The following is a 144179-nucleotide window of genomic DNA, read 5'->3' on the forward strand; positions in this document are numbered from 1 at the left end:
GCAGTTGAGGGCAGCTTCCTCCTCTCACACTCAGAACACAACAGGCAGCGAGTTGAGGCAATTAGACTAGGTTTTTGTCTTTCTTACCCATATCTTACTCATTTTGTAATCCCAACATCTAGAACTATGTCTGCACCCACCTTTGAAGTATATCTATATGCCAGATGTGATGGCACATGCCTCTAATCCTAGTACTTGGGAGGTTGAGGAAGGAGGATTACAGGTTTGAGGGCAGCCTCAGCAAAACAGTGAAGCTCTCAGCAATTTAGCAAGATCTTGTTTCCAAAAATAAATACATAATAAAGAGCCAGTTGTGGTGGCACATGCTTGTAATCCCAGTACTTGGGAGGCTGAGACAGGAGGACTGCAGGTTCAAGGATAGCTTCAGCTCGTTAAGAATATCATCAACATAGTGAGACCCTGTTTCAAAATTAAAATAGGGCTGGGAGTGTAGCCCAGAGGTAGAATGCCCTTGGGTTCAATCCTCAATCTCTCCAATCTCTCTCCCCCCGCCCCCCCCCTCTCTCTCTCACACACACACACACACACACACACAGGATTAGGGTGTGTAACTTGGAGGTTGAGGTTGAATGCATGCCCCTGAGTTCCATCTCAAGTACCACAAAAATAAAGGGCTGGGGGTATAGCTTGGAGGAAGAATACCCCTGGGTTTAATGCCTAGTAGAAAGAAAAAAGGAAAGGCGAGCATGTTTAAGAAAATAAAATTACTTAAAAAAACCCGAACACTCTGTGTACTAAAATTACTTTATTACAGTTGATTTTTTAAACATTTCCTTTGCTATGATACAAAGGATACTTACAAACAAAATATTACATATGACCTTGTTTTCGCTCTTATGTTCTGACAACTTGGTAACAGCTTTAAATGCACAATCTATACAATTAATACAGGTTATATATGAACTATAAGGTATGCTGAACCAGAAGAATACTGACAATATACTGTACAATAAGCCTTACCAGTTAGTGCTGTGGACCATTTCTACCAAAAGGAAAATGCACATCTGTACAGTCACCTTTACCAGCTGGCGCTGACAGTGAGGGGAGAGGCTTCTTCTCCATTGCAACCCTTGAGTAAGCCTCCACTGTGGGGCGTGTTTGGTCCAAAAATTGAGAGGACTGAATATTTAAAATTAGGCATCAGTAAAGTGGTAGACCACCACCACACTTCCAACAAGATGATCTTGCCAAAAATCAGTCCCACTTTTAAAAGACCACAAGTCTTTTGTCCACTATGAAAACCCTACAGGCTCAAGGGCTTTTGGGAGATGAGAAGGTGAAGGCTGCCAAAAAAGGAGGCAAGAAACCAAGCCAAAATCTAGGTCTTGCAAAATCATCATTTTCCCTTCACCAAAGGGAACTAGAAATGTACAAATTCATTGATGAACCTCAATGATAACATATCAGTTAGCTGATAACCCTCATTTTATCTGAACCCCTGACTTGTGGGAATAACTAAAATTGTTTGTGGAACACACACACACACACACACACACACACACACACACACACACACAACCACTTTTTGAAAAGAACATCCTGCTTAGTTAAAAAAATTCCCGTTAGCCACCAAAGCTGGTCCTGGGCTATGACAGGTGTGCATTAATCTCTCAATGGTCTACTCAGAAATGATAAGGTTACAGCTTTTTTTCTTTTTTTTTTTTTAAATAAAAAAGCAATTGACTGAAGCATTTTATTTTTTAGGTAAATAGCAAAAATAAAAATAAAAACCAACCCTGGCATTTGCACAAATAATGCAAATGGAGTGATAATGGCCTTTAAGGAAGGAGTTAGTAGAAAGGAACAGAGAAGTGAAGAAATTCAGAGAGAATGTATTAATTTCTTTCTTTTAAAAAATTTCTACATGTGCAAAAAAATCATGCTGTTTGAGGAAAACAAATGGAAAAGAGTACATAAAACTAAAAATATAAATAATGTCTGGACGACTGGTAAAAGCAGAAACCAACCTGGGTTACAGAAAGGATTATACATTCAAGATGCTCTTAAACCCAGTGGGATAACTTATGTTAAAACTGTGTTAATAGTTACGTTAAAAATCTCAAGTTTGTTTTTAAATCTTCACAATACAAGCAAAGCTGTTTTAAAATATACACTATACATATTTCTCATAGTCTCTCCAACCTCATGAATGCACGTTAGAATTTTTCATATACTAAAACAAGGGGGTTCTGAAAGCTAAATTGCTTATAGTAACCCATTCATTATTTAAATGTTGAAGTTTTAAGTGGGTTAAAAACTTTAGCAGACTTACATAAATAGGATTTAGGAACACAAGTGTTAATTTAAAAACTCTAAAGCATTTACAAATAACCCGGTTGGAACAGCCTGGGGAAGTTGTGTGCACTATACTTTATTTACAGACCACTGCTTTTGTAAAAATTTCCCTAAAAAGTTAAAAAAAATTGAGAACCTGTTTTAATCTAGCAGAGAAGGATCGTAAAAAGGTAAAGAACAAAACTATTTCCTAATAGAAACCCCACACATTCCTCTTCCGTTAACTCTGTGAAAACCACTTCCAACTTTTAAACAGGCTCCTATATCAAGTGTTGAGATAATGTGGTAAAATACCTTGCCAGACAAATTACTGGCCTCAAGTGGACTTTTAAATTTTGAAATGTTTTCCCATCTGTGTCTCTGGCTTGGATTATTTTGGGAGATGTGTAACTAGTTGAGGGGCACTCTTGGTAGGCACAATTCCCATTTAATGTGGAATAAAAGCAGTTTGAAAGACGGGGTGGTGGTTTCGCTGCTAGTATGAGATGTAAGGAGGGACAAGAGCACATCTGGAAGGGGCGCCGAAAGACAGCCGTATGGCAATACCGTTGGGGCAGCCAACACCTCGATGAACAGTCTTGATGGAAAAAAAAAGCCTGTTTATCACCCCCCCCCACAAAGGGCTAAAGGGATCCAATACCCCCTAGATATTTTGATTTGTGCTAAATGGCCACACAGACCATGTAGGAACTGCAAACATTAGGCAGCTGCATAATTTTAAATTATATAATTCACCCTATGACCATGTGCAATTTATAGTAACAATAATGTTCATGCCTAGGCAATGTATTTACGGGCTAAGAAAAAGCAAAATGTGCCACTGATAGAAACCTGTCCCCATATAACCGGTCTTCATGCTTTTGAGTGGCTCTAATATACCCTGGATACTAAGCCAAGCCATGCAAAAGCAAAGAGCGCACACTTCCCGTTAACGCTGGGATCTCATTTCTAAACCATTGACTTCAAAGTTGCCATAGAAACATGTAACACAAGTACTGGAAGCACATGATCAAGGGGTTCATGGATTTTTAAGAAACACATTTCCCTCATCTATGTTAACCAATCTTTAATGCCTTGGCTATAGAGAAAGGGAAGTTAAGTGTGGGTAATGTCTAAGGTACATATGTAATTCAAGAAATAGAAAAAATGTTTCAGAAAGGGGATCAATGTGCCAGCAACAAGCATAGTTCATTTCATCTGAAAATTCAGTTTAAGAGCCCATAAAAAGTCCCAAACCATAATGTTATCACCTGTAGTTTACATAAACATTAACACACTTGCACTTTATAGACAAAACACACTTCTGTAAACATGGCCACTGGGGGAGGGAGGCTCCCTGCCTCACTCATGATAGAAGACATGTAATCATTATATTAAATAAAATTACTTAGCTTCAAAAGATTTCAAACCTGACCAATAGTTATGCTTCATTTCCCCCTGTTTAACAACATTTAAGCGTTAATTCTAAAAGTGTCACTTAAGATGGTTTCAGGGTTAGATGCTAGATCCACAACTGGCAATGACACAACTTCTCTCTAGCTGGCACAGACCTATAACTTTAGTACAAAACCAAAAAAATACAGAAACTAGGTCAATTTGTTAGCTACATATTTACAGATAATTACATGATTTTCCACTCACAATTGCTAAAAACTATGAGTGAAAGGAAACTGTGCAGGCTGAATTACCCGTACTTTGGGGGGAATTCTTGGGCGTCAAAATACCCTTTTTCATTCATTCAGAAGTCTCACCTTCTATCCATGTGTTCATGGCAAACTACCTACAGATGTTCAGATTTAGTATATCCAGTGGGCGTCCTGCTGTTTGAGAAGACTAACCTTTTTCTCTAAAGAACCCCTATTTATTTAAAAAGTAAACAAACAAAAAATACAACCAGACAGACACACATACACACAAAAATCTCTGAAACTTCAAAAAGTTTGGGTTGCTGGGAAACAGTGATGATGACATAGTAAATGGCTCCCAGTTTTAATTCTCTGCCTCTATTTTCTTTAAAGGATATGTATCTCTGGGTGGGTGAGAAGTGCAAGTTTAAGAAACCCTCAACAGGCAGATAAGGTGCATACTCATTCATATACTTATGATATGAAGACTACCATTAGGCCAAACGGGTTCTCTTTCTTTGTATGAGTGAAATTTTAGAAATCTGAATACGTTTATAAACGAGGAGGAAAAAAGTTAATCAATAAGACTTAAAAGGGGGATATCAGAACTCAGTAGAAATAAATGCACAATAAAGAGTTCTCAGCTTCATTTCTTTTTCTAGACAGTGTTTAATAAAACTCACGTCATCTCCAATGTAGATTCTACTGTAGTGATTTCATAAAAGTGCAGATAACATAACCAGACACAGCAAAACAGACTTCAATCAGTAGTCCTTGCATACAAAAGGAAAGTATGCCAAGTGTACAACACACTCTTCACACCTTAAAGAATTTGAGGATGGGAAACTTCCAGTTCTTAACAACTAAGAATGAGTGAGTGCCTTTTAAAAGCAATGCTACACCCTGGGTGGGGATACTATCATGTTAGATGGGGGAAAACAAAATAGAGAATATGTTCTTTAATAATAATCTATATTTTGGAAAGTAGCTCAAAGATGACAGCCCAAGTTTTAATTTTGCTCCTTATCAAGAATGCTCTAAGAAACAAGAATCTCTTTTTACAACATTATAGAAGATTCACACTTACATACCTTAAATATTATTTTTTGACTTGAATATACACTAGTACATTTCAAGGAAAGGGGGTGCCATGTTGGGCCAAATCTCTGCTTGAATAGTAGTGGCTCAGAAGGGGTAGAAGGTGCACACAGAACTCACTATCAGCAAGTTAAGAAGAGGCAGCTAAAGGAGAAAGGAAGACCCTCACGCCAATACTACATCCTCCTCTCCCAGGGGCCATTCCCTAATAATTTAATATTTAAGTAGTATCTTAGATGCTTTAGTAGTAATTCCTTTCTTGGCTGTTTTGATCTTTCATAAAAACATAATTATTAACATTAGTGGAATAAAAAAGAGGAAGAGGCACCAGTACTAAAAAGTATATAAAGATGGTCGATTTATTGGTTCTTTTTACTATCTTTGCTGAGGAATCACTACCAGTGTTCTCACTTTCCACAGTTCATTTCTCTCTGCATCATTTATCTTTTGTTGCATCAAAATGCAAACTCACAAAAATACTGGCTCCTTCCCCAGAACTATTTTACTGCATTGCAACTTATGGTTCCACATATTACTTCACTTTCTCTCCACTCACACAAGTGCTGAGAGATAAAAGGAAAATATTGTATCTAATGATCACCTTCTCATAAATATCAATCCAAAATACTCATTCTTTAAAAACACATGCATTCTGGCCTTAACTGAGGACTGAAATAACAAAACCAAACAAAAACAAGACCCTAAGTGCCCCAATGGAAATGTACAGTATGAGTTACATCCATCCATTTATACACACATATAGACACTCATATGTATATACAATATATACATACAAATGATAATAGCCATACCAAAATGTGCATATTTAACATGTTTTTTAAAAGCCAGTAGATCGTGGCATAATACAATTTATTTTCACTAGTGAATGGCACAAATGGAGAAATGCAAAAGAGGTGTTTCAAGTACAATGGTCATTTTTCACAGGTGAAAATAAATAGTATTATTCCAGTGTCTAACACAATGTATTCTATAAAAGTTTTAAATGCCAGACACTTAGTACTTACAGAAGCAGAAAATTACTAAAGTCTGCCTTATGGCCTGAAAGACACAGAATTTTCAATTTTTGAAAAGCAGTGACGGAAAATGGATGGAAGTGGGAGGGAGTGTCCAGGACAGTTTCTGCAGTGTTTTGAATGGTGTTAAGCTGATGTCCCAGGTAGCCAAAAATCATGATTATGCTAGGAAGTTCAATTTACCACTAAGTCCCTGACTTAAGAGTACTAAGCAAATCATACACATGGGTCAGACTTAAATGCAGGACTATTCATCTAAAAAGAATGGCAGATATGAGTAAAAATAAATGTGTTTTTTTTAAAGCTAACATTATTTACATAATGAAAATGCTTTCAGATACTCTAATTTGGGATTCAAGCTAACTTTAAAAAGGGGAGAAAAAATATGTGCAAAGAGGGGAATCTAATTAGAAATAACACATTTCCAGGCATGAGCTTTGCATTTTTAAAATGCTAGCCCAGAAAAGGGAGAAGAGTGAACACAAGAAATTTTTCACTGCTAGGCTCTGGATACCAGATATAGCATTTACAACCTCTGATATGCTACATAAATTTCCCATACTTTCAGCTTTCTTAAACACACACAAATATAATGAGAGGACATCAACACTGGGGAGGAGGTAGTGTTAATTTGATCAAACATTGACACTTGCATACTGATTCAGAAAGTGCTTGCTCTTTCCTCAGGATATCTCGAACCCTTTCAAAATTTCCTGCTACCAGTTTCACTGTGGGATCATTCCTGCCATGTATGAGAAGATCTCAAAAACACACACAAACCAATTAAATTTAATCATTTTTGGAAACCACATATATTTTAATTAAAATTAACTTAAAGGTATAATCTGGTAACATTATGACCTACAAATCCCAACTGAATAGACATTTGAAGTCAGTACTCAACAACACAAGTATACATATCTCAAAGGTCTCAGTGAATTCACTTTGACTAATGAAGTTCACAACAGAACTTTAAAATGTGTCACTGGTTGTACTTTGAGTATGAAAGAGTTTTGTATAAAAATCTGATCTGCTTCCCTATCCTATCCCTGCAGTAGTACAGAAGGGCCAGATAGATGAATATTTTAAAAGGTGCTAAATTCTATTGGTTTCTGGGCATGTTATTAAATTCTAAAGCTCTCGCATCATTTTCCTCCAAATAGGTACTTTTCAATTTGTCTAAAACATTGTATAATGTTTGAATGCAAAGAAGATAGAAAACTAAAAGCCCCTTTCATTAGATACAACAGATATACAACTGTTTACCTAAAAACTGGTGATGTGGAGCACAGCCAAGAGAATATCAAAATGCTACTTAAAACACTAGGGTAGAAGTGTGTGTGAACACCATTATTATCTTGGTTTTGTAAAGGATTTATGTTAAAATACTAATTTTTCTTCAGGTTAACTTCAATGTCAGAAATTCCTAAAGGGGGAGGGACTTGAGACTAGGCTGATATACTTGGAAGTTAGGAAATTTGAGTGAGAAAACCAAGATTTCACCAGTGATAGGGATTATAATTTGGGCACTAGTGTGGTCTAGGATATTACTGTGAGGGACTTAAAAGAGTCCTACCTTGGAGCCCTCTGACTACATGAAAAGCAGGATCCAGAGTTAGCAGCAAGTTTTTCAAGACAACTGGGGAGGGGGCAGGACAATAACTTGTAAGAAACTCTGACCTGTCACTTTTTGAAAAGGACATTTTTCTTCAAGTCAAATTCACAGCTCCCCACCCACCTCCAAGTCAACTTCCACAAAATCAATGAAACACCAAGTAACATCTGATTATTGATCCTTCATTGTAAAACAAAACAAAACAAACACATCCTTCCCCTAGGAAAAAAGTTAGCTTTTGTCAAGAGATTCCCCAACTACTAGAACTTTTACTCTTTTTGTTTTGTTTTGTTCTGACTTTTCAAACTTTCTAGTTTCTTTTCAGTAGTATTTTAGCACTCACTGAGGCTTGAGACTTCTGGAAGTGGTGTTTCCTTAGTGTGTGATGTTAGCATGATCCCAAATGATCACCTGAGTCTCAAAGAACTAGAAGTTTGTAAAGTACTGCAGCAACAAAAACAGCATTTAAAAAACAGAGGACCTGCACATGCAACAAAATCTACAGTGGTGATGAAGATTAGTCAGCAGCTGGTAGTCATTGGCTCAGTGACTCTTGGTTCACTATGGCAGCTAAACATTTAAATAATTGTCTAGTCTACTTGTAAACAGGAAATCCCATAAGCCAAAAGGGGATAATCAAATGTCTATGTAGTGTGATGAGTATTCCAATAGATGGCAGTCTGCAAATATGGCATCATTCAAATACCTCTGGCATTTGATTTGATTGGCTATATGTCTTTTTGTATAAAGTAAAAGTACAAATCGGGGTGTTGGAACTTATAGAGCTTAGCGAGGAGGAGATATCACAGTATAAGCAACAAAATGTCAGGATACAGGCTTCATCTCCTTAACTCTGCTGCTGAACATGCCTACCAAAAGAAATTTCCCACCTTCCTGGTCTTCTACTCTGAAGGCTGACAGGTTTGTTAATACAACTTCTGATCTCCTTAAGCAACTCCATCTTACTGGGACTCAAAAAAAGGCACAACTGAATGGACAAAAATCATTGACAAACTTATGAAGCATTCAGAAAAAGAACTATGTTATTTTCTATCATCTGAGAAGGTCAATACAATCCTTTAGTGTTTGTGGATTTCTGCTTTTTTACTCCAAATGAGGCTGAGAAGTCAGACCAATTTAATAAAGAAAATACCCTGGTGAGGGAGGTGCAAGTGTGTTCTAATAACAGTTTGTTTCAGCATATGCTGCCTGTTGTCAGTGGCTGGTAAGAACTAGAATGGAATATGGAGGAAGGCTTTATATCTCCTCACAAACTTGTAAGATATGGACACCCTGAATGACTTAAGCCCTTGCTGCATTTTATTTTTGCAGTGATCAGAAAATACCCCCTCTATTTAGCCAATTTCTTTTTACCACGTGCATATTTAATATCAGCTCCCCCTTTCAAATTTTCCTCAAATGTACACACACACACACACACACACACACACACACACACACACACACACACACTCCCGGCAGCCAAATACTATGACATCCCAATTAGTAAACACAAAACAGAACGCTTTACAAAAATGAATAAAATATACCATATGCACTCAGCTTCCACACTGCAGTACCCAAGTGAGGAGGCTGCTATGATGATGTCTGTAGGCAGTTTCTTTTGGCAGACAGCTCCAGAGGAATTGCCACTCTCAATGATTATGTATAAGACATGTGTGACCCATTGGATATTTGTGAAGTGACACTCGTGCTTCTGCTCATGCCCTGCTCTGTCCGTCCCCCAGAAGCTGTCCGCCTCAGAGCCTGGGGGCTATTGCGGACTCCCATACTGCTACCTCGAGGTACCCCTTGCATTGGCCCCGAGGGGTGACCCCATGGCTGGGGTCCACCTTGCATGGGATGGCCCCATGCTTGTGGTGGGCCACCCATGGGATGACCCCAGTGAGGTCCTGGACCCCCAGTAGGATTGTGAGACCAACCAGAAGCTCCTGGATAGCTGTGGCTGAATGCCTCAGGGGAAAGGTTAGAAAGGACCATGTTACTAAAACCTAGTCTCATGCTTTCAGAGTCAAACGCTTCAATTTCTCTGGCTTGTCTTTCCAACAGGCTTCGTATTCGTTCTGTGCGTTCATTTTGCAAAGCCAACATTTCTTCTTCAATCTGTTGGGAGTTGAGGGAAAAAGGAAAAAATAAAGCCAATTTATTTATTTATTTACTATTATTATTATTTTTGCAGTACTGGTGATGGAACCCAGAGGCATTCTACCTCCAAGCTACATCCCCAGCCCTATTTTTATTCTTTAATTTTGAAACAGGGTCCCACTGACTTGCAAAGGGTTTCACTAAGCAGCTGAGGCTGGCTTCGAACCTGCGTGATCCTCCTGTGTCAGCTTCCCAAATGCTGGGATTACAAGCGTGCACCACCATGCCCAGACATTTTTAAGAAATTGATAAACTAAGGCCGGGCGTGGTGGCACATACTTATAATCCCCGTGCTTGGGAGGCTGAGACAGGAGGATCGCACAGGTTCGAAGTAAGCCTCAGCTACTTAGGCTCTCAGCAACTTAGTGAGAGCCTGTTTCCAAGTAAAATATAAAAGTTAGGTCTGGGAGTATAGCCTGGAGGTGGAAAGCCTCTGGGTTCCACCCCTAGTACCACCAAAAAAATAAAAAAATAAAATAAAAATAATAAAAATTAAATTAAATTAAATTAAATTGATAAACTAAACCGGACATGGTGGCGCACGCTTGTAATCCCAGCATTTGGGAGGCTGAGACTGGAGGAGGATCGTGGTTCGCGGACAGCCTCAGCTATTTAGTGAGGCCCTTCGCAACTCAGTGAGATTCGGTTTCAAAATAAATAATAAGCCGGGCGTGGTGGCGCACACTTGTAATCCCCGTGCTTGGGAGGCAGAGACAGGAGGATCACGCAGGTTCGAAGCCTGCCGCGCGCGCTGGCTTAGGAGACCCTGTTTCCAAATAAAAATGTAAAAATAGGTCTGGGAGTATAGCCCGGAGGTAGAAGTGCTTCCAGGAACCCCAGTACCACCACACACACAAAAAAATAAATAAATAAATAAATAAAATAAAAAAAATAAAAAATAGGGCCAGGGCTGTAGCTTGGAGGTCAAATGCCCCTGGGTTCCATCCCCAGACCCCCCCCCCAACACACACACAAATAAAATAAAATAAAGAAGCAATTAATTATACACTCCCAGCCCTATTTTTTTAATTTTGAAACAGAGTCTTGCTATGTTGCTGAGACTGGCCTCAAATGTGCAATCAGAAAAAGAACTCCTAGCTGGGAGTGGTGGTGCATGCTTGTAATCCCAGCATTCGGGAGGCTGAGACCTGAGGATGGTGGTTTGCGGATAGCCTCAGCTACTTGGTGAGGCCCTCTGCAACTCAGTGAGACCCGGTTTCAAAATAAAGAGTAAAAAATAGGGCAGGGGGTGTAGCTCAGAGGTCGAATGCCCCTGGGTTCAATCCCCAGACCCCCCCCCCACACACACACAAAAAAAAAAAAAAAAAAAAAAGAAAAAGAACTCCTGTCTCAGCTTTCCAAGTACTAGAATTACAGACATGTGCCTGGCATAAAATTAAGTTCTTAAAAAATCAAAAGTAGCTGGGCGTGGTGGCACACGCTTGTAATCCCCACACTTAGGAGGCTTAGGCAGGAGGATCACACAGGTTCAAAGCCAGCCTCAGCTACTTAGTGAGGCTGTCAGGAACTTAATGAGACCCTGTTTCCACATAAAATATAAAAATAGGTCTGGGAGAATAGCCTGGAGGTAGAAAGCCCCTGAGTTCCACCCCCAGCACCACCAAAAAAACCCCCCAAAAAACCAAAAAAACAAAAACAAAAAAAAACCCAAAACAAAAAAAGTAATAAATACCTGCTAGTAAGGTAATAAAGCAATTATCATTCAATGGCTGCTAAATCTATAGAATAAAAGTTATTGGAAAACAAAAACAAGTGAGGGGAAATTAGCTTTATCAGATACCATTAATGTCACTCTAATAAAATTTTTTTTGTGTGTATAGGAAAAAATATTAGTGAAACAAATAGAATGAAGATCCTATTTTGTAGAGTTTTTTTTTTTTTTTTTGTAATGAGGATTGAACCCAGGGACAACTGTACCTCTGAAGCTATACTCCCAGCCCTTTCTACTTATTTTTTGTATTTTGTTTTACTGTGGTATTGGGGATTGAGCCAATGGACTTTCTACCCTTGAGCTACATAGCCAACCCTATTTATTCTCACTAGGTTGCTGAAAGTCTCACTTTGTTGCTGAGGCTGTCCTTAAACCCATGATCCTCTTGTCTCAGCCTCCTAAGTACTGGAATTGCAGGTGTGTACCAGCATGCTCAGCTTCTTTTTTATTTATTTATTTATTTTGGTGGTGCTAGGGGTGGAACCCAGAGGCTTTCTACCTCTGGGCTATACTCCCATACCTTTTTTAAAAATATTTTATTTGGAAACAGGGTCTCACTAAGTTGCTGAGAGCCTCACTAAGTAGCTGAGGCTGGCTTCGAACCTGTGCAATCCTCCTGTTTCAGCCTCCCAAGCACGTGCCACCATGCCTGGCTCAGCTTGTATTTATTACTGCTGTGTGCGCACGCGCGTGTGTATGTGTGTTACTGGGGATGAAACCCAAAGGCATTCTACACTCCAGTACTGTTTTATTTTTTGTTTTGAAATAGAGTCTTGCAGGGTTAATGAGAATCTCATTAATTGCTGAAGCTGTCCTCAAACCTATGATGCTTCTGCCTTTGCCTCCCAAGTACTGGGATTACAGGCATGTGCCACCACGCCCAACTTTTATTTCAAAACTGGGTGTTGTAAGTTGGTGAGGCTGGCCTCAAACCTGTGATCCTCTTGTCTCAGTTTCCTTCTTGGCCGATTTTTTTGTTTTTTGGTGGTGGTACTGGGATTGAACCAAAGATGGGGAGTTCTATCTCTGGGCTACACCCTGAGCTCCCTTTTTTGGTAGTAGTAGGGAATGAAGTTGGGCATTCTACCTCTGAGCTATATTCCCTAGCCCAATTATTCACTTATTTATTTAATTTTTATGGTACTGGGGGAACCAGGGGCATTCTATCTCCAAGCTTCACCCCACCGGCCCTATTTTTATTGTTTATTTTGAAACAGGGTCTCACTAAGTTGTGGAGGGCCTTACTAGATAGCTAAGTTGGCCAAGAACCTGTGATTCTTCTGTCTTAGCCTCCCAAAGTACTGAGATTACAAGCGTGCACCACCATGGCTGGCTAAATGATTTATTTACTTTTTGTTGTACTGGAGATTGAACCCAGTGGTATTCTACCTCTGAGCTACACTGCCAGCCCTATATTATTTTTTATTTTTATATAGGGTTTGACGAGGTTGATAGGAGGAGTCTTACTATGTTGGACTGCCCCAGAATCTGTGATCCTCATGTCTCAGCTTCCCAAGTACTGGAATTACAAGTGTACACCACCATGCCCAGCTTATTTTTTTTTTTTTTTTGAGGTACTGGGGATGGAATCCAGGCGGCATTCTACCTCCAAGCTACACCCCTAGCCCTATTTAAAAAAAAATTCCTTATTTTGAAACAGGGTCTCTAGCCGGGCGTGGTGGCACACGCTTGTAATCCCAGCATTTGGGAGGCTGAGACCAGAGGATCACAGTTCGTGGACAGCCTCAGCTACTTAGTGAGGCCCTCTGCAACTCAGTGAGACCTGGTTTCAAAATAAAGAATAAAAAATAGGGCAGGGGATGTAGCCCGGAGGTCAAATGCCTCTGGGTTCCAACCCCAGACCCACCAAAAAAAAAAAAAAAAAAAAAAAAAAAGAAACAGGATCTCACTAAATTTCAAAGGGCCTCACTAAGTAGCTGAGGCTGTCCTTGAACTGCTGGATCCTTTTTTTTTTTTTTTTTTTTTTTTTGCAGGTCTGGGGATTGAACCCAGAGGCATTTGACCTCTGAGCTACAACCCCTGCCCTATTTTCATTCATTATTTTTTGAAACAGGATCTCACTAAGTTACGAAGGGCCTCACTAAGTAGTTGAGGGTGTCTGCGAACCACGATTCTTTGGTCTCAGCCTCCCAAATGCTGGGATTACAAATGTGCGCCACCACGCCCAGTTACTGGGCGATCTTTCTATTTCAGCCTCTCAAATGCTGGGATTACAAGTGTGAGCCACCATGCTTGGCTCCCTGCTTATTTTTATTTTAAAATATTTTCCTAAATTGCTAAGGCTGGCCTTGAACCTGTGATCCTATTGTCTCAGCCTCCCAAATACTAGTACTAGGATTACAAGTATATGCCACGACATCCAGCACTCCAAGCCCTTTTTTTTGTTGTTGTTTTGAAACAGGGTCTTGCCAGACTGCTGAGAGCTTCAATACAATGCTGAGACTGGATTCATACCTGTGCTCCCCCTGTCTCAGCCTCCCGAATACTGGGATTACAAGTGTGTACCACATGCCCAGAGTTTGTGACTCCCCCTCACCCCATACTGGGGATTGAACCCAGGGGCATTCTACCTCCACGCTATACCCCCAGACCTATTTTTATTCTTGATTTGGAAACAGGTTCTCACTGAGTTACAAAGGACCTCCCTAAGTATCTGAGGCTGTCCGTGAACCCCGATCCTCCCATCTCAGCCTCCCAAATGCTGGGATTACAAGTGTGCGCCATCATGCCCAGCTGAGTTTGTGGTTTTTAATGCAGTACAGGGACTGGAGTATAGCTCAGTGTGAAAGCACCTGCCTAACACATGCAAGGACCTAGGTTTGATCCACTGCCAAAAAAATAAAGGAGGATTTTTTTTTTTTTTTTTTTTTGCTGGTATAGGGGATTGAACCCAGGGGCAGTCTACTGCCAAGCTACACACTTAATCTTTTTTGTTTTAAAAAAGGGTATTGTTGGGTGGTTGAAGCTGTTCTCCAGCCTGTGATCCTCCTGATTCAGCCTCCAAAGTACTGGGGTTACACATGTGAGCCACCATACTGGGTGTGGGGATACATTTTAATGCAGGATAAAACAGTAGCTAATTCAATGGAAGAAGAGATTAAACAAATAATACTAGAGTATTGGCCAACCATCTAGAAGATAAACGCATATCCTCATCTTATGCCATGTATGAAAGAATATTCTAGAAGAACAAAAGCCTCAAGTGTAAAACAAAAGTCTATGATCATTCCCTCCCCAAAAAGAGAGACTAGCACATGCACAGTACACACCCCAAATCCCGGTATTTGGGAGACTGACACAGAATAATCACAGGTTAATGGCCAACCTCAGCAACTTAGCAAGACCCTCTGTAACTTAGTGAGACCCTACTTTAATTAACTAATTAATTAATTTTTTTGCGGGTCTGGGATGGAACCCAGGGGCATTCAACCTCCGAGCTACACACCTGCCCTATTTTTTATTCTTTATTTTGAAACTGGGTTTCACTGAGTTGCAGAGGGCTTCACTAAGTAGCTGAGGTTGTCCACAAACCTCAATCCTCCGGTCTCAGCCTCCCGAATGCTAGGATTACAAGCGTGTGCCACCACGCCCAGCTGAGACCTTATTTTAAAATAAAAATAAGCTGCATGCGGGTACATGCATGTAATCCTAATACTTGAAAGCGGAGACAGGAGGATCCCAGGTTTGAAGACAGCCTCAGCAAGTAGTAACACTCTCATCAGCCTGTTTCAAAATAAAATAAGGCTGAGAAGATACCTTGGAGGTGGAACACCTTTGGGTTCAATCCCCAGTACCACTGAACAAATGAATGAATGAATGAGTGAACAAAATAATGAAGGAACAAACAAGGATGTGGGTACAGCTCTGAGTTCAATCTCTAGCACCAGGTGGGCGGGGAATAGGAATAGGTATGTAGCTCAGAGGTATAATGTACCTAGGTACAATCAATTATCATAAAAATATATAAACAAACAGCCAGGCATGGTGGCGCACACTTGTAATCCCTGCGCTTGGGAGGCTGAGACCGGAGGATTGCACAGGTTCGAAGTCAGCCTCAGCTGGCTTAAGAGACCCTGTTTCCAAATAAAATATAAAAAATAGGTCTGGGAGTGTAGCCCAGAGGTAGAAGGCTCTTGGGTTCCATCTCCAGTACCACCCAAAACAAACAAAACAAAAACAACAACAACAAAAACACATACACACACACATAAAATAAATTTTTAAAAAGCTGAGAACTGAGCAGGGTATAGTGGTGCACACTTGTAATCCCAGTACTTGGGAAGGTGAGACAGGAGGATCACAGTTCGAGGACAGCCTCAGGTACTTAGTTGAGAACTTTATACAGGATAATCAGATTAACAATATCTGAATCTACTGGTTACTATTAATATTACTTTAAAAAGATCTAGACATTACATAAGGCCAGGCGTGGTGGTGCACACTTGTAATCTGAGCATTCAGGAGGTGGAGATCAGAGGATCACAGTTCACAGACAGCCTCAGCTACTTTGCGAGGCCCTTAGCAACTCAGCGAGACCCTGTTTCAAAAATAAAAAGAATAAATTATAGGGTTGGGAGTGTAGCATGGAAGTACAATGTCCCTAGGTTCCATCCCCGGTACTGCAAAAATAAAAATAAAAATATCTAGATATTACGTTATAAACCTTTTTTTTAGCCGGGCTTGGTGGCGCATGCTTATAATCCCTGCACTTGGGAAGCGGAGACAGGAGGATTCACGCTGGTTTGAAGCCAGCCCCGCTGGTTTAAGAGACCCTATTTCCAAAAATAAATAAATAAATAAATAAATAAATAAATAAATAAATAAATAAATAAATGTATAAAATAGGTCTGGGAGTGTAGCCCAGAGGTAGAAGGGCTTCCAGGAACCCCAGTCCCACCAAAAGCAAAACAAATAAACAAACAAACAAACAAAAAAAAACAAAAAAACTTTTTTTTAAGGGAGTACTGTTCCATTGACATGATTAGTCTACAATATTGCTTGCGTGTGTGTGTGGTAGTGCTGGAGATTGAACCAAGGGCCTTGTGCATGCAATGTAAGCACTCTACTACTGAGCTAGACCTCCAGCCTGTCATCATACATCTCTCTTGTGTTGTGTGATGCTAGGGATTGAACTCAGGAATGTTCTACCTCTGAGTTACACCCCCAGCCCTATTTTATTTTTTGTGGTGCTGGGGATAGAACCTAGGTCATTCTACCTCCAAGTTATACTCCCAGCCCAATTTTATTCTTTTATTTTGAAACAGGGTCTCACTAAGTTGCATGGCTGGCCATGAACCTATGATCCTCCTATCTCATGCCTCCCAAATAATGGAATTACAACTGTGTGCCACCATGCCCATCTTAGAAATGGTTTAGAAAGGCCTTTAATGAGCTGGGCCTGGTGGCTCACACTTATAATCCCAATACTTGGGAGGCTGAGACAGAAGGATCACACAGGTTCAAAGCCAGCCACAGCTAGTGAGACTCTCAGCAACTTAGACCCTGTTTCCAAATAAAGTATAAAATAGGTCTGGGAGTGTAGCACGGAGGTAAAAAAAGCCTCTGGGTTCCACCCCCAGTACCACACACAAACACACACACAGTCATTTAATATGAAAGTTGAAGGAGAATGTAGATTAAACATGAATTTTTCTAAGGAAAAGATACCAAGTTGTGGTAATTTCTCAGTTTTAGAATTATGGAAAAATTTTTTGGTTTTGATTATCATGAGTGGAAAATAAGACCATACCTAATGTATTTATTAGCACTGTTTACCACGAACCACTAGGTGGAGCTAAAATTATATTTAATACTTTCAAAACATATTTTTCACAAAACTATTTCTTTTCCTTTTTTTGTGGTACTGGGGGCGGAACCCAGAGGCCTTCTACCTCCGGGCTATACTCCCAGACCTATTTTATATTTTATTTGGAAACAGGGTCTCACTAAGTTGCTGAGAGCCTCACTAAGTAGCTGAGGCTGGCTCTGAATCGGTGTGATCCTCCTGTCTCGGCCTCCCAAGTGCGGGGATTACAAGCGTGCGCCACCACGCCTAGCATCACAACACTATTTCTAAAATATCATAGAAGTTTTCCTTTTACAGATAATTCTAAAGTGAAAGAGAAAAGAATTTTATTTTTTAAATTTTATTTAATTAGCCAGGTGTGATGATACACTTTTGTAATACCAGCATTTGGGATGCTGAGACAAGAGGGTCGCAGTTCGTGGACAACCTCAGCTATTTACTAAGGCCCTTTACCACTCAGTGAGACCCTGATAAAGAACAGGGTGCATGCTTGTAATCCCAGCATTCGGGAGGCGGAGACTGGAGGATCGTGATTGGTGGACAGCCTCAGCTACTTAGCGAGGCCCTTCACAAGTCAGTGAGACCCCGTTTCAAAAACTAAAAACTAAGCTGGGCATGGTGGCACATGTTTGTAATCCCAGTACTTGGGAGGCTGAGACAGGAGGATCACACAGGTTCAAAGCCAGCCTCAGCTACTTAGTGAGGCTCTCAACGATTTAGTGAGACCTTGTTTCCAAATAAAATATAAAATAGGTCTGAGAGTGAAGCCGGAGGTAGAAGGCCCCTGGGTTTCACACCCAACACCCCCCCCCCCCACCACACACACACAAAAGGGCTGGTAGCTCGGAGGTAGAATGCCCCAGCACCCCCCCCCCCCAACACACACACAAAGGGCTGGGCATATAGCTCTGAGGTTCCAACCTTAGTACTGTAAAACAAAACAAAATTTTATTTATTTAATTATTTATTTTAGTGGTACTGGAGATTGAACTCAGGGGCATTCTACCTGAGTTATACCATGAGCCCTATTTTATTTTGAAATTAAGTTGCTTCATTAAGGTGCTGAGGCTGGCCTGAAACCTATACTCCTCCTGGTCTTATCCTCCCAAGTACTAGGGTTATAGCATGTCCAACTCAGGAAAAGATTATTTTTTGTGGTACTGAGAGTGAAACCCAGGGGCCTTCTATCTCCAGGCTATATTCCCAGACCTATTTTATATTTTATTTGGAAACAGTGTCTCACTAAGTTATTGAAAGGCTCACTAAGTAGCTGAGGCTGGCTTCCAGCCTTTATGATCCTCCTGTCTCAGCCTCCCAAGTGCAGGGATTACAAGTGTGTGCCACCACACCTGGCTTCAGGAAAGAATTTTAGAATGAACTGTATGTTTGTTTGTGGTACTGGAGATAGAACTCAGGGGAATTTTATTTCTGAGCTATACCTCCAGCCCTACTTTTTATTCTTTATTTTGAAACAGGGTCTCACTGAATTGTGGAGGGCCTAAGAACTAGCTGAGGCTGGTGGCGAACCGTGATCCTCCTGTTTCAGCCTCCCAAATGCTGAGATTACAAGGGTGTGCTACCATTGCCTGGCTCCTATTTATCTTTTATTTGAAAACAGGAACTAAGTTGCTGAGTCTGGGCTTAACCCTGAAATCTTACTGTCTCAGACTCCCAAGTACTGGGATTACAGGTGCATGCCACCATTCCTGGCTATATGAGTTTTATTTATTTATTTATTTTTTGGTATTGGGGACTGAATCGGGAAGCTTTCTACTGCCAGATATAAAAGTTGGAGCCGGGCGTGGTTGCGCACACTTGTAATCCCAGCATTTGGGAGGCTGAGACTGGAGGATCACAGTCAGCCTCAGCTACTTAGTGAGGCACTGTGCAACTTAGTGAGACTCTGTTTCAAATAAAGAATAAAAAACGGGGCAGGGGGGCCAGCTGTGGTGGCGCACGCTTGTAATCCCTGCGCTTGGGAGGCGGAGACAGGAGGATTGCACAGGTTCGAAGCCAGCCGTGCACGCTGGCTTAGGAGATCCTGTTTCCAAATAAAAATGTAAAAATAGGTCTGGGAGTGTAGCCCGGAGGTAGAAGAGCTTCCAGGAACCCCAGTACCACCAAAAAAAAGGGGGGGGGGCAGGGGGTGTAGCTTGGAGGTCAAATGCCCTTGGGTTCCATCCATAGACCCACACACACACACAAAAAAAAATAAAGTTGGAGCTGGGCATGGTGATGCATGCTTGTAATCCCAGTACTTGAAAGGCTGAGACAGGAAGATCATAGGTTCCAGGCCAGCCTCAGCTACTTACTGAGACCTTGCCTGGAGGCATAGCTCAGAGGAAGAATGCCCTAGATTCCATCTTCAATACCATACAATGAATAAATAAACAAAAAGGAGGAAGGAAGGCCCAACTCCTTTATTTATTTTGAAATGGGGTCTTTCTGAGTAACTAAGGCTGGCCATAAACCTGATCCTCCTGTCTCTAAGTACTGGAATTATAGATATTCATCACCATACCCATCTCCAACTATCTATCTACCTACCTTCCTTCCTCCTTCTCTTCCTTCCTATCCCAGCATTTGGGAGGCTGAGACAGGAGAATAGCGGTTCGCAGGCAGACTTAGCTACTTAGCGAGGCCCTTTGCAATTTAGTAAGATTCTGTTTCAAAATAAAGAATTAAAAAAAAAAGAAAAAAAAAAGAAAAGAAAAAATAGAGCTGGGCATGGTGGTGCACACTTGTAATCCCAGCATTTGGGAGGCTGAGACTTGAGTATCCCGGTTTGTGGGACAGCCTCAGCTATTTATTGTGAGGCCCTCTACAACTTAGTGAGACCCTGTTTCAAAATAAAGAATAAAAAATAAGGCAGGGGGTGTAGCTTGGAGGTTGAATGCTCCTGGGTTCCACCCCCAGACCCGCAAAAACAAAAAACCCCACAAAAAACAAAATCCTTAGTACCAGAACAACAACAACACTACCAAACTAGAATTGAAGAAATATGTTATAAAAAAAAAAAATTGAGCCAGGCATGGTGGTGCACACTTGTAATCCCAGGACTTGGGAGGCTAAAACAGGAGGATCACGCAGGTTCGAAGCCAGCCTCAGCTACTTAGACCCTCAGCAACTTAGTGAGACCCTGTTTCTAAACAAAATATAAAATAGGTCTGGGAGTGTAGCCCAGAGGTAGAAGGTCCTGAGGTTTCATCTCCACTACCACAAAAGAAAAAGAAAATAATTGAATGTAAACTTTTAAATGTAAATACCTATTTATAAAACCCTTTTGATAAAAGCAAATACTGTAACAATTATTCTTCTTCTATTATTTGTACCTTTTGTTCTAAAAGTGCTCTGCGGAGGGAGACCCTCTGTTCAAGCTCCCGAAGTTCTCGATCATGTTGTGCCTCTGCTTGCATCTTGATTTTGCTCTGATATGCATTCAATAGCTCCAGTTCCTGCTGCAGCTGCATCTTCAAAACCTGGCACTCTGCTTCCTGTGCTTCATCCAAACGCAGCTGAGAGAAAAAGAAAAGAGATGTATACTACTATGGGCTATCTATCCATGACCTATGGAAAGGAGGACGAATGACAGAAAACAGACTACTCTTTTTGTGTGTGGTACTGGGAATGGAACACAGGGGCATACTACCTCTGAGCTACGTTCTCAGCCCTATTTTTATTCTTTTATTTTGAAACAGGTTCTCACTGAGTTGCAAAGGGCTAAGTAGCTGAGACTGTTTGCAAACTGCTATCCTCCTGACGCAGCCTCCCAAATGCTGGGATTACAAGCATGTGCCACCACACCCGGCTAACAGACTATTCTTTTGTAGGCTACACAACTGTTCTCTCATATCCTGCAGTAAACATTTCTGAAAAAGAAAGGCACAATAACCAATAACAGCATTACAAAAACAAATCTATTTCATAAGCTATTTTAAAAAAATGTAGAATCTTCTACACTAGCAAAACAAACAACCCAATCAAGAAATGGGCAAATGAACTAAATAGACACTTCACAAAAGAAGAGATACAAAGGGCTAATAGATACATGAAAAGATGTTCTTCATCACTGGCCATCAGGGAGATGCAAATCAAAACTACACTGAGATTCCATCTAACGCCAGTCAGAGTAGCAAGCATAAAGAAATCAAACAACAACAAATGCTGGCGAGGATGTGGGGAAAGAGGAACTCTTTTACACTGTTGGTGGGAATGCAAACTAGTTCAACCACTATGGAGATCTGTGTGGAGATTCCTAAGAAAGGTGGGAATAGATCTACCATATGATCCAGCTATACCACTCCTGGGTATCTTTCCAAAGTGGTTGAATTCAGAGAACTACAGCAACATATGCATACCTATGTTCATAGCAGCACAATTTGTAATAGCCAAAATATGGAACCAACCCAGATCACCATCAACAGATGAATGGATAGCAAAACTGTGGGAAATACACACAATGGAATTCTATTCAGCCATAAAGAAGAACAAAATTATATCATTTGCAAGAAGATGGAAAGCCCTGGAAAACATTATGTTAAGTGAGATCAGCCAAGCACAGAAGAAGATACATAAGTTTCCTCTAATATGCCCAAACTAGGAAACACAAAGGATACCAGTGGGACTCCAGATATTGAAGGGGAAATACTAGCTAAGTTTGAATGGTAAGATAGGAGAGGAGGAAGGCCGACCTTGATTAATGAGGGTCTACATCTGAACATGTGTAAAATTATGAATAAGACATGGTTAACCTGGACAACCATTGGTGGGAGGGGGGAAGGGAAAACGGGGGCGGGGGGAGAGGGCACCAAATATAGTGTAAATGTATACTATTTATGTCCAATAAAAAAATTGTTAAAAAAAAATAAAGAATAAAAACCAAAATAGGGTTGGGGGTGTAGCTCAGAGGTAGAATGCCCCTGGGTTTTATCTCTCCAGTACCACAAAAAAAAAAAAAAAAAAGTAGAATCTTAAGCCGGGTGTGGTGGCGCACGCTTGTAATCCCAACATTCAGGAGGCTGAGACCGGAGGATCGTGGTTTGCGGACAGCCTCAGCTACTTAGTGAGGCCCTCTGCAACTCAGTGAGACCCAGTTTCAAAGTAAAGAATAAAAAATAGGGCAGGGGGTGTAGCTCGGAGGTCAAATGCCCCTGGGTTCCACCCCCAGTCTCGCAAAAAAAAAAAAAAAAAAAAAAAAAAGTAGAATCTGATTAGGTGATATAAAACTGTGAGTCCCTTTCTCCCTAGTTGAACTAACTATACAGGCTAATCAGGGAGGCTGCTTTTTTGCTATTAGCTAAGAATGATTTTTATAACTTAAAATAGCTACATTTAAATGGCTAATAAAGTACCCACATAATATCCTCAATTTTGTCTCCTAGTCTACAAAATCTAAAATATTATCTGGCCCTTTAGGAAAAAGTTTACAAAATATTTCTAATGCATTCAAATGTGACCATTTGGCTTTTCAATTTAACATTTTTTGTCCACTGCTTATTAACGCTCCTGTTGCAATCTTTTTTTTCGTGTGTGTGGTGCTGGGAATTGAACCAAGGACCATTCTACCTCCAAGTTACGCCCCAACCTCTCTTTTTTTGTGGTACTGTGGAACCCAAAAACCTATCTCTGGGCTAAACCCGCAGCCCTATTTTTATTATTTATTTGGAAATAGAGTCTCACTAAGTTGCTGAGAGCCTCACTAAATTGCTGAAGTTGTTCTCAAATCTGCAATCCTCCGGTCTCAGCCTCCCAAGTACTAGATCATGTGCCACCATGCCTAGCCTGTTGATGAGCTGTTGTGATCTGTGCCCATAGAGAGCCTATATAAAACCACATTATCTAAACATACTGGTGAGAATTCTATATGCATCATGACATTCCCAAACAATGCCAACAGAAGGAAGAATATGGACCATCACAACAATTTCCCTAGCTTCAGGAGAGTTATCATTTCTAACCATTTATTTATTTACTTATTTATTTTGCAGTACTAGTACTAGTAATCAAACCCAGGGGCATTCTACCTCTGAGCTATACTTCCAACCCTATTTTTTTTTTTGGTGGTACTGGGGTTCCTGGAAGCCCTTCTACCTCCGGGCTACACTCCCAACCTATTTCTACATTTTTTTTTGGAAACAGGGTCTCCTAAGCCAGTGTGCGTGACTGGCTTCGAACCTGGGCGATCCTCCTGTCTCTGCCTCCCAATTGAAGGGATTATAAGTGTGCGCCACCATGCCCAGCTCCAACCCTATTTTTTATTCTTTATTTTGAAACAAGGTCTCTTTAAGTTGCAGAGGGCCTCACTAAGTAACTGAGGTTGGTTGTAAACCTGCGATCCTCCTGTCTCAGCCTCCCAAGTACTGGGATTACAAGGGTACATCACTACTCTTGGCTCTAACGTGTGTGTGTGTGTGTGTGTGTGTGTGTGTGTGTGTGTGTGTGTTATTGGGGATTGAACCCAGGGGCATTCTAACTCTGAGCTATACCCCCAGCCCTATTTTATATTCTTTATTTTGAAACAGGTTCTCACTAAATTGTGGAGGGCTTAAGTAGCTGAGATTGGCCGCAAAACTGTAATCCTCCTGTCTCAGCCTCTCAAGCAATGTGCCACCACGCTCAGCTGCTCACCAATACTTTAATAGCTGGGATTTTATTCAGTGGTAGAATGAAAAAGGCACCAAATTTGTTCTGCCTAGATTAAGCAAACTCACGGCCTGTGTGGAGAGCATTTCATTAATGCTGTGATCATACTGCTCAGCCAAGATGGCTAACTTCCGGGTCTGTTCCTCCTTGAGCCTTTTCAGAACAGCTTTGTGCTCACTCTTTGGTGTAGTCTCCAGCAGGTGATTTCTTAATGCTTTGTATTGTCTGGTTTGGATTTTGCAGGTATCCTGAAACTGCTTTTTAATCTGGAGTTCTTTAGACTGGGAAGAAAAAAAAAGTATAAAGTTTTAGTATTTGGTATACCTTATGCTTACTTAAATACAAATAAAAATTAATAAGGGAGAGAAAAACCAAAAGGTTCAGATGGTAAAGGCTGTAGGCCAAACTACTTGAGTCTATGCATATTTTGCATACTTCCCCCCTACTTTTGTGTGGTACTGGGGATTAAGCCCAGGGGCACTGTACTTCTAAGCTACACTCCAGTCCTTTTTATGCATTTATTTTGAAAGAGGGTCTCTCTATTATCAAATCTGTGATCCTACTTTCTCAGCCTCCCAAGTACTGGGATTACAGGTGTGTGCCACCATGCCTGCCTGCCTTATTATTTATTTATTTATTTATTTATTTATTTATTTATTTATTTATTTTAGTACTGAGGTGTGAACTCAAGGGGCATTTACCTCTGAGCTACAACTCCAGCTCCCCTCCTTCCTTTTATTTTTTAGAAATAGGGTCTTCGGACGTGGTGGTGCACACTTGTAATCCCAGCATTTGGGAGGCTGAGACCGGATCACAGTTTGCAGACAGCCTTAGCTATTTAGTGAAGCCCTTTGCAACTCACTGAGACCTGGTTTCAAAATAAAGAATAAAAAATAGGGCTGGGGGTGCAGCTTGGAGGTAGAATGCCCCTGGGTTCCATTCCTAGTACTGGGGGAAAAAAAAAAAAAAGAAAAAAAAAAAAGAAATAGGGTCTTGCCAAGTTGCTGAAGCTGACCTTGAGCCTGCAATACTATCTTAGCCTCCCAAGTTCTGGGATTATAGGTATTAGCTTGAACTTTTACAAGAAAAAACTAATTTATCATAAGACTTCAAGCAATATTCACTATTCCAGTAGTAAATTTAGTACCATGAATAATAAAAGTAGCTTTGCTTGCAATATATATGCAAAACAGAAAATTAAATTTTTCCTTATGAATTAAGTATAATAGATATAAAAGCACTTTATTGCCCAACACAAATTTTTATCAGATATGAGCAGAAAATCAAACACATTTATTCTGTTTTTTTATCTGAAATACTTTGCTCAAATTTATTTTAATGACACTCAATTCCAACTATATAGTCAATAAAAGACCTCATTTTGGTATGAATATATCAAACTTCAGGCTGACGTAGAAGACTGTATTAGTAAGTGATTAATATATTTTTTTTTTATATTTAACTGAGAGTTATTTTTATTTATTTATTTATTTATTTATTTGGTGGTACTGGGGTTCCTGGAAACCCTTCTACCTCTGGGCTACACTCCCAGACCTATTTTTTTATATTTTTATTTGGAAACAGGGTCTCTTAATCCAGCGAGGCTCACTTTGAACCTGCGAGATCCTCCTGTCTCCACTTCCCAAGCGTGGGGTTTACAAGTGTGCGCCACCATGCCCAGTGTTGATTAGTTATTATTAGTTATCTTTACCTTAAAATAATAAACTAGGTAGTAATGGTTAACTCTTTAACACTGCAAACAAACCCTGAAAGTCATTGAGTTAACTACTTTTTGTTTTTTTGGTGGTACTGGGGATGGAACCCAGGGGCATTCTACCTCTGAGCTACATTTCAGCACTATTTTTTGTTCTTTATTTTGAAAGAGGGTCTCACTGAGTTGCAAAGGGCCTCACTAAGTAGTAGCTGAGGCTGTCTTTGAACTGTGGTCCTCCTGTCTCAGCCTCCCAAATACTGGGATTACAAGCATGCTCCTGGCTGAGTTAACTAAATTTTTTTTTTTTTCTGCGGGTCTGGGGATGGAACCCAGGGGTCATTCTACCTCCAAGCTACAGCCCCTGCCCTATTTTTTTTTTTTTTTTTTTGGTGGTACTAGGAGTGGAACCCAGAGGCTTTCTACCTCCGGGCTATACTCCCAGACCTATTTTATTTGGAAACAGGGTCTCACTAAGTTGCCGAGAGCCTCACTAAGTAGCTGAGGCTGGCTTCGAACCTGTGCGATCCTCCTGTCTCAGCCTCCCAAGCGCGGAGATTACAAGCGTGCGCCACCACGCCTGGCTTCCTGCCCTATTTTTTATTCTTTATTTTGAAACCGGGTCTCAATGAGTTGCAGAGGGCCTCACTAAGTAGCTGAGGGCTGTCCGCAAACCACAATCCTCTGGTCTCAGCCTCCCGAATGCTGGGATTACAAGCGTGCGCCACCACGCCTGGCTTAACACTAATCTTTTAAAGGTCAAACAAAAGCTATGAGGCAAGGGAGAGACAGTCCTCTTCTTTGGGTCATACTCAGGGTGAATTATATAAACATTTCTGAAATAAAAGCAATTTGAGTTAATGACCAGCTCTCCATAACTCAGTGAGACTCGTTTCAAACTAAAACAATTAAAAATTAAAAAATACTTTTATTGTGTAAAACTATAATAATTACTGTCTGATGAGAAAAAAAGAACTTGAAAAAATTTTTTTTGCCAGGCCTGGTAGCACATGCTTGTAATCTCAGTATTTGGAAGGTTGAGACAGGAGGATTGCAGGTTCAAGGGTAGCATCAACAACTTAGCAAGGCCCTCAACAATTTACTACGTTTAGTTTCAATTTAGTTTATTGTTCAGTTTCAAACTAAAAAATAGAATAGGGGTAGAGTTGTATCTCATAAGAAAAATGCCTGTGTTCAATCCCCAGCAACACACACACACACACACACACACACTTCATTTGATTCCACTCCAAATATTCATTATAAGTTATAAAATTTGATAATTTCTTGGAACTGTTAATTTTTATAATTTTGGTGAAGAAAGACAGATCAGGTGGCTAAAAGGACAAGAGAAGGGAAACTTTTTATATTTCTTAATTTTGTACAAATCAGATTTGGAGTAAATAAGGTTTTCAAAACTTGAAACAACAGAGAAAATATTAGTATGTTAACATGTACAATATAATATCAGCATGAACAGTGGGTAAATTTAAAATAAGAATCCTGATTCATATTGGTATTTCTCACAGTAACAAGTTCTGGCCAACCCAGGTATTCGTGGCACACTCTTGCGATCTTAATACTTTGGAGGCTGAAACAGGAGGATCATAGGTTTGCAGCCAGCTTCAGCTACTTAGTGAAATCTTGTTTCAAAAAAAAGGACTGAGGTATATCTCAGGGGTAGAACGCCCCTGGGTTTAATCCCCAGTACTTAAAAAAAAGTTTTGGCTATTTTTTTAATACTTTGATGAGAAATACACAAACAAAAGTCTATATAGTGATGGAAATTACACAATGAAAGCCACCATAGATGATAAAAACAAAAAGTTTACTCTACTTCCTTATGACTAGACACCAGTCTTAGACTTTTCAGGCTCACACAGCAGCCTTTTACTTTCTTTCCCTGTTAAGAAGTTTATGCTAAAGGTACCTTCAAACTCTTAGGTTGTTGTCGAACTTCCATAACATGCTTTCGCCTTAGTTCTCGTTCCCTCCGCTTATTGTATTCCAGCTGGTTAGTGAGCTCAGTCTGATGCTGCAATCTGATCAACTCACAGCGCATCTTCTGAATTGTGTTGAGGTGACGGAACTCCAGTTCTTGCATGGATTCGTGCTGTCGCAGTAGCATGGCATGCTCTAAGTCCTTCTGAGTCTGCCTTTTGTTTAACTCCTAATCCATAATACAAAATACAAAGGTATAATTTATGGCTATACAATGAGAGAAAAATTCTAAAAAAAGAGAGAAGTGAATGTAATTTATCCTCTGCTTCAATAGTGGCTGCACAGTAAACAATAGGATTCTGTGATTTTGTTTTTGCAGTGCTGGGGATGGGAACCAGGGCCTTGTGCAAATTAAGCACGTACCTGACCAATGACCTACATCCCCAGCCCTACTTCACTAAACATGAAGAAAAAAATCAGTTCATAAGTAAAAAGTTCTTAGAACACTATCTGCAAATGGTGTTCAATAAATGTTATTCTTTATAATTTTTTTCAGATCAAAAATAGTAAGCACAAACATATACATAATATAAAAGTCAAACTCATTTCCTTTGGCCCTGTAAATCCTTTCCCTGGAGGCAAACAGTTTGATTCATATGCTCCTTACTCTCCTTTATTATGACATGTCCATTATCTAAAAAAAAAAAAAAGTTTGGAGCCAGGCATGGTGGTGCATGCTTGTAATCCCAGATCTTAGGAGGCTGAGACAGGAGGATCACATAGATTCGAAGCCAGCCTCAGTTACTTAGTGAGACCCTGTTTCTAAATAAATTATAACATAGGGCTGGGGTACGTGTAGCCTGGAAGTAGAAAGCCCCTGGGGTTCCACCCCAGCCTGGTACCACAAAAAAAAATAATAGTTTCAATAATTGAACAATAATAGTAACAGGCATATAACTTGTTCTCTTCACTTAAAAAAAAAAAGACACATATACATGTGTGTATATACATATATGTATGTATCAGATCAGTACATAAAGATATGTGTGTGTATGTGTTACTGAGATCTCAACCTATAAGCATTCTACCTCCAAACTACACCCTAATGCCTTTTAAAATTTTTTTCTGGTGGTACTAGGGATGGAACTCATTCTATCTCTGAGCTATATCCCCAGCCCTATCTATCTATCTATCTATCTATCTATCTATCTATCTATCTATCTATCTATCTAGTGGGTCTGGGGATGGAACCCAAGGCATTCGACCTCCAAGCTACACCCCTTGCTCTATTTTTTATTCTTTATTTTGAAACAGGGTCTAAGTTGCAGAGGGCCTCACTAAGTAGCTGAGACTGTCCGCAAACCATGATCCTCCAGTCTCAACCTCCCAAATGCTGGGATTACAAGAGTGTGCCACAACACCAGGCTTCTTTTCTTTGGAAACAATGTCTCACTAAGTTTCTGAGAGTCTCACTAAATTGCTGAGGCTGGCTTTGAACCTTTGATCCTCCTATCTCAGCCTACCAAGTACTGGGATTACAGGAGTGTGCTACCATACCTAGCTATGTGAAGGTGTGTGTGTGTGTGTGTGTGTGTTACTAGGGGTTGAACTCAGGGGCATTTTACCTCCAAGCTACACTCCTAGCCCTGTATCTTTTTTATTTTGAAACAGGGACTCACTAAGTAGCTGAAGCTGGCTGCAAACTCACAATCCTCTTAAAAGTGTGTACCAACACGCCCAGCTAATTTTTTTTGCTTTTAAACAGTTTCAATAAATATGACTTTAGCTGGGCATGGCGGAGCATGCTTGTAATCCCAACACTTGTGAGGTTGAGACAGGAGGATTGCAAGTTTAAAGCCATCTTAGCAACTTAGATTCTTAGCAACTGAGACCCTATTTTCAAATAAGAAAGAAAGAAATTGGGTCTGGGGTGTAGCCTGGATGTAGAAGGCTCCTGGGCTCCATCCCTAGACACACATATACCACACACACCAAAAAGAAAAACAAAAAACCCAAACCCTATGAACTTGGCATCATATAAAAATATTTAAATATTTCTGTGGGCTAGGCATGGTGGCACACGCTTGTAATCCTAGCATTCAGGAGGAGGGGTACGGAGGATCACAGTTCGTGGACAGCCTCAGTTAGTGAGGCCCCTTGCAACTCAGTGAGACCCTGTTTCAAAAATAAAGAATAGATAGGTGTGATGGCGCATGCTTGTAATCCCCGTGCTTGGGAGGCAGAGACAGGAGGATTGCGCAGGTTTGAAGCCAGCCGCTCGCGCTGGCTTAGGAGATCCTGTTTCCGAATAAAAATGTAAAAATAGGTCTGGGAGTGTAGCCCAGAGGTAAAAGGGCTTCCAGGAACCCCAGTACCACACACACACACACACAAAAAAAAAAAAAAAAGAATAAAAATTAGGGCTGGGGGTGTCTGTCAGAGGTAGAATGCCCCTGGGTTTTATCCCCAGTACTTAAAAAAAATTTTTTTTTCCTGTAAAGCCAGGTGTGGTTGAGCATGCTTGTAATCCTAGCATTCAGGAGGATGAGAGAGAAGAATTGCAGTTTGAGGACAGCCTCACCTACTTAGTGAGGCCCTTTGTAACTTAGTGAGACCCTGCTTCAAAATAAAGAATTTTAAAAATTAGGGCTGGGGGTGTAGCTCTGAGGTAGAATGCCCCTGGGCTTTATCCCTCAGTACTGCAAACAAACAACTGTAGAATAGGACAACAGAAGTAGATCAGCCCTATTTTTTATTCTTTATTTTGAAACAGGGTCTCTCTGAATTGCACAGGACCTAAGTAGTAGCTGAGGCTGTCTGTGAACCATGATCCATTCCATCTCAGCCTCCCAAATGCTAGGATTACAAGCATGTGCCACCATGCCTGGCTTTTCCTTAAAACTTAAAAAAAAAAATAAATTTACCTAAGTTTCTCAGGTATCCTGATGAGAACAAATGTTTTTACTGGCATAAGAGTTTCTATATTTTTCCAATTGATATTATAAAAATAGATTCAATGGAAACACATGGTACCCACTTTAGATTAACATAGCAATGTTTAACCAATTAATTACCTCATATTTAAAATTTATTATTTATTTTATTCATATCTATTATGGGCCAGATATTTGGAATACAAAAAGCTGAACAAAGACTGTAGCTTTACAATTTTGATTCTAGTGAGGGAAACAAGATTCCAGTCCCTCAAAAAGTGTGTGTGTGAGCCGGGTGTGGTGGCGCACGCTTGTAATCCCCGCGCTTGGGAGGCTGAGACAGTATGAACACACAGGTTCGAAGCCAGCCTCAGCTACTTAGTGAGGCTTTCAGCAACTTGAGACCCTGTTTCCAAATAAAATATAAAAAAGGTATGGGAGTATATCCCGGAGGTAGAAAGCCTCTGGGTTCCACCTTTAGTACCACCACCACATTTCTCGGAAGGTGGCATTTGAGTAGAAATATAAAGTAGAAAGCAAGTCCTGTGAGTATCTGGGGAAGAATGACTCCGGCAGACAAAAAGAAATGAAAGTATAAAGGCTGGGATGTGATTAGCATATATTTAAGAAAGAATCTGTTAATAAGGGATTTTAAATTTCATATCATTCCAACACACCTCCCTGACAAGATCCTGCTCCAAGTTATGACGCCCAAGTAGCATTCTTCTCTTGAATCTACGGCATTCTAGCTCTAGGTATTGTCTCTGACGGCGAAGAAGGTTAGCTTCCTCTTCTGCTTGGAAATGTTGAATATTCTCCTTCTGCTTTGAAAGCCACTCCTGTTTTTCTTTCTTAGGAGTACTCTGGTTTTCATTCAGCTCCTGGTAAACATAAAAACCAACTCAGCTTAAAATGCAAAAAATTAACTATTTGAATGCATAATTTTTTATATAGTAAACTAATTTATTTATTTTGTGGCACTGGGGATAGAACTCTGGGGCATTCTACCTATGTGCCATACCCCCAAACCCTTTTTATTCTTTTTTGTGGTACTGGGGGTGGAACTCAGGGGATTTTTACCTCTGGGCTATACTCCCAGACCTATTTTACACTTTATTTGGAAACAGGATCTCACCAAGTTGCTGAGAGCCTCACTAAGTAGCTGAGGACGGCCTCAAACTTGTGCAATCCTCATGTCTCGGCCTCCCAAGTGCTGGGATTACAAGCGTGCGCCAACACGCCCAGCCCTTTATTTTTTATTTTGAAACAGAGTCTTACTAAGTTATAGAGGGCCTGATTTGCTGAGACTATCCTTGAACCTGCAATCCTCCTATCTCAGCCTCTCAAATGCTGGAATTACAGGCACATGGCTCCATGCTTGGCTGGTATATAGTAAATTTAATAAGAGTACTTGTGGTTTCTCACTAGTGCTCAGAGAAAAGTAGGTAATATTTTCTTTTTTTGGTACTGGGGATTAAACCTAGGGGGATTCTACCTGTGAGCTACATCCCCAGCCCAATTTTTTATTTTTATTTATTTATTTGCAGTACTGGGGATTGAACCCAGGGGCATTCTACCTCCAAGCTATACCCCCAGCCCTATTTTTATTCTTTATTTTGAAACAAGGTCTCACTAGTTGACACTGTCTGCAAATCGTGATCCTCCTGTCTCAGTCTCCCAAATGCTGAGATTACAAGTGTGCACCATTACACCGGGCTAAATTTTTTTTTTTTTTAAGAAATCTCAGAAAGTTGGCTGGGCGTGGTGGCGCACACTTGTAATCCCCGTGCTTGGGAGGCTGAGACAGGAGGATCGCGCAGGTTCGAAGCCAGCCATGCTGGCTTAAGAGACCCTATTTCCAAATAAAAAAAATATAAAATAGGTCTGGGAGTGTAACCTGGAGGTAAGAAGGGCTTCCAGGAACCCCAGTACCACCAAGAAAAAAAAAAAAAGACTGAAGAAATCTCAGAAAGTTAAGGATACTTGATTATAATAAATTTCTTCATGTAAGGTGATATAAATTTAATGCTCCACCCAAAAACAACAGCACATTTATTAATTAATTAATTTATTTTTGGTGTGTATGTGTGGCACTGGGAAATTGAACCCAGAGGCATTCTACATCTGAGCTACAACCCCAGCCTGATTTTATTTCTTATTTGGAAATATGGTAAAGTTGCGGAGGGCCTCACTAAGTTGCCAAGGCTGGCGTTGAACCTGCAATCTTCCTGTCTTAGTACTGGGATTGTAAGTGTGTGCCATGATGCCTGGCTCAATAGTAAAAATTTATCCTAATGGTTTTATAAGATAAGAATCACTGAATATAATAAGCAGATAACAAAAGAAAATTTTATAAAATAAATACCTCTTTAAGCTGTTCTTTTCGAAGTTTATATTCTCTTTTCTGGGACTCCAAAAAGCTATTCAGTTCTTTCTTCTGTTGGGCTTGAATATGTTGCTGAAATTTTTTCTCCTCATTGGCCATCACTTTAGCCTACATGATAATTTTAAATTAATAAAATTAGTTAAGTAGATAGATTCAAAGTAGCAGTTTAACATACATCACTAAGGATATTTTACTTTTTAAGATTAAAATATCAGTAGAAGCATTACCAAAATAACATACATAACCAAATTATAACTAGTGTTTCTCAGCATCCTTATCATTTGAACTTTTTTTTTTTTTTTTTGTTGGTACTGGGGTTCCTGGAAGCCCTTCTACCTCCGGGCTACACTCCCAGACCTATTTTATACTTTTCTATTTTTGGAAACAGGTTCTCTTAAAGCCAGCAGGGCTGGCTTCAAACCAGCGCAATCCTCCTGTCTCAGTCTCCCAAGCGCGGGGATTACAAACATGCGCCACGCCAGGCGTGGTGGCGCACGCTTGTAATCCCAGCGCTTGGGAGGCTGAGACAGGAGGATCGCACAGGTTCAAAGCCAGCCTCAGCTACTTAGTGAGGGACTCAGCAACTTAGTGAGACCCTGTTTCCAAATAAAATATAAAATGGGTCTGGAGTATAGCCTGGAGGTAGAAAGCCTCTGGGTTCCACCCCCAGTACCACAAAAACAAACACACACCACCACGCCCAACTATCATTTGAAATTTAAAGAATCACTAATTTGGAATTTATCTTTAAAATGTTGGGGATAAGCCAGCTGTGGTAACACAAGCCTGTAATCTCAGTATTTGAGAGGCTAAGGCAGGAGGATCACAGGTTCGAGGATGGCCTCAACAAGTAGTCAGAATCTCATTAACCTAGCCAGATCCTGCTTAAAAAAAAAAAAAAAAATAGGGCTGGGGGTATAGCTTGGAGGTAGAATGTCCCTGGGTTTGATCCCCAGTATCACACACACAAAATAAATTAATAAAATAAACTGAAGATGTACTGGGGATATAGCTTGGTGATACAGCACCTGTCTAGCATGTAGGAGATTTCTATCCCCAGTACAACAATTAAATAAAATATTGATCTCTTACAGGGCCAATTATTTCCACAACTTTTATTTTATTTTTTGGTGGTACTGGGGATGGGACCCAGGGGCCTTCTATCTCTGGGCCATACTCCCAGACCTATTTTATAATTTTTATTTGGAAACAGGGTCTCTTAAACCAGCTGAGGCTGGCTTTGAACCTGTGCAATCCTCCTGTCTCAGCCTCCCAAGCACGGCGATTACAAGAATGCGCCACCATGCCCAGCTTTTTGCACAACTTTAACAGGAATATACCCTCCTTCCAATAAGACAAAACAAATACATATTTATCTTAAAGTATAATTAAATCATGCTCTTTTATCTAGATTAATTTACATTCAACTTAAACCCTGAGGCTGCCTGCGAACCGCGATCCTCCAGTCTCAGCCTCCTGAATGTTGGGATTACAAGCGTGCGCCACCACGCCTGGCTCTGATCTTTATATGTTAAATAATAACAAACAAAAATGGCAAATAACTACTATTCTCGTGGTGTCTTAGCCTATCAAGTACTGGGATTATGGTGTGTACCACCATTCCCAGCTAGGATGGATGGATAAATAGATGAATGATGAAGATATATATATATATCACTGTTTTTTTTTAGGTACTGGGGATTAAACCCAGGGACATTCTACCTCTGAGGCTTAAACCAGAGGATCGCGGTTCGCGGATAGCCTCAGCTACTTAGTGAGGCCCTTTGAAGCTCAGTGAGACTCGGTTTCAAAATAAAGAATAAAAAAATAGGGTAGAGGGTGTAGCTCAGAGGTAGAATGTCCCTGGGTTCCATCTCCAGACCCGCAAAAAAAAAAAAAAAAAAAAAAAAAAAAATTAATAAAAGATCAGGGTTTAAGTAAATACACATAAATACATAAATAATAGTAAAAATAAACAAATAATCACCAGATAACCAGGGTACCAAAAGTCTAGAATAGAAAAACTTACCCAAAGCGATACTATAAAAATATTCAGCTGGGCATGGTTGTGCACGCTTCCAATCCCAGCATTTGGGAGGCTGACACAGGAGGAATTTGGTTTGGGGTCAGCCTCAGCTACTTAGTGAGGCTTTTTGCAACTCGGTGAGACCTTGTTTCAAAATAAAGAATAAAAAATGGGGCTGGTGGGGCTGGGGATGTAGCTCAGAGGTATAATGCTCCTGGGTTCCATTCCCAGTACCACAAAAAAAGATCCCATGTCTATTAGTTCCCAAATCTAGTATTTGATATTATAGCTGGGCATGGCGGCGCACACCTGTAATTCCAATACAGAAGTATTGCAGGTTCTCAGCCAGCCTCAGCTACATAGTGAGGTTCTCCACAACTTGTTAAGACCCTGTTTCTAAATAAAGAATAAAAAGCAGGGCTGGGTGTATAGATTGGGTGTAGAATGTCACTGGGTTCAACCCCCCAGTACTGCAAATCATTATATATATATATATATTTTTTTTTTGGGGGGGGGGCGGGTCTGGGGATGGAACCCAGAGGCATTTGACCTCCGAGCTATACCCCCTACCCTTTTTTTTTTTCTTCTTTATTTTGAAACAGGGTCTCACTGAGTTGCAAAGGGCCTCACTAAGTAGCTGAGGCTGTCTGCGAACCTCAATCCTCCGGTCTCAGCTTCCTGAATGCTGGGATTACAAGCATGTGCCACCACGCCCGATTATCATTATATTTCTTATATCCAAAATGCATACATCTAAAATTAATGAGAGAGCTGGGAGTGGTGGTGCATGCTTGTAATCCCAGCATTCGGGAGGCTGAGACCAGAGGATCCCGGTTCGCAGACAGCTCAGCTACTTAGTGAGGCCTTCAGCAACTTAGTGAGACCCTGTTTTAAAATAAAGAATAAAGCCGGGCGTGGTGGCGCAGGCTTGTAATCCCCACGCTTGGGAGGCGGAGACAGGAGGATCGTGCAAGTTCGAAGCCAGCCGTGCTGGCTTTAAGAGACCCTGTTTCCAAATAAAAATATAAAAAAATAGGTCTGGGAGTGTAGCCCGGAGGTAGAAGGGCTTCCAAGAACCTCAGTACCACAAAAATAAATAAGTAAATGAATAAATAAATAATAAATAATAGGGCAGGGGGTGTAGCTCGGAGGTCAAATGCCTCTGGGTACCATCCCCAGGCCCACAAAATAAACAAACAAACAAACAAACAAACAAAAAAATAAAATTAATGAGAGAGCCAGGTGTGGTGGTGCATGCTTGTAATCCCAGCGCGTGGGAGGCGGAGACAGGAGGATTGTACAGGTTTGAAGCCAGCCTCAGCTAGTTAGTGAGGCTCTCAGCAACTTAGTGAGATCCTGTTTCCAAATAAAGTATAAAATAGGACTGGGAGTATAGCTCAGAGGTAAAAAGCCCCTAAGTTCCTCCCCCAGTACCACAAGTAAATAAATAAATAAATAAATAAATAAATAAATAAATAAATAAAATTAATGAAGACAAATATACAAGAACCATTTTTTTCTGTGATTTAGTCTATCATAAATTTAGACTTACACAAGTTATATACATAAATGGTTTCCTCCTCAATCATGGAGTTCTTTGAAGTATCTCAAAATCAAAATGCTATTTTTGGTAATTCTGAGATGAACACAAGAAAAATAAGTAAATTAGTAATAATGAAAAGGCTACCTCTTTTTCCATTGCAGCCTGATGTTTTTTGATAAGTTTCTCCATTTCTGCAGCAAAATTGTTACGCTGAGTTTCAAGATCTTTGTCTAATCTGAGGCGGTGTTCATCCATCTCAGCTTTTAGCTTATTTTCTAGAGTCATTAGTTGCTTTTGATGTTGCCGCCTCATTCGCTTATAGCCAGACATCTGTTCTCTAAGCTCAGAGTCCTGCTCATGTTCTTGCATTTGCCTTGTAACCTAGTCATACAAACAATGGAGAAAAATACAAGAAAGTAAAGGAATACATTTTTTTAACATCATTTAGGTCACTCTACTATTAACTAACAGGTACTTAATTGCAAAAGATCCCAATGCTAGCCATTCCTAACTAAATTTCTAGCAGGTATTTTAAGGAAATAGACAAGATGGTTCTAAAATATATATGGAAGTTGGGCGTGGTGACACATGCTTGTAATCCCAGCATTTGTAAGGCTGAGAAGGAGGATCATGGTTCGAGGACAGCCTCAGCTATTTAGTGAGATCCTTTGCAACCAGTAAGACCCTGTTCAAAATAAAGAATAAAAAACAGGGCTAGGGGCGTAGCTCAGAGGTAAATGCACCTGGATTCCATCCCCAGTACCGCAAAATAAATAAATAAATAAACATAAAATTTATATGGAGACAGGCATGATGGTGCAAGCATGTAATTTACTTGGAAGGCTGAGACACGAGGACTGTAGGTTTGAGGCTAGTACCAACAGTTTAGTGAGACCTTCCACAACTTAGTGAGACCCTGTTTCAAGTAAAAAAAATAAAATAGGGTTGGGGTATAGCTCAGAAGTAGAATGTCCTTGAGTTCAATCCCAGCACCACAAAATAAAACAAACAAACAAAGTAGGAGGATGAGTACTATAGTAATTAAGATACAATACCATGTTTGCAATGAACAAATATGCCATACTTGTTATTTAAAACATGATAATGATTAGAGCAGACAAAATAAGCTCACTTGTCACATTTTCATATATTCTCCTCTTTCTGGTTACTCTCACACAATATATTTTCTTATTGTTAATCTTTTTATATGGAAATTCTATTTCTCCTTTCCCCTTGTGCCCAAAACTTAATGATTTTAAATGCTCAATCTAGCCAGGTGTGGTGGCACACACTTGTAATCCCAGCACTTGGGAGGCTAAGACAGGAGGATCGCATAGGTTCAAAGCCAGCCTCAGCTACTTAGTGAGGCTCTCAGCAAATTAGTGAGACCTGTTTCCAAATAAAATATAAAATAGGTCTGAGTATAGCACAGAGGTAGAAAGCCCCTGGTTCCAACCCTAGTACCACAAAAAAATTAATAAAATAAATAAATAAAATGCTCAATCTATTTGCTTTATAAAATACCTCTTTAGTATCCTTTAGATCTATTAAGTATTTAATATATTCTAAAATATTACTTATTTAAGCTTATGTTAACTCAACATTTTTCAGAGTGCTTTGCCTATTTTTCTCTTAATAGGCATTTATTTATTTATTTTTGTGGTATTTGGGATTCAACCTAGAGGCATTCTATCTCCAAGCTACATCCCTAGACTGATTTTATTTCTTATTTGGAAACAAGGTCTTGCTAGGTTGCTGAGTTCCTCACTAAATTGCTGAGACTGGCTTTGAACCTTCAATCCTCCTGTCTCAGCCTCCTGGTACTGGGATTAGAGGTATGCACCACTATGCATAGCTCATAATAGGCATTTAAATGTTAAATGAATGTTTTGCAAAATAAAATCCCAAATACAAAATACATGTAGTTACAGGCTGCCAAGGTTCAACATGAAAAATATATTTCTAGGTCCAGGGAAGTACACACCAGTGATGCTGTACGTATAGTCGCAAAGTGTTCTCGATTACGATAGTGTGATTTGTGACGAGATACTTGGGGTGGGGACTGTGGATCTGAACCTCTTGTTCTGGAATCTCCTTCTTCTCTATAACTTTCCTCTTCCTAAGAAAAGAAACAAACAATATCATGTAAAGTGAACAAACATTTTACAGAATTAAAATTTAAAGGCAATTTCATGTGCAATTCAATAAATTTCAAAGACACAGAATTTTTTTTTTTTTTGTACTGGGGGATGGAACCCAGGGCCATTCTACCTCCAAGCTGTACCCTCAGCCCTATTTTTTACTCCTTATTTTTGAAACAGGGTCTTACTGAGTTGCAAAGGGCCTCACTAAGTAGCTGAGACTGTCCGCAAACCGCAACCCCCCAGTCTCCACCTCCCAAATGCTGGGATTTTACAAGCATGTGCCACCATGCCCGGCTACCAAGATCCTCTTTAAAAAAAAGGGGGGGGGCTGGCTGGGTGTGGTGGTGCACATTTGTAATCCCAGCATTTGGGAGGCTGACACAGGAGGGTTGCGGGTTTGTGAAAATAGGGCTGGGGTGTAGCTCAGAGGTAGAATGCGCCTATGTTCAATCTGCAGTACTGCAAAGGGGGGAGGGGTTGCAGAAGAATTGAAAATTGATGGTTTTCCTTATAAACTTCAATTTCTTATGGAACCCAGGGGCTTTTCTACCTTTGGGCTATACTCCCACACCTATTTTATACTTTATTTGGAAACAGGGTCTAAGTTGCTGAGAGCCTCACTAAGTAGCTGAGGCTGGCTTTGAATCTGTCTTCTGTGATTTTATTGGTGTATTATAGTCTCACATTATAATGTAAATCATGTAGACAATAGCATACACGCACACAGCATTTGTTGCCCCCCCACCACTCTATTCCCCTCCCTTCCCAATACAGAGTACTGAGACTGATGTTAGTATATTCACATATATACATATAGTTGATGGTAGTATTTCCTTTAATGAACCTCAGTCTTCCTCCTCTCCTTCCCTTAGATGACCTCCTTGGCTCCAGTGAGAGTCCCTCCATTATGTAGAGTCCCTCTTGTATCCCAAGTATTCCCTAGCTTGCTCATATTAGAGAAAACATATGACCTGGATGTCATCCTTGTGCAGGGGCCATGATAACCTTCTCTATATCGTTCCAATTTTAGTATATGTGCTGCCAAAGCGAGCATAACTTCAATTTATTATTATTATTATTATTATTATTATTATTATTATTATTATTATTATTGGTGGTATTGGGGTTCCTGGAAGCCCTTCTACCTCTGGGATACACTCCCACGGGCTACACTCCCAGACCTATTTTTTTAACTTTTTATTTGGAAACAGGGTCTCTTAAGCCAGCGTGGCTGGCTCCGAACCTGCGTGATCCTTCTGTCTCCACCTCCCAAGCGCGGGGATTACAAGCGTGCGCCACCACGCCCGGCCATAACTTCAATTTATTAACTAAAGAATTCAGTTAAGTAGTTACTAATTGCAAATATAATTTTTTTTTTTTTGGTGGTGGTACTAGGGATGGAACCCAGGGACATTCTATCTGTGAGCTATTCCCAGCCCTATTTTATTCCTTTATTTTGAAACAGTCTCAAATGAGTTGCTGAGTTTGGGCCACAAACCTACAATTGTCCTGTGATAGCCTCCCAGGCACTGGGATTACAAGTATGAGCCATCATGCCTGGCTCCTTTTTATTTTATTGGAAATGTGTCTTAATAAGCTGCAGAAGCTGGTTTCAAACCTGCGATCCTCTTATATCATCTTCCCAAGTACTGGGATTATAGGCATGTGCCACTAAACTTAATTCAAAATAATCTTTTTATGATTGATTTCATTACCCATAAATACAAAAATTAGATGTAATTTTGCCCTGAATAATAACACTACTGTCTATTATTCTTAGTGACTTTTATGTACGTGTTAAAATGCCTAACAAAAAATTTACCCTTTTTGGGGGGGTGATGTACTAGAGATTGAATCCTGGGGCATTCTACCTCTCAGCTACATCCCAGCCCCATTTTCTTTTTTATTTTGGTACAGGATCTCACTAAGTTACAGAAGACCTTGCTAAATTGCTGATGCTGGACTGAAACCTGCAGTCTTCCCAAGTACTGAGATCACTAGCAAACACCACACTTAGCTGAAATTTGTCATTTTATTACATTAATTACATTTCAAATGTTGTATACCCACTATCACTATTTGCAAAACCTTTTCAACAGCCCAAACAGAAACTCAATATCCAATAGCAATAGCTCCCATTTCACCTTCTACCTAACTCAGAATGACCTCTATGAATTATTCTTAAGAATTTGCCTATTCTAGATGTATAAGTTTAGGCCGGCGTGATGGCATATGCTTGTAATCCCAGTACTTGGGAGGCTGAGACAGGAGGATCATAGGTTCGCGGCCAGCCTCAGCTACTTAGTGAAGCCCTCCACAACTTAGCAAGACCCTGTTTCAAGATAGAAATAAAATAGGGCTGGAAGTGTAGCTTGAGGTAGAATGCCCCTGGGGTTCCACTCTCAGTACTCCCCCCACACAAATAGATGTGTAAGTTTAATTTCATGGTAATTGTCCTTTTATGTCTGTCCTGTCACTTAACATGTTGCACATTCATCCACAGCCCTTAAAAAAAATTTTTTTTGAAATATAATCTAGGTTGCTGAGGGCCTCACTAAGCTGCTGAGGCTGGCCTCAAACCTGCAATCCTTGACTCAGCTTCCCCAGTACTAGGATTATAGGTCGTTCAGTGTTATTTTGAAGAGATACAAAAGAATAATGCAAGGGCCAGGGGTGGTGGTGCACACTTGTAATCCCAGTACTTGGGAGGCTGAAACAGGAGGATCATGGGTTCACGGCCAGCCTCAGCTACTTAGTGAGGGCCTCCACAACTTAGAGAGACTTTCTTTCTTTTTTATTTTTTGCAGTACTGGGTTTGAAATTAGGGGCATTCTACCTCCGAGCTATGCCCCAGCCCTAATTTTTAGGGTGTGACTTGCAAAAGGCCTCACTAAAAAGCCGGGCTGTTTCATGAACCGTGATCCTTCTGTCTCAGCCTCCCAAATGCTGGGATTGCAAGCATGCACCACCACACCTGACTGAGACTCTGTTTCAAAATAAAGAATAAAAAACGGGGCTGGCAGCATTGCTCAGAGGTAGAATGCCTCTGGGTGCAATCCCCAGTACCCCCTTCCAAATGAATGATGCAAAAGTCACTTTTGATAATCACTCATCATAATTCTCTCATTCTCTAATGGCAACCATTACCATAAATTTCACATGCATCCTTCCTATTTCATTTTCCATGTAAATTAACTTCAAATGCAGTTAACAGATTAGGAATTAACAGAACTACTCCATTTGAAAAATTTTTCTGAAACTTTAAAGAAAATCTCTGCCTTATCAAATGAAGTAAATTATTAACCAGATCTAAAATTTTCCCACTGACATGCAAATACTCACAGGCTTTAAATGGATGACAGAACTGTTGGACATGACTGTATGGTCACCCTCCATCATGTCTAGCTCACTCTTATCATCTGAGGCATCTGGAAGACTGTTAACACTACTGCTTTGGCTGCTGGCACTGATAGACATACTGGGAATAGACTGATTACTTCCAACACTATTGACTGTTCCTGTTCGGCCAACACCATGATCTTGTTCCTAAGGGAAAAAAAAAGATTAAAATATCAATCTCTATTCTGGATTCTTGATTAAAGCATCTATTGTGAGGAATTTCCTTTATTTTCCAAGATGAGGAAATTTGCCATCTTTTGATAAAAAATAAAAAATGACCAACAAGTAAACAAAACCCTTGCTATTGGGAAAAAAAAAGTAAATTAATCAGTTTTCAGTGATTTTCTTTTTTGTTGTTGTTTTGGTTTTTTTCTCTGATGCTGATGATCAAACCCAGGGCTTTGTGCATGCAAGGCAAGCGCTTTACCACTGAGTTACATCCCCAACACAGTTTTGGGTGGTTTCCAAAATACAGTATATATTTTATTTTGCGGAGCTAGGGATGGAACCCAAGTGCATTCTATCTCCGTACTACACCTCCAGTCCTATTTTTTATTCTTTATTTTGAAACAGGGTCTCACTGAGTTGTAAAGGGTCTCACTATGTAGTAGCTGAGGCTGTCCATGAACCACCAACCTCCTGTCTCAGCCTCCAAAATACTGGGATTACAGGCATGTGCCACCATGCCCGGCTCAAAGTACGGTATTTTTGTTAAATTGTTTTAACATTTTTTGGAAAACCTTCTGCAACAAATGTCAAGGGGATGCTATTTCGTTCATTTCTCAATAATTCTTATGGTTAATATAATCCCTTCCCTTAAAAATAAAATATGAGCTAGGCATGGTAGCAAACGCTTGTAATCCCAGTACTGGGAGGTTGGGACAGGATGATCATGGGTTCACAGCCAGCTTCAATTATTTAGTGAGACCCTCTGCAACTTAGTGAGACCTTGTTTCAAAATAAAGAATAAAAAATAGAGCTGAGCTGGGCATGGAGGTGCACCCATGTAATCCCAGTACTTGGGAGGTTGAGACCAGAGGATCATGGTTTACAGCCAGCCTCAGCTACTTAGTGAGGCCCTTTGCAAATCAGAGAGACCTGGTTTCAAAATAAAAAATGAAAAACAGGGCTGGGGATGCAGCTCAAAAGTAGAATGTCTCTGGGTTCCATCCCCAGTACTGAAAAAAATAAAAAATAAAAATAAATAGGGCTGGGATATAGGCTCAGAGGCAGAATGTCCTTGGGTTCCATCCCCAGCACTGGGGATATATATATATATATGTGGGAGAGGGTGTAGCTCACAGGTCAAACACCCCTGGGTTAAATCCTAAGTACCAAAATCAAAACAAAAAGCTCTTAAAAAAATAAAAACTGTAAGTTAAGAAACTCTTGTTTTTTTATAGGTTTTTTTTCTTTTTAGTGCTACTAAAAAAAAAAAAAAAAAAAAAAAGCTGGGCATGGTGGTGTACACTTATAATCCTAGTACCTAAGAGGCTGAAACAGGAGGATCACAAGTTCAAAGCCAGCCTAAGCCACTCAGTGAGGCTCTCAGCAACCTAGTGAGAGATTGGACACTGTTTTTAAATAAAAAATAAGTGTGTAAATGTACCCATAAATGTACCCTTGGATTCCATCCACAGGGTGGGGTGGGGGGGGTGAGAGAGAGAGCGCACGCGCGTGAGCGAAAGAAAGAAGAAGGAGGAAGAAGAGGAGGAGGAGGAGGGAAGGGAAGCAGCTAAATGGTGGTGCATGCTTGTAATTTCAGTACTTGTGAGGATGACACTGGAGATTCCAAATTCAATGTGAGCCTCAGCAACCTAGTGAGATCCTATTTCAAAATAAAAAATAAAATAGGTCTGGAGTTATAACTAAGAGGTAGAATGCCCCTGGGTTTTATCCTCAGTATAAGAAAGAAAAGAAATCAAAGAGAAAAAAAAAAAAAAAAAAGCCAGGTATGGTGGCACATGCCTGTAATCCCAATACTTGGGAGACTAAGACACAAGAATCCCAGGTTCAAGGACAGCCTCAGCAAGTAGTAAGACTCTCATCAAACTAGTGAGACTCTGTTTCAAAATAAATATGAAGAACAGGGCTGGGAATATAGCTCAGAGGTAGTATGTCCCTGCATTCAATTCCTAGTACCTCAATCAATCAATCAATCAAAGTCTATTGGTCATGTTTTCAGAATACAAAGTAATCTCTGTCACTAGAAAGCAAAAGAAAATCAAAGATGTGAAATTGTGACAGGGGCATGGTTAAAACTTAAAATACGTAAGAGTAAAAAAAGGTAATTTACACATAACACACTTTATTTGAATACTTTCTTGTGATAAAGTACTGTAATATTTTTAATGCAAATATGCATTTCTATTCTCCTTAAAGGGCACCAGAGAAAGCAACTGGCCTTAAGAACGAGAGCTATGAGCCAGGCATGGTGGTGCACGCTTGTAATCCCAGTACTTGAGAAGCTGAGACAGGAGGATCACACAGGTTTGAAGCCAGCCTCAGATGGCTATCAGCAACTTTGTGAGACCCTGTTTCCCAATAAAATATAAAATAGATCTGGGAGTGTAGCCCGGAGGAAGAAAACGCCTGGATTCTATCCCCCAGTACCACTAAGAAACAAAAACAAAACAAGAGCTATGAGTATGAACCCATTTGCCTCTATCTAAACGAAATAACTACTCTTTTTTGGGGGGAGGGGTAGTACTGGGGAAGGAACCCAGTAGCATTCTACCTCTGAGCGACACCCCCAGCCCTATTTTTTATTCTTTATTTTGAAACAGGGTCCACTGAGGTGCAAAGGGCCTCACTAAGTAGCTTAGGCTGTCTGTGAACCGTGATCCTCCTGTCTCGGCCTCCCAAATGCTGGGATTATAAGCATGTGCCACCACGTCCAGCCGAAGTAACTACTCTTAACCTTGCTTTGTTCATTTATAAAATGAAAATTTTAGAACCATGTAGATGTAATAAAATTATGCAGAGCTAGCTGGGCATGGTGGCGCACCTTTGTAACCTCTTTGCTTGGGAGGCGGAGACAGGAGGATCGCGCTGGCTTAAGAGACCCTGTTTCCAAATAAAAAATAGGTCTGGGAGTGTAGCCCAGAGGTAGAAGGGTTTCCAGGAACCCCAGTACCACCAAAAAAAAAAAATTTTTTTTTTTGCAGAGCTAAAAGAAATGACACAATTGCCTGGTAACTTTCCAATGACTTCCAAGTGAGTATAGTTAACTTTCACCATCTATAATTTCAAGGAATTGCAAAAGCATGTCCTATGGAACTGAACAAGTTAAAAAAAAAAAGGTTTAGTAGACAAGAAATATGAGAAGGATATTTGTTAGGTTTCTCAAATAAATACTTCAAACAGCTTTTATCATACCAATGTATACTATATAGGAGTTGGGTTTAGAGCACGCAAGCTAATTTCCCCCCCCCTGGTACTGGGGATGGAACCCAGACGCATTCTACCTGTGAGTGACAACCTCAGTCCTATTTTTTATTCTTCATTTTGAAAAAGGGTCTCACTGAGTTGCCAAGGGCCTCACTAAGTAGCTGAGGCTGTCCTTGAACTGTGATCCTCCTGTCTCAGCCTCCCAAATGCTGGGATTATAAGCATGCGCCACCATGCTCGGCAGGCAAGCTAACATAATTAAAGATCCTTTTCTTTAACTGGGATCTTACATAACCAACATTTAAAATCCCACAACCTAGGGATCACTGATAGAAAAGGTTAATTCTTGGCAGGGCAGTTGCACAAAGAGAGAAACCAATAAAGAGAATTCTTGAGTCATTTTAGTTATTACCTCTTCTTCTTCCTGTGCTTCTACTGTTGGTCCATTATGTGCCTCTTGGAAAAGTAGTTTCTTCATTTTCCGATACTGCAGATTGTCCAGCTCTCTTACTGCATCTTTTGTCCTCTGAATAAGATCTATTAACACTGTTTCAGGGCGCTCCCGAAGAACAAACATGTGCTAGAGATGGTTAAAGGTAAAAGACAGCTTGAAACATTTTTTTATGTGTGGTACTGGGGATGGAACCCAGGGGCATTCTACCTCCAAGCTACATCCCCAGCCCTATTTTATTCTTTTATTTTGAAATATGATCTCACTCAGTTGTAGAAGGCCTCATAAAGTTGCTGAGGCTGGCCATAATTCCACAATTCTCCTGTCCTGGCCTCGAAGTGCTGGAATTATAAGTATGTGCCACACCAGGCTAAAATCTTTTTCTTTTTCGTCTCCCCCCCCCCACCACCTGCCTCTTCTCTTTCTCTCTCCTCCCTCCATTTTTTTTTTTTTTTTGATGGTACTGGGGTTCCTGGAAGCCCTTCTACCTCCGGGCTACACTCCCAGACCTATTTTATATTTTTGAAACAGGGTCTCTTACGCCAGCGCGGCTGGCTTCGAACCTGCGCGATCCTCCTGTCTCCACCTCCCAAGCGAGGGGATTACAAGCGTGCGCCACCACGCCCGGCCATTTTTTTTTTTTTTTGGTAGTACTGGGGTTCCTGGAAGCCCTTCTACCGTCAGGCTTCACTCCCAGACTATATATATATATATATATATATATAGTTTTTTTTTTCCCCCTTTTTTTGGAAACAGGGTCTCTTAAACCAGCACGGCTGGCTTCGAACCTGTGGGATCCTCCTGTCTCCGCCTCCCAAGCGAAGGGATTACAAGCGAGCGCCACCACACCTGCCCTCCTTTTTGTATTTATATTACAAAACTAAGCCAGGTGCACGTTCAAAATTCCAGCATTCAGGAGGCTAAGACTGGCGCATTGCAGTTCGCAGACAGTCTCAGCTACTTAGTGAGGCCCTGTGCAACTTAACTGAGACCATGTTTCAAAATAAAGAAAAAAAAAAGGCAACTAAGCCTATTAATAACTGAACTTAAATTTTTTTTTTTTTTTTTTTGGTGGTACTGGGGTTCCTGGAAGCCCTTCTACCTCCGGGCTCTACTCCCAGACCTATTTTTTTTTGTGTGTGGGGGTCTGGGGATGGAACCCAGGGGCATTTGACCTCCGAGCTACACCCCCTGCCCTATATTTTATTCTTTATTTTGAAACCGGGTCTCACTGAGTTGCAGAGGGCCTCACTAAGTAGCTAAGGCTGACCGCGAACTGCGATCCTCCAGGTCTCAGCCTCCCAAGTGCTGGGATTACGAGCGTGCACCACCACACCCAGCGCAACCATGAAAATATTTTAAAAATTAAGTTCAGGGCCGGGCGTGGTGGCGCACGCTTGTAATCCCCGTGCTTGGGAGGCGGAGACAGGAGAATCGCACAGGTTCGAAGCCAGCTGTGCTGGCTTAAGAGACCCTGTTTCCAAATAAAAAAGTATAAAAATAGCCCTGGGAGTGTAACCTGGAGGTAGAAGGGTAAGGAACCCCAGTACCACCCAAAAAAAAAAAAAATCATGGTTATATGAGAACAATATAATTCCATAAAAGAAAACATATTTTTTCTTTGAAAGAAGGTCTTGCAATGTTGCAGAGGCTGGCTTTGAACTACTAGCTCAAGTCATCATCTGGCCTCTGATTCTCAAATATCTAGGAATACAAGTGTATGCCAACATGCCCAGGAGGAAAAAAACCAATCAATCAAATCAATCAATCTATCTGTTTATTGTGGTGGTACTGGGGATGGAACCCAAGTGGATTCTACCTTTGAGCTATACCCCCAGCCCTATATTATTTTGAAACAAGGTATCACTAAATTGTGGAGGGCAAGGACCTGTAATCCTCCTGGCTCAGACTCCCAAGTAGTGGGATTACAAGTGTGCACAACCAAGTCCAGTTATATGACTTGCTTAACATTTATTTTCCCCATATATTTATATAAATACATCATATTATATATATATTTTTCATATTACATTAATATTGGAGAGATTAATATATAAGATTTGGCAGAGGAAAAATCAGATTTGATGTTAATATGTTTTACCAATTTTGAAATAAGACTTTACTTCATGTGAATTAAAATTTGTAGTGTGGAGCAATTCCAGCTATTTAGAAGGCTGAGGTGGGCAAATCAAGTTTCAGGATAAAGCCAAGCGTGGTGGCGCACGCTTGTAATCCCCACGCTTGGGAGGCAGAGATAGGAGGATCGCGCAGGTTCGAAGCTAGCTGCACGTGCTGGCTTAGGAGACCCTGTTTCCAAATAAAAATATAAAATAGATCTGGGACTGTAGCCCAGAGGTTGAAGGGCTTCCAGGAACTGCACCCCCCAAAAAAAAAAAAAAGTTTCAGGATAAAGCTGAGCATGGTGGTGCACACTTGTAATCATAGCATTTGGGAGGCTGAGACAGGAGGACCATGGTTCGCAAATAGCCTCTGTTACTTAGTGAGGCCCTTTGCAACTCAGTGAGACCCTCTTTCAAAATAAAGAAATAGTGCTGAAGTGTAGCTCGGAGGTAGAATGCCCCTGGGTTCCATCCCCAATACTGCCAAAAAAAAAAAGTTTCAGGATAGCCTCAGTATCTTAGTGAGACACCCCCCCCCAAAAAAAAAGAAATGGGGATGCTACTCAGTGTTAGAGTACTTGGTCCAGCATGTGTCAGGCCTAGGTTCCATGCTTAATGGTAGGAAGGAAGGGAAGGAGGGAGGGAGGAGGAAAGTAGGGAAATAGGAGGAAAGAAGGAGGGGAGGGGAGGAGAGAGAAGGAAAGAAAAATACCTCACTGGGCGTGGTGGTGCATGCTTGTAATCCCAGCACTTGGGAGGCTGAGACAGGAGGATTGCACAGGTTTGAAGCCAGCTACTTAGTGAGACTCTCAGCAATTTAGTGAGACCTTGTTTCCAAATAAAATATAAAATAGGTCTGGGAGTGTAGCCCGGAGGTAGAAAAGTCCCTGGGTTCCATCTCCAGTACCACACATTAAAAAAAAAAAAAAAAAAAAAAAAAAAAAAAAAACAAAGAAAGAAAGAAAGAAAAAAAAGGAAGGAAGGAAGGAAGGAAAGAAAGGAAAGAAAGAAAAATACCACTGGGAGAAGGGTTCAATCCCTAGTAACACACAACCAATAAAAAATTATAGAGCCAGAACTGGGCATGGTGGTGCATGCTTGTAATCCCAGCATTTGGGAGGCTGAGAAAGAACAATCACAGTTCACAGACAGCCTCAGCTACTTAGTGAGGCCCTTTACAACTCAGTGAGACCCTGTTTCAAAAAATAAAGAATAAAAAGTAGGGCTAGGAGGTAGAACTCCCCTGTGTTCCATCCTCAGTATTGTCAAAAAAGAAAGAAAAAAAGAAAAATATATAGGGATTTGGGGTATACCACTGGCATATCAGACTAAAAGCCCTGCATTCAATTTTAGTCCTAGGAAAACAAAAACAACTTAGCATCTAAGGAAATTCCAGGGGTGGAGGTATGACTCAGTGTTATAGTATTTGCATACTATATCCAAGGTTCTGGGTTCAATCTTGCACACATACAGAAAAAAAGTTATCAGAGAAAATAATATAAAAAATTAGTATTTTAGTGGACTAGGAGCATATTCAGTGGTATAGAGCTTACCTAGCGTGCATGAGGCCTTGGGTTTCATTCCCCAAAACTATCAAAAAACAAAGAAAGGGGGGAAAAAAAGCTGGGCAGAGTGGCACTTATCTGTAACCATACCTGGGAGACTGAGACAGGAAAATAGCAGGTGCGAAGCTAGCCTTAGCTACTTACTGAGGCCCTCTACAGCTTAGCGAGACCCTGTTTCAAAATAAAGAATAAAAAAATAGGGCTGAGGATGTAGCTCAGAGGTAGAATCTCTCCCTGGTTTCAATCCCCAGTATCACACATAGACACACACAACACACACACACACACACACACACACACACACACACACACACATTCAGAATCTAAGAATAATAAAGTATATTCTTAAAATCACTTCTCAAGAGTAAATACAGATTTATAGTATTACAGAACCGACCTTTAAAAGTTCCTCTGATGTTGGCCGATCTTGAGGGATTTTCTGGAGGCAAGAATCTACAAAGTTGCGAAAATAATCAGACCTATTGTAAAGGAAAGTATCAAGTGAATTTTGCTATTTCCTTTAAAAACATATAAAAAAAAAATCAAGGCACATACCTACTAAAGGGAGGGGGAGTAGAAAAGCCACAACACTACCAAAACAATAACAAAAGCAGAGACTACAAGCTGGGCGTGGTGGCGCATGCTTGTAATCCCCACGGTTGGGAGGCTGAGACAGGAGGATCGCACAGGTTCAAAGCCAGCCAGCTGCTTAGTGAGGCTCTCAGCAACTGAGACCCTGTTTCCAAATAAAGTATAAAATAGGTCTGGGAGTACAGCCTGGAGGTAGAAAGCCTCTGGGTTCCACCCCCAGTACTACCAAAAAAAAAAAAAGAGACTACAGACTTTTATAAAAATCTATGAAAAACCACTTAAAGCAACCAGTGAGTCTGATTTTCTAAAGGTAAACTGAGGGTATAGAGGAAGTTTAGCGATACAGTGGACTAAGCATTCATGAAGCCCTGGGTTTGATCCCCAGCACAAAAAAAGCCAGAATAACCCCCCCCCTCTATCTATCTATCTATCTATCTATCTATCTATCTATCTATCTATCTATCTAATATATCCAAGCTACATCCCCAGCTGTATTTTATTTTTTATTTTGAAACAGGGTCTCACTAAGTTGCAGAGGGCCTCACTATGTTGCTGAGGCTGGCTGCAACCCTGCAATCCTTCTGTCTATAAGTTTCCTAAGTACTAGGATTTTAAATGTGTGCCACCATTCCCAGACAGCTTCCACCACATATTTAACTATCACACCATTTTATATATATTATACATACATATAATATATATATATATATATATATCCCCTCCCCAGGACTTGGGATGAAACCCAGGGGCATTCTACCTCTGAGCTACACCCCAGACAATTTTTTTTTGGTGGTACTGGGGTTCCTGGAAGCCCTTCTACCTCCGGGCTACACTCCCAGACCTATTTTTACATTTTTTAAATTTGGAAACAAAGTCTCCTAAGCCAGCGCGCGCGGCTGGCTTGAACCTAAGCGATCCTCCTGTCTCCGCCTCCCAAGCGCGGGGATTACAAGTGTGTGCCACCACGCCCAGCGTGACAATTTTTTTAGTTTTTTTTTTTTTTTTGGAAACAGGGTCTTACTGAGTTGTAAAGAGCCTCACTAAGTAGCTGAGGCTGTCCACAAACTCCGATCCTCTAGTCTCTGCCTTCCGAATGCTGGGATTACAAGCTTGCACCACCATGCCCAGCACATCATTCTAGATTGAGCAAAAAATGAGGACACTCTACCTATTTTTTTTTTTTCATTCAAATCCAAAGTAAACTCTTTTCCATTTTTCCCACTTTTTTTCTTTCCAAGGCACCTCTTTTTTTAAATTTACCCTATATATATAAAAAATTATATATATGTGGTACTGGGGATGGAATCCAGGTGCCTTCTACCTCTGGGCTACACTCCCAGACCTATTTTATATTGGGATACAGGGTCTCACTAAGTTGCCGAGGCTGGCTTCAAACCTGTGATCCTCCTGCCCAAGCCTCCCATGCACTGGAATTACAAGCGTGTGCCACCATGCCCGGGCCATATAGATTATTTTCTTTCTTTTTTCTTTTTTTATGGGTCAGGGATGGAACCGAGAGGCATTCAACCTCTGAGCTGTCCAATTATTATTATTTTTTTGGTGATACTGGGGTTCCTGAAAGCCCTTCTACCTTCGGGCTACACTTCCACAGGCTACACTCCCAGACCTATTTTATACTTTTTATGTGGAAACAGGGTCTCTTAAGCCAGCGCAGCTGGCTTCGAACCTGTGTGATCCTCCTGTCTCTGCCTCCCAAGTGCGGGGATTACAAGAGTGCGCCACCACGCCCAGCTCCAATTTTTTATTCTTTATTTTGAAAAAGGGTCTCACTGAGTTTCGAAGGGCCTCACTAAGTAGCTGAGGCTGTCTGCGAACTGCAATCCTCTAGTCTCAGCCTCCCAAATGCTGGGATTACAAGCATGCGCCACCACACCTGGCTAGATTATTTTCTTATAGTACATTTCAGAATATCATCCTATCTGCTCTGGAGAGAACATTATTTTATACCTTTTAAGTGGTGACCCTGAGCAACTGATAAGAAAACATCTGTAACATATTATTATGTGGTGTTATTCAAGAGAGTTCAGTAATTAGGCAGTAAGTAATAATTACATCCTCAATATTTGTCTCCAATATTCAAATAAGATTTTGGGATCCTTGTAGGCTAAAACAGTGTAGACAACCTTTGTTTAAATTATTTATTACTTATTACTTATATCTATCACACTATGGTTTATATGTTATCTCCTCTCCCAAACTCAAGCTAAAATTGAATCCCCAAAGCAACAGTGTTGGGAGGTGGGGCCTAATGAGAGATGTTTAGGTCATTAAGACTTTGCCCTACTTTTATTTTTATTTTTATTTTTGGTGGTATTGGGGGCAGAACCCAGGGGCTTTCTACCTCCAGGATATACTCCCAGACTTATTTTATATTTTATTTGGAAACAGGGTTTCACTAAGTTGCTGAGAGCTTCACTAAGTAGCTGAGTCTGGCTTCGAACCTGTGCAATCCTCGATCCTCCTGTCTCAGCTTTCCAAACGGGGATTACAAGTGTGCACCCCCACACCCTACTTTATTTTGAAACAGAGTCTCACTAAGTTGCAGAAGGCTATCTGAGCTATATCCCAAGCCTGATTTTTTATTCTTTATTTTGAAACAGGGTCTCACTAAGTTGCAGAGGGCCTAAATAGCTGAGGCTGACTCAGTCCTATTTATTCTTTATTTTGAAACTTGGTCTCACTATGTTGTAGAGGGCCTAAATAGCTGAGGCTAGCCTGGAACCTGAAATCCTCCTGTCTCAGACTCCCAAGTACTGGGATTTCAAGTGTGCTGGCTCGTAACAGCCAGCTCTCCCTGGCCCTATTCCATTTTTTTAAAATTTGAAATAAGGTCTTACTACGTTGCTAAGGGTCTTGCTAAATTGCTGAGGCTTGCTGTAAACCTGTAATTCTCCTGTCTCAGCCTCCCAAGTACTGGGACTACAGGTGTGTCATAACTCTGGAAATTTTAAAATATTTATTAAATATGCTAGATATTTCCCTAGAATTCTTCAAATGATAGGTGCACATGATGAATTACTTATCTGCTATAAACTTTAAGCACTGCTAAAAATCCTAGCTTGCTTTCTCCTTTAGGATATGCAAAGTGAGTGGACAGTTTAAAGAGAGAAGGCTGTGTTGAAAGGGTGGGAATATACTCCATCCTGGAGCAGACCATTCCAAGAGTAGAAGTGTGCAATTCTTAATTTTCTAAAACTGTCAATATATATTATGAATTCTCAATATATATGAATTTAACTTTTCTATGAAAGATTAACTTGATCATAACAAATTTGAATGAGTTTAACTTAATCAAGTCAAGGATATACTAGAAAGACTAGAGTAATCTGAATAATTATAACTAGAATAATACCAAAGGTTTTAATCACTTGGTTACTGTTACTGCCAAATAATTACATTTATTTATTTGTTTATTTTTATGGCACTGAGAACTGGACCCTGAGGCACTCTATCTCTGAGATATACTGCCAGCCTGATTTTTTTTTTTTTTGGCGGTACTGGGAATTGAACCCAGGGGCACTCTACCTTTGAGCTATACCCCTCATCCTATTTTTAATTCTTTTTTTTTAATAGGGCCTCACTAAGCCGGGCATGGTGGTGCACACCTGTAATCCCAGTGCTTGGGAGACTGAGACAGGAGGATCGCACAGGTTCAAAGCCAGCCTCAGCTACTTAGTGAGGCTCTCAGCAACTTAGTGAGACCCTGTTTCCAAATAAAATATAAAATAGATTTGGGAGTACATCCCGGAGATAGAAAAACCCCTAGGTTCCACCCCCAGTACAAAAAAAAAAAAAAAAAAAAAGACCTCACTAAGTAGTATGAGGCTGGCCATAAATCTGCAATTCTCCTATCTCAGCCTCCTCAGTACTGGAATTACAAGCATGCACCACCACGCCTGGCCATCCAATTTCCTAATTTCTCCCCCCCCCCCCTTTTTTTGCAGTACTGGGGATAGAACCCAGGGGCATTCTGCCTCCAAGCTCCACCCCCGGCCTGAACTTTTTATTCTTTATCTTTTGAAACAGGATCTCACTGAGTTGCAAAGGGCCTCACTAAGTAGCTTAGGCTGGCCACAAACCACGATCCTCCTTTCTCAGCCTCTTGAATGCTGGGATTACAATCGTGCGCTACCACACCCAGCCAATTTTATTTCTTATTTGGAAACACAGTCTAAGTTACAGAGGGACTCACTAAGTTGCTGAAGCTGGCTTCAAATCTGTGATTTTCCTGTCTCAGCCTCCTAAATACTGGGATTACAGGCATGTACCACTATATCTGGCTCTTATGTTTTTTGTTTTTGTTTTGGTGGTACTGGGGCTGGAACCCAGGGTCTTTTACCTCTGGGCTATACTCCCAGACCTATTTTCTATTTTATTTGGAAACAGTGTCTCACTAAGTTACTGAGAGCCTCACTATTTAGCGGAGGCTGACTTCAAACCTGTGTGATCCTCCTGTCTCAGCCTTCCAAGCGCGGGAATCACGAGCGTGCACCACCATGCCTGGCTTTACTTATATTTTTTACTACATAAATTATAAACCATTCCTCAGTCAACTACTACTACAAGATGTGGCAATTTATATATATATATATTTCAGTTATAAATATTAATATTTTAAAATATTAGTTTTTTATATTAGAATTATATGTTCTTAAAGTTCAAATGAAAAATCAATTTTATAAAAATCAAGAGTATTTGCACCCAGGTGACTAAGTTGTGAACTAAGTTATATGTAAGCTATGAAAAAAAATATGAGAAAGGATAAACACTGGAGTATGGTGGAACATCCTTGTAATCCCAGTAGTTGGGAGGCTGAGACAGAAGGATCACAGGTTCACTCCAGCCTTAGCAATATAGCAAGACTCTCAGCAACCTGGTAAGACCCTGTTTCAAAACAAAAAGTTAAAGGGTTGGTGTGTAGGTTAGAGGTAGAATGATTTTGGGTTCAACCCCAAAATCGCCAAAAGAAAACAAAAAAAGGATAAATATACCAGAGAAGAGGGTAAAATCAGCCTATTATCTCTTCAGGTAATAATTATACCTAAATGAAATCAAGTCATTTTCATAACATAATGAAAAGGCATTTTATTTTTACAATATCAAAAAGTATCTTTTAGAAATACTCACCATTCATTAGACTGGAGTGTAGGGGATTCATTTTGGGCTATGTGATATAAGGCACTCATAGCATTCATATTAAATAAAGGAGGCTTCCTTTCCGCTGTAAAAGAAAGGAAATTTTATTATTAAAATATATGTGTGCCATATAGGAGCACTCACAATTCAGCTTTTTAAAATAATTTAAAACAATCTTAAATTTACTAAAAATTGAGAATAAATCATTGTGATTCTCTAACATCCCTAAATACTTGAGCATGTTCCCCACAAACAAGAACATTTTCCTGACAAAACCCTACCATACTCATTAAATTAGGCTACTTAAGACTAATGTGGTATTACCTCCCCTAACTCCAATGTCTCAATAATGTCTTAAGTGCAAACATGAACCTTTTAGTTTCTTATAATAGATTAAAGCCATGACCTTGAAATGTTCCTTGGTCTGAGTTTATCTGGTATTTCCTACTATTATTAGATCTGGGCTATACAACTTTGGTAGAAATATAACAGAAGTAATGTTGTATTCTGCTTATTATACCTATGAAGTGGCATGTGATTTCAAGTGGTTTCGTTATTAATGTTGCCCACTTTGATCACTTGATGAAGGCTGTGCCTGCTAGCGTTTTCCATGGTCGTTTCTCCTTTCTCCTCTGTACTTAATAAGCATTTTATGAGAAGGTATTTTGAAATTATATAAATATCCTGTTTCTCATAAAGCTTCCTTATTTTTTGTTGGCTGAGTCACATATTTATATATTCACAGATTTCTATTTCATTAAGTTATAACCTATAATTTGTTGCTATGCTCAAATTGTCTTATATTTGAGTAGTAGGAACTTTTTCTAGGTTGGTTCTGTTTCTTTTGGACATGGCCTCATTATTCTTTGATTATTTTCTTATGTTCTGGTACACAAAGATGTTCCAGGATCAGCTTGTACTTCCCTAATTCCAAACTTTAGACTAACCCTTCCCCAAGAATTCACAACACTGAGTGTGCTCACTGAAGTGTCACTGCTTCCATACTCTTCTCAATGGTCAATAGAACACATATATGTATGTAATATATTATACATGCAGATATGAACATCTGCATTTATTGAAAACAACGAGTTCCTCATGTTCTTCTAATTCCAATCCAACACTATAGTGCTCATTTTTCCTTTCTCTTTCATAACTGTAAAGCTCTTTTATGATGAGAACCTTATTATCATTATTCTTAAGTGTATTTTATTTGATAAATTCTCCCTGTATGTAACCGAGGTCTCGTGCTCACCATCAATCTCTCTCCTATGCAGATGTCCTCCTTTCCCTGTTCAATTTCTGACTGTGTTCTCCATCCACTCAGTTTCTGACACTCCACTCAAATCAGGTCACTTCTTGCAGCAAGGAATTCCTCATCAGGGAAGCCCTCTTCATCTTTATTGGGTTCTGCCAATGTACCTAAATATGAACTACCTCTTCAGACTTTGACTCTATATAATGGGATGCTCCCCTGTGCTGTCACCTCCTCATCCTCCTTAAGCTCTGAAAAATGCATGCTGAGTCACCTCCATGTGCAAATGTCCTAGTTGCACCACAGGGCCTTTGAATCTCCATACCTGAATGTTTCTCTACATGAGACACATGATGATTTTATGTTTGATTCCACATAACCAGCTATGGGATATATCTAATATACTCATTTGACTTTGACACCCATCCTGGGTTACCATAACTCATCACCTGGCATGGATACCAACAACTGTCCCACCAGTAGCTTTAAAATGGAATAGTTGAGCAGGGCATGGTGGCTCATGCTTATAATCTCAGTAATTGGGAGGCTAAGACAGGGAGACAGCAGGTTCATTGCCAGCCTCAGGAACACAAGGCCCTCTGCAACATAGTGAGCCCCTGTTTCAAAATAAATAATAAAAAAAATTGGACTGGGGGCAAACTCAGAAGTAAAACACCCTTGGATTCAATCCCCAGTACCACAAAAAATAAAAAAGGAAGCTGGGCATGATGGCGCAGGCTTGTAATCCCAGCATTCGGGAGGCTGAGAACGAAGGACTGCAGTTCATGGACAGCCTCAACTATTTCTTAGTGAGGCCCCTTACAACTCAAGTGAGACCCAGTTTCAACAAAAAAATAAACAACAAAAGGTAGGGCTGGGGTTATAGCTCAGAGGTAGAATGCCCCTGGGTTCCATTCCCAATACCAGAAAAAATTATTTTCAAACCAGATAATCAAAGTGAAAACCTAAAAAATGTATTGGTCCCTTTAGAAATTGACATATATGATTTTTTTGTGTGGTACTGGGGGTTGGACCCAAGACACTTTACTTCTGAGCTACACCCCCACCCCCTTTTTATTCTGTGTGTGTGTGTGTGTGTGTGTGTGTGTGTGTGTGTGTGGTACTTGGGTTGGAACCCAGGGGCTTTTACCTCTGAGCTTTACTCCCAGTCCTATTTTATACTTTATTTGGACACAGCATCTCACTAAGTTACTAAGAGCCTCATTAAGTGGCTGAGGCTGGCTTCGAACCTGTGCGATCCTCCTCTCTCAGCTTCCCAAGTACTGGAATTACAAGTGTGCAGCACCACGCCCAGCACCCTTTTTATTCTTTATTTTGAAACATGGTCTTACTAAGTTGCAAAGGCCCTCACAAATTTGCTGAGGCTAGCTGTGAACCTGCAATCCTCCTGTCTCAGCCTCCCAAGTACTAGGATTACAAGCAGTACCACCACACCCAGTTATACATGATTTTTAAAACTCTGTAATTTGGTCCAGTATTTGAACTAAAACATTGATCAAAGCTTAATTCACAGTAATGAAGAACAATGCTTACCAAGTTCAATACATGTTATTCCAAGAGACCATACATCAACCTTGCCATCATATTGTCCTTCATCCATGGCTAAAATTACCTCTGGGGCCATCCTAAAACATAAAATGTTCATTTAAATTAAAGTTTAAAAGGTATACTATTCTGTGAAAAATATAACAACTATCTTCATGCAAAACAATGGTTTGAATTCAAACAATAGGTGGACATAAGATCCCCCCCCCCCCAGTACTGGGGATAGAATCCAGAGGCATTCTACCTACAAGCCAAATCTCCAGCCCTATATATATATTTTTTTATTCTTTATTTTTAAATAGGGTTTCACTAAATTGCAGAGGGCCTCACTCAGTAGCTGAAGTTGGCAGTGAATCTGTGCTTCTCCTGTCTCAGCCTCCCAAGTACTGGGATTACAAACATGAGCCACCACACTGGTAGACATAAAAAATTTTATAATGAGAAACAATTATACTAGAGGTTGTGAGATAAATAATTAGCAATGCATGTAAAATGTGAGATTCATTCTCATCATCTGTCATATCTTATTGAGACCATTTTTCAAAATAAAAGATAGGCCTGGGAGTACAGCACAGAGGTAGACAGTATCTGGGTTCAATCTCCAATAGCACAAAACAAAATGTTAGATTCTAGTTATAGGTATGAAATATTGTTTCATTTTCTAACTACAATATATAAACTAGGGCTCTACCCACAAAAATTGTGTGTGTGTGTGTGTGTGTGTGTGTGTGTGTGTGTATATTCCCCCCCCCCTCAGTGCTGGGGATTGAACTCAGGGGCTCCAAACTACATCTCCAGCCCTTCCTCTCCCTCCCTTCCTTTCTTCTTTTTTTTGCAATACTGGGGATGGAACCCAGGGGCATTCTACCTCAGATCGACACCCCCAGCCCTACTTTTTATTCTTTATTTTGAAACAGGGTCTCACTGAGTTGCTTAGGGCCTTATTAAGTAGCTGAGGCTATCTGCGAACCACGATCCTCCTGTCTCAGCCTCCCAAATGCTGGGATTACAAGTGTGCGCCACCACGCCCGGTTTATTCTATATTTTTAAATATGGTCTCAGTAAGTTGCAGAGGACCTCACTAAGAAGATGAGGCTGGTCACAATCCTGCAATTCTCCTGTTCTCGCCTCTCAGTACTGGGATTACAAAGGTGTGTGACCACACCCAGCCAACACAAAAAATTTTTGATCATTTATGGCAATGGTCTTCAAACTTTTTCATTTACCTTCTGGAATTTATATTTGTAAATTGTGCGAGTTTTTTGTTTGTTTTTGGCACTACAGATTGAACCTAGAGGCAGTCTACCTCTGAGCTACATCCCTAATCCTATTTCATTTTAAAATTTAGAATATTATTTAGAATATTATGGTATTTATTTTGAAAGAAATTCGCAGCCAGCCCCAGCAACTTGTAAGGCACTCCACAACTTAATGAGACCCTGTTTTGAAATAAATAATAAAAAATAGGATAAGGCTGGGGGTGTAGCTCAGAAGCAGAATACCCCTAGGTTTAGTCCCTAGTACTGCCAAAATAAACAGACAAACAAAACAAAGCAAAAAACAGGGTCTCACTAAGTTGCTGAGGCTGGCTGAGACCCTGCAGTCCTCTTCTCTCAGTTTCTCAAGTACTAGGATTAAAAGCAAGCACCACCATACCCAGCTTAAATTGTACATTTTTGAGTTGACAGTTTCATTCCATAAATTTAACAGCTGTAAAGGATATAATGCACAGCACATAAAAATATAATTTTTGAGCTGATAACCTATATTTTATAAATTTAAGAGCTGTAGAGCCGGGTGTGGTGGAGCCACTTGTAATCCCAGCATTTGGGAGGCTGAGACTGGAGGATCGTGGTTTGAGGATAGCCTCAGCTACTTAGTGAGGCCCTTCGCAACTCAGTGAGACCCTGTTTCAAAATAAAGAATAAAAAATTGGGCGGGGGGTGTAGCTCGGAGGTCAAATGCCCCTAGGTTCCATCCCCAGACCCGCAAAAAAATAAAAAATTATTTAAGAGCTGTAAAGGATATTTAAAATGTGGAGCTACACAATGGGTAAATTCAATACATTAAAAACATCGCCATAGTCGTGTACATTGACACATGCCTGGAATCCCAGTGATTCTGATGGCTGAGGAAGGAGGACTGCAAGTTCGAGGGAAGCCTGAGAAACTCTGCAAGATTTTGTTTCTGAATGAAAAAGAAAAAAGGGCTAGGGATGCAGCTCAGTGGTAGAATATCCCTGGGTTCCATTCCCAGATTCCCAGTACTGCAAAAACAATAATAACAATAACAAAAAAAAAAAAATATCAAAGCCATATAACCTAATTAGTAAAACTAACTAAGGTTGTTATGAGCCAGGTGTGGTGGCAAAGGATTGTAATTCCAGTACTTGGGAGGCTAAGACAGGAGTGTCACAAGTTTAAAGCCAGGCTCAGCAACCTGGTAAGGCTCTCTGTAACTCAGTGAGACTCTATTTCCAAACAAAATGTAAAAAATTGTGCTGGATTTCCGGGCATGACGACACACGCGTGTAATCCCAGCATTTAAAAAAAAAAAATGTGCTAGAGGTGTAGCAGAGAGGTAGAATGCCCTTGGGTTCAGTCCCCAGTGGACCCTGCTTCAAAATTAAAGACTAGCCGGGCGTGGTGGCACACGCTTATAATCCCCACGCCCCGCGCTTAGGAGGCGGAGACAGGAGGATCACACAGGTTCATAGCCAGCCTTGCTGGCTTAGGAAACCCTGTTTCCAAATAAAAATATAAAAAAAAAAATAAGTCTGGTAATGTAGCCCAGAGGTAGAAGGGTTTCCAGGAACACCAGTACCACCAAAAAAAAAAAAAAAAAAAAAAAAAAAAAAAAAAAAAAAAGACTAAAAAAATAGGGCTGAGGGTGTAGCTCGGAGGTCGAATGCCACTGGGTTCCATCCCCAGTACCACAAACCAAAACAAAACAAATACACAAGCAAAAAAAAATGTATCAACACTTCCCTACAACTGTTATCTTAGGCCTAAATTTCACACTAAAAAGAAAACGAAGGTGGTGCAAGCCAGTAATCCCAGTACTTGGGAGGTTGAGACAGGAGGATTGCAGGGTCAATGCCAGCCTGAGTAATTATTTATTTATTTATTTTATTTATTTTTTTTTTTATTTTTTACAGTACTGGGGATGGAACCCAGGGGCATTCTACCTCCAAGCTACACCTCCAGACCTATTATTTATTCTTTATTTTGAAACAGGGTCTTATTGAGTTGCAAAGGACCTCAGTAAGTAGCTGAGGCTGTCCCCAAACCCTGATACTCCTGTCTCAGCCTCCCAAATGCTGGGATTACAAGTGTTCTCAGACAGCTTCAGCTACTTAAGAAATCATCATACTTTTATATAGATATCTGAAATTCTCCATTCCAAACAATCAAAACAAAGCAAACAAAAAACTCCAAATAGCCAGGCATGGTGGTGCAAGCCTGTAATCCCAGCGCCTGGGAGGCTGAGACAGGAGGATCACACAGGTTCGAAGCCAGCCTCAGCTACTTAGGGAGGCTCTCAGCAACTTAGTGAGATCCTATTTCCAAATAAAATAGAAAATAGGTCTGGGAGTATAGCCTGGAGGTAGAAAGCCTCTGGGTTCCAACCCCAGTACCACAACCAAAAAAACTCCAAATAGGCTACCAGTCTTTGAGCACTCTTAGTCTAAAGATATGTGACACAGTGTGTGTGTGTGTGTGTGTGTGTGTGTGTATTTTTTTTTTACTTTTTATTTTATATTTTGGTGGTACTGGGGGTGGAACCCAGAGGCTTTCTACTTCCGGGCTATACTCCCAGGCCCATTTTATGTTTTTTTTATTTGGAAACAGGGTCTCACTCAGTTGCTGAGAGCCTCACTTAGTTGAGGCTGGCTTCGAACCTGCACAATCCTCCTGTCTCAGCTTCCCAAGTGCGGGGATTACAAGCGTGCACCACCACGCCCGGCTTATATATATTTTTTAAAATTACTTTTGGTAGTTGAGATTGAACCCATGGACATTCTACCTTTGAGACACATACCCAACCCTACTTATTTATTTAATTTGTGGTATTCCAAATTAAACAGAACCCAGGGGTGTTTGACCTCCAGGATATAACCAAGCCCTGTTATATTTAGTTAGAAACAAGGTCTCATCGAATTGATGAGAGAATAAGTTGCTAAGGTTGTTCTCAAACCTGCAATCCTTCTATCTCATTCTCCCTAGTACTGGGATTACAGGCATTTGCCATTGTGGTGCCTGGCCCTATTTTTTTTTTTTTTTTTTTTGCGGGTCTGGGGATGGAACCCAGGGGGCATTCGACCTCTGAGCTACACCCCCTGCCCTACATTTTTTATTCTTTTATTTTGAAACAGGGTCTTACTAAGTTGTGGAGGGCCTCACTAAGTAGCTGAGGCTGTCCAAGAACCTCGATCCTCCAGTCTCAGCCTCCCGAATGCTGGGATTACAAGTGTGCGCCACCACACCCGGCTCCTATTCTTTATTTTTATTTATTTTTTATTTTTGCAAGACTGGGGAATGAGTCCAGGGGCGTTCTAACTCAAATTTATGCCTACATCCCTATTTTTTATTCTTTATTTTGAAACAGGGTCTCATTGAGTTGCAGAGGGCCTAAGTAGCTGAGGGCAACCTCAAACCTATGATCCTGTCTCAGCCTTCCAAATACTGAGATTAAAAAAGTGCGTGGCACTACACTTGGCTTTTATTTTCATTTTGAAATGGGCTCTAGGTAGGTGATGAGAGTCTTCACTACTTGTTGAGGCTGTCCTCAAACCCGTGATTCCCCCTGTCTCAGCCTCCTAATAACTGGAATTACAGATGTACATCATCACACCTGGTTCTCCAGTATATTTAATTAAAACATACAAATTATAATTCAGTATGTTTATCTCCCTTCCACTTGAATGTTATTTACTTTTTCTACTCCCACACATAATATATGATACATATAGTAATGGGAAAGCAAATATGGTAAGGATAAAATGAAAAGGAGGTAAAAAAGAAAAAAGATTAAAAAGCAGACATAAAAGTAGAACTCCAAGTCTACATTTAAAAGTAAAAGTAATAATCAAAGTAAAAATATCCAAAATAGTACTAAATTTCAAGATATCTGAAAGTATAACCACACATTGCCTATTTCAATCTTAAGAATCACTGCCAGACAGAAATATTCTTACCAATATGGTGTTCCCACAAAAGAATTGGCAGGGGATGCCATGGAAGCAGATCCAAAGTCAGCAAGTTTCACCTGGCCTGGTTCTGTCAGAAGGATATTTCCTGCTTTGATATCTCTGGGTTTAAGGAACACAAAAAATTATTTATCTTGCCTTCATTAGATAAGAAATTGAAGATGTAAAATAAAAATAATTAGCTGCTGGGTTAATCTCACAATTATGATACTAATATTAAATAATAAAAATACAGAATTCAAATAAATATATAGTAACAATTTTCCAAAGAGAAGATAAATTAGGAGCTTAAAAAAAGGGCAAAAAATCATGTAATTCCTGCATATAGTCCATATTTGACTTTATTGATTGAAGCAATGGTTTTCAAAATGACTAACAATCTTTGTATGATGCATAAGATTTCTGTGTACTCCATTCTATGCCCCCCCCCCAATCTGGAGATGAAACCCAGGGGCATCCAACCTCCAAGCTACATACCCTGCCCTGTTTTGTTTTTTTTTTTAATTCTTTAGTTTGAAACAGGGTCTCACTAAGTTGCAGAGGGCCTCACTAAGTAGCTGAGGCTGTCCGCGAACCATGATCCTCAGATCTCTGCCTCAGATCCTCAGATCTCAGCTGGGTTTCAATGCTTTTTTAAAAAAGGAAAAGAAGCCGGGTGTGGTGGCGCATGCTTGTAATCCCCGCGCTTGGGAGGAGACAGGAGGTTTGCGCAGGTTCGAAGCCAGCGCGCTGGCTTAAGAGACCCTGTTTCCAAATAAAAACATAAAATAAAATAGGTCTGGGAGTGTAGCCCGAAGGTAGAAGGGCTTCCAGGAACCCCAGTACAACCAATAAATAAATAAATAAAACAGGATCTCACTAGGTTGTTGAGATTCTCACTAAGTTGATGAGGCTGTCCTTGAACCTGTGATCCTCCTGTCTCAGCCTCCCAAGTACTGAGATTACAGGTATGTGCCACCATGTTCGGCTTTAAACTTTTTTTTTTTTGGTACTGGGAATGGGATCTGGGGTCATCATACCTTCAAGTGACCCCCCAGCCCTATTTTTTAGTCCTTTTAATTTTGAAACAAGGTCTCACTGAGTTGCAAAGGGCCTCGCTAAGTATTAGCTGGGGCTGTCTGCAAACAGTGATCCTCCAGTCTCAGCCTCCAGAATGTTGAGATTACAAGTGTGTACCACCACACATGGCTTAAACTTGTTTTTAAGAAAATAATAAAAGAAAAAACAGGGAGCCAGACGTGGCCCAGCTATAATCCAGGTGTGTTGCCTGTAATCCCAGTACTTGAGAGGTTGAGACATGAGAATCCCTGGTTTGAAGCAAGTCTCAGCAATTCGGTGAGACATTGTTTAAAAAATAAAAGGGGCCTAGCGTGGTGACACACTTGTTATCCAAGCATTCGTGAGGCTAGGACCAGAAGATAGTAGTTCGCGGATAGCCTCAGCTACTTAGTGAGGCCCTCCACAACTTAGCGAGACCTTATATCCAAATAAAGAATAAAAAATAGGGCGGTGAGTAAGCTCGGAGGTAGAATGTCCCCGGGTTCCATTTCCAGGCAAAAAAAAGTCCCTGGGTTCAAATCCTGGCAAACACCACTATGCTTGGCTAAAATCTTAGGTTCTAATTCCAACTTTACCACTCACTTATGTGCTAGCATGTGGATTTCTCTTAGACTTTACTATCTTTATCTAAAAATATTAAAACTCAGAGCTGGGCGTGGTGGTGCATATCTGTAATCTCAATACTTGGGAGGCTGAGAAAAGAAGATTGCAGGTTCAAGTATAGCCTCAGCAAGTAGTAGACTCATCAACCTAGTGAAACCTTGTTTCCAAATAAGAAATTAAAAAAAAAAAAAAAAAAAAAAAAAGAATCAATGTAGGGAATGGTGGCGCACACGCTTGTAATCCCAGCATTCAAGAGTCTGAGACCAGAGGATCCTGGTTCGCGGACAGCCTCAGCTACTTAGTGAGGCCCTCTGCAACTTAGTGAGATCCTGTTTCAAAATAAAAAATAGGGCAAGGGGTGTAGCTCGGAGGTAGAATGCCCCTGGGTTCCATCCTGACTCAGGAAAAGAAAGAAAAGAAAGAAAAGAAATAAAGGAAAGAAAGAAAACCAGGCTAGGGGATGTAGCTCGAAGGTAGAATGTCTCCGGGTTCAATCCCCAGGAATACAAACACACAAAAAAAGGAAACTCATTAACTCATAATTACCCTATTACATATTACATAGTTTAATATGTATTATCTGATACATAAATGAAAAATACAAAATCCTATTCTTTCCTAACAGTCAAAACCAGTACTGATGCCAAAAATGTGTTAGAAAGTGGTTTAATCTCAAAGTTACTATGATGAAGGATTACCAAGGATTAATGCCGAAAAGCATAAATTCTTTGTCCATGTCATGGAAATCAATGGAACAAACCTGGCATTATCAGTCACCAGGAAGACAAAAGATTTGTTAAATCCTAGCTCACATCTATATGATTTTGCAACCTTTGTCAAATTATAGTCATAAACTGAGACATCAGTTTCTTCACCTGCAAAATGAAAAAGTAAAAAAAAAGCAGACTATCATCCCTAATACTCTATTTTGCAAATTAAATGATTCTATAATTAAATTTCTACCACAAGTCTATTACCTTAAAAAGAGATCAAGTATACTACTATATTATGTTTAACATGTTGATAATAAAAAACATGTCTATACATTCTGTTTGGCATAAACCAAAAAACATTTCAAGTTTTCTAAATTGTAGGGTTGATAAATGCAACAGCCATTTGCTTATGAATATATGATAATTTTTGAAATACTTACCTATGGATCATGGTATGAGAATGTAAATAGGCTAATCCCTGGAGAGCACCATGTGTAATTGCTGCTATTTCCACTTCTTGTAATGGCTTTTTGTGAACTTAAAAGAAGAGTTTATATGAAAATAATTATTACATATCTGATACATATGTATTTTTAAAAACTGCCATTTCAAGCTGGGTGTGGTGGTGCACGCTTGTAATCCCAGAATTTGAGAGGCTGAGACCAGAGGATCAGACATGTGCGCTGGCTTAAGCAGACAGCCTCGACTACTTAGTGAGGATGCCCTCTGCAACTTCGTAATACCCTGTTTCAAAATAAAGAATAAGCCAGGCGTGGCGCATGCACGCTTGTAATCCCTGTGCTGGGGAGGCAGAGACAGGAGGATTGTGCAAGTTCGAAGCCAGCCTGGCTGGCTTAAGAGACCTTGTTTCCAAATAAAGATATAAAATAGGTCTGGGAGTGTAGCCCAGATGTAGAAGGGCTTCCAGGAACCCCAGTACCACCACAAATAAATGAATAAATGAATGAATAAATAAAAAAAAAAACAGAGCCGGGGGTATAGCTCGGAGGTCAAATGCCCCTGGGTTCTATTCCCAAACCCTCAACACACACACACACACACACACACACACACACACACACACACACCCCTGCCATTTCAGAAAAAAAAAAAACAAAAAAAAAACTTATTACCCACAATGATAAAACAGGCTACTGAACTTTAAAAACTAGTATAAATAGTTATGTCCACCATTAAAGTGTAATTATCAGTTGGATGTGGTGGCACATGCTTGTAATCCCAGCATTTGGGAGGCTGAGACAGGAGGATCATGGTTTGCTGACAGCCTCAGCTACTTAGTGAGGCACTCCGTAACTTAGTGAGATCCTGTTTCAAATAAAGGAAAAAAAAATAGGGCAGGGGGTATAGCTTGAAGGTCAAATGCCCTTGGGTTTCATCCCCAGACCCGGGGGGAAAAAAAGTGTAATTATCAACAAATTTCACTCTTACTTAACAATAATCAATAATTTTGACAATTATAAAAACAAAAGTAACAAAAGAAGTTCTTTATTTGTGTGGTGCTCGGGACTGAACACAGATGCTTTCTTTCCACCTTTGAGTTATACCGCCAGTCAGATTTTATTTTAATTTTGTAACATGAAACAGGGTCTAGGTTGTGGATGGTCTCACTAAGATGAGGAGGGCCTTACTATGTTGCAGGGGCTGGCCACAGACGTGGGATCCTCTTGTCTCACACTCTCAAGTACTAGGATTACAAACATTGCCACACACTCAGCCACATATAGGTATCATTGTATCTCCATCATATGTATATTTATTTATACTCATGTATCTTTGTTTTGAACAGAAGAACAGATAAAGCTTACTGACAAAAAATCTAGAAAAATTGCTTCTGAAGTCACAATGAGGAAAACACGCCTGTTTTATATTACTATGCAAGCTTTATAAGGCTTTACTGTGTATAGTAGTACACAATTATTAGCCCAGTACTTGGGAGGCTGAGACAGGACCACAGGTTCGAGAACAGCCTCCGCAAGTAGTGAGACTCTCATCAACCGAGTGAGACACAGTTTCCAAATAAGAAATAAAAAGCAGGCTGAGGTTGTAGCTTTATGGTAGAATGCCTCTGTGTTCAATCCCCAGTACCACACACATACAAAAAAAAAATTATAAGGCTAGCACAAACTATGTTGCAAATCTAAAAAAGGCTGAGGATTTTACTTTTTCTGGAAAATTTTACAGTTACTTAGCATTAATATTACTTAAGGAAACCTTAGGCAAATTATTATTTTATTCTTTTAATACTTTTTAAAAATAATAAAAAGAAACTTACCTTCTAGTAAATCTGAAGCAGATCCTAAACAATATTCCATTACAAGCTAAATGGGAAGAAAAATTATAAAACCATTAAAATAGAAAGATTCTATTCTAGACAAAATTAATTCCCGAGAGGTCAAGACAATACAAAGTAAAACAAACTCTAGTCATCATTTATCTTAGTAATTTGTCAAATGCATATATTAAATTAAGCCAACATGTCTCTAGTAATGCCAACATGTAGTCACTTCTGTTAAGGCGTACATTTCATAATTTCTAATTAAAATAAAAAAGGAATATATGTTATATATATTGTTACTATTCAACTACAGTAACAAAATCAGTATTTTTAAGAGGCAGAAAACTGTGTTCTCTGGAATTATATTTATAATGCTTAGGTAACTTAGCATTACCTAATATAATGCTTATTTTTTAGTCAGGGTCCAATATTCTGCCCAGGCTAGTTTCAAACTCCTGGGGTCAAGTGATTCTCCACCCCTGTGCCAGGTATTTTACATGTAATAATCATTTTAATTCTCACAATTAAAGTTCTAGGTCAGGGGTGTGTGGTGGCACATGCTTGTAATCCCAGCACTTGGGAGGCGGAGACAGGAGGATTGTGCAGGTTTGAAGCCAGCCTCAGCTACTTAGGCTCTCAGCAACTTAATGAGATCCTGTTTCCAAATAAAATATAAAAATAGATCTGGGGCCAGGCGTGGTGGCACACACTTGTAATCCCAGCATTCTGGAGGCTGAAACTGGAGGATCACGATTTGTAAACAGCCTCAGCTACTTAGTGAGGCCCTCCACAACTTAGTGAGACCCTGTTTCAAAAGTAAAAAGAATAAAACATAGGGCAGAGGGTGTAGCTCAGAAGTCAAATACCCCTGGGTTCCACCCCCAAACCCGCAAAAAAAAAAAAAAAAAAAAAAAAAAAGATCTGGGGGTGTAGCCCAGAGGTAGAAAGCCCCTGGGTTCCATCCCAGTACCCCCCCCCCCACACACACTCCTAGGTCCTATTATCTTGTTTTACAGATGGAGAAATCTGAGACAGTTAATCTGCTCAATGTCACTGCCTTCCTCCCTCCCCCACTTGTGTGTGTGTGTGTGTGTGTGTATGTGCACGTACACATACATACATACATACATACATACATACATACATACATACAGTATTAGGGATTGAATCCAGGGGCATTCTACCTCTTAATGATCCCCCTAGGCCTATTTTCATTTTTTATTTTGAAACAGGGTCTCATTAAGTTGCAGAGGGCTTCACTAAATTGCTTAGGCAGTCCTCAAACATGTGATCTTCTTTTCTATGGTTCCCACATATTAGATTACAGGTGTGAGCCAGCATGCCTGGTTCAATGCTTTTTCTTTAACCATAGCCTTAGTTTTAGAAGGCACCACCAGAGCCAGGCATGGTGGCAAATGCCTGTAATCCCAGTATGTGGGAGGCTGAGACAGGAGGGTTGCACAGGTTTGAAACCAGCCTCAGCTATTTTGTAAGGCTCTCAGGAACTTAAGTGAAAGCTTGTTTCCAAATAAAATATAAAAATAAGTCTAGGGGGGTATCTTGGAGGTAGAAAGCCCCAGTACTTAAAAAAAAAAAAAAAAAAAAAAAAGGCATCACCAGTGGCACACACATACTTGGGAGACTGGGACAGGAGGATAGCAGTTCTTAGCCAGCCTCAGCAAATTAGTGAAGTGCTCTGGAACTTAGACATTGTTTCAAAATAAAAGATAAACAGGGCACATTTGTAATCCCAGTACTTGGGAGGCTGAGACAGGAGGATATATGTTCGCAGCCAGCCTCAGCTACTTAGTGAGACCCTCTGCAACTTAGTGAGACCCTGCTTCAAAATTAAAAGAATACAAAATAGGGCAGGGGATTTAGTTGGGAGGTCAAATGTCCTTGGGTTCCATCCACAAAAAAAAAAAAAGGAAAAAAAAAGAAAAAGAAAAAAAAAAAAAAGAATAAATAATAGGCCTGAGGATGTAGCTTGGAGGTAGAATGCCCGTAAATTCAATTCCCAGTACCACACACACATACACACAAAAAGATATCCCCTCACCAGTGATGCAATAAAAATGCATCAAAAATGCAATAAAAAAGACATCACCACCAGTGATGCGATAAAATCGCATCAAACATTACAAATCTAAGTATATTAAAAGGATAATTACCTATGGCTTATTAATTATTCAAAATGAAGGGTAATTCTTCTCTGAAGAAAATTTACTTTTACTCTTAAAATTACAGTTAAAATGCACATACCATTGTAGATTTACTACCATAGCATGCCAACATAACAATATGGTAAAGTTAATCTCTACTTCTTATAACAAAGTATCTCAATTCTCTATCTTCAATATTATTCAGTCAAAGAATCAGGGTGAGTTCAAATTTCACCAGGACATACCCAAATTTCACCAAGATTTTTCTGGTTAAGTGGATTACAATATATTTATATAAAAAAGATAAGTTTCATTCTCAAGTAATATGAATGTTTTAACAATGTTTGGATGGTACCACTGAATATATCCAGGACTTTTTACCATATACATGAAGGTCAGGAGAATTTTAGAGAAAATCTTTAGTAGACTTGCTCAAGTGCTATTATCTCTAATTGCCTATAAGTTGAGAAAATGTTGTTCTTCCTCTCCAAGTATGAACTAACATTTCAGATACTTGTGCACGCTTTTACAGAACCAGTGTGAGACATATTGAATTAATTCATTCTAAACGAAGACCAACTAAAATTACAAGCAGAGAACAGATACCAACCCATGCTGTGTGTTCACGTAAATAGCAGCCTTTGTATTCTATACTGTTGGGATGTTTTATTCTTTGCAGAAACTTAACTTCTTTAATAATATCCTGCCATTTCTGTGGGAAAAAAAAAAGAATTATGAACAGATAACTTTTCTTAGAAAGTTATAAAAGAAAACGGTAATGACTACTCTGGGTCAACACAACTTTGCTTGATTTAAAATTTTTAGATGAAATGTCATAATTAAAAAGTTTATTTTTATATTTTTCGTGGTACTTGGGATTGAACCCAGGGGCATTCTACCTCTGAGCTATATTGTAAGCCCTATTTTGTTCTTTGTCTCTTTCCTTCCTTCACTTTCTTTCTTTCTGTCTCTTTCACATACCATCAAGCATGTTTATGAGTTGGATGTGTTACTACACACCTGTAACCAGTACTTCAGAGGCTGAGACAGGAAGACTGCAGGTTTGAGGACAGCCTTAGCAAATAGTGAGACTCTTTTCAACCTACCAAGACCCTGTTTCAAAATAAAAATAAGCCGGGTGTGGTGGCACACACTTGTAATCCCAGCATTTGGGAGGCTGAGACAAGAGGATCATGGTTCATGGACAGACTCAGCTACTTAGTGAGGCCTTTTGCAACTTAGTAAGACCTTGTTTCAAAATAGAATTAAAAAAATAGGGCTAGAGGTATAGCTCAAAGGTAGAATGGTCCTGGGTTCTATCCCAAGTAGAGTATCCCTGGATTGAATCTCTAGTACCACAGTACATACATACATACATACATACATACATACATACTACATTGATAGTAACTATATACCATATTTAGTTATATTTCTCAGAAAAATGATTATGTACATACTATTACCATATCACCTCACTGATAATAACAGGAAAAACCCTTTATTTATGTTTTTTTGTAATGCTGGGGATGGAACTCAAGGGGCATTCTATCTCTGAGCTACACACCAAGCTTTGTTCTATTGTTTTATTTTGAAACAGGGTCTAAGTTGCATAGGGCCTAAGTTGCTGAGACTAACAGAGAACCTGAGATCCTCCTGTCTTGGCCTCTCAATTACTGGGATGACAGGTGTACACCACCATGTCTAGCTTTTCTTTTTTAAAAATTGACATTTAATTTACATAAAGTACACCTATTGTGTATTTGACTTATTTCTTCTACCAAATGGTAGGACTGGTTTGCTTTGTGCTTTTTTTGAAGGAGAAGTACTAGACTGAACCTAGGGGTGCTCTATATGCCTAGCCCCATCCTTTTATTTTGACAAAGAATCTTGCCAAATTGCTGGCAAGGCCTTAATGTGTGTGTATGTGTGTGTGTGTTGCTGGGGATGGAACACAGCGCATTCTACCTTTGAGCTACACCCCCCAGCCCTATTTTTATTCTTTATTTTGAAACAGGTTCTCTGAGTTGCAAGGGGCCTCACTAAATAGCTATAGTTGTCCACAAACTATGGTCCTCCTGCTTCAGCCTCCCAAATGCTGGGATTAAAACTGTATACCCCCATGCCCAGCACTGGCCTTAAATGTGTGATCAGCCTTCCTGGTAGCTATGGTACACAAGTGTATATGATTTTTTTTGTTCTTAATTCATGTGAATTAATTTCTCTGAAATTTAAATTCCTAAATCCTGGCTCTATAATAATAGTGGAATAACTATTGTATAAGAAAAGTTTAGAGAAAAAATAAGCAGTATGAAAAACTTTTCCTATATATTTTTCTAATATGCTTCCTCACTAATTCCTACTAATACAGATAAGCCTTTGGTCTTAATCTACTCCATGACAACCTTAGACATTTAGGCCGAATACTAAACATAGTTACTCTAAGAAGCAACCAGGGAACTCTAAATAATATAGGTCTTTCAATATAGTGCGCTGGTAAACATCTGCAATTTGAGCTACTCTGAAGCCTGGTGCAAGAGCATCTGAGTTTAAGACCAGCCTGGACAACTCAGCAAGACCCTGTCTGAAAATAAAAAGGACTGGGGATGTAGATCAGTGATAGGGTGCTAGAATGTACAGAGCACTAGGTCAGTCCCAGCTACAAACAAAGCACAGGTCCATGGGTCCACATGCAAAAATTCTAGAGGTTTAGTAGGTATGAGAAATTAGAAATCTACTTTTTGTTCTCATTTTAGTTTTTTTTTTTTAAATCTTTATTGCTGCCTTGGACTATATAACTAAGAGCATGAAAAGTAGTAAAATAGAAAACTTTTAAAAATGTTTTGTACTAGACTTAAGATCACATATGTACCTCTGATGTTATTTTATAAGCCCTCAACCAAATACAGGAAAATATGTTCAGTTTTTTATATAAAATATGTATGATAGTCAGATGTGATGCATACTTATAAACACTTAGAAGGCTAAGACAGAGGCCGGGCATGGTGGCCCACGCTTGTAATCCCCGTACTTGGGAGGCGGAGACAGGAGGATTGTGCAGGTTCGAAGCCAGCCTCTCTGGCTTAAGAGACCCTGTTTCCAAATAAATGTATAAAATAGGTCTGGGAGTGTAGCCAAGAAGGGCTTACAGGAACCCCAGTAACACCACCACCACCAAAAAAAAAAAAAAAAAAAAAAAAAAAAAGAAGGTTAAGACAGGAGGAGTGCTTGTTCATAGCCAGCCTGAGCAACTTAGTGAGGCCCTCCACCCACAATTTAGCAAAACACAGTTTGTTTGTTTGTTTGTATCTATCTATTTTTGTGGTACTGGGAATAGAAGCCAGGGACATTCTACCTCTGAGCTACAATCCCACCCCTATTTTTTATTCTTTATTGTGAAACGGGGCCTCACTAAGTAGTTGCAGCTGGCCTTGAGCCTGTGATCTTCCTGTCTCAGACTCCAAAGTACTGGGATTACAAGCATTAGCCACCATGTCCATCAATGAGACCCAGTTTCAAAATAAACAATAAAAAGGGCTGGGAGTGTAGCTCAGACTTAGAATGCCTCGGGGTTATTCTACTAGGTATCCAGCACCATATACATGAAAAAAAATTATATAATCCTTTAGGTTTTTTTTTTTAGTTCTTTATTTGGAAACAGGTCTCACTAAGTTGCAGAGGGCCTCACTAACTAGCTGAGGCTGGCTTTGAACCTATGATCCTCCTGTCTTAGCCTCCCAAGTACTGAGATACAGGTTGTACCTGCACCACCATACCCGGCTTTTTTTTTTCCCTTGCAGTACTGGGGATGGAACCCAGGGGGCATTGTACCTCCAAGCTATACCCTCAGCCCTATTTTTTAGTCTTTTTAAAAATTTTTTCGAAAAAAGGTCTGAGTTGCAAAGGGCCTCGCTAAGTAGTTGAGGCTGTCCACAAACTGCGATCCTCTGGTCTCCGCCTCCTGAATGCTGGGATTACAAGCATGGGCCACCACACCCCAGCCAATTATATAATCTTATAATAATATTATCATGCCCATAAATATGATCACTACAAACAGGATTTACCATAAGCTACAGATTCCAAAGGAGCAAGAATATATATATATATATATATATATATATATATATATATATATATAAAGCCAAGCATGGTGGTGCACACTTGTAATTCCAGCATTTGGGAGGCTGAGACTGGAGGATTGCAGTTCTTGGACAGTCTCAGCTACTTAGTGACGTCCTTTGCAACTCAGTGAGACCCTGTTTCCAGATAAAAAATAAAAATAGGGCTAGGGGTGTAGTTCAGAGGTAGAATGTCCCTGTGTTCCATCCCCAGTACTGCAAAAAGAAAAGAAAAAAATTCAGAAACGTGTTATACCATGAATGAACTTTGAGAACATGATGTTATGTTATATAAGCCAGTTACAAAAAGACAAATACTGAATGACTTCACAGATATAAAGTACCTTTCTTTCTCATAAGAGTAAGAAAATAAAATGGTGGTTGCTAGGGGCTACAGAATGGGAAATTATTGTTTAATGAGTATAGAGTATCAGTTGTATAAAATGAAAAGAATTCTGGAGAATAATATAGTAATGATGGCGCAACAATGTGAATTTACTTAATGCTACTGAACTGTACATTTAAAATAACAAATTTTGTTGCAAGTACTTTACAATTAATTTTTAAATTTTAATTCAAATTGTCAAAACTCTAGATTTAAAAAGTAAGTTATAAATCAGGTGTGGTGGTGCATGCTTGTAATCCCAATATTTGGGAGGCTGAGACAGGAGAACCACAGGTTCATGGCTAGTATCAGCTACTTGGTGAGGCCCTCTATAACTTAGTGAGACCTTGTTTCAAAATAAAAAATAAAAAATAGGAGCCAAGTATGGTGGGGCATGCTTGTAATCCCAGCATTTGGGAGGCTGAGACAGGAGGATCCAGGTTTGCAGACAGCCTCAGCTACTCAGTGAGGCCTTTTGCAACTCAGTGAGACCCTGTTTCAAAATAAAAAATAAGAAATAGGACTGAAGGCATAGCTCGGAGGTAGAATGCCCCTGGGTTACATCCCCAGTACCGATTAAAAAAAAAAAAGGCCTCAAGTGTAGCTTGGAGGTAGAATGTCCTTGAGTCCAGTCACCAGTACCACACACACACACACACACACACACACACACACACACAAAAAAAAAAAAAAAAAAAAATTATAGTTGGGCAGCGAGGGGGAAGGGTGCTTTTAATCCCAGGATTTGGGAAATTGAGATAGGAAGATCTCAGGGTTGTGGCCAGCCTCAACTACTTAGTAAGGCCCTTTGCTGAGACAGGAGGATCACAGCCTGCAGACAGCCTCAGCTACTTAGTGAGACTCTTTGCAACTCAGTGAGACCCTGTTTCAAAATAAAGAATAATAAATGGGGCTGGGGGTGTAGATCAGAGGTAGAATGCCCTCAGGTTCCATCCCCAGTATTGCAAAAAATTTTTAAAAATTTAAAAAATAGCCGGGCATGGTGGTGCACGCTTGTAATCCCCGCGCTTGGGAGGCTGAGACAGGAGGATCGCTCAGGTTCGAAGCCAGCCTCAGCTACTAACTTAGTGAGGCTCTCAGCAACTTAGTGAGACCCTGTTTCCAAATAAAATATAAAATAGGTCTGGGGTATATAGCCCGGAGGTAGAAAGCCTCTGGGTTCCACCCTCAGTACCACAAAAAAATAAATAAATAAAATAAAATAAATAGGGGTAAGGGCTGGGCGTGGTGGCACAAGCTTGATATCTCAGAATTGGGAGGCTGAGACAAGAGGTTCACAGACAGCCTCAGCTACTTAGTGAGGCCCTCTGCAACTTAGATTGTTAAAAAGGGGGGTGGGGGTGGGGGTGTAGCTCAAATGTAGAATGCTCCTGGGTTCTAACCCCAGTTCTGCTGAGGAAAAAAAAAAAAGGAGTGGGGGTGTAGCTCAAAGGTACAATGCCCTTGGGTTCAATCCCCAGTCCAGTGCTATAAGAAAAGAAATGTAGGCTCAGGTGTAACACTTGCCTGGCATTTTTAGATCCCTGATCAATCCCCAGCACCACAAATACACAAAATAGTAGATTATATTTTATAAATAAATTTAAATAATTAAACAGAATAAATGTAACCCAAAAAGAATCAGAATATTAGCCAACTGAAGTACAATATAGTGGCAAAAATTTATCTCTTGGATTTTCAAATTTTTACATACTGTCTGAAAATTAACATTTAAAATAACCATTAAAAAATTTCTAACCCATTTGAAAAATTAAATTCCATAAAATTTACTGTCAAGTATATCTGATTTTTTTTTTTTTTTTTTTTTTTTGGTGGTGGTACTGGGGTTCCTGGAAGCCCTTCTACCTCCAGGCTATACTCCCAGATCTATTTTTTTATATTTTTATTTGGAAACAGGGTCTCTGAAGCCAGTGCAGCTGGCTTCGAACCCGTGTGATCCTCCTGTCTCGCCTCCCAAGAGCAGGGATTACAAGTGTGCGCCACCACACCCGGCTTTATTCTTTATTTTGAAACAGGGTCTAAGTTTCAGAGGGTCTCACTAAGTAGCTGCAGCTGGCAATGAACCCGGATCCTCCTCTCTCAGCCTCCCAAGTACTAGGATTACAAGCATGTGTGGCTCTACTTCCATTTTAAGAAATTAATTACACCTCCAAAATAAACATAGAAAAACCATAGAATAATATTTTGAAACACAGCTTACAAAACTAAAAGGAGACACATGCTGGCAGGCTTTAGGGATGCCATTAATGTTTTCTTTATGGCTCTCAGTAGTAGTTAAATGGGTACAATCTGCTTGTGAAAGAAAATTCACTGAGATATAGTGAGATATACATTTAAAATTAGTAAACTTTTCTTTATGAATCTCAGTCATTAAAAATTCCTACCATTTCTCTCCAATTAAAAGAAGTATGTCAGCTGGGTATGGTAGAGCCCACTTGTAATTCCAGCATTTGGGAGGCTGAGACAAGATGGTGATTCGTGGACAGCCTCAGCTACTACTTAGTGAGGCCCTCTGCAAGTCAGTGAGACCCTATTTCAAAATAAAGAATAAAAATGGTGCTGGTAAAAATAGAGCTGGGGTGTAGCTCAGAGGTAGAATGCCCCTGGGTTCTATCCCCACATGTCAATAAGAGTCTATATATTTCACATACCTCAGTAGACTGCTTTCCACTATAAGACATCTTCTTGATGGCCACCACTTCATTCGTACGCACATCTCGTGCCTAAAAAACAAAGTACCATTGTAAACAGATTAAATTTGAGTAAGCATTTGTTGGAGAATAAAAGCATTTATAAACTACCATGTCAAAGGGGACATCAAACTGCTTCTAGATGCCAGGTGTGGTGGTGCACACCTGTAATCTCAGTACTTGGGAGGCTGAGACAGGAGAATTGTATAGGTTCAAAGCCAGCTTCAGCTACTTAGTGAGGCTCTCAACAACTTAGTGAGATCCTGTTTCCAAATAAAATATAAAATAGGTCTGAGAGTATAGCCCGAATGTAGAAAAGCCCCAGGATTCCACCCCCAGTACCTCAATCAATCAATCAATCAATCAATCAATAAAGCTGAGCATGGTGGTGGTGCATGCTTGTAATTCTGGCATCTGGGAGGCTGAGACAGGAGGATAGTGGTTTGTGGGTAGCCCCAGCTACTTAAGTAAGGCCCTTGCAACTTATGAGACCCTGTTTCAAAATAAAGAATAAAAAACAGACCGGGTGTGGTGGCACACGCTTGTAATCCCAGCATTCAGGAGGCAGAGACTGGAGGATGGCAGTTCATGGACAGCCTCAGCTACTTAGTGAGGCCCTCTGCAACTCAGTGAGACCGGGTTTCAAAAATAAAAAGACTGAAAAAATAGGGCAGGGGCTGTAGCTCGGAGGTCAAATGTCCCTGGGTTCCATTCCCAGACCCACAAAAAAAAAAAAAAAAAAAAAAAGAATAAAAAATAGGGATGGGGGTGGAGCCCAGAGGTAGAATGCCTCTAGGTTTCATCCCCAGAACTGCCAAAACAAACAAACAAAAACAAACAAACAAAAACACTGCTTCTAGTGGGAAAAGAAATAATAGAGCCAGTCATGGCCTATAATCCCAGTACCCAGTACATGAGGTTGAGAAAGAAAGATAAGTTTAAGGCCAGCCCTCAACAATTTAACCAGTCTCTGTTTCCACATAAAAAAATAAAGCTGATGATTTAATTTGCAAGTAGAATGCCTCTGAGTTCAGTTTACAGGACCAAAAAGAAAAGAAAAGAAGGAAGAAGGGAAAACCAACATTACAAATATAATTCTTCAAAACAATAAATCATGCCGGGCATGGTGGCGCACGCTTGTAATCCAAGCATCTGGGATGCTGAGACAGGTGTATGACAGTTCCCAGACAGCCTCATTGAGGCCCCCTACAACTTAATGAGTCCCTGTTTCTTTCTTTCCTTTCTTTTTTTTTTTTTTTAACTGCGGTACTGGGTATAGAAACCAATGGCATTCTACCTATGAGCTACACCCCTAGCCATATTTTTTAATCTGTATTTTGAAACAGGGTCTCACTGGGTTGCAAAGGGCCTAAATAGCTGAGGCTGTCTGCAAACCGGGATCTTCCTGTCTCAGCCTCCTAAATGCTGAGATTACAAGCATATGCCACCATGTCTGGCTAATTTTATTTTTTTAAAAAAAGAACAGCATCAGCCAGTCATAGTTGCACATGTCTGTAACCCCAGTATTTGGGAAGCTGAGACAGGAGGATTACAAGTTCAAAGATAGCCTTCACAATGTAGAGAGACTCTCAGGTAAGAGAATCTGTCTCAAAACAAAAAATAAAATAGGTCTGGGTGTGGAGTTTTGAGGTAGAATGCCTCTGGGTTCAATCCCTAGAAGAGTTGCTAAGAAAGAAAGAAGCTGGTCCATTTGGTCCACTTTTCATCTGTGCACCACTAAATGGGTCCTGGAAAGAATTAATACATTTCAATTTGAATAGCTAGAAGATTCGTTAAGAGACATTTCACCATTATGGTAAAGGGTGAAAGAGATCCATGTTAATTTCTGCTTAGAAATGAAATTTTTTTCAGTAAGGAATGGTGGCTCACGCTTGTATTCTCAGTACTTGGGAGGCCGAGACAGGAGGATCGTGGTTTGCAACCAGCCTCAGCAACTTAGTGAGGCCTTCTGCAACTTACTGAGACCCTGTTTCAGAATAAAGAATAAAAAATAGAGCTAGGAGTGTGGCTCAGAGGTAGAATGCCCCTGGCTTCAATCCCCAGTACACTAAAAAAAACAAAAAGTTCTCTACTTAATTATCTTTTAAGTCCCTTGATTTTGACCAACAGGTGTAAACAGGTATATTCTTTTTTTTTCTTCTTTTTTGTTTGTGGTACTAAGGATTGAACCCAAGGGCATCAATAAGGATGCTGAACATTTTCTCATGTGTTTCTTAACCTTTTGTATATCTTCTTCAAAGTAATCTCAATTTAGATATTTCACCTTTTTCCATTTCCCTTCCTTCCTTCCTTTCTTTTTTTGTCAGTTCTGGGGACTGAAGCCAGGACCTAGAGAATGCCAGACAAGTACTCTACTATGGGGAGAGAGGGGTGTGTGTGTGTGTATTTTACTGGGATTGAACACTAGGTAAGGCTGTCAACAACTTAATGAGACCCTGTTTCAAAATAAAAAGAATAAAAAATAGAGCTGGGGGTATAGCTCGGAGGTAGAATGCCTCTGGGTTCCATCCCTAGTACTGAAAAAAAAAATACAAAAATTATTTGTTCATATAATAAAATACTGTATAGTTCAGAAGCAAATTAGCCATGAGTAATTAAAGAATACAAATGGGGCGTGGCAGGACATTCCTATAATTCCAAAGTCTGAGATGGGAGGATTGCAGGTTCAAGGCCAGCACATAGTAATTTAGTGGGAACCTATTTCAAAAATAAAAAAATAAGGCCGGGCATGGTGGAGCCAGCTTCAGTTACTTAGTGAGGCCCTTTGCAACTCACTGAGACCCTGTTTCAAAATAAAAAATAAAAAACAGGGCTGGGGGTATAGCTCGGAGGTAGAATGCCCCTGGGTTCAATCCGCAGTACGAGGGGAGAGGAGAGGAGAGGAGAGGAGAGGAGAGGAGAGGAGAGGAGAAAGGGAGGGGAAGGGAAGGGAGTGTGGCTCAGAAGTAGAATGTCCTGGGTTCAATTCCCAATACTCAAATTACTTCACACACACACACACACACACACACGGACAATACTACATGTCATCTATTCTAACTGCAAGAGAAAATGAGAAAAGGCAAAATAAATAGGCTACAGGTCTACAAACAAACTAGATGCTATACAGAAAAACAAAGGAACAAAGACTGAGTTTTAACAAGTAAATACATATAACTAATTATTTTGTTTTAAAGCACAAAACTGCCTGTGGAAGAGGTATAATTGGAATCAATTTTAATGAACTAATAAGAATGATTTAAAATGGGAGCAGTGAAGCAAGGTGTGATGCGCTTGCTTGTAATCCTAGAACTTGAGAGGTTGAGATAGGAGTATAGCAGGTTCCAAGCCAGTTTTGACAACTTAGTGAGGCCCTCTGCAACTTAGCGAGACACTGTTTCCAAGTAAGAAATAAAATCAAGCTGGGGATTTAACTCACAGGTAGAGTATCTCTGGGTTCAATCCCCAATGCTATATATATATATATATATATATATATATATATATATATATATATTTTTTTTTTTTTTTTTTTTTTTTTTGCGGGTCTGGAGATGGAACCCAGGGACATTCGACCTCCGAGCTACACCCCCTGCCCTACTTTTTATTGTTTATTTTGAAACCGGGTCTCACTGAGTTGCAGAGGGCCTCACTAAGTAGCTGAGGCTGTCCGTGAACCGCGATCCTCCGGTCTCATCCTCCCGAATGCTGGGATTACAAGCGTGTGCCACCACACCTGGCTCTCCCTAATGCTATTTTTTTAAAAAAAGCACCTGGCGGCAGTGGTATACTCCTGTAATCCCAGTACTTGGGGTGCTAAAACAAGAGGATTGCAAGTTCACAGCCAGCCTCAGCAATTTAGTGAAGCCCCCAACAACTCAGTGAGATGGTTTCAAAATAAAAAGTAAAACTGAACTAGAGATATAGCTCAGAGGTTGAACAACACTTCACTTGATTAAATCACCAATATCACAAATTTTTAAAAAAGCTGGCTTAAGAGACTCTGTTTCCAAATAAAAATATAAAATAAGTCTGGGAGTATAGCCCAGAGGTAGAAGGGTTTCCAGGAACCCCAGAAACAAAAACAAAAACAAAACAAAAACAAAAACAAGAATGCCCCTGGGTTCAATCTCTAATATCACAAAAAAAAAAAAAAAAAAAAGGAATTACTACTGGCTAAACTCTAGATTTAGGACAATGCAATTTCATATTTCATTAAATTTTTTCTTTTTTTTTTTGTGGTACTGAGGGTGGAATCCAGAGGCTTTTTCCCCCTACCTCCAGGCTATACTCCCAGACCTATTTTATACTTTATTTAGAAACAGGGTTTTCAGTAAGTTGCTGAGAATCTTACTAAGTAGCTGAGTCTGGCTTCAAACTTGTGCGATCCTCCTTTCTCAGCCTCCTAAGCACAGAGATTACAAGTGTCTGCCACCAGGCCCGGCTCATTGAAAGTTTTTAATTCAGTGACATTTTGCCTTAATTAACTTATTTTTTATTTTTTATTTTTTTTATGCTACTGGGGGTAGAACCCAGAGGCTTTCTACCTCCAGGCTATACTCCCATACCTTTTATATATTTTATATATTTTATATATTTATATATTTATATATTTATATATATATTTATATATATTATATATATATAAATATATTTATATATATTTATATATATTTATATATTTTATATATTTTATTTGGAAACAGGGTCTCACTAAGTTGCTGAAAACCTCACTAAGTAGCCGAGGCTGGCTTCGAACCCGTGCGATCCTCCTGTCTCAGGCTCCCAAGCGTGGGGATTACAAGCGTGCACCACCACACCTGGCTTCATTTTGCCTTAATTTAGTCCTTTTAATAAAAGGAAGAAGACAGTAAATATCTCCCACTGTATAAGTCATATGGGTAGGTCTAAGAAAGAAAGAAAACCTACTAAAAGCCCATACTTTTCAGTATACCTTTATAGAAGGATATACAAAAAGCCTATAAAAGTATACATAATATCACACACATATACCAAATATATATATTACAAATATATTTGTATATTTGGTGCTAGGGATTGAACCCAGAGGCATTTTATCTCTGAATTATACTCCCAATCCTATTTTATTTTTTATTTTGAAACAAGGCCTAAGTTCTTGAGGGCCTTGCTAAATTGCTGAGTCTGGGCAGGAGCCAAAAACTGCACAATAACAGTCAATATATAAGAAATAATTATACAAAATTATTGGAGAGCAACAAGGCTTTAGATATTAGAATCCTTGAGAAAAGAATGGTAAGCAAAGTGAGTCCAATTTTATCCCAACTTCATCCCTACACTTGGGGTAAGGAAAATCCAAGTCCAGTAAGAAAATCAAGCCAGAGAAGACAGGCCAAAGTCTAGGGCTGTAAAGGGGATAATATCAAAAAAGAGAGCTGACAAGCAATTAAAAAATGTACCAATTCCCCTCAAGTAATAGACAACTCTTAAATATTCATCAACATAAGACTCCTACAGACCAAGCAGAAAATAGCAGTTGGAAGACTAAAGAGAGAAGCAGAACCTCCAGAAGACAAGGAATACTGTTATCTCTAGGGCAACTGATAAGAATATTATCAAAAGGTTAAATACAGCAAAAAATATATTAATCATTCCTTGTTTTCTGTTTTTTTTTTTTTTTTTTTTTTTTTTGCGGATCTGGGGATGGAACCCAGGGGCATTCGACCTCCAAGCTACAACCCCCGCCCTATTTTTTATTCTTTATTTTGAAATAGGGTCGCACTAAGTAGCAGAGGGCCTCACTAAGTAGTAGCTCAGGCTGTCCGCGAACCGTGATCCTCCGGTCTCAGCCTCCCGAACGCTGGGATTATAAGTGTGCGTCACCACGCCTGGCCTCCTTTATTTTCTGTTTCTTGATGCTTTGACACCTACACACGAGCTCACTTCCATTCCCCAGAGTTAGGTGATTCCTAGATATACCAAGTAAGCATGTGCTTGATATACAAACCAATCCATATAAATGTACAGAGATTGTACATTTTTTACCAAGCTTTCTCACACTCTGGGAAACTCTCTTGCTGGAATTGTCCCAGGACCAGGTATAAGACAAATGGGAACAATTCCATGCCAACAGAATCTGCTGAAATTATTTAAGTAGCCAATCCTAAAACTGTTTACCCTGTCTTGCCTATTTCCTCCCACAGAAACTATAATAAAGGCTCTTACCCATGTTTTTTCCCTTCTTCCACCTTCTGACCTTCTCTAGCACTTCTAAGTGTGGCTCTCTATGGCAGGACACCCCTTTCTCTTGAGATTTGTGAATATTACAACTATTTTCCCAAAGACAGAATTCTCTTTTCCTCTCTCTCTTCCAGTACTAGGAAATAAACCTGGGGTACTCTACTATTACACCCTCATGCCTTTTTATTTTTCACTTTGAAAGAGGATCTCATTGAGTTGCTCAGAACTTGCCCTCCTCCCGCCTCGGCCATATACTAGGATTACGAGTGTATGCTACCACGCCCAGCGCAATGGCAGACATTTCTTGATCTATTGGCTTCAAACTTGAATAATAATAAAAACCTATACCTTAAAACAAAAAAAACTTCATTAATTCAAAGCACTGTAAGAAAGGAAAGGAAGAACACATGGGAAAAAATCCAGAAATAAATAGAAAAACAACACACTTAAACTCAACAACATTAGTAATGGGCAAAACAATTAAAACAAAAATAAGAGCCGGGTGTGTGGTGAACGCTTGTAATCCCAGCATTTGGGAGGCTGAGACAGGCTGAGACAGGAGGATCACAGTTCGCAGACAGCTTCAGCTACTTAGTGAGGCCCTTTGCAACTCAGTGAGACCCTGTTTCAAAATAAAGAATAAAAAAAAAAAAAAAAAAAAACTAGGGCTGGGGGTGTAGCTCAGAGATAGAATGCCCCTGGGTCCTATCCCCCAGTACTGCAAAATTAAAAATAAATAAATAAATAATAATAATTGGGCATGGAAGTGCATGTCTACAGCTCAAACTACTCTGGAGATTGAGGTGGGAGGATTGCTTGAGCCCCAGGATGAAGCTCAGTGGCACACAATGCTGAGCATGTGCAAGGCCCTGGTTACAACTTCTAAACACCTAATGATAATAATAATAATAAGAAGAAGAAATTTCAATGACATGGATTATATAACAGAGAAACACTTAGACACAAGGCTCCAGAAATACTGAACAAACAAACAAAAAAAAAACCGAATAAAAAAAGTCAAAGAAAATAATCTGATTAATATCAAAGCTGTGTGTGTGTGTGTGTGTGTGTGTGTGTGAGCGAGAGAGAGAGAGAGAGAGAGAGAGAGAGACAGACAGACAGACAGACAGACACAGAGACAGGCAGTCAGTCACTGGGGATTGAACCCAGGGGAATTCTACCTCCAAACTACACCTCCAGCCCAATTTTATTTTTATTTTGAAACAGGGTCTCATGAGATTAATGAGAATATTACTATTTGCTGAGGCTGGCCTCAAACCTGTGATACTCCTATCTCCTATCTCAGGCTCCCAAATCCAAATAGCATGCATCACCATGTTTGGCTCAAAGCACCCTTTTTTTTTTTTTTTTGCATTGGGGATTGAACCCAGGAGTTTACCTACAAGCAACACTCCTAGCCTGATTTTATTTCTTATTTAAAAACAGGACCTCAGTAGGTTTCTGAGAGTTTTGCAAAGTTGCCAAGGCTGGCTTTGAACCTGTGATCCTCCTGTCTCATCCTCCCAAGTACTGAGATTACAAACTTGTACCACCACCCCCAGCTTTCAAAGCACTTTTTTTTGGGGGGGATGGGGTGGTACTGGGGTTCCTGGAAACCCTTCTACCTCCAGGCTGCACTCACAGACCTATTTTATATATTTTTTTAAATTTGGAAACAGGGTCTCTTAAACCAGTGAGGCTGGCTTCGAACCAGTGTGATCCTCCTGTCTCCGCCCTCCTGTCTCTGCCTCCCAAGTGCGGGGATTACAAGAGTTGGCTCAAAGCACTTTTTTTTTTTTTTTTGGTGGTACTGGGGGTGGAACCCAGAGGCTTTCTACCTCCGGGCTATACTTCCAGACCTTTTTTATATTTGATTTGGAAACAGGGTTTCATTAAGTTGCTGAAAGTCTCACTAAGTAGCTGAGGCTGGCTTCGAAAGTGTGCGATCCTCCTGTCTCAGCCTCCCAAGCGCGGGGATTACAAGTGTGCGCCACCACACCCGGCTCAAAGCACATTTTAAAGCAAAAAATATTCTTAAAGATTAAAGAGAACGCTTGTAATCCCCGCGCTTGGGAGGCGGAGACAGGAGGATCGCGCAGGTTCGAAGCCAGCCGCGCTGGCGTAAGAGACCCTGTTTCAAAAATATAAAATAGGTCTGGGAGTGTAGCCCGGAGGTAGAAGGGCTTCCAGGAACCCCAATACCACCAAAAAAAAAAATAAATAAATAAATAAAAAAAGATTAAAGAGCGCAGCAAGGCATGAAGGCACATACCTATAATCTCAGTATTTAAGAGGCTGAAACATGAGGATTGCAGGTTCAATGCCAGAGTGCAGTAACTTAACAAGACCCTATTTCAAATAAAAAATAAGCCAGGCATAGTTGCACATGTTTGTAATCCCAGTACTTGGGAGGTTGAGACATGAGGAGACCAGGTATAGCCAGCCTCAGCAAACTCATGAGGCACTCTGCAACTTAGTGAAAACCTGTATCAAAATATAAAATAAAATAGATCTGGGAGTAGAGGTCAAAGATATAATGCTCCTAGGTTCAATTCCCAGTAACCCCCCCCCTCCAAAAAAACCACAACAAACCCACCTCATAGAAGAAAAAACACGGGGTAAATCTTCATGACACTGGTTTTGGTGATACATTTCTTTTAAAATTTTTGGTACTACAAAATAAACATAAGGTCTCAAACATGCTAGGCAAGCATTCTACCTCTGAGCTACAATCTCTAGCCCTTTTTAATTTTATTTTGAGACAGGGAATAGCTAAATTTCCCAGGCTGGCTTCCATTTTGTAATCTTCCTGCAACAGCCTCCTGAGTAGCTGGAGATTATAGGTGAGTGTCACCATACCCAACTTGGCAATAGATTTTTAGACACAAGAACAAAAGCATGAGTAACAACAGATTTGTGCTTCATCAAAATTTACAGTTTTTTTTATATCAAATGACATTATTAAGAAAGTGAAAAGATAAACTACAAAATAGAAAACATATCTGTAAATCATGATAAAGATTTAATATCCTAGGCTGGATATATCTAGCACAAATGAGACCATGGATTAGACCCCAAGCATAGTAAAACAAAAAAGGATTTAATAAACATAGAAAGGGCTACTACAACTAAACAACAAACAACAACTTTATAAATGGGCAAAAGTATTTGATTAGACATTTCTCCAAAGAAGAAACAGAAGTGGTAAGTGAAAAGATGCCCAACACAGTCAGGCATTAGAGAAATACAAATCAAAACTATAATGAGGATGGGCATGGTGGCGCACACTTGTAATCTCCATGCTTGGGAGGCGGAGACAGGAGGATCGCGCATGTTCGAAGCCAGCCTCGCTGGTTTAAGAGACCCTGTTTCCAAATAAAAAATATAAAAATAGGTCTGGGAGTGTACCATCCCCAGTACCACCAAAAAAAACCCCCACAAAAAACAAAAGACAAACAAACAAAAAAACCTATAGTGAGATAATGCTTCACACCTAGTAGCTCTAATCAAAATAACAAGAGCTACTGTGTGTGATGTGAATTAGAATACCCTAATTCAGCTTGTGGGAACTAAATTGGAATAGCTGCTGTGGTGCACTTTGACAGTTCCTCAAATATCAACAGAATTGCTAAGAATAAAAAAAAAAGAATTGATAAGAATCTATAATCCCACATTTAGGTATATATTCAAAATTGAAAACAGGACCCTTGGGCTCAGAAAAAAATATCTCAAAGTATGAGTATTTGACAGGCTGAGTACTATGAATTAAAGTGCAGACTCTTGGCGGGGCGTAGTGGATCAGGCTTGTAATCCCAGTGCATGGGAGGCTGAGATAGGAGGATTGCACAGGTTCAAAGCCAGGCTTAGCTACTTAGTGAGGCTCTCAGGAACTTAGTGAGACCCTGTTTCCAAATAAAGTATAAAATAGGTCTAGGAGTATAGCCCGGAGGTAGAAAAGCCCCTGGGTTCCACCCCCAGTACCACAGAAAAATAAATAAATAAATAAATAAATAAATAAATAAATAAATAAATAAATAAATAAAAAAATTCAGGCTCTGAACCAAGATATTTCTCACCTTCTATAAATCTTTTTTTTCCTTTGCAGTACTGGGAATGAAACTCAGGGGCAGTCTACCTCCAAGCTATACCCCATCCCTATATTTTATTCTTTGTTTTGAAACAGAGTTTCACTAAGTTGGGAGGGAGGGCCTCACTAAGTAGCTGAGGCTGGCAGAGAACCTGTGATTCTCCTGTCTCAGCCTCCCACGTATTGGGATTACAAATGTGCACCACTAAACCCAGTTTATAAATCTTAAAAGTCACTATAAATTAACTTGCTTATGAAAATGACCTTGTACACATAGTAAATAGATTAAGCAAAGATGGATAAGATATTTTAAGAAACCTAAAATCTAACATACTTTCCAAGAACAACTACTGATCAGATGGATTCGGTAACCTAAGAATCTGGAAAAACAGCAGACCACCATAAACAATCTTGTGATCACTGGACTAGTATCATCCTCACATACTTTCCCATGCTCACCTTTCACCAAATTACCTTTAAAAGAGCCTGAGAAGTGGGCATGTTGGCTCATGCTTATAATCCCAGTACTTGGGAGGCTGATAGGAGGATCATAGGTTTGAGACCTGCCTCAGTAATTTAGTGAGACCATTTCAAAATTAAAAATCAAAATACGGGATGAGGGCTGGGCCTGGTGGCGCACGCTTGTAATCCCAAGCATTTGGGAGGTGGAGACCGGAGAATCGTGGTTCACTGGACAGCCTCAGCTACTCAGCAAGCCCCTTCGCAACTCAGTGAGACCCTGTTTCAAAAATAGAGACTAAAAAAATAGGACCGAGGATGTAGCTCGGAGGTAGTTTGCCCCTGGGTTCCATCCCCAGTACTGCAAAATAAAGGGGAGGGGAAGGGGTTGTGGCTCCAAGGTAAAATGCTGAGTTCAATCCCCAGAACTGAAATATAAAAGAGCCTAAGAACCCCAAAAATGTCTTTTACTCTCCAGACAGCCCACATTCTTCCCTGAATGTGTATCCTTTGCTTTATCAAAGCACATCTCATTCAAGATAACCCTAGTCCTCATTCTCCCTTAAATGTGTCTCTGCCTTAAAAAAAAAAAAAAAAAAAAAAAAAAAAGTCAGGTGTGGTGATGCATGCTTGTAATCCCAATACTTGGGAGGCTGAAACAGGAGGATCACAAATCGAAGTCAGCCTCAACAACTTAGTGAGGCTTTCAGCAACTTAGCAAGACCCTGTTTCCAAATAAGAAATAAAAATGGGTCTGGAAACCGAGCATGGTGACGCATGCTTGTAATCCCAGCATTTGGGAGGCTGAGACAGGAGGATCACGGTTCGAGAACAGCCTCAGCTACTTAGTGAGGCCCTTTGCAACTCAGTAAGACCCTGTTTCAAAATAAAGAATAAAAAATAGGGCTGGGGGTATAGCTCAGAGGCAGAATGCCCCTGGATTCCATCCCCAGTGCAAAAACAAAAAAAAGGGTCTGGAGATAGAAGAGTCTGGAGATAGAAGGCCCCTGGGTTCTATCCCCAGTACCCCCCACACACAAAAAAAAGAAGTGCTGTCTCTGTCACATCTTTTAATTCATTTCTTTCTTTCTTTCTTTTTTCTTCTTCTTTTTTTTTTTTTTTTTGGTGGCACAGGGGTTCCTGGAAGCCCTTCTACCTCCGGGCTACACTCCCAGACCTATTTTTATATTTTTTATTTTGAAACAGGGTCTCTTAAGCCAGCATGGCTGGCTTTGAACCACCGCGATCCTCCTGTCTCTGCCTCCCAAGCGCCACTACGCCCGGCTCCTTCCATTCATTTCTGCAAAGTTTGTTAAAGTCCCAACTGGCCCCTCTCTCCTGGAACTCCTTAGTACTTCATTCAGTGACAGTTGAACCTTAACATTTTGAGAAAAAAATAGGAGCTTGAGGTTCCTGTTGGTTTAAGTGATAGCAAGATATAGAGGCTGATTAAAGGGAAAAAAGGCAAAAAAAAAAAGGTTGACTTATTAAATAAAGTCTCCCAAGTAAGTCATCTATAATCTTTCTGGGCCAAGTATAGTATCAGAAACCCAATCTTTTATTTATTTACTTATTTATTTATTTTTGACAGTACTGGGGTTGGAACCCAGGGGCATTCTACCGTTCCAGCTATGCCCAGCCCTATTTTTTATTCTTTATTTTGAAAATAGGGTCTGAGTTGCAAAGGGCCTCACTAAGTAGCTAAGGCTGTTCACAAACCCCGATCCTCCTGTCTCATCCTCCCAAGTACTGGTATTACAAGCCTGCGCCACCACGCCCGGCCCCAATCTTTTATTTCTGTGAAATGATCTTTCCTAAACAGATGAAGGAGAAGTTTTAGATGGAAAATCCTCTGTGTGCCATGTTTACCAACATAAATGGATGTAAACTTTTTTTTTAACCAAAGGATGGCTTGTAAGAGCCATTTCTGAGTCTGCAGAAATATATAATTTCCCTGATTAACCAACTCAAATTTTCTAAAGAAATATATTTAGGGCAGAATATATTAATCTCCCTCAACTCTGTCTTTTGTTAAAATTTTGGCCTTTGCTCCTTGGTTCTAGAAACAGTTCCAGAATAGCTTTGCTATAAAGGTGAAAGACAGTCTTGTTAATGACAACAAACTCCTTTCAACCATACTTGAGCTTACCATAACCCATTAAGTCCCAAGTTTTTCAATTCTGTGAATTTCAATGAAATTAACATAGGTATATTTAATTCAGTTGGAAATCATAATCTAGAGCTCATTATCCCTTATATTATCATTAAGAACAAAAATACAAATTGTCCTATAAATAGAACAGAAAAATATAGTACATCCATATTCCAGGATGAAGAGCTGGTTGTCCAGAGAAAACACATGTTTAGAGGATTTAATACCCACCCCTCAGCTTCAGAAGGGAGAGGCTGAAGTTTGAGTTAATCAATAGTAGGCAATGAGCTAATCAGTCATTACAATAAAGAAAAAAACAGGACTGAATTAAGATAGACAAGAACATGTCTACATGCCAAGAAAGTGATACACCCTACCTCGATAAGGACAGATGCTCCTGCACTAGGGACCATTCTAGGCCTCACTCCACATTATCTTTTCATCTAACTCTATGAAGAAATAAACATGTATTCTTTAAAACATCCTTTATAAGCCAGGCATGGTGGCACATGCTTGTAACTCCAGTACTTGGGAGGCTGAGACAGGAGAATCTTCACAGCCAGCCTCAGCTACTTAGTCAGGTCCTCTGCAACTTAGTGAGACACTATTTCAAAATAAGAAAAAAAATAGGGCTAAGGGTGTAGCTTGGAGGACAGAATGACCCTGAGTTCCCTCCCCAGTACTGTAAAAAAAAAAAAAAAAAATCCTTCATAGCTGAGAGCTACGGCATATGCCTATTTTTCCCAGTATTGGGAGAATTGAGACAGGAAGAGTGAAGGTTCAAGGCTGGCCTCAGCAATTTAGCAAGCAGCTCAGGAACTTTGAGACACTGTTTCAAAATAAAAAGGGCTGGGGAAGTAGAAAGTCCCTGGGTTCAATTCCCTGTATAAAACACACACACACACACACACACACACACACACACACACACACACACACTCTCTCTCTCTCTCTCTCTCTCTCTCTCTCTCTCTCCTTTATTTTTATTTATTTATATTTTGTTTTTTGTAGTACTGGGTGTGGAACCCAGGGGCTTTTCTACCTCTAGGCTATACTCCCAGACCTATTTTACACTTTATTTGCTTAAAGCCTCACTAAGTAGCTGAGGCTGGCTTTGAACCTATGTGGTCCTCCTGTCTCAACCTCTCAAGCACTGGGATTACAAGTGTGTGCCACACCCGGCTACAAATACCCCTTTAGAATAATATAAAAACTGCTTCCCTTAATGCTGTAAGCTACTCTGGTAAACTAATCAAACCCAAGGAGGGGACTGTGAGAACCCAGATTGATAGCTGTAGCTTTCAGCTGGCATCTGAGGGGGGGGCGATCTTGTGGAACTCAACCCTCAGCCTGTGGGACCTGACACTTTCCAGGTAGTGTCAGAACAAAAGTGAATAGGAGGACATCAAACTGGTACCTGCTGCAAAACTGCTTGCTTTATGTTTGGGAACATATCTGGTATAAGAAACATGCTATAAGAAAATAATGAGTGTTTATTCTATTCAGCAATTCTTTATCTCTTTATATTATTTTTGACTCTGACATTAGCCTTTAGCACTTACAAAGTATACTGCTCCAAAGCTCCCATGGCCAATTTCTCTGAGATCTGTGAAAAGCTTTTCTGGATCTTCTTTAAAGAAGAGCTCTGCAATTTCAGGGTCCTTTAGACTGCCTGCTCTGTTAGTTGATGGCATCCTGCTGGGCAGTCAGCTGTCTGGTTCTAATTTTATACTGCTATCCCAATCCTTGGTTCATCTGTATGAATGAAGCCACGTTGGCCTAAAGTACTGTAGAGAAATAAGAAAAGAAAAAAACAGAAAAGTTACAAGCTGCTAAAAATAATTAGTATAAAGTCATTTACTGATAACATCCACAAAATTATGTCAGGCCTAAAATGTCATTGAACTTCTAGTGTAGTCTACTTTTGCAGTGGTTCCAAAGCCAGGCTCATTATCATACTCATCGATGGCACTTAAGAAAAAAGAAATTTCCACAATACAGCACTTTTTAAATGTACCTGTATCTTTGTCTTGGAAGGCCTTTTATTATCAACACTTAAATATTTATCTAATTCTGATACAGTCTACAAAAAGAAATAATATGGAGACTATTAAAATGTACATAAGCCAGGCGTGGTGGTGTACCCTGTAATCCCAGTATTTGGGAGGCTGAGACAGGAGGATTGCAGGTTTGAAGACAGCCTCAGCAAGTAGTGAGACTCTCCTCAACCTTGTGAGACTGTTTCCATATAAAAATAAAACAGGGCTGGGGATACAGTTCAGATGTAAAATGCCCCAGGGTTCAGCCCCCAATATCGCAAAAAAGGGGGGGCGGCTGGGGATGAAGCCCAGAGGTGGAAGGCCCCTAGGTTCAATCTTCAACCACAATAAATAAACTGATTAATTAAATGGTTGTCCTAATTGAGAGGCTTCAGATTATGGAATAACAGTCTTAACATGAATCCCAGCAACACTATTTACAAGCTGTGAATTTGGATAATCTCACTTTCCTAATATATAAAATACATTCAATAACCTACCTTCACAGAGTAGTTATGAGGTCAAATGAGTTAATAAATGTAAGTATAGAATAATACTGTGGTAGAGAAGAACTACAATAAATGTCAGCTATTTTCTTAATTGGCTTAATTTCAGCAAATTAAAAAAATTGATTTCATAAGATTTTTTGGGAAAAAAGCCTCCATCCAATTCTTTCCTATGCTGTTTATGATTTCTTTTCTTTTCTTTTGGTGGTACTGGGATTCCTGGAAACCCTTCTACCTCCGGGCTACACTCCCAGACCCATTTTATACTTTTTAAAAATTTGGAAACAGGGTCTCTTAAGCCAGCAAGGCTGGCTCTGAACCTGCGCGATCGTCCTGTCTCTGCCTCCCAAGCACGGGGATTACAAGCGTGCGCCACCATGCCCAGCCTGCTCTTTATGATTTCTAAGCAGGTCTTGTGTGCATGTATGTATGTGTGTGTGTGATGCTGGGGACTGAACCCAGAGATGCTCTCCCACTGAACTACACTCCCATCGCCCTTTTCATTTTTTGAGACAAAGTCTTGTTAAGAAGGTCTTGCTAAGCTTGGAACATGTAATCCTCCCATCTCAGCCTCCCAACTACTGGGATTATAGGCATTTGCCACTATGCTTGGCTCTTTTATTAATCTCTGTATCATCTTTCTACCTCATACCTCATACTTTCTACAATAACTATTAAATATTTGTTAAACTAAAGAAAATGCTTAGCTGGGCACGGTGGCACACACTTGTAATCTCAGCATTTGGGAGGCAAAGACAGGAGGATTGCGATTCTTGGACAGTCCCAGCTACTTAGTGAGACCCTTTGCAACTCAGTGAGAAGCTGTGTCAATATAAATAGTTAAAAATAGGGCTGGCGATGTAGTTCAGAGGTACAATGCCCCTGGATTCAATCCCCAGTATTGAAAAAAAAAAAAAAAGAAAATGCTTAATCCTCTTCCATATGATTCCTAAAAATGATTTCATTTTCATATATACTTAGCTGAGCAAATAGTATGCATAAGATTATGATACAAAACTATGTTGATAGAAATAAAGTAAATTCATAAGGACAACAGCACCCTCCAGCAAATTAAAGAGACAAAAAATACTAAGGAAATTAGAAAACGTGCTATACTAACTACCAAAAGAAAACACAAACTACTGATAAATTTGGTGCAAAGCCCAAGGTTCAATCCCCAGCACCACAAAATTAAAAAATAAAGAAAAGAACAAGAGGAAGGAACATGAAAAAAACACCAAAACCAAAACCAATGATAAATTTTTGGGGAAAAGTCTGTAATTTATGTAAGAAAATGTTAACATCTCTAATATGTAAAGAGCTTTGAAAAAAATAAGAAAAAGAACATCTTAATAAACTAATATATAGGTTCTCAAAACAGAAAAGGGAAATAACAAAAAGCAAATATGAGCTGGGCGTGGTGGCACACTGTAATCCCAGTACTTGGAAAACTGAGGATGATCTCACGTTTGAGGACAGCCTCAGCAAGTAGTGAGACTCTCATCAAACTAGTGAAACTGTTGCTAAATAAAAACAAATTGGACTAGGGTGTAGCTTGAAGGTAGCATGCCCCTGGGTTCCATTGCTAGTACCACACAAAAAAGAGAAAAAGAAAAAGAAAAAAGAAGGAAAAGAACTGTTCAAAAGTGAAACTTTTTTTTTTTTTTTTTTTTGCAGGTCTGGGGATGGAACCCAGGGGCATTGAACCTCTGAGCTACATCCCCTGCCCTATTTTTTATTTTGAAACCGGGTCTCATTGAGTTACAGCAGGCTTCACTAAGTAGCTGAGGCTGTCCGCGAACCGCGATCCTCCAGTCTCCGCCTCCCAAATGCTGGGATTACAAGTGTGCGCCACCACGCCCGGCTCAAAAGTGAAACTTTTAGGATCAATAACAAGAGTCAATTTTTAATACTTATAAAAGGTGACTATCTTGACTCTCCTTAGCATATCCATGGTAAAGTTGTACTGTGAATTTGGGGAACTTTAGGGCTAAGATTAAATTATTCTGAGCAAGCAGTTTAACTGTTATTGTTGAACATCAAATAGCTTTTGATATTTCCTTTGGTGCAGAGTTGATGTTTTTTTGTTTGTTTGTTTGGCACTGGGAATTGAACCCAGAGGCATTCCACCTCCAAGCTATACCCTCAGGCCAATTTTTTCTTATTTAGAAACAGTGTCTCAGCCCCCCAGGTACTGATTACAAATGTGTGCCAATATGCCTGGCTGCCTTGATAATGTTTATTAATACATTCAGATTAAAATTACAAGGCAAAGGGATGTTTATGTTTGGAGCATTTTGTTGTAGTCAGTTGACAATTAATGTTTCATTATTGTTGTTTTGTGTGTTTGGTACTAGAGATTGAACCCAGGGACATATAACCTCTAAGTTATACCCCCAACTCTTTAAAGCAATTTTTAAAAAGTTTTTGAAACAGGGTATTATTAGGTTGTTGAGGGACTTGCTAAGCTTCTGAGGCTAGCCTGGAACCTGCAATTCCCTTGTCTCAGCCTCCCAAGAATTTGTGCCACCATGCCCAGTTTTCTGAATCACAAGTAATATCACATTACATGCTGTCATATGCTAAAACAAAAAGTGAAATTCCCATTCTGATGCAAATTGGCAGCAGGTGTATTTTTTTAGTTCATGTACCATTTATCAGACCTTGTTAAAAGTACAAAGAAAACTTAGGGTGGTGTGTGTGTGTGTGTGTGTGTGTGTGTAAGTAACTGGGGCTTAAACCCGGGGGGCATTCTACCTCTGAGCTACACCCTCAGTCCTAGCCCTATTTTTTATTCTTTATTTTGAAACAGGGTCTCACTAAATTGTGGAGGGCCTCAGTTGCTGGGGCTGGCTGCAAACCTGCATTTCTCCTTTCTCAGCCTCCCAAGTATTGAGATTACAAGCATGTGCTCCCATGACCAGCTCAAATTTACATATTTTAATACTCATTTAACTGCCGTTGAGGAGCTTCTAACATTTAACTGGAAGTGATGAATCTGCAAAGTAAAATCATGGTAAAGATATAATCGACAAGAATCCAACAGAATTTTAGAAGTGTTTTGAGTGCTTGATAAAAAACACGTGTCTGTGGTTTGCATCAACATATGCAGACATATTTGTATGGAAAAAACTTTAGTGTGGTTTTAACTGTATTGCTCTTATTTTCAGTGAAGTTGAGCTTATTTTCATTCCTTTGATGGTTGTCATTTTCACATACTTGCTTGTTCTGTGTGCAACTGGGGATAAAACCCAGGTGCGTTCTACCGCTGAGATACCTCAGCCCTATTTTTTATTTTATTCATTATTTTTGCCAGTCTGGGGATGGAACCCAGGAGCATTTGACCTCCCAGCTATACCCCCTGCCCTATTTTTTATTTTGAAACAGTTTATCACTAAGTTGCAGAGGGCCTCATTAAGTAGCTGAGGCTGTCTGCAAAACCCCTCAGGTCTCATCCCCCCAAATGCTGGGATTACAAGCATGCGCCACCACACCTGGCCTATTTTTTATTTTGAAACAGGGCCTCACTAAATTGCTGGCTAAGAACCTATGATCCTTCTGTCTCAGCCTCTCAAGTACTGAAATTACATACATGTGCCATAACAGCCAGCTAAGCAACTCTTTTCAATTAAAGATTGTCTTAAGTTTATATTTTTATTTATTTTTTGCTGGGAATTCAACCCAGAGGCATCCTACCTCTGACATACACCCACAGCCCTATATTATTTTTTATTTGGAAGTAGGATCTTGCTAAATTGTGGAAAGCCTCACTAAATTGCTGAGGCTAGCTTTAAACCTGTGATTCTCCAGTCTCAGGATCGTAGTCTCAAGTACTGGTATTACAGGCCTGTACCACCACACCTGGTAAATATGCTCTAATTTACTCCTCCTCAGTAAATGACTTTCCTTGCTTGGCTAATAATATTCAGAAACATGCTTTAGTCATAGCCTCATTTTCAAACTTTACTTCTGTGAATAAATTTTGCTGCAATGACAGTCCGCTTTAAATTTAATTTTTCTATTGCTTTCCTGTCAGCTGGCAATATTGTAATAGGGCTTAACCTGAAAATATCTATGTATCTTATATTCTTTTAGCTTAAGCTAAAAGAATACATATCTTTTAGTCAATACATAATCAACAAAACACTTTGCGCCATTTAATTTGATAAAAAAAAAATGATTCACCCTCCAGTAGAATTTAAGAGCATTAGTACTCTACTTGTTTTGACATGATGGATAGGCACTGGTAGAAAAAAAAAATTAAATGTTTCAGCTTAGTGATAGGTATTGAAATATACTTGCATTACTGCAAATTAGTAGTGTGCCAAGCTGTGGCATCTAGAGACAAAACATCACCCACTGTTTGCTGCCACCCAACTTTGTGGTGGTGCACATCTATGATTCCAGTACTTGAGAGGCTGAGACAGAGGATCTCAGATTCATGGTCAGCCTCAGCAATTTAGCCTGCAACTTAATGAGACCCTATTTCAAAATAAAAAAATAAAACAGAGCTAGAGTCAGGCATGGTGGCGCACACCTGTAATCCCAGTACTTGGGAGGCTGAGACAGGAGGAATGCGTAGGTTTGAAGCCAGCCTCAGCAACTTAATGAGCCTCAAAGCAACGTAGTGAGACCCTGTTTCCAAATAAAATATAAAATAGGTCTAGGGGTGTAGCCCAGAGGTAGAAAGCCCCTGGGTTCCATCCCTAGTGCCACACACACATATACATACATACATACATAAAATAGGACTAGCTCAGAGGCAGACTGTCCCTGTGTTCAACTCCTAGCACACCACACACCCACACACACTTTATTAAGTAGTTGGGCATGGTGACACACGCCTGTAATTCTAGTACTTGGGAGGCTGAGTTGGGATATCATAGGTTTGAGGTCAGCTTCAGCAACTTAGCAAGAGTCTGTGCATGTATGTCATTGTCGACATGATTTACAGTATGATGTGAGACCATAATGCACCAATAAAAGTACATGAAAAATAAAAAGTACAGAGAGCTAGGGGTATAGTTGTAACCTGGAGGCAGAATGTTCTTGGGGTCAATCCACAGTCACACACACACACACACACACACACACACACACACACACACACCTATTAAATATTAAAGGAAAAAATACCAATTCAATATAAACTCTTCAAACTTAAAAGAGGAACCACTTCCCAACTGATCTTATGAAGCATCATTGCCCTGATTTAAAAGAGGCTGGAGTCCAGCTCAGAGGTAAAGCACAGACCTAGCATGTGCAAGGCTCCAGGTTCAATCTCCAGTACCACAAAAAGATAACGATAAAAATTAAAAGAATATTACAAAAACTAAATAATTCTGACCAATATCCAGGACTCAGGCTGTAGCTCAGTGGTAAAATGCTTCCTTAGCAAGGCCCTAAATTCAATTCCTAGCCCTGCAAAAAAAAAAAAAAACTAAAGATTCTGACCAATATTCTCCATGCTATGAAAGCCAAAATCCTAGTGGTTATTAGCATCTGTAAAGGGTAGGGAGGGAGAGGGGATAAAGGGACAGTGTTTTACAGTAACAGAGGAATAACTACTACTACTACTACTACTACTACTACTACTACTACTACTACTACATTTTTTTAGGGGATATTGGGGATTGAGCCCAGTGTCATTCTACCTCTGAGTGACACCATCAGCCCTTTTAATTTTTTGTTTTGAAACAGGGTCTCACTAGGTTGCTGAAAGTCTTGCCAAGTTGCTGAGGCTAGCCTTGAACCTGCAATCCTCATGTCTCAGCTTCCCAAGTACTGGGATTATAGGAGTGAAACCCTGCTTCAAAATAAAGAATAAAAAAATAGAGCTGGGGGTGTAGCTCAGAGGTAGAAAGCCCCTGGGTTCCATCTCCAGTACCACAAAAAAATAAAAATAAAAATATAATACAGTAGGATAACTATGAGTAGCAACAATTAACTGTATATTTCAAAAGAGATAGTATAGAGTATTTTGAATGTTCTCAATACAAAAAAAATGGCAAATGTTTGAAGTGATACAGCAATTACACTGTATGCATATATTGAAAGATCAGTCTACCCCCCAAAATTTGTACAACTATGTGTCAATTTTTAAAAGACAAAAATCTGAAATAATACCAGCATTATCAACAGACTTAAGAAATAAATAATATATCCACAAAGGCAGGAAATAAATTTGATGAACACAATAACCATTCATGATTAAAAAAACAACAAATGAACAGAAAGGGACATCTTTAACTTGTTAAAGGTATCTACAAAAAAAACACCAACACGCCTAATATCATACTTTTTTTTTTTTGGTGGCACTAGGGATTGAACCCAGAGGCATTCTACCTCCAAGCTCATACCCCAGCCCTACTTTATTTTTATTTGAATTGGTCTCCTTAGGTTTATGAGTCTCACTACTTAAGGTTGTCCTCCAACTTGAGATCCTCCTGTCTCAGCCTCCAAAGTACTGAGATTACTGCCCTGTACCACCACACCTGGCTTTACAGCTAATATCATACTGAATGCTTGAAGACTAAAAGCTTTTCCCTGAAGATCAGAAACAAGGCAAGATGTCCACTGTAACCACTGTTTCTCAACATTGTACTACAGTTGTAACTGCTATAATAAGGCAAGAAAAAGAAAAGGGATGTTATTACAGAAGAAAACTGCCTTTAGGTACTGATAATTTTTCTTTTCTTTTCTTTTTTTTTTTTTTTTTGGTGGTACTGGGGGTGGAACCCAGAGGCTTTCTACCTCAAGACTATACTCCCAGACCTATTTTCTATTTTATTTGAAAACAGGGTCTAAGTTGCTGAGAGGCTCACTAAGTAGCTGAGGCTGGCTTGAACCTGACGATCCTGTCTCAGCCTCCCAAGTGCAGAGATTACAAGCGTGCACCACCACACCCGACGATAAAATTCTTGTATACATGAAAAAGCCCAAAGAATATATAAAATAGAAACGGAAAATTGATTATTTAGATAAAAGCCTGACAATATAAAATTAGTATTCTGTTTTATTTTCTTCTTTGTTCCTCTTTTTTTTGGGGGGAGGGATGGTACTGGGGATTGAACCTAGGGACATCACACCTCCAAGCTATTCTTATATTTTTATTTTGAAACAGGGTTTCAATAGACTGATGAGAGTCTCAACTACTTGCTGACTGTCCTCAAACCCACAATCCTCCTATCTAAGCCTCCCAAATACTGGGATTTCAAGCATGCAACACCACACCTAGCATATTTTTTGTTTGTTTTTGCAATACTCCATACATCACCAAGAGCCCTGCATATGCTAGTCAAGTACTCTACCACTGAACTACATTTCCAGCCTTTTTGAATATGGCTTATTTAATAAGAATAAAACTCTGATGAAAGAAAGCAAAGACAACCTAGCTAAATGGAAAGGTATACTGTTGGTGGACTGAATGACTCAATATTGTTATAAAGGAATTCTCCCTAACTGATCCAAAAATTTAATAATTCATAGATTCAAAACAATCTCAACTAAGCTGGATGTGGTGGCGCATGCTTGTAATCTCTGCGCTTGGGAGGCTGAGACAGGAGGATCACACAGGTTCAGAGCCAGCCTCAGCTACTTAGTCCTCAGCTAACTATTGAGGCCCTCTGCAACTTACTGAGACCCTGTTTCAAAATAAATAAAAAATAGGGTCGAGCATGGTGGCGCATGCTTGTAATCCCAGCATTTGGGAGGCTGAGAAAGGAGGATCACAGTTCCCAGACAGCCTCAGCTACTTAGTGAGGACTCTCACTGAGTCCTCTGCAACTCAGACCCTGTTTCAAAATAAAGAATAAAAAATAGGGCTGGGAGTGCAGCTCAGAGGTAGAATGCCCCCGAGTTCTATCCACTGTACCAAAAAAAAAAAAAAAAAAGGAATAAAAAATACAGCTAGGGATGTCGTGTGGAAGTGGAATCCTCCTGGGTTCAATGCCCAGTACCCCCCAAAAAAAAAAAAAATACACCTAATTCTAAATGCATATAAAATGGCAGAACATCCAAGTTAGTCTAAATAGCCAGGCGTGGTGGCACACACTTGTAATCCTCGCGCTTGGGAGACAGAGACAGAAGGATCGCGCAGGTTCAAAGCTAGCCTTGCTGGCTTAAGAGACCCTGTTTCCAAATAAAAAAAGTATAAAGTAGGTCTGGGAGTATAGCCTGGAGGTAGAAGGGTTCCCAGGAACCCCAGTACCACCAAAACAAACAAACAAATTAGTCTAAATAATTTTGAAGAAATAAAGGGACTCACACTACCGGATTTTAAAACTTATTATGCCAGGTACAGTGGTGCATGCCTGTAATCTGTAATTCCAATACTTGGGAGGCTGAAACAGGAGGATCATAGGTTGAAGACCAGCACAGAATGTAGTAAGACCCTTTTACAAAATAAATAGGGCTAGGAATGGTGGTATAGACCTGAAATCCCAGTAACTTGAAAGGCTGAGACAGGAGAATGGCAGGTGTGAGGACAACCTCAGCAACTCAGTGAGACCTTGTTTCAAAATAAAAAGTAAAATATGGCTGGGATTTAACTCAGAGGTGGAATGCTCCTCAGTTCAATCTCCAGCAGGTGGGGGGGGGGCTTATTTAAGCTACAAATAATCAGGACAGTATAGTAATAAATGCAAAGCCAGACATATAAACCAATAATATAAAACAGAAGTATAGAAATAGACCATACACAATAACTGATTTTGATAAAGAAGCAATAGAGAAAAGATAATTTTTTGGAAAATGTCATCACATCAATTGGACATCTATTTGTATAAAAATGGGGGGGATTTTTTTGTGTGTGTGGTACTGGGAATTTAACCCAGGGGTGTTCTACCACTGAGCTATACTCAAAGCCCTTTCGATTTTTTATTTTGAAACAGGATCTCACTAAGTTACTGTATGCTGGCCTTGAACTTTTTTTTTTTTTTTTTTTTTTTTTTTTGCAGTGTTGTGGATGGAACCCAGGGGCAATCTACCTCTGAGCTACACCCCCATCCCTATTTTTCACTTTTTTTTTTCCCCCAGTACTGGGGATGGAACCCAGGGGCATTCTACTTCTCAGTGATGCTCCCAGCCCTATTTTTATTCTTTATTTTGAAACAGGATCTCGATGAGTTGCAAAGGGTACGTAGCTGAGACTGTCCACGAAACATGATCCTGCTGTCTCAGCCTCCTAAATGCTGGGATTACAAGCGTGTGCCACTAAGAAACAAGGTCTCACTAAATTGCAAAGGGCCTTGCTAAATTGTCGAGGCCGGCTTTGAGCCTGAGATCCTCCTGTCTCAGCCTCCCAAATGCTGGGATTACAAGTGTGAGCTATCACACCCTGCTGGCCTTGAATTTTTTATCCTCATCTTAACCTCCGAAGTACTGCCCTGCTCAGCTAAAAATGAGTTTTGAGTCATACTTCATGCCTTACAGAAAAATTAACACAATATAATTCATAAATGTCACTTAAAAAGTTAACACTATAAAATGTTTAGAAAAACTGAATATAAACTGGAAGTGGTGGCGCTGCTTGTAATCCCAGCATTTAGCAGGCTGAGACAGGAAGATCGGAGAGTTTGCAGACAGCCTCAGCTACTTTGTGATCCTTTGTAACTCAGTGAGACCCTGTTTCAAAAAATAAAAAATAGCAGGGTGTGGTGATGCACACTTGTAATCCCCTCGCTTGGGAGGCGGAGACAGTAGGATCATGCAGGTTAAGCCAGCCTCACTGGTTTAAAAGACCCTGTTTCCAAATTAAAAAATGTAAAAATAGGTCTGGGAGTGTAGCCCGAGGTAGAAGAGTTCCATCCCCAGTACTGCAATAAAGAAAGAAAGAATAAAAAAATAGGACTAGGGTGTATCTTGGGAGGTAAAATGTCCCTGGGATCCATCCCCAGTATCGCAAAATAATTAATTATTTATTTATTAATAGAGCTGGGGTGTAGCTCAGAGGTAGAAGGTCCCTGAGGTCCATTCCTAATATTGCTATTGCAAAAAAGAAAAAAGAAAAGAAAAATAAAGAATAAGAGGGATAAGCATGTAGCTCAAAAGTAGAATACTCCTGGTTCAATACCCAGTACCAAAAAGTTAACATAAAAAATGATAACAGAGTCCTTTCCTAAAATGGGGAACAAAGAATTTGGGAGGCTGTGACAGGATGATTGCAGGTTCAGATAGCCTCAGTTACTTAGTGAGGCCCTCTGCAACTTAGTGCAATCTTGTTTCAAAATAAAGAATTAAAAATAGGGCTGGGGGTATAGCTTGGAGGTAGAATGACCCTGGGTTCCATCCTCAGTACCACTAAATAAATAAATAAATAAATAAATAAATAAATAAATAAATAAAATGGGGCCTGGCGTGGTGGTGCATGCTTTGTAATCGCAGCATTCAGTAGGCTGAGACAGGAGGACCACAGTTTGCGGACAGCCTCAGCTACTTAGTGAGACCCTCCGCAACTCAAGTGAGACCCTGTTTCAAAATAAAGAAAAAAAAATTGGGCAGGGAGTGTAGCTTGGAGGTCGAATGCCTCTGGGTTCCGCCCCCAGACCCAGAAAAATAAATAAATAAATAAATAAATAAAATGAGGAACAAGGCAAAGATATCCACTCTTACCATATCTATTCAACATTGTATAGTGAAATAAAGCAAGAAAAAAAGTAAAAGGCATTCAGACTGGTAAGGAGGAAATAATATCATCTGCATGTGTGTATGTGTATGTGTTTATATATTGTCCATAGAGAAAAGTCCCAAATAATCTACAATAGCTACTGGAATTAAAAAGTGAATTTACCAAAGTTGGAGTTGGGTGGTTAGATACACACACACACACACACACACACACACACACACACACACACACACGACAGGAAAAGAAAAGGAGGGAGAGAGAGAAAAGAAAAGAAATACTTAGGATAAATCTTTTTTGTTTTTGCAGTGCGAGGGATCTAACCCAAAGCCCTGTGCATGCTAGGCATGCATTCTACGCCTGAGCTACAGTTCCAGCCCTACTTGGCTACTTAAGAGATAAATCTAAAAAATATTTAAGATTTAAATGCTGACAGCTGGGCATGATGGCACATGCCTGTAATCCCGATTCTAGGGAGGCTGAGATAAAAAGATTGTAGGTTTGAGAACAACTACAGCAAGTTAGTGAGCCCCTATTTCAGAATAAAAAATAAACTCAGCATATTGGTGCCTGCTTGTAATCTGTACTTGGGAGGCTGAGACTGGAGAATCACAGGTTTGTGGCCAGCCTCAGCTACTTAGTGAGACCCTGTTTCAAAATAAAAAATTTAAAATTGGGCTGGGGGTATAGCCCTATTTTTGTGTTTGTAGTACTTAGAAACCTGAGACAGAAGGATCACTGGTTCAAAACCAGTGTGGAGTAACTTAGCAAGACCATATTTCAAAGTAAACAATAATGTCAGGCATGGTGGTGCACATCTGTAACCCCAGTACTTGGGAGGCGTGAGACAGGAGGAGCATGCACAGGTTCATGGCCAGGCTCAGCTACTTAGTGAGGCCTTCTGCAACTTAGTAAGACCCTGTTTCAAAATACAAAAATGTGGATGAACCATAGCACCCAGCTCTATACTCATTTTGTCTCCTTTATTACCTTAAACTTTGTGATATGCTCAACTCAGCTCAGTACATTTGCATGTTAAGAGTTTAAGGAGTATTCATCCAAAAGCAAATAGTACAAGGTTAATTAGCCTCAAATTTCTTTAACCTATCTTTTTCCCCTTCAAGATTTTCAGGGACATTTAAAACATTCCCTTTCAGAAAGACTCCAAAAGTGGCACCTTGAAGTTTCCAGTCATTGCTGGAAACACTTTCCCCAAATAAAGGAACACTGTAGGTACGTCATCTCACAATGAGACTGCCCCTCCTCAAGCAGACGTAAATATCTCATGAAAACCAAACTGCCCCCTTCCAGATCATAGGCCTGATAGATATACATCTTGAATAGTAAGTGCAAATTGCCTCTTCATGTAGTTAAGAATTTTTCCAGATCCACTTCACAGAACCAGAAATAAAACAATGATCAACCAGGCCACAGTTAGGTCAAGACTGCTTAATTATTCATAACTCTGGTACCTGCCCCAATTCTTCCTCTATTTAAACCTAATGCTCAGCTTAGCATGATCCCAGTATTTGGGAGGCTGAGACAGGAGGACCACAGATTCAAGGACAGCCTCAGCAAGTAGTGAGAAGACTTTCAGTAATCTACTAAAACTCTGTTTCAAAACAAACAATAAAAAAAAAAAAAATGGGTTAGGTGTGTGTAGCTCTGAGGTAGAAAGTCCCTGGAGCCGGGCGTAGTGGCGCACGCTTGTAATCCCAGCATTTGGGAGGCTGAGACAGGAGGATCGTGTGGTTTGCGGACAGCCTCAGCTACTTAGTAAGGCCCTTAGCAACTCAGTGAGACGCTGTTTCAAAATGAAGAATAAAAAATAGGGCTGGGGGTATAGCTTGGAGGTAGAATGCCCCTGGGTTTCATCTCTAGGCCAAAAAAAAAAAAAAAAAAAAGGTCCCTGGGTTCAAATCCTAGTACCACCAAAAATAAAATAAATCTAAAGTTCATGGCAGAACCCCCAAAGACAGAGCTGAGGTGCTGGATCTCACTTTTGACTTCCCAATAAGGCCATATTGGTTAAAGTTCCTTTCCTGCTATTCAACTATTGCCTTTTTTATTAGTTCTGAGGCAAGTGGCTGGACTTGGTTTATTGGAAATGCCCCAAAGTCAGGACTATGGCCTAGGATTCTAGTAATAATACAAAGATAACTCAATGGAGAAAAGAATAATCTTCTCAATAAATGTTATGAAGTATGTTGGGGTTTCTGTTTGTTTTTTGTGGTGCTGAGAATGGAATATAGTACCTCAAGAATGCTAGGCAAGCTCTCTATCACTAAGCTACATCCATACCTCTGAAATAAAGCTTTTGTGTTTTTTCCACAAAAAAAATTTACTTCATCCTTAAACAAAAATTTACTCAAAACAAGTAACAGGAGCTGGGCATGGTGGCGCATGCCTTTAATCCCAGTACTTAGGAAGCTGAGACCAGAGGATCACAGGTTTGAGGACTGCCTCAGCAAGTAGCAAAGTCTCAACCTAGTGAGGCTGTTTCAAAATAAAAATAAAAAATTGGCCTGGGGGTGTAGTTCTGAATTCAATTCCCAGCACACAACAAAAAAGAAAGAAAGAAAGAAAGAAAGAAAGAAAGAAAGAAAGAAAGAAATAAATAATGGATCTACATGAAAATTCTACAGCTTTTTTTTTTTTGGTGGCACTAGGAATTGAACCCACAGGCATTCTACCTCTGAGCTACACTTCCAACCCGATTTTATTTATCTGGCAATAGGGTCTAAGTAAGTTGCAGAGGGCCTCTGCATTAAGTTTCTGAGGCTGGCTTCAAATTCAAGATCCTCTGTCTCAGCCTCCCAAAAACTGACATTTTAAGTATGTGTAACCACGCCTGGTGCTAAAGCTAAAATTTCTATAGAGAAATATAGAAGAAAAATTTGTGACTTTGATCTATGCAAAAGGTAAGAAAGGTTAATACCACCAGTGTTGTCATTCAGATATTATATACCTCCTAATACTAAGAAAGGCACTATACTTTGTTGTAGTATACCCCACAAATTTGTAAGACTGGACTAATCATGGGGGAAAAAATCAGACAGAGCCAAAATGAGGAACATTCTTTAGAATACCTATCCAATACTCATATGATTGTCATGAATAAACCAAGAGGGGAAGAGATAAAAACCAGTCACAGACTAGAGCAAACTGTAGCAGAAAGAGAACATTAAAAGATCAACTGGTAAAACCCAAATAATGTCTAGAGTTTAGTTAATAAGTAATATACCAACATCAGGATCTTGTTTTGAGAAAAGTACCATGAAATATACGGTATAAGCATATCAATTACAAAGTTACTTTACAGTGAAGAAATGCAAAAGATAGCTGACATCTTAAGTGAGTAAGGTTAACGTCAATGGTATTAAGACATTGAGATCATGTATCACACCTGATATGATATACTGAAAAACCACTAGAATCACTATAGTGGTTTTGTTCTGTTTTTTGGTACTGAAGATCAAACCCATTCTACTCTGAGTTATATCACCGGTCTTAGCCAGGCATGGTGGTGCACGCCTGTAATCCCAGCGCTTCGGAGGCTGAGACAGGAAGACTGCGCAAGTTCAAAGCCAGCCTCAGCTACTTAGGCTCTCAGCCACTTAGTGAGACCCTGTTTCCAAATAAAGTATAAAATAGGTCTGGGAGTATAGCCCGGAGGTAGAAAAGCCCCTGGGTTCCACCCCTAGTACCACCAGAAAAAAAAAAGAAAAAAGAAAAAAGAAAAAAAGAAAACAAGGGTCTCACTATGTTGCGGAAACCCTCACTAAATTGTTGGGGCTAATTTTTAACCTTTGATCCTCCTGTCTCAGCCTCCCATATACTGAGAATGCAGGCATGTGCCACTGTGCCCAGCAGCTTTTTATTCTTTATTTTGAAACAAAGTCAGCCGGGCATGGTGGCGCATGCTTGTAATCCCAGCACTCGGGAGGCTGAGACCGGAGGATCAGGGTTCACAGACAGTCTCAGCTACTTAGTGAGGCCCTCTGCAAATCAGTAAGACCCAGTTTCAAAATAAAGAACAAAAAATAGGGCAGGGGGTATAGCTTGGAGGTCGAATGCCCCTGGGTTCCACCCCCAGATCCGCAAAAAGAAAAAAAAAGAAAGAAGAAAGAGTCAAGACGGGTATGGTGGTGCACACTTTTCTTTTTGGTGTGTTACTGGGGGTGGAACCCAGGGGCTTTTACCTCCAAGCTATACTCGCAGATCTACTTCATACTTTATTTGGAAACAGGGTCTCACTAAGTTGCTGGGAGCCTAAGTAGCTGAGGCTGGCTTCGAACCTGTGCGATCCTCCTGTCTCAGCCTCCCAAATGCTGTGGTTACAAGTGTGTACACCATGCCCGGCTTTGGTGGTACACACTTGTAACCACAGCATTTGGGAGGCTGAAACAGGAGGATTGCAGGTTTGCAGCCAGCCTCAGCAACGTATGAGGCCCTCTTCAACTTAGTGAGACCCTGCTTCAAAATAAAGAATAAAAAATAGTGCTGGGGGTGTCGCTTGGAGGTAGAATGCCCTTGGGTTCAATCCCCAGTTCTGCAAAAAAAAAAAAAAAACTCCAATTAATTAATTAATATTAAAATTTTAAAAATAGGGCTGGGGTATAACTTGGAGGCAGAATGCCCCTGGGTTCAATCCGCAGTGCCACACACACACACACACACACCCAGACCAAAGCCGAGCATGGTGGCACACGCTTGTAACCCCCTCCCCCGCGCTTGGAAGGCGGAGGCAGGAGGTTTGGGCATGTTTGAAGCTAGTTGTGCTGGCTTAAGAGACCCTGTTTCCAAATAAAAGTATAGGTAGAAGGAACCCCAGTACTACCAAAAAAAAAAAAAAAAAAAACACACAAAAAAACAAAAACCAAAACAAACAAACCATACCAATATTCATCTTAACTCTTGAAGTTACTGAGCATGGTGGCACACGCCTGTAATCCTAGTATTTGGGAGGCTAATACAGGAGGAGTTTAGGTTTAGAGTCAGCCTCAGAAATTTAATGAGGTCCTCCACAACTTAATGAGATCCTGTTTCAAAAATAAAAAATAAAATAGGGATAAAGGTATAGCTAAAAGGCAGGATGCCCCTGGATTCGATCTCCAATACCACAAAAGAAAGGAACAAAGAAAGACAAAATCAAAGTTAAAAGAAAAGAAAAAGAAGCCAGAAATGCTGGGGAACACCTGTAATTCCAGTACCTGGGTGGCTGACACAGGAAGATTGCAGGTTGGAATACAGCCTCAGCAGCATAGCAAGACTCTCACGAACCTTGCGAGACTATTTCAAAACAAAAAATAAGCCGGGCGTGGTGGCGCATGCCCGTAATCCCCGCGCTTGGGAGGCAGAGACAGGAGGATCGCGCAGGTTCGAAGCCAGCCGCACGCTGGCTTAGGAGACCCTGTTTCCAAATAAAAATGTTAAAATAGGTCTGGGAGTGTAGCCCGGAGGTAGAAGGGCTTCCAGGAACCCCAGTACCACCAAAAAAAAATAAAAATAAAAATAAAATAAAATAAAATAAAATAAAAAGGGCTAAGAATGTAGCTCAGAAATAAGACATCGCTGGATTTAATCCCCAGTACCACAAAAATAAATAAATAAATAAAAAATAAGCCAGGCGTGGTGGTACATGCTTATAATCCCAGCACTTGGGAGGCTGAGACAGGAGGATCCCAGTTCGAGGACAGCCTCAGCTATTTAGTGAGGCCTTCTGCAACTTAGTGAGACCCGGTTTCAAAATAAAGAATAAAGCCAGGAGTGGTGGTGCACACTTGTAATCCCAGCATTTGGAAGGCTGTGATCCCAGTTCGAGGACAGCCTCAACTACTGAGTTTCAAAATAAAGAATACAAAATAGGGCAGGGGATGTAGCTCGGAGGTTTAATGCCCCTGGGTTCCATCCCCAGACCCACTAAATGAATAATAAAAAAAATAGGGCAGGGGTGTAGCTCAGAGGTTGAATCCCCCTGGGCTCCATCCCCAGACCTGCAAAAAAATAAATAAAATTAAAAAAAAAATAAAAAGGTGAGGAGTCATGAGGACTAGGGATGTAGCTAAGTGGTAGATCACTTGCCTAACATATGCAAAAACCTACTTTCAATCCTCAGATTGCCAAAGTGTTATGGAAGGCTGGTGTACCATTGCAGATTGGAAGAGATGAATGACATAAAATTAACTATAGACTGAAAATCTGAATTGAATAGTGGGGAAAAAAATGGGTAAAGCTGAGGATGCAGCTCAGTGGTAAAATGCTTGCCTAACACGTGTGTGGTTCTCTGTTCAAACTCTAGTGCACTCCTACACACAAAGAAAAAGAGAGTTAACATTCAAATAAAGGCTGAAGTTAAATTTATAATATTGTTAAATTTATAATATTGACCCAGTATTGATTTTCTTGTCTTGTTATAAGTATTCTGTTATGTAAAACAGAGGGAGGCTTGGTAAAGGGCATATAGGAACACACTGTACTATTTATTTATTTATTTATTTATTTTGGCACTGGGGATGGAACCCAGGGCCATTCTACCTCTGAGCTACACCCCTAGCCTGTTTTTTTATCCTTTATTTTGAAACGGTCTGAGTTGCAAAGGGCCTCACTAAGTGGCTGAGGCTGTTAGCGAACCATGATCCTCCTGTCTCAACCTCCCAAATGCTGGGATTACAAACCTGTTGCACCACCTCACCTGGCTCACACTGTACTAATTTTTTAACTGTTTTATAATATTAAAATTACTGAGAAATGTTAAAACACAAACAAGAATGCCTGGCTCCTAAGTGAATCTCCAAAGTTATGAGCCATTAACTGAAAGTATTAAGGTGATATTCCAGCATTTGATTTCTATAATTAAACCCATAGAACAACTATTAAACGCTCACAATACTAATCCCATTGTATTTAATGAATTATATTATACCATAATACTAAATGAAGAGATGTATTTTATTCTAAGCCTTTTTTTTTTTTTTTTTTTTTTTTTTTAGTACTGGGGATGGAATCTAGGGGCCTTCTACCTCTGGGCTACATTCCCAGACCTATTTTATATTTTATTTGGAAACAGGGTCTCTTAAGCCAGCTGAGGCTGGCTTTGAACCTGCGCGATCCTCCTGTCTCAGCCTCCCAAGCCCAGGGATTACAAGCGTGCACCACCACGCCCAGCTCTAAGCAATTATTTTAACAGATCTTTAAATAACAAATAATTGCATATGGCATGGGGGAAGACACACAAATCATCCTTTAAAATGAACTGGGCTTGGTGGCCATGCCTGTTATCCCAGTACTTGGAAGGCTGAGATAAGAGGAACACAGGTTTGTGGCCAGCCTCAGCAACTTAGTGAGGCCCTCCACAACTTAATTTCAAAATAAAAAATAAAAGCTGAGCATGGTGGCACATTCTTATAATCCTAGTAAATTGAGAGGCTGAGACATGAGGATCTCCAATTTGCTGCCAGTCTCAGCTATTGTGAGGCCTTCTGCAACTTAGTGAGACCATGTTTTGAAACAAAGAATAAAAAATAGGGTTGAAGGTATAGCTTGAAGGTAGAATGCCACAGGGTTCAATCCCCAGAACTGCAAAAAAAATTAAAAATTTTAAAAATTTAAAATAAAGGGCTGGGGGCATAGCTCAGAGGTAGAATGCCCCTGGTTTCAATCCTCAGTATCATAGTGGTGCACGCTTGTAATCCCAGCATTCAGGAGGCTGAGACCGAAAGGACCATGGTTCACGGACAGCCCCAGCTACTTAGCAAAGCCCTTCGCAACTCAGTGAGGCCCTGTTTCAAAAGAATAAAAATTAGGGATGGGATGTAGCTCAGAGGTAGAATGCCCTTGGGTTCCACCCCCAATACTACAAAAAAATAAAAATAAGGTCACTTTTATGTTATGCGAATTTAACCTTTTGACAGTACTGGGAAATGAACTCAGAGGCATTCTACCTCTGAGCCACCCTCCATCCTACTTTTTTTTTGCATTACTGGAGATGGAACCAAGGGGTATTCCACATCCAAGTGACACTCCCAGCCCTATTTTTTTTATTCTTTATTTTGAAACAGGGTCTGAGTTGCAAAGGGTAGCTGAGGCTTGTCCTCAAACCGTGACCCTCCTGTCTCAGCCTCCCAAATGCTAAAATTACAAGCGTGTGCCACCATGCCCAGTCCTACTTTTCTTTTTTTTTTTTTTTTTTTGGTAGTGGTACTGGGGTTCCTGGAAGCCCTTCTACCTCCGGGCTACACTCCCAGACCTATTTTTACATTTTTATTTGGAAACAGGGTCTCCTAAGCCAGCACGCGCGGCTGGCTTCGAACCTGCGTGATCCTCCTGTCTCTGCCTCCCAAGCGCGGGGATTACAAGCGTGCGCCACCACGCCTGGCCCAGTCCTACTTTTCATTCTTTATTTTGAAACATGGTCTCACTAAACTGTGGAGGGCCTCACTAAGTAGCTGAAGCAAAATGATCCTCCTGTCTTAGCCTCTCAAGTACTAGGATTACTAACGTGAACACTACACTCTGTTATCTCCTTTTTATAAAGAATTTCAAATAGAAATATTTCCTAACACTATTAGATACTTCCATGCAGTCTAATTTCCCTTTTATAAAGTGGAGCACACTGGACCTAATTAATATTTTTTTGTTAACTCAAGATCATTATTATGAATGACAATGATCATCAGTTAGCCATCCCTCAAGTCTTAATTATCTCTGAGCCTCAGTTATCTCATATGTAAAATGTCAGGTTTTGGTATATCACAAGCTATTTTTTGAGTCATAGATACCTTTGAAAAGCCAATTCAGTTATAGGGATTTGGGTTTATAGGTTTAGGTTTATAGGGTTTTTTTCAGAAGGGCACATACGTAACAAATTGCATAAGATATCAACAAGTTCACAGACCTACTGTAGCTAACAAGAGCAATAATAATAATAATGCCTAGCTGGGCGTGGTGGTGCAGGCTTGTAGTCCCAGCATTTAGGAAGCTAAGACAGGTGAATCGTGGTTTGCGGACAGCCTCAGCAACTTAGTGAGGCCCTCTGCAACTCAGTGAGACCCAGTTTCAAAATAAAGAATAAAAAATAGGGCAGGGAGTGTAGCTCTGAGGTCAAATGTCCCTGGGTTCCATCCCCAGACCCGCAAAAAATAATAATTATGATTATAATGATAATAATAATAATAGCTAATAAATAATATTACCTTTTTTACGGTACTGGGGATGGAATCCGGGGGCAATGACCTCTGAGCTACACTCAGGGACAGTATACCTCCAAGTTACACCCTCAGACCTATTTTTTAGTCTATTTCTTGTTGAAACAGAGTCTCACCGAGTTGCAAATGACCTGGCTAGGTAGCTGAGGCTGTCCTCAAACCACAATCCTCCAATCTCAGCCTCCCACATGCTGGGATTACAGCCACGATAATATTATCTTAAAGATCTTTTCCATTTTTAAATTTTTTTTTTTTTTGGCAGTACTTGGGATTGAGCCCTGGGGCATTCTACCTCCAGGCTACACCCCAGCCCTACTTTTTATTTTTTATATTGAAACAGGGTCTCAAGCCGGGCATGGTGGCACGTGCTTGTAATCCCAGCATTCGGGAGGCTGAGACCTGAGGATCTTGTTTCGCAGACAGCCTCAGCTACTTAGTGAGGCCCTTCAGTGAGACCCTGTTTCAAAATAAAGAATAAAAACTTGGGCAGCGGGTGTAGCTTGGAGGTCAAATGCCTCTGAATTCTATCCCCAGACCCGCAAAAAAAAAAAAAAGAAACAGGGTCTCATCGAGTTGCAAAGGGCCTCCTAAATTGTTGAGGCTGTCCTTGAACCCCAATCTTCCTGTCTCAGCTATCCAAATGCTAGGATCATAAGCGTGTGCCACCATGCCCGACTTTTTCTTATTTATTTGTTTGTTTAGTGGTACTGGGGATAGAACCCAGGGGCCTTCTACCTCTGGGCTACAGCCCTGACCTATTTTATAATTTATTTGGAAACAGGGTCTCCCTAAATTACTGAGAGCCTTACTAAGTGGCTGAGGCTAGCTTGGAACCTACGTGATCCTCCTATCTCAGTCTCCCAACCAAGTATTGGGATTACAAGCATGCCCCACCATGGCTGGCTTTTTTTTTTTTTTTTTTTTTTTTTTGTGGTACTGGGGATGGAATCCAGGGCCTTCTGCCTATGGACTACACAGACCTATTTTATATTTTATTTGGAAACAGGGTCTCTTAAGCCAGATGAGGCTGTCTTCAAACCTGTGCAATCATCCTGTCTCAGCCTCCCAAACGCAGGAATTAAAAGCATGCACCCCCATGCCTGGCTTTCTTCTTTATTTTGAAACAAGGTCTAAGTTGTGGAGGTCCTAAATTGCTGAGGTTGGCCACAAACCTGAGATTCTCTTTATCTCAGCTTCCCAAGCACTGACATTACATGCATGTGCCACCACTCCCAACCTAAATTTCTGATTCTACAGCAGTCTAATAGAGTGAGATAGCTTCAAGAGTTATATAGGTTCATGAAGCTGTACTATGTTTTTTACTTCTTGTATTTTTATAGTTGTCCTAGCTGGGCACAGTGGCACACACCTGTAATTCGAGTACTTGGGAGGCTGAGACAAAAGGATCACAGGTTCAAGGCCGGCCTTGGCAATTTAGCGAAACCTTATTTCAAAATAAAAAAATAAGCCAGGCGTGATGACACACGCTTGTAATCCCAGCATTTGGGAGGCTAAGAGAGGAGAATTGCAGTTCACTGACAGCCTCAGGTACTACTTGGGCCCTTTGCAACTCAGTGAGAGCCTATTTCAAAATAAAGAATAAATAATAGGGCTGGGGTGTAGCTCAGAAGTAGAATGTCCCTGGGTTCTACTGTCAAACACTCTATAACTGCTAGCTGCTATCATAGATTCAAGTTTCTAAACTCAAGCATAGTGGTGCACACTTATAATCCCAATACTTTGGGAGACTTAGGAGGATTGTAAATTCAGGACAGCTTCAGCAAGTATTGAGACTCTCATCAACCTAGTAAGACCTTGTTCCAAAATAAAAAATAAAAAATATGGTTAGAGGTGTAGCTGGGAGGTAGAAAGTTCCGGGTTCAATCCCCAGTACCACAAAAAATAAATACACAATTTTTAAACTCAAACTTTACAAATTCAATTACAACTCTACTCAACAATTAGGACTATATGTCCTAGGCTAAGTATTAAAAAGAGGGGATGCAAGCCGGGCATGGTGGCACACGCTTATAATCCCAGCATTTGGGAGGCTGAAACTGGAGGATCGCGGTTGGTGGACAGCCTCAGCTACTTAGTGAGGCCCTCCACAACTTAGTGAGACCCTGTTTCAAAATAAAGAATAAAAAATAGGGCAGAGGTGTAGCTCAGAGGTTGAATGCCCCTGGGTTCCATCCCAGACCTGCAAAAAAAAAAAAAAAAAAAAAGAGGGGATGAAAATTAACAAGAGTCTCAGTAAAGCTAAAACAATTAGAGTGTAGTAGTGAAAGCCAGTAATTCCAGTTACTCAGAAGCTGAAGCAAGAAGATTTCAAATTCAAGGTGAGGCTGGCAAATTCAGAGACCCTAAATCAAAATGAAAATATGAAAAAAAAAATCAAGGGGTTAAGGGGACCTAAGACAAGTAATTACGAAACAAAATTATTTCATTAAGTACTAAACATTTAGTTCACTGATAATGAACTAAAAAGAACTTAAGAGCAAGGACACTGGAGTGCTATGGACAATTTCATGGACATTTAAATGAACAGGGAGACTAAGACAGATGAGGTCAAAAGGGCACTAAAAGGGCATCATAGCTGGGCAGGTATGGTGGTGCTCTTGTAATCCTAGTACTTGGGAGGCTGAGATAGGAGGATCTCAGGTTCAAGGACAGCCTCAGTAAGTAGTGAAACCTTTAGCAACCCAGCAAGACCCTGTTTCAAAATAAAACAGGGTTGGAGGTATAGCTTGAAGGTAGAATGTCTCTGGGTTCAATCTCTAGTACCAAAAAAAAGGACATAATGAACATAGGCAAAAAAAGGTATATAAGGACTATGTGCTGGACAAAAGTGTGACATAAAGTCACAATAGATATGGAGGGGCCAATTACAGTTAACCTTAAAAATCAAACAAAAGAACTATTTACAAAAATAATATGTGGTAAAGAACAGAGAGAAATAGTTATTGAGAGAGAAGGGATGAGAGAGAGCTTTCTGGAATGTCAAAAATTTCCACTTCATCAATTTTGTCTGTTCGTTTCCCTGTTTAAATACAAAAAGATGGGCAGTTAGAGCCGGGCATGGTGACGCACCATTGTAATCCCAGCATTTGGGAGGCTGAGACTAGAGGATCACGGTTCGCATACAGCCTCAGCTACTTAGTGAGATCCTGTTTCAAAATAAAGAATAAAAAATAGGGCATGGAATGTAGCTTAGAGGTCAAATGCCCTTCAGTTCCATCCCCAGACCCACAAAAAAAAAAAAAAAAAAAAAAAAAAGCAAAACAAAAACAAAGATGGGCAGTTGAGAAAGGAGGATCACAGTTCGCGGACTGCCTCAGCAACTTAGCAAGGCCCTTCGCAACTCAGTGGGACCCTGTTTCAAAAAAAAAAGAATAAAAAAAAGGGCTAGGGGTGTAGCTCAGAGATAGAATGCCCCTGGGTTCCATCCCCAGTACCGCGAGGGTGTGGTTGGGGGGAGTGCTAGTGGTAGGAATGTGGCTCAGTGATAAGAGTACTTGCCTAGCATGTTGAGGCCGAGTTTGACCCCCAGCACCACAGAAGGGGAGGAAAAAAGAGTTCTATATTAGGATATAAGTCTTATAACAATACATCACAGGATCTGAGCTGGCAGAAGACAAATGCTACAGAACTAAGAAAATAGTACTAATTAACAATTACATAAAACCAGATACTATTTCTAAGATCTGTACATAGAATACATCCAATCCTCTTTAACAATCTTACATAAAATGTAGTATTATTCCCATCTTACAGATGACAAAATTTATTCCCAATGAAGGTAAGTGATTTGAGCCGGGCGTGGTGGCGCACCCTTGTAATCCCTGCACTTGGGAGGCAGGTTCGAAGCTGGCCACGCTTGCTTAAGAGACCCTGTTTGTAAATAAAAAAGGATAAAAATGGGTCTGGGAGTGTAGCCCGGAGGTAGAAGGGTTTCCAGGAACCCCAGTACCACCAAAAGAAAAAGAGAAAAGAAATTAAGTGATTTGATCAAGTTCACGACAATAAGAACATCCATGACAACTCTACCACTCCATACCAAATACATACCTGTAAGTATAGAAAAAAACAAATAACTAAAAGTGGCAACAAAAATGGGCACCCAGCCCAGCACAAGGTAATCCCAGATACATATCGGTGCCAATGTAATCCTGGGCACACCTGTAATCCCAGTACTCAGGAAGCTGAGGCATGAGGATGAAAGGTTTGAGGCCAGCCTTGGCAGTTTAGCAAGACTGTGTCTCAAAATAAGATAATTTTTAAAAGGGCTGGGGAGTGTGGTTCAGTGGTAGAGCAACTCTGGGCTCAATTCTCAGAACTGGGAGGCAAAAGAGGAAAGAAAGAAAAAAGAAAAACAGGAATACAGCTGGGCATGGCGGTGCATACTTGTAATCCCAGCATTCAGGAGGCAGAGACAGGAGGATCATGGTTCACGGACAGCCTCAGCTACTAGTAAGGCCCTTCACAACTCAGTGAGACACTGTTTCAAAAACTTAAAAAAGACTAAAAAATAGGGTTGGGGGGTAGCCTGGAGGTACAATGCCCGTAGGTTCCATCCCTAGTACCGAAAAAAGAAAAAAAAAAGGGCCTCAAATAGTACTGACAGGATGGCAGCAAAAGACCTCCCCATCCTGTAACTTCAATGTCAGTGCCATCCTCTCCCTCTGACTATAAACCTCATTCAGCATTACTATATGCACCATTATCCTTATAACCCCTACTCCTAAAATAAACTTCACAAAAATAAACAGTAGCTTCTCACAAGAATATTACAGATCCCTAAAAAGAGAGTAAAGAATGAAACTTTTCAATAGGAGAAATATCCTGACTTTAAAACCACTCATATGACTAGAGATACAAAAACAATTTATTTTTATTTTTTATTTTTATTTTTGGTGGTACTGGGGATGGAACCCAGGGGCCTTCTACCTCCGAGCTACACTCCCAGACCTATTTTATATTTTTATTTGGAAATAGGGTCTCTTAAGCCAGCTAAGGCTGGCTTTGAACCTGCACAATCCTCCTGTCTCAGCCTCCCAAGCAGCGTGTGCCACCACACCCCTGGCAGATACAAAAACATTTTTTTTTTTTTTTTTTTTTTTTTTTGGTGGTACTGGGGGTGGAACCCAGAGGCTTTCTACCTCCGGGCTACACTCCCAGACCTTTTTTATATTTTATTTGGAAACAGGGTCTCACTAAGTTGCTGAAAGCCTCGCTGAGTAGCTAAGGCTGGCTTCAAACCCGTGCGATCCTCCTGTTTCAGCCTCCCAAGCGCAGGGATTACAAGCATGCACCACCACGCCCAAAACAATTTTAAAAAGTCAAAAACAAGCCAAGCGTGGTGGCTCACAATTGTAATCCCCCACCCCACCCCCACCCCACATCCCTTGGGAGGCAGAGACTGGTTTCAGAGACCCTGTTTCCAAATAAAACTACAAAAATAGGTCTGGGAGTGAAGCCCGGAGGTAGAAGGGCTTCCAGGAACCCCAGTACCACCACCAAAAAAAAAAGAGTAAAAAACAATACCAAAATTTCTAACCTGGAGATCTAAGATTATTAACAGGAATAAAAATACATGAGCCAGATGCAGTGGTACATATGTGTACTCCCAGTATTTGAGAGGCTGAGAGAAGAGGATAGTAGGTTGGGGACCAACCTCAACAACTAAGCAACTGTTTGTAATGACTCACATCTAAAAATCCCAGTATACTTGGGAGATTGAAACAGGAGGATCACAAGTTAAGAGACCAGCCAGCCTCAGCAATTTAATGAGGCCCTCCACAACTTAGTAAGATCCAATATCAAAATAATAAATAATGAGCCAGGCATGGTGGTGCATGCTTATAATCCTAGTACTTGGGATCCTCCTGAGACAGGAGGATCACAGGTTCAAAACCAGCCTCAGCAGCTTAGTGAGGCTCTCAGCAACTTAGTGACACCCTGTTTCCAAATGAAATATAAAATAGCATGAAGGAAGGTAGAAGGCCCCTGGGTTCCATCCCCAGTACCACACACAAATTAATAATAATAATAATAATAACAATAATAATAATAATAACAAATAGAAGTAGCAGTAGCAGTAGCAGTAGCAGTAGTAGTAGTAAAAGGGGCCAGGCATGGTGCCACATGCTTGTAATCCCAGCATTTGGGAGGCTGAGACAGGAGGATTACAGCTCACAGCCAGCTTCAGTTACTTAGTGAGGCCCTTTGTAACTCAGTGAGACCTTGTTTCAAAATAAAGAATAAAAAATAGAGCTGGGGATGTAGTTTGAAGGTAGAAGCCCCTGCATCCCATCCCCAGCACTGCAATCAATCAATCAGTCAATCAATCAACAAACAAACAAACCAGGCGTGGCAGCAAAAGCTTATAATCCCAATACTTGGGAGGCTGAGACAGGTCGAGGATAGTCTCAGCAAGTAGTGAGACTCTCAATCAACCTAGAAAGACCTTGTTTCAAAATAAAATAAAATAAGGCTGGGGGGTAGCTTATAGGATGTCCCAGAGTTCAATCCCCAGTACCACAAAAAATAAAATAACAAATAAAATACAGGTGTGGTGATACACACTTCTAATCCCAGAATTTGGGAGGGTGAGAGAGGAGGATCACAGGTTTGTGGCCAGCCTCAGCAACTTAGTGAGGCCCTTGGCAGTACAGTGAGACCCTGTTTCAAAATAAAAAATAAAATAGGACTGGGGTATAGCTCAAAGATAGAAGGCCCATGAGTTCAATTTCTAGTACACAATAAATAAAAATATTTTCAACTCTTTTATATTTTATTAGTTTTATGGCATTTTATGGAACTGAACATTCATATGTAAAACACAAAAATACTATGTCACTAACTAAACTGAAGTCACAGAAAGCTTTTAATTACTCCACTTGCAAATAATTCTCTAGAGAATAAAAAAAAAAATTATCACCAACTATTTGTCAAAGAATCTGAAAAGTGAGTGTATTATATTGCCCATTCTAAGACTCAAAAACCTTAAATTCAAGGAAACATAACCAACTGAAATACCATACTCCTATCTTGTGGTGGTCTCTAGAAACCATTTAAACAGCATGAGATTAAACTATATATTAAACACTGTAATATATATTATACTGTTTCTAGATTACTTATCAAATACAATTATAGGCTAATAAGTAATTTTAGTCTTCAGTTAAGAATATGGATGGTTTTTTGCAAAGACACAAAGCTGTTCCAATTGTCAGTGACACTAAATTCCTAAGTATAAAAGAGAAAAAAATCTTGATATTGTTTTTGCTTGTTTGTTTTTTGTTGTTGTTGTTGTTTTGGTGGTACTGGGGTTCCTGGAAGCCCTTCTACCTCTGGAATACACTCCCACGGGCTACACTCCCAGACCTATTTTTTTACCTTTTTATGTGGAAACAGGGTCTCTTAAGCCAGCAAGGCTGGCTCCAAACCAGCGCGATCCTCCTGTCTCCGCCTCCCAAGCACGGGGATTACAAGCGTGCGCCACCATGCCTGGCCTTGATATTGTTTATAATACTACTTATCAACTTTTACAGAAGGCTCTTTCTCAGTTTCAATGAGAACTGGTAGAAATCAATCCAAAATACACTAGGCGTGGTAGTGCATGCCTGTAATCCTAGTACTTAAGAGGCTGAGACAGGAGGATCACAGGTCTGAGGCCAGTCTCAGCAACTTAACAAGACCTTTTCAAAATAAAAAATAAAAGCTGGGTGTAGTGATATAACCCTATAATTCCAGTACCTGGAAGGCTGAAACAGGAGGACGGCAAGTTCAAGGACAACCTCAGCAACTTAATGAGGCCCTCTATAACTTAGTGAGACCCTGTTTCTAAAATAAAAAATAGAGCTGTGGGTCCAACTCAGAGGTAAAATGCTCCTGAGTTCAATCCCCAGTACAAAAAAGAAAAAAGTGGGTTGATTAGTGTACTGGGTATCCAGAAAACAGGAAAGAACATGGTACAGTTTCTCATAATACTCTAACAGTGCCTATCTTGGGGGTGAGGGGAGTAATTGGGCATTGAATCCAGGCTTGTAATCCCAGTACTTGGGAGACTGAGACAGGAGGATCACAGGTTCTCAGCCAGCCTCAAAGCCAGCAACTTAGCAAGCCCTCCACAACTTAGTGAGACTGTTTCAAAATAAAAAAATAGTCAGGCATGGTAGAGTATTCCTGTAATTCCAGTACTTAGGAGGCTAAAACAGGAGGATCAAAGGTTAGAGGACAGACTCCTCAAGTAATGATACTCACAATACCTAGACAGACCCTGTTTCAAAATAAAAATAAAACAGGGCTGGGAGTGTAGCTCAGAGGTATAATGCCTCTAGAATTAATCCCCAGTGCCATAAAAAAACTAATTAATTAATTAAAAATAAGGCTGAGAATGTAGCTCAGAGCTAGAATGCCCTTGGGTTCAATCTCCAATACAAAAAAAAAAAGAATTCTTTGTGTGTGTGTGCACATTTTATTGGGGATTGAACTCATGCATAAGCAAGCTCTCTCTCTCTGAGCCCCTGCAATTCATTCTTAAATATTGGACTCCCTATCTTCACTCATAAACATTCATTAAGCAGCTAGTATATGATAGACAACAACTTATTAAGTACTTACTATGCATCAGGCAATACATTAAGTACTTAACAAGGATTATCATTCTTAAATCTAACTCAGTAGATATTATCCTCATTATTAAAGATTGGAAGCATGAGTCCTAAAAAGTTAAACAAGCCACATAGATAATAAATATTAGGATATACTAAGTGCTAGTTTTATTATTATTGGGGAGTATAAATCACAAAGTTTTGTTACATTCTCAGAAACAACTTTCCATGTCTCTCTAAATGTTGCAGTAAAACCTGAATGGTGGTACACACCTGTAATTCCAGTACTTAGGAGACTGAGACAGGAGGATTGCAGGTTCCAGACCAGCTTCAGCAAGTAGTGACATCAACCTAGTGAGATCCTGTTTCAAAATAAAAATAGAAAAGGGCTAGGGGAGTAGCTTAGAGGTAAAATGCCCCTGGGTTCCATCCCCAGTACTACAAAAAAGAAAGAAAGAAAAAGAAAAAATCAGCCCATTCTCAGTTTAAACTACAAAGCTGAGTGTGGTAGTACACACTTGTAATCCCAGTACTTGGGAGGCTGAGAAAAGAGGATTGCAGTTTCATCACCAGCCTCAGCTACTTAGAGGCCATCTGCAACTTAGTGAGACCTTGTTTCAAAATAAAGAATAAAAATAGGGTTAGGATATAACTCAGAGATAAAATACCCCTGGGTTCAATCTCCATACCACACACACACACACACACACACACACACACACACACACACACACACACGATAAACCACAGGGTAATTAAATGCAGTTAGATTGAACTAAATAATATAAGGCATAATTGACACTGCCCTCCCCCCTTTTTTAAAGACAGAACCTCAGTATATTTTCTAGGCTAGTCTGGAACTCCTATATCAACTGATTCTCCTGCTTATTTCCAAAGCGTTTTTATCAAGCTGTGGAATATGTATTATACAAGTACTTAGTAACCCGTACCTTACATACAGAACAGGTACTTAATTTTTGAGAAACTCTTCTACCTTTTATGAGCCACTTAACTTTGTCACAATGTAAGAACATACAGCCTAGCTGGGCATAGGGCCGCACACTTGTAATCTCATTATTTGGGAGGCGGAAACAGGAGGACCACAGGTTCAAGGCTAGCCTAAGCAACATATCAAGACCTTCAGAAACTCAGTGAGACCCTATTTTCTTCTAGCACAAATGGTAGGAACTGCTATAGAAATAGAATTGTTACCACCGGGCGTGGTGGCACACTTGTAATCCCCGCGGTTGGAAGGCAGAGACAGGAGGATCGCGGTTCGAAGCCAGCCTCGCTGGTTTAAGAGACCCTGTTTCTAAATAAAAATATAAAATAGGCCTGGGAGTGAAGCCCAGAGGTAGAAGGGTTTCCAGGAACCCCAGTACCACCAAAAAAAAAAAAAAGAAAGAAAGAAAGAAAGAAAGAAAGAAAGAAAGAAAGAAAGAGAAAAGAAAAAAAGAAAAATAGAATTGTTACCAAAACAATTGGTTCTAGTCTCTCTATACAATGTTTTAATTTATGTGGATTTTTAAAGGTATAAGACATCTGTGGGGGTGGGGGTTTACTGGGGATGGAATTCAGGGGAATTCTACCTCCACTCTACATCTTTAGCTCAATTATTTATTTATTTATTTATTATTTTTGCCAGTCTGGGGGTGGAACCCAGAGGCATTTGACCTCCGAGCTACATCCCCTGCCCAATTTTTTATTCTTTATTTTGAAACAGGGTCTCACTGAGTTGCAGAGGGCCTCACTAAATAGTAGCTGAGGCTGTCTGTGAACTGTGATCTCAGGTCTCAGCCTCCCAAATGCTAGGATTATAAGCGTGCGCCACCACGCCCAGCTTCTTTTATTCTTTATTTTGAAACGGTTCTCACTAATTTGCAGATGGACTCAAGAAGTAGCTGAAGCAGGCCATGAACCTGTGATCCTATCTCAGCCTCCCAACTACAGGGATTATAAGACTAAACCACCGCGCCCAGCTTTAACTCTACTAGAAATGCCAATAATTGGCTCCTATAAAACTTTTAGATTGAATACTAAATATTCAAGGCACAAGTAGTAGCACAGGCTTGTAATACCAGCACTTGGGAAGTCAAGACAGGAGGATCACAAATTCGCAGCTAGCTTCAGCTACTCTGTGAGGCCCTCTGCAACTTAGTGAGAGCCTATTTCCAAAAGAATAAATAAATAAAATAAGGCTGGGGGTGTGGCTCAGAATTTGTAGAATGCCTCTGCAAATTTTTATTATTGTTTTTGTGGTGCTGCAGGTTCCATCTGCAGCACCACAAAAACAATAATAAAAATACGCAGCAGAAAATTATTAAAATTAATTATACTCATTGTTAGTTAAGAGCATCCAGTCATTCTGTTATCTATAACTAATTAATCTCTTATTGATAGAAAAGCATAACATGTGACCAAACATCACGTGTATATGTGTGTGAGAGAGAATTAAACTCAGTATCACTGAAATATATGCCAACCTTTTTTTTTTTTTTGGTGGTACTGGGGATGGAACCCAGGGGCCTTCTATCTCCGGGCTACACTTCCAGACCTACTTTATATTTTATTTGGAAAAGGGGTCTCTTAAGCCAGCTGAGGCTGGCTTTAAACCTGTGCGATCCTCCTGTCTCAGCCTCCCAAACCAGGGATTACAAGTGTGCGCCACCACGCCCAGCTCATCCCAGCCTGATATATATATATATATATATATTTTTTTTTTTTTTTTTTTTTTGCAGTACTAGGGATGAAACCCAGGAGCATTCTACCTTTGAGATACAACCCCAGACCTATTTTTTATTCTTTATTTTGAAACAGGGTAACACTGAGTTGCAAAGGGCCTCACTAAGTAGCTAAGGCTGTCCCTGAACCACAACCCTATTTTGGCCTCCCAAATATTGTAATTACAAGGGTGTCCCACCATGCCTGGCTCTATAAGATTTTTTTTTTTTTTTCTTTTTGGTGGTACTGGGGATGGAACCCTTCTCGGGCTACACTTCCAGACCTATTTTATATATTTTTTTAATTTGGAAACAGGGTCTCTTAAGCCAGCGAAGGCTGGCTTTGAACCTGCGCGATCCACCTGTCTCGGCCTCCCAAGCACCCGCCTGGCTCTATAAGTTTTTGATTTTGAAATAGGGTCTCACTAAATTGCCAAGGTTGGCCTGAAACTTTCTATATTCCTGTCCTAACCTCCAAGTACTGGGATTATAGGTATGTGCCACTATGCCTGACTTCAAGTATATGTCTTGATAAAAGTTTATTTTATATTAACGTACATTCAGTTGATTGCTATATCCACACTTCTCCAAAAATCTATTATAGAGCCGGGCGTGATGGTGCAACACATACACACAAACTCTCAAGAATTTAAATATGTTTTACATACTATCCTTTAGTTTGTAAGCAATGTTTTGTTGCTGTCAAGATAATCTTAGAGCTGGGAATGGTGCGCACGCTTGTAATCCCAATACTTGGGAGGATGAGACAAGAGGATCGCAGGTTTGCAGACAGCCTCAGCTACTTAGTGAGGCCCTCCACAACTTAGTGAGACCCTGTTTCAAAATAAAGAATACAAGTAGGGATAGAGTGTAGCTTGGAGGTAGAATGTCCCTGGGTTCAATCCCGGCTACCACATACGCGCGTACGCACACGCGTGCGTGCGCACACACACACACACACACACACACACACACACACACACAATCTTAGACTAGGAAAGGCCTCTAAACAGCTGATTCTTAGAAATTCCTCCATGTATAAAACATGAGAATTATAACCAAATTAACAAATCAAATATCAGAATGCCAACAATTAAGTCATTAAAAGGGAATCCAGAGAAAGAGCCAGTTGTGAAAGAACAGGAAGTGATGTACACTGCCATTTTGTAGATGAACTATTTAGAAACATAAAAAGTGCCATACTAATTTGGAATCAACCCAGACTAATAGCTCTCATTTTTTCTGACTGTGGCATCAGAGGTCATCTGAAATAACCCTCAGGCAGTTTTTCTTTAATAATGAATTTGATCCTGAATACTTTTACCACTTTTACTCAGAGTTCCTACCAGCTATGGAAAACAAGAGTTTCTTTTTAGTTATCCTAAAATGTACCTTTTAGTTCTAGTATGATGAAATACAGCAAGGAGTTAATCTATACCCTGTATACATGGTGAAGTTTTGTAACCTTTATTAATAAATACTCTTCTTTCACCTTTCCAAGATAAAAGAAGTCAATCACTCTCTACTGAGCACTACACTTGGGTTTATATATGCTAGTACCTATGAGTTCATTCTCAACAACAAACCAAGCAAGGTGTGGTGGCACACATTTGTAATCCCAGTACTTGGGAGGCTGAGACAGGAGGATCACAGGTTTTCGGCCAGCCTCAGAAACTTGTGAAGCCCTCTGCAACTTACTGACCTGTTTCCAAATAAAGAATAAAAAATAGGGCTGGGGCTGTAGCTTAGAAGTAAAATACCACTAGGTTAAATCCTTAATACTGAAAAAACAAAAACATAATAATCTGTAGAATTAGGCTTTAAGGCATAATTTACTATAGAAGAAAACACAATTGTGCAGCTTTGTGCCATGAAATAAAGATCCAAATGAATAGTGCTATTTGAGTTAAACTGAGATGAAATAAACATCAAAAGAGAATAAAGAAAACAAAGATAATTCAATTTCGTGAGAAAAAAAATAATGAAACTACATCACAATCATCCCATCAGGTACACGCTCATAATTCCAGTACTTGGAAGGTTCAGACAGGAGGACAGCAGTTTCAAGGACAGCCTTAGCAACTTGGCAAGAACCTGTTTCAAAATAAAACGAATCAAAAGGGCTGGGATATATTTAAGAGGTACAATGCCCCTGGGTTCAATCTCTAGTACCAAAATTTTTTTTAAAAACTTACATCATGAAATCATAAACTAAATTAAGTGCATAGCACCACTGCTACCAATATCTTTAAATTCCTGTATTCAAACAGGTTTCAAAAGGCAACAAAGAAACAGTATAAAATTTAAAAATAACAAACACAGAGGTGTTTTTAAATAATTCATTAAGCTTAACTACAATTTACTAGTAAAATATTATGACAACTCATCTGCAACATATTTTAGTCATCTTCATCACCTTGTGAAAAATTATTTAATTCTATTAGTATTCATATATGGAACTTTTTTTGTATGTGTGGTACTGGGGATGGAACCCAGGGCTTTCTACCTCCGGACTACACACTCAGATCTATTTCTTATATTTTATTTGGAAACAGGGTCTCACTAAATTGCTGAGAGCCTAAATATCTGACTGTGCATCCTCCTGTCTCAGCCTCCCAAGTACTGGGATTACAAGTATGCGCCACCATGCTGGGCTGGAATATTTTTTAAACCACTTAATTAGTAAATTTAAACACTTTAAGAAAAAAATGTACTGACAGTACATCAAAACTTGAATATTAGCCAGGCATGGTGGCACACGCTTGTAATCCCAGCATTTAGAAGGCTGAGACAGGAGGATCATGGTTCGCAGACAGCCTCAGCTACTACTTAGTGAGGTCCTCTGAAATTCAGTGAGACCCTGTTTCAAAATAAACAATAAAAAATGGGGGTAGGGGTGTAGCTCAATGGTAGAATGCCCCTGGGTTCCATCCCCAGTACACACACACACACAAAAAAAAATACCCTGAATATTTACTTTTTGGTCGCAAAAAAACACTTGACAACACACTTCTGTTCTAGTTTATTTCTACTCTACTAAAAGAACAAGTACTGCTGCAAACCAGATACGATAATTTCATTTAAAACAAATATGAAGCAAAAGAAGTGATAAAATGACTACAGAATATACATCTATCATAGTTTAATTAGGCAAGTTAATGCTTTATTAAGAAACAGGTGTATGACTGTTTTTTCAGAAAATTTCAATTTCAGTACTATACTAATAGTATTAACTTTAAAAAACCCACAGCCCAGGGGCAAATGTACATCAGCCTGTCTGTATGCAGTATCTTTAATAATTCTTCAAGAACTACAAAAGCCATAGAAAGAAAAAAAAAGGGAGAGGGAAATAAAGATACAAAATTATTTTATTTGAATCCTAATAAAACTCAACCTGCTCCAAAAAGTCAATCCAGACATCTCTCAAAAAGAGAGACATCAAAACTTCCAACAGGAAGAGGGGTCTCCTCGAGAGAACATATCCCCTAACAGTAAGAACCAACAGGAGCAACTATACTTCCCATGTGCAGAACTCAAGGGAAGAGTATTAACGGTACTGTTATCGATTTAAAATCAAAGAAAAAGAGTAACCTTTCCAAGGGAAGCGCCATTACTTCTCTCTTCTCTTCCCCCTCCCTTCAGTGTATACATGGGTCTGTGTATGAAGAAACCGCCTTGGACTTCTGCAGCATTGCAGTAGACTAGAGGATGAGGAAGGGGGAAGGGTAGGGGGACAGTAAGGCTTCCATCACCCCTCCAGAAGAGGGGTATAGATTTCCGGGGCGGGGGTGGAAATCCACCCAGCAAGCTACCCAGAGCAGTCTCCTTTACCAAGAATACGTAGACATACAAAGGAGGAGGAACGGGAGGAGCACAAGTACCAGAAGGGAAAGAGACCTCGCGCCTTTAAATCGGGGCGCACATCAACCCAGTCTCCAACAAGGGCCACACCTTCCTCGAAACATCCCCTTCCACCACCCCTTCCGGTGACCCTCAGGAAAAAGGAATGCAATCGCTCTCGCCCCTCATAACAGGCGGGCGCCGGCTCCCCAGCTCCTCCACCCCACCCACAGAATCCCAGACCCCCGTCTCCCTCCCCCACCCCACCCTCCCTCGCACAGCCCCGGGTGGGCCGTTTCCCCGCCCCCTCCGCGGCTCCGTCCGGGGCGGCGGTGCCCTTACCCTTTCCGCGACAGGTCTGGGAGGAGGAGGCAGGCGCAGCCCCCCGCCGCGCTCCGCGGCCGCTCCGCTGGAGGGCGAGCAGTGAGGAGGGGGCTCGGCGACAGACCGCCGCCCCCCCGCCCCGGCGAGCCGCCCAGCCCTAGCTCTGCGACAAGGGGCGGGGGGGGCGAGGGGACGACGAGAGTCGAGGAGGCGCCCTCAGCGCTCGGACTAAGATGGCGCGGGGAAGTGCCGGGAGCCGCGGCCGCCGCCTCGGGGGAACCGGCCCGGGCCTCGGCCGCCCCCCGTCCTCTCACAGCCGAGGCCCTCGGTCCCCCGCCGCGGCCCGTCGGCGGTCGGGCCCACGCGCAGCCCTCCGCCACCACCGCCGCCACCCCTGGGAAGGGGGCGCTCACAAAGGGAAGCGAGGCCGCGGGCCGGCGGCGGGGCGGGTCCCCGGGGCCCGGAGGCCCGACGCGCGGTGCTTAGCGCTCTCGGCCCGCGAAGGGCGCGGGGCGAGCGGGACCCTCCTCTCTCCTCAGGCAGGCAGCGGCACCGACTCGCTCTCTTTGCCACCCGCCCTCTCTCCCTCCGAGCCCTGAAGCCACAGAGCCCCGCCGCTGCCCAGGTTCCCCCCCTTCCCCGACACCACTCCCCTCCTCCCGACAGTCATCCCAGTCTCTGATCTCGCGAGACTTCCGGCCTGACAGGCCCGACCCTGCGCGATTCCAGACTGCGTGCGTGCGTGCGTGCGTGCGCGCGCGCGTCCAACGAGAGCGCGCAGACCTTTGGCTGGGCGGAGTCGCGCGGACGGCGGCGCCGACCCTCGGTCCCGCGGCTCCTCGCGGGTCCTGGTCGCGGTGAGCCGCGCGGGCGCCGGGCGCCTTCACTTCCCCCCAGCGATCGGAGGAAGAAGAGTTCTCCCACACTCTCCCACACTCTAATCCTTCCAGTAATAAAGTTTGCCCTAAAGTGTAGAATATGCCTTTCCTTACGTGGAATTCATAGTTAAACTGACAGCTTTATCAATGCGTAATTGGATTCGCAGGATTTGATAGTTTATAGTAATTTCGGGAAAGGAAGTAAGACTTGAAAATAGATTTAAAATTTAAGCCACCCTGTATATTGGAAATGGTAAGAAAGAAAACTATTCAAGTGATTCTGTAAATTTAGTAGGTTGAATGATGAGTAGTTATTGACACAAAAGCAGCAAAGAAATCCTAAAACTTCTATGGAAGGAAGAGGTAGAACTTGCCTCATTTTTTTTTTTTTTTAATGGTAGGAGCTTTTTTTTTTTTTTAAGGTAAAACCCCTTCCATGGTTCTTATTCAAGAACCTAAAAATGAACTGGGCTTGGTAATGCACCACTGTAATCCCAATACTTGGAAAACTCAGGAAGGACGATCACAGGTTAGAAGCCAGGCTCAGCAAAACCCTGTTTCAAAATTTAAAAAGCCGGGCGTAGTGGCGCGCGCTTGTAAGCCCATTACTTGGGAGGCTGAGACAAGAGGATCACAGGTTCTTGACCAGCCTTCAGCTACTTAGTGAGTTAGGAGGCCCTCTGCAATTTAGTAAGATCCTGTTTAAAAATAATAAAAATGGAGCCGAGCGTGGTGCTCACGCTTGTAATCCCAGCATTCGGGAGGTTGAGACTGGAGCATCGCGCTTCGCCGACAGCATCAACTACTTAGCGAGGCCCTTCACAAATCAGTAGACCCTGTTTCAAAAATAAAAGACTAAAAAATAGGGCTAGGGTTGTAGCTTGGAAGTAGAATGCCCCTGGGTTCCATCCCCGGTACCCCCCCCCCCAAAAAAAAAGAAAAGAATAAAGAAATAGAGAATAAAAAATAATTTTAAAAAAGGCAGGGGGTGTAGCTCGGAGGTCGAATGCCCCTGGATTCTATCCCCAGACCTGCAAATTAATAATAATAATAATAATAATAATAATAATAATAATAATAGAACTTGGAGTGTAGCTCAAAGGTAGAATGTCCCTGGGTTCAATCCTCAGTACCATAATAAATGAATAAATAATAGAAAGGGCTGGAGGAGTATCTCAAAGGTGGACACTCCTGGGTTCAGTTCCCAGTACCAAAAAAGACAATTTTTTTCTTTTTTTTGTGGTACTGGGGCTATGCTCCCAGACCTTTTTCTATTTTATTTGGAAACAGGGTCTCACTAAGTTGCTGAGAGCCTCACTAAGTAGCTGAGGCTGGCTTCGAACCTGTGCGATCCTCCTGTCTCAGCCTCCCAAGTGCAGGGATTACAAGCATGCGCCACCACACCTGGCACAAAAAAGACAGTTTAGAAGTGAGCCAGAAGCTGGGCCTGGCAGTGCAAGCTTGTGACAGGAGGATCCTGGTTTGTGAATAGCCTCAGCTACTTAAGTGAGGCTCTTTGCAACTCACTGAGACCTTGTTTCAAAATAAAAAACCGAAAAAAAAAAAAGAAATTAAATGGTAGGATGTCCAAGGAATATTACAGGGCTTCGATCCCTTTATGAGTCTTATGATAAATGAATGTGTGGAGATGGCAACTAGTGGGCAACCGAACAATATTAAAATGGTGGTAATATGAGGAAATAGTATCATCATGTTAAAAAACCTTAGAACCAGTATAAATAATGGCTCTTGAACAGAAATCCATGTTCCCTTTCCAAAGGGCCTGTTTTACTATGACATAAAAATTGGCCAGGCGTGGTGGCTCACGCTTGTAATCCCAGTGCTTGGGAGGCAGACAGGAGGATCGCACAGGTTTGAAGCCAGCCACGCGTGCTGGCTTAGGAGACCTTGTTTCCAAATAAACAAAATATATAAAAATAGGTCTGGGAGTGTAGCCCGGAGGTAGGAGGGCTTCCAGGAACCCCAGTACCACCAAAAAAAAAAAAAAAAAAAAAAATTGGGTTGTGTACATTTTTTTTTTTTCAGTACTGGAGATGGAACCCAGGGGCATTCGACCTCTGAGCTATACTCCCAGACCTATTTTTTATTCTTTATTTTGAAACAGGGTTTCACTGAGTTGCGAAGGGCCTCACTAAGTAGCTGAGGCTGTCTGCAAATCACAATCCTCCCAAATGCTGGGATTACAAGCGTGTGCCACCATGTCTGACTGGGTTGTATACATTTTCATATGAAACTTTTCATTAAATATGCTTTTGTAATAGTAAAAATAAAATAAAATATTTGTGCTGGGGATTGAACCCAGAGGCATCTATCTCTGAGATAGACCCAAGTCTTATTTTATTTAGGTGTTTTATTTTAAAACAGAGTCTCTCTAAGTTGCTGAGGGTATTAATAATTTTTCAGGGCTGGCCTCTAACCTGCAACCCTCCTGTCTCAGTCTCCCACATACTGGGATTATAGGCATATGCCACTATGTCCATCTAGATATTTTTTGTCTTTTTTGTGGTACTGGGGATTGAGCCCCAGAGGCATTCTGCCTTCAAGCTATTCAATCCCTATTTTATTTTTATTTTAAAACAGTGTGTAAGTACCTAAGAGTTTCAGTATTTGCTGACACTGTCCTCAAATCTGTGATCCTCTTTTCTGAGCCTCCCAAATATTAGGATTTCAGGTGTGCACCACCATTCTCAGCTAAATTTTAAAAATTTAGAAAAAGCCAGGTGTGGTGGCCCACGCTTGTAATCACAGGATTTGGGAGGCTGAGACAGGAGGATCGCAGTTTGTGGACAGCCTAAGCTACTTAGAGAGACCCTTTGCAACTCAGTGAGACTCTCTTTCAAAATAAAGAAGATTATATATATATATATATATATGTATGTATGTATGTATGTATGTATGTATGTATATAGTTGTGTAGCTTGAAGGTAGAATTCCCCTGGGTTCCATCCCCAGAACCACAAAAAATAAAAAAATAAAAAATAGGGCTGGGGGTATAGCTCAGAGGTAGAATGCCCCAGAGTTCCATCCCCACTACCACAAATAAATAAATAAATATAAATAAAATTTAAAAAAATAAAAATTTAGGAAAAATCCCTAAAAGTTTACCTAAAATGCAGTTAGAAAAAAAAACTGTGACTCTTCAACCAACGTAACTAGGACAAATAGGTCTGTTTTGTGAGTTCTCAGCTGGGCATGTAGTGCACACACTTGTAATCTGAGTACTTGGAAGGCTGAGACAGGAGGATCCCAGTTCGCAGACAGCCTCAACTACTTAGTGAGGGCCTCTGCAACTTAGTGAGACCCTGTTTCAAAATAAAGAATAAAAAATAGGGCAATGGGTGTAGCTCAGAGGTCAAATGCCCCTGGTTCCATCCCCAAAAAAAAGACCCTGTTTCAAAATAAAAAATAGGGCTAGAGGTGTAGCTCAGGGTAGAATACTCGTGGGTTCTAGCCCCGATACCACAAGAAAAAAAAATCTCTTTGGCACAGTAATTCAAAGTTTCCAAAATCTTTTCAGAAAAACAAACTATCTGCTTCATTGGGATATATATTTGATTTGTTCTCAAGAATCCCTCTTGTAGTAAGGGTAGTTGATTTGTAAGTCAGTCATTCCTCTTTTTGCCTATATTAAACCACTCTCAAATGGCAACTTCCCCTCAGCATACAAAAACAGGCAAACATAACCTTTCTCCTTGGAGGTTGGTGGAGAAGGAAAGGAATTATCATCCTCCTCATCCTCTTCACAGCAAAGCTTCTTGGAAAACCTCTGGACCTTCCCACCTCCACTGAAACTGATCTTACTGAGGGCAAGATTGGTTGCTATATCTAGTGAAGTCCTTTAATATTGTCCTTCCTGTCAATGGCAACATTTAACATAGTTGACACTCCTTCCATTTTTTTTTTTTTTTTTTTTTTTTTTTTAGGTACTAGGGATGGAACCTAGGGACATTCTACCTCCAAGCTACACCCCCAGCCTTATTTTTTATTCTTTATTTTAAAACAGGGTCTCACTGAGTTGCAGAGGGCCTCAGTAAGTAGCTGAGGCTAGGCTGGCGGTGAATCCCAATCCTCCTGTCTCAGCCTCCCAAATGTTGGGGTTACACGCGTGCGCCACCACACCCAGCTTCACTCCTTCCATCTTGAAGCAAGATTCCTTTTTGGCTTTTCTTTCTTTCATATATATAATCTGATGATTGAACCCATAGGCATTCTACCTCCAAGCTACACCCCAGTTCTATTTTATTTTTATTTTAAAACAAAGTGTCACAAGGTTGATGAATCTTATAACTTACTGAAGCTGTCCTCAAACCTGTGATCCTCCTATCTCACCCTCCCAAGAACTGGGATCACAAATGTGTGTCGCCACATCTGACTCCTCAGATTTCCAACAGTGCCCAAAACCAGTTTTCCTTCTACCTTCTTTTCCTTTCTCTTCCTCTACCCAGCTCTTAAAAGATGCTCCTCTAAGGAAGGCTGATCTTGATTAATGAGGGTCTACATCTGAACATGTGTAAAATTATGAATATGACATGGTTAACCTGGACAACCATTGGTGGGAGGGGGGGGAGGGAAAACGGGGGCGGGGGGGGGGAGAGGGCACCAAATATAGTTTAAATGTATACTATTTATGTTCAATAAAAAAATTGTTAAAAAAAAAAAAAAGATGCTCCTCTAAGCTGTGGCGAATGCCTGTAACCCCAGTATTTGGGAGGCCCATTTAAGAGAATTGCAGGTTAATGGCCAGCTTCTGGTCAAAACCTGCTTCAAAACAAAAATTAAAAGAGAGCCGGCGTGATGCACGCTTGTAATCCCCGCGCTTGGGAGGCGGAGACAGGAGGATCACGCTGGTTCAGAGCCACCCTTGCTGGTTTAAGAGACTCTGTTTCCACATAAAAATGTTTAAAAATAGGTCTGGGAGTGTAGCCCGTTGGAGTGTATACCGGAGGTAGAAGGGCTTCCAGGAACCCCAGTACCACCAAAAAAAAAAAAGAGCTAGGGGGTGTTGCTCAGTGGTAAAATGTCCCTGGTTCAATCCTAAGTAATAACACACACACACACACACACACACACACACACACACACACACGATGGTTTGGCAATTATATCTGTACCAGCAAAACTGTTAAGCAAGAATGTTCTCTTTAGTTGTGGCGGGGCACATCTGTAACCCCTGTACTTGGGAAGCTGAGACAGATCCCAGCCTCAACACCTTAGCAAGGTCCTCAGAAACTTAAGAAGACCCTGTTTCAAACAAAAAATAAAAAGTTGGGCCAGGTATGGTGGCGCATGCTTGTAATCCAGCATTCAGGAGGCAGAGGCTGGAAGAGCGAAGCTACCAGACAGCCTCAGCTACTTAGCGAAGCCCTTTGTGTCTCAGTGAGACCCTGTTTCAAAATATAAAACGAAGCCGGGCGTGGTGGCGCACGCTTGTAATCCCCGCGCTTGGGAGGCAGAGACAGGAGGATCGCGCAGGTTCGAAGCCAGCTGCCCGCGCTGGCTTAGGAGACCCTGTTTCCAAATTAAAAAATGTAAAAAATAGGTCTGGGAGTGTAGCCCGGAGGTAGAAGGGCTTCCAGGAACCCCAGTACCACCACCACAAAAAAAAAAAAAAAAAAAAATATATATATATATATATATATATATATATATATATATATATATATATATATATATGCCAGACGTGGTGGCACATGCTTGTAATCCCAGTACTTGGGAGGCTGAGATAGTAGAATTGCAAGTTCCAAGACAAACTCAGCAAGTAGTGAGACACTTACTAACCTAGTGAGATCCCATTTCAAAATAAAAATACAGAATGCCTGTGAGTTCATTCTCCAGAACAAATAAATTTAAAAAATTGAAAGCCAGGTATGGTGGCATACACTTGTAATCCCAGTACTGGGGAGGTCGAGATAGGAGGATCACAGTTTTGCCGCCGGACTTACCTACTTAGTGAGGCTCTATTTCAACATAAAAGATAAAAAATAGGGCTGGGGGTGTAGCTCAGAGGTAGAATGTCCCTGGATTCAATCCCCAGTACTGAAAAAATAAATACATAAAAATAGAAAACAAAAATAAATTAATTAAAAGGGCTAGGGTATAGCTCAGAGGCAGAATGTCCCTGGGTTCAATACCCAGTACCAAAGAACCAGAGAGAGAGGGGGTGGGGGGGGAGAAGAAAGCACCATTAATAAAAACTGCAAAGCATATCACTTATTTTCTTTTAAAAATTTTATACATTTGGGCATGGTGACACACACCTGTAATCCCAGTACTTTGGGAGATTGAGATAGGATGATCACAGGTTTGAGGACAGCCTTAGCAAGTGTGAGACTCTAAGCAAGATAGACCTTTTCTCAAAAGAAAAAATAAAATAGGGCTTGGGGTGTAGCTCAGGGGTACAAAGTGCCTGGGTTCAATCCCAGTGCCACAAAAAGTAAATTAACTAATATACTAATATGGGTGAGGTGCTGGATGCTCATAATCCCAGTACTTGGAGGTTGAAACAGAAGGATCTCAGGTTCTCCGCCAGCCTCAGCTAAGTGAGGCCCTCCACAATTTAGTGACACCCTGTTTTGTTTTTTCTTTTCTTTTATGCTCTTCTTCTTCTTCTTCTTCTTCTTCTTCTTCTTCTTCTTCTTCTTCTTCTTCTTCTTCTTCTTCTTCTTCTTCTTCTTCTTTTTTGATACTGGGGATTGAACCCAGGAGTGTTCTACCTCTGAGTTACACCCCCATCCCTATTTTTTTATTCTTTATTTTGAAACAGGGTCTCACCTAGTTGCAGAGGGCCTCACTAAGTAGTTGAGATTGGCTGTGAACCTGCAATCCTCCTGCCTCAGCCTCCCAAGTACTGGGATTACAGGCAAAGGCCACCAAGCCCGGCTTAGAGACCCTTTCCAAAATAAAGAGTAAAAAATAGGGCTAGAAGCCGGGTGTGGTGGCACTCACTTGTAATCCCAGTACTTGGAAGGCTGAGATAGGAGGATCGAAGGTTGGCGGCCAGCCTCAGCTACTTAGTGAGGCCCTTTGCAATTTTAATGAGACCGTTTCAAAATAAAGAAAAAAAAATCAGGCTGGAGATGTAGCTTGGAGGTAGAATGATGCCCCTGGGTTCAATCACCAGCACCATATTAAAAAAAAAATAGTAGAGGTATAGCTTGGAGGTAGAATGCCCCTGTGTTCAATCCCCAGTAACCTCAGAAGAAGAAGAAGAAGAAGAAGAAGAAGAAGAAGAAGAAGAAGAAGAAGAAGAAGAAGAAGAAGAAGAAGAAGAAGGAGAAGAAGGAGAATAGGAGGAGGAGGAGGAGGGAGAAGAAGAAGAAGATTCTTTACTGTAAGGAAAATAATAATACCTAGGAGAGTTGCAGGTATTGTGCAGGTATTGCATTTTCTTTCTCTTTGTCCCTGTCCCAAGTGTGTATGTGTGTGTGTGTGTGTGTGTGTGTGTGTGTGTGTGTGTGTGTGTGTTGTACTAGGTAGGGATTACCAGGGGCACTCTACCTCCCTCTGAGCTATACTCTCAACACTATTTTTCTTTTTCTTTTTTTCTTTTTTCTTTTTTTGTGGTACTGGGGCTGGAACCCTGGGGCACTAAGTAGCTGAAGTGGTCTGTGAATCATGGTCCTCCTGTCTCAGCCTCCAAATGCCTGGCTTATTTTATTATTATTATTATTTTTATCTTTTGCAGTACTGGGGATGAAACCCAGGGGCATTCATCTCCAAACTACAAACCCCGGCCCTATTTTTTATTCTTTATTTTGAAACAGAGTCTTACTGCGTTGCAAAGGGTCTCGCTAAGTAACTGAAGCTGTCTGTGAACCATGATCCTCTTGTCTCAGTCTCCCAAATGCTGGGATTACAAGTGTGCACCACCATGCCTGGCTCAGTTTATTGTTTTATTTTGAAACAAGGTCTCACAAAATTGCTAAGAGCCTTGCTAAATTGCTGAGGCTGGTCTTGAACCTTCCGTCTCAGCCTTCCAAATACTGGGATTATAGGCATGTTCCATGGTGCCTGGCTTTCTCCCTGTCTTAATCCCTATGGCCTCAGCAGTAGTGGCTCAGGCACTGCCTGGGGTGCTATAATTGCTGTGTATGTGTGGTGTGTGTGTGTGTGTGTGTGTGTGTGTGTGTGTGTGTGTGTGAGAGAGAGAGAAGAAGAAGAAGAAGAAGAAGAAGAAGAAGAAGAAGAAGAAGAAGAAGAAGAAGAAGAAGAAGAAGAAGAAGGAAGAAGAAGAAGAAGAAGAAGAAGAGGAGGAGGAGGAGGAGGAGGAGGAGGAGGAGGAGGAAGAGGAAGAAAGAAAGAGAGAGAGAGAGATGGTTTTGTTGTTTGTTACTGGGAATGGACCTCAGGAACTTTGTTATTGGGAATGGAACTCAGGAACATTCTACCTCTGAGCTATACCCCCAGCCCTATTTTACTTTTTATTTGAAACAGGATTTCACCAAGTTGCAGAGGGGCTCACTGAGTTACTGAGGCTGATGGTAAACTTGAGATTCTCCTGCCTCAGCCTCCCAAGTACTGGGATTACAAGCCTGCACCACCACAAGGGGCTGTTATTGTTGTTTTGAGACAGGATCTTGTTATATTGCCCCAAAGAGGCTGGCTAAAGAGATCCTCCTCCCTCAGCCTCCTGAAAGACTGACTACATGCATGAAGAACTGTGCCAAGATAGTGTGTGAATATTTAGAAACAGAAGAAGAAAACCCTTCTTTGGTTACTCTAGGAGAATACTCAATTTGAGTATTGCTACTTGGGGAAAAATTCATTGCTCGTGGTGGTATCTCAGTCCATCATTAGCTAATATGTAAACTTTTCACATTCATGTTGGTATTACTTATGGAAATCTCTATTTCCTCACAGTAAATGCAAAAATCAGTATATCTGAGTAAAAGGTATTCAGTGAGAATTGTGGGTCTTAGAATTGCCATTTTAGGATCAGGCAGAGTGGTGTATACCTAGAATCCCAGAACTTGAAGATAGAGGAGGGTCACAGGTTTGAGACCAGCATGAGATCCTGTTCCAAAGTTATAAAATAAAAGGCTGGAGATGTTACTCACAGGTCAAATGTTCCTGTATTCAATCCTCTCTATAAAAATAAAGCCGGGCGTGGTGTGGTGGTGCACACTTGTAATCCCAGCATTTGGGAGGCTGAGACCAGAGGATCGTGGTTTACAGACAGCCTCAGCTACTTAGTGAGGCCCTCTGCAACTCAGTGAGACCCTGTTTCAAAATAAAGAGTAAAAAAAAACAGGGCAGGGGGGTGTAGCTTGGAGGTCACATGCCCCTGGGTTCCATCCCGGACCCGCAAAAATAAAATAAAATAAAATAAAATAAAATAAAATAAAATAAAATAATTGTCTGTTTAAGGCCAGGCACAGGTGGCACATATCTATAATCCCAGCTACTCAGGAGGCTGAAGCAGGAGAATCACAAGTTCAAGCCTCAGCAAATTAGTGAGAAACTGTCTCAAAATAATAAATTAAAAAAATAGAAAGGGCTGGAGACATAGCTCAGTGGTAGATTACCCCTGGGTTCAAACCCTAGTATCCCCAAACTAGTTTAGGAACTAGGGGTGATGCACTCTGTAGAACTGATAATCATCAAACAAATAAGTTACTAGAAGCCGATTCATTGTATACTTGGATGTTATCAATGCATCCATACATTTTTATCTTCAGGTACCTGGACCAATCACTAAAACAGGTCACAGCCAGGTGAGGTGGCTCATGCATGGAATCCCAGTACTTGGGAGGCTGAAACAGGAGGATCACAGGTTATTATAGCCAGTCTCAGCAACTTCCTGAGGCCCTCCACAATTTAGTGAGATCCTGTTTCAAACAAACAAACAAACAAACAAACAAACAAACAAAATAGGGTTGAGGATATGGCTTGGAAGTAGAATGCCTCTGGGTTCAATCTCCAGTATCACCAAAATAAATAACTTTTTAAAATAATAATAATAATAAGTTAAAAAATAAAGCAGAAGCTGGTCGCAGTAGAACACTTGTAATCCCAGTACTTGGGAAGCTGAGACAGGAGGATCTCAGGTTTTTGGCCAGCCTCAGCTACTTAGTGAAGCCCTCAGAAACTTGGTGAGAACCTGTTTTAAAATAAAGAATAGCCAGGCGTGGTGGTGCACGCTTGTAATCCCAGCATTTGGGAGACAGACAGGAGGATTGCAAAGTACCAAAAGATGGTAGAATGAAATTCAGTCTGAAAAAGTCCTGACCTAGAAACCTTTCGATCTCAAGTATCAGATAAGCTTCTGCTACAACCATAAATAAGTTAGTGCAGCCACTCAGGGGTCTAAAGATATCTTGACCAGAAGAAATGAGCCTTAGCAGAAAAAGAGTTAAACAGTAGGTTTGTTGGCCTGTTTGTGGTACTGCGGGTTGACCCCAGGGATATTCTACCTCTGAGCTATACCACCAGCTCTATTTTTTTTTTTTTCAGTACTGAGGATGGAACCCAGGGATATTCTACCTCCAAGATACACCCTCAGTCCAACTTTTTATTTCTTATTTTGAAACAAGGTTTCACTGAGTTGCAAAGGGCTTTTATTTTTATTTTTATTAGTGTGTGTGTGTGTGTGTGTGTGTGTGAGAGAGAGAGAGAGAGAGAGAGAGAGAGAAGAGAGAGAGAGAGAGAGAGAGAGAGAGTGTGTGTGTGTGTGTGTGTGTGTGTGTGTGTGTGTGTGTCTGGGGATGAAACCCAGGGGCATTCTACCTCCGAGCTCCACCCTTAGCCCTATTTTTTATTCTTTATTTTGAAACAGGGTCTCACTGGGTTGCAAAGGATCTCACTAAGTAGATGAGGCTATCTGTGAACTGTGATCCGTCTGTCTCAGCCTCCCAAATGCTGGGATTACAAGCGTGCACCACCACTCCTGGCTTTATTTTTATTTTGAAACAGGGTCTTGCTAGGTTGATGAGAGGCTCACTACTTGCTGAGGCTGTCTTCGAACGTGAGATCCTACTGTCTCAGTCTCCCAAGTACTGAGATTATAGGCAAATGCCACCAGACCCAGCTACAACAATAGTCTAAAACATTGACTTTTAAGCTAGTTATGGTGGCACATGCTTGTAATTCCAGTACTTGGGAGGCTGAGACAGGAGGATTGCCAGTTCGAAGCCAGCCTCAGAAACTTAATGAGGTCCTCTGAAACTTAGTGAGATACTGTTTCCAAATAAGAAATAAAATCAGGCTAGGTGTATAACTTGGAGGAGGAATGCCTCTGGGTTCAATCCCCAGTACCAAAAGTAAAAATAAATAAGTAAATAAATAAAACACTGAATTTTGCTAGTCATGGTAGAACATGCTTGTAATCCCAGTACTTGGAAAGCTAAAACCATAGTATCACAGACTCAGTAGCTTATCAAGACCCTCAGCAATTTAGTGAGAAACTGTTTCAAATAAATAAATAAATAAATAAATAAATAAATAAATAAATAAATGCCAGCATGGTTGTGCACACCTGTAATACCTGTACTTAGGAGGCTGAGACAGGAAGATTGCAGGTTTGAGTCCATCCTCAGCAAGTTAGCAAGGTCCTCAGCAACTTAGTGCGATCTTGTTTCAAAATAAAAATTCAAATAGGAGGCCGGGTGTGGTGATGCATGCTTGTAATCCCAGTACTTGGGAAGATGAGACAGGAGGATCTGGCGGGTTCAATGCCAGCCTCAGCTAATTAGTGAGGCTCTTAGCAATTTAGTGAAACTCTGTTTCCAAATAAAATATAAAATAGGTCTAGGAGTGTAGCCCAGAGGTAAAAAAGCCCTTTGGTTCCATCTTAAGTACCACAAAAATAAATAAATAGTAAAAAAGGGTGGGGGTGTAGCTCAGAGGTATAATGCATCTGGGTTCAATCCTCAGTACCAAACTTGTGTGTGTGTGTGTGTGTGTGTGTGTGTGTGTGTGTACAGGGGATTGTACCTTGGGGCACTTTACCTCTAAGCTACACCTCCAGCCTGGTTTATTTTTATTTTGAAACAGGTTCTCACTAAATTGATGTGAATCTCAGTCCCTTCTGAGGCAGGTCCTTGAACCTGCAGTCCTCCTGTCTCAGCCTCCCAAGTACTGGGATTACAGGTGTGTGTCACCACACCGGGCTTTTGTGTCCTTTTTATAACAAGACTGGGCATGGGTTTCTTCACCTGTAAATGGGGTTGACATTATCCTCCTCTGATGGTTGCTTAATGATTAAATAAAATAACCTGTAATGTGCTTAGGTTAGTTCTCTGCTTAGCCCATGGAAAATGTTTTGAACGGTTAGCTATTATTGTGTATGTGTAAGGAGGTAAATATTCAGCCCACTGCTGTGACACTACCCTCTGGCAGGCATCCCATGATCAGTGCATCATGACTATTATTGTCTGGGACATCTGTGACGGTGGGAAGGGTTGGGCAGCATGTTTGTGGGCTAAGAAGTTTTTTGGGAATGTATCTTCAGGGCCAATGGACGATTCTGTCATGCCCTTTTCTTCTTTTTCTTTTCTTTTTTCTTTTTCTCTCTCTCTTTCTTTCTTTCTTTCCTTCTTCCTTCCTTCCTTTCTTTCTTTTCTTTTTTTTTTTTTGCGGTACGGAACCCAGAGGCATTCTACCTCAGAGCTACACCCCCAGCCTGATTCTTTTGTTCTTTATTTGGAAACAGGGTCTCACTGAGTTGCAGAGGGCCTCACTAAGTAGCTGAGGCTGGCCATGAACCTCCTGTCTCAGCCTCCCAAATGCTGGGATTACAAGCGTGTGCCACCACACCCGGCTTGTCATGCCCTTTTCTTTGGCTGACATCTGACAAGATTAAAAAATACAAAATCGATGTGAATTCCTGCCAGATTTGTGCCACCTAGGATATGAAACAGAAAAAAGTTGGCAATCAAAACATAAAATAAGTTGACATTTTATTACCCTGGAATTGTCTTCGGGCTTCTTATTTGGACTTCTTTTCACTAATGGTAATACTGTACTAGTAAGAAGTACTTTGGTAAACTGGGCATAGTGGCACACGTCTGGAATCCCAGAATTGAGAAGGCTGAGACAAGAGGATTGCAGATTCACTGCTAGCCTCAACAATTAGGGAGGCTCTCCACAACTTAGTAAGACCCTGTTTCAAAATTAAAAAAAATAAACCAGGCATGCTGGTGCACACTTGTAATCCCAGTACTTGGGAGGCTGAGACAGGAAGACAATAAGTTTGTGGCCAGCCTCAGTTACTTAGGCCCTCTGCAATTTAGTAACACTCTATTTCAAAATAAAGAATGAAAAAGCCAGGCATGGTGGTGCACTATTGTAATCCTAGCACTCAAGAAGCTGAGACCAGAGGATCCCAGTTCAGTGACAGCCTCAGCTACATAGTGAGGCCTTCTGCAACTCAGTGGGACATTGTTTCAAAATAAAGAATAAAAAATAGGGTGGGGGTATAGCTTGGAGGTAAAATGTCCCTATGTTTCATTCCCAGTACCACAACAAATAAATAAATAAATAAATAAATAAATAAATAGAATGAAAAATAGGGCTGGAGTATAGCTTGGAGGTAGAATGCCCTTGGTTCAATTCCCAGTTGAATCCAGGAATATTCTACCTCTGAACTATACCCCCAGCTCTATTTTATTTATTTATTTATTTATTTATTTATTTATTTATTATTTTTGGTGGTACTGAGGGTGGAACCCAGAGGCTTTCTACTTCCGGGCTATTCTCCCAGACCCATTTTATATTTTATTTAGAAACAGGGTCTCACTAAGTTGCTGAGAGCCTCACTAAGTAGCTGAGACTGGCCTCGAACCTGTGCAATCCTCCTGTCTCAGCCTCTCAAGTGCGGGGATTACAAGCATGCGCCACCATGCCCGGCTTATTTTTTATTTTGAAACAGGGTCTCACTAAGTTGCAGAGGGTCTAAGTTTCTGAGGCTGGCCACAAATCTGAGACCTTCCCATCTCATCCTTCCAAGTACAGGGCTTACAAGCATGCACCATCACACCCGGCTTTCTCCTCTCTTTCTATCTTTTAAAATACTATACCAGCCATGTGTGGTGGCGCACACTTGTAATCCCGGTACTTGGGAGGCTGAGACAGGAGGATGGGGTTTGCAGACAGCTTCAGCTACTTAGTGAGGAACTCTGGGGGTGTACCTTGGAGGTAGAAGGTCCCTGGGTTCATTTCCCAGAAACACACACACACACACACACACACACACACACACACACACACACTATACCCAACTCCCAATCCTTGGGTATTTTTCTCTAGATTAAATTTGTAATACAGTTGTATTGTCTATATTTGGAACAGGAGTATAGCTGATAAAGCTGGGGTATCAGGTGCTTCCCCCAGCTGCCACCCAGTTTAAGGTTCCCCAGGACCAAATACTGCTGTTGACAGTGTCTACACAGGATATGAATCCAGAAGATTGCTAATGTTGGATTGTATGTGTGTGTGTGTGTGTGTGTGTGTGTGTGTGTGTGGTACTGGGGGTGGAACCCAGGAGCTTTCTACCCCTGGGCTATACTCCCAGACCTATCTTATATTTTATTTGGAGACAGGGTCTCACTAAGTAGCTGAGGCTGGCTTTGAACCTGCACGATCCTCCTGTCTCAGCCTCCTAAGCGCGGGGATTACAAGCGTGCGCCACCATGCCTGGGGCTAATGTTGGTTTTAATCAAATGCTTCCTTTACTGATATGTTATATTATATTCACTAGTGACAGAAGCCCCTGTCTCAATGTTCAAGTTTTATATAGCATTTCAGGTTGCCTGCTAATGTGAACTCTTCTACATAACTTTCTCTCTCCTACCCACTACCCAAAAACTCCTGAACAGGGGACAGAGATCTGGCCAAGTTATCAAATGGTATCAAGTAAATGGTCATCATGAAACTGATCCTTTATTTTTCTTCTTCATAAATCTTCTCAACACATAATATCAAGATATCAAGGTGTAGATTTTTTTTCAGTTCTGGGGATTGAATCCAGAGGCATTCTACCTCTGAGCTATACCCCTAGCC

At 40.5% G+C, this 144179-nt stretch overlaps 1 protein-coding gene across 2 annotated transcripts; it reads right to left on the reverse strand.

Moving 5' to 3' along the window:
- Nucleotides 1-9350: 9350 nt before the first annotated feature.
- On the reverse strand, nt 9351-92103 carry TAOK1 (TAO kinase 1; the record flags this gene model as incomplete). 2 transcript variants are annotated; one of them, XM_080713467.1, is made up of 19 exons in its annotated part: nt 9351-9812; nt 20746-20928; nt 24124-24336; nt 27697-27936; nt 31318-31521; nt 33006-33134; nt 36740-36976; nt 38580-38714; nt 42082-42285; nt 45941-46108; nt 50062-50143; nt 55404-55497; nt 58222-58313; nt 63431-63544; nt 66258-66354; nt 68111-68156; nt 70886-70987; nt 77454-77525; nt 91972-92103. In XM_080713467.1, 19 exons carry the CDS (start codon nt 92101-92103, stop codon nt 9351-9353), a joined length of 3006 nt encoding a protein of 1001 aa, XP_080569593.1. The 2 variants fall into 2 exon arrangements, with proteins under 2 accessions (XP_080569593.1, XP_080569594.1); XM_080713468.1 differs by lacking the exons at nt 27697-27936; nt 31318-31521.
- Nucleotides 92104-144179: the final 52076 nt, after the last annotated feature.

Source organism: Muscardinus avellanarius (assembly GCF_963383645.1).
Source record: "Muscardinus avellanarius genome assembly, chromosome: 16".
Classification (NCBI taxonomy): domain Eukaryota; kingdom Metazoa; phylum Chordata; class Mammalia; order Rodentia; family Gliridae; genus Muscardinus; species Muscardinus avellanarius.